The 144,179-nt window shown below is 38.7% G+C and overlaps 4 protein-coding genes across 5 annotated transcripts; 1 reads left to right on the top strand and 3 right to left on the bottom strand.

The window, feature by feature from the left end:
- Positions 1-7,571: 7,571 nt before the first annotated feature.
- On the bottom strand, positions 7,572-23,337 carry DDX24 (DEAD-box helicase 24). Its single transcript, XM_009954038.2, has 9 exons — positions 23,311-23,337; positions 22,188-22,911; positions 18,747-19,124; positions 16,963-17,116; positions 16,060-16,575; positions 13,884-13,959; positions 13,085-13,273; positions 10,448-10,581; positions 7,572-8,692 (listed from the first exon to the last, which is right to left on the bottom strand). The coding sequence occupies exons 2-9, from the start codon at positions 22,903-22,905 to the stop codon at positions 8,461-8,463; spliced, it is 2,397 nt and encodes a 798-aa protein (XP_009952340.2). The 5' UTR covers positions 22,906-22,911; positions 23,311-23,337; the 3' UTR covers positions 7,572-8,460.
- Positions 23,338-34,986: 11,649 nt separating this feature from the next.
- Positions 34,987-105,418, top strand: PPP4R4 (protein phosphatase 4 regulatory subunit 4). Of its 2 annotated transcripts, XM_009952711.2 has the most exons (25): positions 34,987-35,103; positions 35,588-35,661; positions 60,020-60,122; positions 68,216-68,363; positions 69,064-69,137; positions 71,307-71,413; positions 73,939-74,046; positions 78,287-78,408; positions 81,043-81,165; positions 83,689-83,858; positions 84,917-85,036; positions 86,613-86,690; positions 88,198-88,281; positions 89,589-89,771; positions 90,534-90,639; positions 91,344-91,491; positions 94,321-94,465; positions 95,350-95,391; positions 95,483-95,557; positions 97,861-97,936; positions 98,326-98,406; positions 98,746-98,839; positions 99,282-99,352; positions 100,101-100,236; positions 105,394-105,418. In XM_009952711.2, exons 1-25 carry the CDS (start codon positions 34,987-34,989, stop codon positions 105,416-105,418), a joined length of 2,610 nt encoding a protein of 869 aa, XP_009951013.1. The 2 variants fall into 2 exon arrangements, with proteins under 2 accessions (XP_009951013.1, XP_086318739.1); XM_086462613.1 differs by lacking the exon at positions 95,483-95,557.
- Positions 105,419-109,035: 3,617 nt separating this feature from the next.
- SERPINA10 (serpin family A member 10) lies at positions 109,036-115,324 on the bottom strand. Its single transcript, XM_009952712.2, has 4 exons — positions 114,616-115,324; positions 112,863-113,136; positions 112,006-112,153; positions 109,036-109,227 (listed from the first exon to the last, which is right to left on the bottom strand). Exons 1-4 carry the CDS (start codon positions 115,322-115,324, stop codon positions 109,036-109,038), a joined length of 1,323 nt encoding a protein of 440 aa, XP_009951014.1.
- Positions 115,325-137,339: 22,015 nt separating this feature from the next.
- On the bottom strand, positions 137,340-141,949 carry LOC104347627 (alpha-1-antiproteinase 2). The gene is made up of 4 exons (XM_009952713.2): positions 141,301-141,949; positions 140,018-140,288; positions 138,079-138,226; positions 137,340-137,534 (listed from the first exon to the last, which is right to left on the bottom strand). Exons 1-4 carry the CDS (start codon positions 141,947-141,949, stop codon positions 137,340-137,342), a joined length of 1,263 nt encoding a protein of 420 aa, XP_009951015.1.
- Between the last annotated feature and the right edge of the window lie 2,230 nt (positions 141,950-144,179).

The following is a 144,179-nucleotide window of genomic DNA, read 5'->3' as shown; positions in this document are numbered from 1 at the left end:
TAAGAGAAAAGTCCATCCCCGATGACTGCAGAATATCAGTACACTGTGAAACACAGGGCCTACTGTCTCCCGCAGGAGACAGGAAACAGACCTAGGCAGGCTTTTGAACTGGTCAGACAAGCTGTCCTTGAGCTCTGCCTAAACATATGCAGAACAAGAGAGTCACTTGGTAAGTAAAACTCCTGGAAACAGCCCTGACATTTTGATGGGAACCTCAAAAGCATACCAAAGCCACTACATGCAATAGCCTGAAACCTCTTTAATGTCACATGATGCTTTTAATATGGCTGAAAAAGCCACTAGACAGCACAGCCAGGCTGCTGTGTTTAGGGACAGAGCAGCTGAATGCATCTTTGAATAACGTGCAGCGGAGGTGCTGAAGATGAGCACTCCTGCCTAATGCACCTCCAGGTGATGCTGCAGCTATTTTAGGTGCAGAGATTGTGTGCAGAAATTGGCAAGACTCCAGGAAACTTTGCTACTGGTACTACAACTGTGGTCAGTGGAGCACGACATAGAGCTGAAACAAACCTGATTGTCACAGAAAAGCAGCTCCTTTCTCTTCTTCTGACAGTGTGTGGTCTGTCCCAAGTCTTCTCCAGTTCTGCTTCTCTTCCCCGTGGGTGAGGTGGAGGTGGGTGCTGGCAGAGGCTATCACCAGTGGGAGGGTGACAGGAGCAGCCATCAGCATCTTGCTCCTCTCAGCAGCAAGGTAGCTGTACAGGGAAGGAAATGTGGCAGGTTTCAGCGATATAAACAACTGTTGCACTAATGCTGGAGTAGCAGAAATAAAGGCCAAGCTCAGAGCTTCTCTTAGCTGCCCTTAGCATGCTCCCATGTACTTGAGAAAAGGGTCGTTGTAGAGGCTTTTCCCAGAGACAAGCTCACAGGCAGGTACAGAGGATTTTGCTTGGAAAAGGAAGATGCTGAAGGGAAATGCATCACCTGAAGCAGGACTCCCCTAGCTTTAGAGGCTTAAATTCGAACAGCACTGTCCTATTGTGAATCTTTTTCGAAAAATCATATTAACAAGTGACATTCTAATAACTTAGAATTTACAATGTGAATTATCAGAAACATGGTTACTACAAGCATTTCTCATCTTTTAGGAGCTCTCCTTGTCTTTTCATTCACTGCAATGCAACTGCACCTGGCAGGAGTTGGTTTTGGTGCAATAGCTGAATAAATAAATATGGGGAAAGCTGCAAATGTTAAAAGAAGAGAGGGATTGACAGGAATTTATATTCAGCCACGGTAAGAACAAATAAGAGACAGAGTAACTACTCATGCTCTATTATTGTAGAAGCGGGGCAGAAAGGTAGTGTGGTAACTACAGCCAGTGGTGAATGACTTTGAGGTGTAAGATGCTGAAGCAGAACTGAAAGGAGAGCAAGGCTTTTCCTTTCATCTTACTGTATTTCATTTCCCTCTTGCAAGGAGCGGGTAGGATTCCACAAGGAGAATAACCACTGCTCATGCAGCAGCATCACTCCAGTTAAGTTTTGTACATCGGACAAAACCATATTTCCGTAAGAGACCTGTGTGTGAAACTAATACGAGTTAATAACTGTGCCAGCATATCCCTCAATGTATCCACTGCTGCAATGGGCCATGCACTTTATAATCCAACAGCAGAGTGAATTTGTTTACTTAAAATTCAGTGCTGCCTAGGGAAAAATGTACTATCAGATTTGCCAGGATGGATAAAGCCAATGGCTAAAGCAGAGAGAAGACCTGCTCACTTGTCACTGCAGCAAGGTTTCCTTCCGGAACCTGAGAAAACTTTTTGAACTATCATGGCATTTTTGTGCATGGGGCACAAAACCACAGTGCCTAATACTCACCATTCACCAGATAAAGCCAGAATCTTTTAATTTTTTAGTTGGGAAAGATGCCTGTCTATCCCCCAGACATAATGCAGCATGCTGAACTCCCAGGGTTTTAAAATGACAGATTATTTGACATCCAAATGGGCTCAGGCTTATGGGACCTGGACAATCTTTTGCTCAACGCTTCTTAAGCAACCAGTGCACAGGAGCCCAGTCTGCACCTGGCAGTTCTGGCTACATTCATAGTACAGGATCACCAAGTAATGAGAGCTGTCAGGAACTGGCAAGCAGTGCTTGTAAAGCTGTCACTCGAATCCAGTCCGTCCCCTCAGCACTCTAAGGTATTTGATCAATTTTTCTAAATGAGTGTTTATTTTTCACATTAACTCAACTGAGAAGTTATGCTGATAGCTTAAAAACAAAGCAGAGAGTGAGAACATGCAGTTCCAGCAATTGCAAGGTCACAAAAAATTTTTTCTTGAACTCCCTCCTCCCTAACTCCTCCGCTTTGTCTATTTGGTAAAGCAAAGCACATTTACCAGCCTTGTGTGTACCTGTGCATTGGGTCATCTGTTGGGGAAAAGACGCCATATATTCAAGAGCCTGACTTGCTTTTCAGAGCATATAAAATGGTCATAAATATATATATGCTGAAGAGCAGGAATGTTTATTTATGGCATTGTTCACTCAGCAGTGGAACCAGTGTCTCAAGGCTGTTTGTTCTTGCACCATAACACAGCTCTGGGAGGACATAATTCATTGTGAACGGAATTCTGGTTTCACCCTCTGTATATGAGGAACAGTTTAATTAAAATGCAGGAATAACAAAAACAGCTTCCATTGACAAACAGTAGATAAACCTTTCTCGGTCAGATCAATGCCTTAGAAGAGGCACTTTTCTCAGTCTAGGTTTTTGGTTTATTGTTTGGGTTTTTTTGTGGGTTTTTTTTTTAATAATAAGGCATTGTAGTATAATGGAAAATTCAAACATTTTCTTCATTGCAAGCGGAAAGCTGCCCCTGGCTATTGGTAACAACCAGAGTTTTGTGTACAGAAAAGTGCTGTGATAAACAATGGTACCCTTTTCTAATAAAACAGTTCCTGATAAATGTTTCTCAATGTTTATCTTTGTGCTGTCACTGATCATATTTTAAATAGGAGAAAACAACATGGAATTTCAACTTGATGTAGCTGTCCTCGTTTTTACGCTCCAAATATCAGGTCTTGATTTCCTTCTTTCCCTTTTTTGCCAATGAACTAATGTAATTTTTGTTATCCTTGGGTGAGAAATAGGAAGAAGAAAGATAAGTTTGTATCAGGGATCGTGTTTCAAGGATTAAAGGAAAGTGCGTATTTTTGGCTGAGATGTAGTTGAGATCAAACATTGAGATTTTTTTGTTTCTTTTGAAATGTGTGATGGAAAACATTTTTTCCAACTTGCATTTATTTATCATTTGGTAAGTCTATACTTCTTTTCTTTAATGAATGAGATAACTCCTGGGGGGCAGAGCTAACAACAGTACTTTGTTCATATATAAATATATGTAGTCGTACTAGCTAAAAGTTTGGTCACATTCTGTGTATGCATATATACATATGTAATTGAATGATGTGCTAGAAAATAGACTTCTGAAAACTCCCATGATGAAAGGAACATACTTTCCAGCCATGTTTATACATGTATAAATGTGCAAGAATAAATGTTTTTCCCAGCTGGAACATAAGAGATTTTGAGAACCTAGGAAAACAAAGAAGAAAAATAGTGAGAAATAGTTCATCAAATTAAATTCTCACAAATTTTTTAACTTGCCAAGAAACCCCCACTGTGAGGTCATCTCTGAACTGAGAGGATGGAAACAACCTCACCTAAGCCAGCTTGGAAGTAATACTATAAGAAAACAGTCCAAAATGACTGCACCTTATACCTTGCACCTCAGAGCACTGTTATTATCAATACTGGTACAGAAATCTAATAGGGTTATATTGATGTGTTACAGAAGAAATTTGATTTAATTGTTCTTATCTCTGAATCGTCTCATTTAGCATTAGGAGCTTAGCACTAGCAGCTAAAGTAGTCGAAGCCTTAGGCCGCAAGAGCTGACCAAGAGTAAACTCGTTGGTAAACCTAATGCTGCTGAAACAGCTGAATCCGGCAGCTGTGAGCAGAATTGATGAAGGTAAGGATCAAGGAAACAATTCTAAGAGAATGAGGTAACTTCAGAAGAAGGCCAGCTGAGCGACAGTGAAAATCAATAAGAAATCAAGAGACTACCGAGCAGAATTAAGTGATTGGACTTGGGGAATTGGGTGATGGGTGGTATGGGTATAAGTGACAGCGTGATCTGGGGTATGTGTCCCTCTTTGGAGGCAGTCAGCTTGAGTTGTAACCTGAGGACTAATAAAAGAGGAATTGGAAACCTTCACTGGGACTTTACATTAATCAGCAGAATCCTAGGGTCAGACCCTGTTATGGTGGCTGGTGTGCATAAACATGTAACATCTGCCAATACTAAAATGTCTTACACTGGTGTAGATATTCCCACAAGGAAAGGAAAATAAACTCTACTCCTATAAAAGCATCCACACTACTGATTAGACTAATACAATTACATCAATAATAAAAGAACATCAGACCTCTAATTAGCCCAGTAGTACCAAAGCCTGTGCGTACTTTGCAGTGCCCCTTCTCCTTTCCCAGCCCAGAATTTGGGTCTCTGTTCTGTTACTGCAGCCCTCACCTACAGAAATTTGGCAATTTGTACCATCTAAAGCTGGTTGCTCTGGAAACAGGCTACAATTTCTTCCAGCTTCACAGCAAGAGCTGCTGAACTCCAAGACAAACAGGCATAGCAGCTCTGTTCACTTGCTTCCCCAGGCCGATGAACTTGCCTCAGGCGTCACAGATTATTTTCCTCTCCTTTATCCACCCTGTGAGGCCAACCCCAGGAGGAACTTTTGATTGACTTCAGAAAACACTGAGGCCTTGCAGTACCTTTCACAAAAAGAAGCTGGAATAGGAAATCTAACATGGGCCAGAAAAATATCAGACAACATCTGCTTGAGTATCAGAAGGGGGTATGGAAGGGTTCTGAAGAGGGTTACAGAATCAGGACCACTTCCTAAGAAAGAGCCCTTCTGTCTGGTACCTCACTTCTCCCCAATCCTATGATCTCTGACAATATCCTATGACCTCTGACAATGCCCTACTTTTCTGCAAGGACTATTGGATATTACTTATATATTGTTTCTTGCTATATTAGCAGTCTGTTACTAGTCACTCAACTCATGGTCTTGAGTTCCCTCCTCCACTAAGCCATTCATCAATCAATCTGGAATAGCTCAGGGATCCAAAATGCACCCTGCTAGCACAGGACAAAGCAGTGGGTGTTTTAACACCAGGAAAGTACAGTGTTTCTTGCCAGAATTTCCTCCTCGTGCCAGGCAATATGAGGCAAGATCATCAGAAAATGTCCTTTTCCTATCTTCTTTCCCCCTTAGGGACCTGAATACACAGGCTGACTGTGCTAAGCGTGCGGTACCCATCCCCTTCTCACTAAGGTGCAAATTACCTCCCCTATGCCACATGGACAGACGTGTGCCTGGGCTGCTGGCATATGGCAAGGCAGCACTCCAGCTTCTGCTTTGCTTGCTGTTTTATTAACATACAGGGGAGGAGAGAAAGAAAAGGATAGGGGAATGTCAGGAAACTTTGCTGTCCAATATGTGAGATCCTGTCCAAACAATCTCCTCAGCAGATGTCTTAAACTACAGGGACTCTTCCTTCTTTTGATAGGTATGACAGACCAGGAACTCAGCGGCAAGGATGAGGTCAACTGGCCCCACGCATTCACAAAATAAAAATGAAGGCTCAGAAGCTATAGGGTTTCAGTTTTCTGTTATGTAGTACTGGTTGCTCTGTATCAGCTTGGCCCCTACCAACACTCTGCTGAACTCACGCTTTTATTAATCTACTTGGAAGTTGCTGTGACAGCCTAAATAGATTTAATTAGTCCTTTAATTAATGGGTATTTTAGCAGACATAAGCTGCCACAAAACACAATATTACTTGTTTGAGGCCTCAGCATAGCTGCTGTGCCAGTAGAGCATTACAGAAACCATTTGACACTACGTATTTCATTAAATACTAAAATTAAATTGCCCATACGTAAAACTCTTCATGTCTAATTTGCACCAGTGATACACATGCAAATGATTAGAGCTGAAGAAAACATTCTCCTTTGCCTTCCTCTCTTCCTGCAGTAACCTAGTTCACATTGGAGAAGGGCAGCTAAGTGGTAATATTTTCCAGTTACTGTTTAATAATTTGTTTAAATTAGCTGAAGCAAGTACAAGGTTTTTCCTCTAGGTAGAAGACTCAGGGTATCCTAGTAAGATAAGGCCAAGGCAAAGCACGCAGCCACGAGAGAGCTTTCACAGCACTAGACAAGTACTCTAAAGACACAGAGATATTTTTAGGGTCCAGGCTCAGCTTGAACTCCTGTGAGGGTGCAGCACCAGTAGACGAAGCATTGAGAGCTCACGCTAAGCACATCAGAGGCTGCAGGAGAAAACCAGCAGCAGAGCATGCCACTGGTGAGCATGAAGGCGGCGAGGAGGAGGGCAGAAGTGTCATGCTCCATCTTGGAGACTTAGCAAGACAGTGGGCTGAGGGCCAGAGGGGTGGGACTGTGAGAAGTACTTTGCTAAACACAGTAAAATAGAAGTAGCTGAAAAACCTCACAGCAATGATGGAGAGGAAATAACCACACTCTCAGTCCCCCAAGTCAGTTCTCCTCATGATTACATGGAATTAGAAATTGCCAAAACTGTCCTACCTCATGTAGTTTATCAAATAAGGAAAGAGATGCAGGGCAGTTGTATCAGGACCCAGCCTTGATTTTGCTGACGAGCTGTAAGCAGAAATAACACAAGATGCAGAAAAGGCCTACCTGGTCTTCAGTCCCTTCAGGGACGCAAAACCAATGCAAGTTTCCTTTCCGTAATGTAAGAATGTGATAAGAATGGCACAGAAAAGGAATGAGGCCATGCCTGCCTTTCCTCAGTTCTTTTTCAGCTTTCCTTACAAGAAACTCTCTTTAAATTCTTTTCAGATCTCATTAACTCCAAAGATGTGTTGTCTTCTTACATGGGTAAGGAAATGGAACTCCTACCCCCCAAAAGTTCCCCCTCTGTTCCAAAGAGCATGAGACAAACAGTGCGTTGCAAGAAAAGCTTCATACAGAATTGATAAGCTATGTGTGCTTATGACTAAATTGTCACAGCTCTTCTTCAGTAATGCAAGGAAGCAAGAGAAAAGCCCTCCAGAGATGGGGGAGTAGGGGGCCTTCAATTATTTACATAGATGAAAAGAGCAAACAATTTGCTCTCTCACATAACCGGCAAGGGGTTGCAGCAGGCACTCAACTCCACAGACATTTTCTCTGACTAGCTGAATAAACCTACACCTCCTATCACAGCAGTGACAGTGGTTCTGTAATGTATGAGACACAAACACTCAGCCTGATCTAGAGCTGGCAGGTGAAGGTTCTGTGAGCTCCCACCAACAGATTCCAGTGCTGTGTCTTACTTTTTGGGTGCTTTTCCCCTCTCCTTGCCTGCTAAGGGCAAAGGGCATCAGCTATGAGGAGTCTCGAAATCTCAAGTGACTGAAAACAGACACATGCTTTGTGTTTTATAGCAGATATATTTCAACAAAAATTCAAAATATATTTTTTTGACATTTTAAAAAATATTTTTAAAAATTATTTGCCCAGATCACATTAAAATGATTTGAAAGCATAATCATCAGGAAGTACTCTTCAGAAGTGACATTTCACAACATCACCTTTTCCATTAAAGCAAAGGTCATGGTTCTAACACATTTTCAAATACAGGCTTAACTGCAAATATTAATTAATAGAACAATGAGTAGCAACATTTATTCCTCAAAACTACACATCTCCCAAGGTCAGTCCTGGCCCATTGCCACCTTGACTTTTTTCGCACATTCTAAAACACATTAATACAGGACTAAGGGAATTAGACCCAGTGGAAAACAGAACAGAGAAATTATTATCAGCAGAGAAAGAAAACTGGGGGAGATTTCCACAACCGGAATCGTAGACTTGCTGGTAACACCATCTATGTTTGCTGCCTTTCTCACTGAACTGGTTGCAGTAAAAGTCAAACCTCCCATTACCACTGGCTCAGATTGTACTCCAACTGTATACAGTCTGTGTGCCTTCTCCTTTCCTTTAAGGACATGAAAATTCAAATCAAGTTTTATCATTAGAGTATGCTCACAGTCAATTTTACCCAGTAACTTTCGTCCACCTCACAAAAAGGAGTAATAAACAGAACTATTTCAAAACTAATTAACTTCTATTAATACAGAGAGTAAGCAAAAATAAGTAAGAACGTAAGAAAACAAGATCCAAGACAAGATTCAACAGTAACTGACTGCACGGTAACAGAGCCCTTCAAATCAACATTTTGCTTTGTGCCTGCACAACCAAGTCACAGGCAACATCCTCTGACATTGCGCGTCTTCTCGCTGAGTTCCTCCATAAGTACTGACAGCCTCGGTAAGTTGTCCTTGCTTCCGTCACACTGACTGATCTTGCTCAGCTACCTAATTGGATTTTAACGATTTCTTGTTCTTGGCCTGTTGTTTGGACACAGTACCCAGAGCAGATTCTGAAATGCCCACTGATGTCTGAGGCAGGAGTAGTTTTCCAGACTGTGTTGGATACTTCGTTTTCATAAGAACTTTAAACAGTGGCTGGGACAACATATGTTTTAGCTGTTTTTTCATCCCCTTCAGCATCTTTTGCTTCTGGCTTTCTTCTTCCTCACTAGTTTTTCTTCCTTGGGGCAGAAATCAAAGATACAGAATGTTACAACAAGAGAAGAACTTGCATTGGCCTCTCACCGTGCTTTTGTAGTGCTAGGGGCAGATGCTAATCTCATCTTTCTCTCTCTAGCAAGGTCACTCAACTCCCATACAGTTTTCCAGTCATCAGTGACATTTCCAGACCACCCATGCTGTCTGCAAGATAACGAGATCAAGAAGAATCCTGACTACTAAGTAACTACACTCCAGGTATTCTGCTACATCATTCAGTTGGCTCTCAACCCAGAACAGACTTGGGAACAAAAGGAAAGGGGGCCCAGAAGACAGGGTATTAAACCAGGGCTTCTAGCTCAGGCAGAAGCTGCTTCTGTGTATTTTGTTACTTTATTCATGCCTCACTTCAGCACCTGTAAAACAGGAAGCCTTTTCCTCCTTATACACAAAAAACAATGAGGTGCTCAATTTAATAACATAGGAGAAAGAAGGGCACAGAAAGACTGGAGACAGTCAGTACGGTCAGAGGCCTGAACCGGAGAGAATAAATGAAACCAAAGTTGCTGTAGTGTAAATTGAAAGAACATTACTAAATCCTTTGTAACAGTGCAAGAGACATTTTGTTTATTGGAGGAATGACTGAGATTTTAATTGGTCTCCAACAAACTACGGAAGAATTGTGAGTAAAGCACGAATCTGGCAAGATTCTGGGTGGCAATTACAAAGTACTTCACTCAAGAGCCACAACTTACTTGGATTGGATGTGCTGTTTTGAAACTCATTTCAAAGCACAGCATACTTGGATTATGTCAAAACAAGACAGCAGACTGCTAATTATCTGAGAGCGCTCCTGAACAGTTTGGACAGAGATGATTAGTGCTTGCTTGCTTGCAAAGTGGCTGAGAACAAGCTAGTCCAGCCATGAATAAAGGAAAGAAAAAACATTAATCTGAACATTCTCCAAAATTAAGGCATCTGCGTATTTAGCAGCTAACAGGTTACAGACAGCTTAAGCTGAAGTGACCCAGGCAGCACCCCTATTCAGCATGCCTTCAAAGAACTGGCAGGAAATCATACCTTCAGCTCCTAAAATTTGAAGACAATGAGGCATTTGACAGCACATCTAAGCATTGAAAAACTTCATGGCATTGAACTAATAGGCACCGGTAGCTGCACAGCCCTACAGGTTCTCTGAGGCACAGCCTGCAGAACATTTAATTTTAAAAATATAGGACATTTACTTCTAACACACCACCGAAAAGCTCAGCAACTTGAATAGAAGTATTGGCCATTCAGCCCACACAACTCAACCTACATAGGGCTCACAAAATTGTCGGTGTTTGCTAGCACTTCACAGGTGTTCCCACACAGAGCTCGTAGGCTCCTGTCCTGCTGCCCAACTGCAGGGGGGTGGGAGAGATAAGCAGAAGAAACAGCTTTTTCTTTGACAGAGGGGACAAGACTCAAGCAGGACATACTGGGCTGTTAGATTACTCTGAAATGTTTGCCAGAAGCTAAACAGTTCTTGTCCTACAACATGTGGACTTGTCTGCAACTTGCCTGAACTGTCACACCCCATTTCCTCAGCTCCAGCATTATCTACTGCACAATCACCCTGCAAACACCAGCAACGCCACGTACTAAGTAATGACACTGCTTTCCTTTCCCTTCTGCCCTGCAGGTTTTACGAGTTTCTCTGCCATGGTGGGGCTTCTTCTGGACACCAGTGCTATGCGACCAACTGAGTATACCCATAAATGAGCATTTCTACTTGCCCATAAGCATGTCATCATCAAGATCAATCTCAAGAGCCTCTGCAGCTTGCTTGAGCCAAGAGTTGTGGTGCTTTGCCCGACTGTTGAAAAATTCTGCCTTCTCAATCTGCCGTGCCAAATTCATCCGCTCCTGCAACAACAGTACATTTTAGACATTACGATCAGGTTTAAATGTGGGGCACTTTAGCAGAGCCCGTGTTTGAGAGCACGCATTACAATGCAACTGAGGTGCAGAGACACTTAAACGCCCTACTGGTGTCCCAGCAGATGCCCCACGTAATAAAGACATGTCATCATTTGCTGAAGTGTTTGCCTTCTTCAGATCCACGACAGAACATGACTTCTAAAACATCTCAGCTACGAAACGTGCCTGAAAATTAACTCCTCATTCTTTAAACAAATCATTACAAACACCTCAGAGACATCAAGGACAAACCCTGATTCAATACCCACAATTTCCAAGTTACATATTTACATAGTACAGCTGGATCTTAAAGTTACTAGTCTCAGCAATAAAGGGCAGCTGCTAGCTTCATCCCACTCTGAAGAAGTAAGCTCCTGCAGGCCACGTGGAAGGAGCTACTCATGTTTTCAGAAATGCACCTGGATCTTGTTCAGGCACAGGACAAAATGTCCTGTCCTTCTTCCCAGCTGCACACAGGTGAACAAAGATGTCCAGCAAACCTAAGCTGACCTGCAGCCTTCCAGCTGGGCCAAGCTGTTTTAAATAACTAATTCATTACGGAAAGAAATTCTGCACTGACAGTAAACAATAATCAACCCAGCAGCAAGTTCTGCTGTCTGAAATGTGCCTGCGGTTGTACAAAACAAACCCTGTGCAGGAGACACTGAGCACCCCAACTGAATAGTCAGGTGCTGCACAGCAACAGCACCCTCCAGAACTGCCAGGATAATTAAGATGCAGACAAAGAGAAAATTAAACATGTAGTTGACTAATTAAGTCAGTCACCTCTTCTTAGAGCCTTACAAGAGATTTTAAATAGTTTTTCCATTTTTGTAAAACTTGAGTCCTCTTTTGGACTCTCCTCTACCCTTGTTCACCAGTTCTGCTCATCTCAAGTGTGAAATCCCTTCAGACTTTTCCTGAACTTAAACGAAGTCATGCAGAACCAAGGAAGGAGTGTGCCAAAGGGACAGATATAAAGAACCAGCAGCACTATTAGTCCCAAGTACAGCGGCTTTGTGATTAAGCCCAGGGCAAAGCGTAAATGAGACCTGACCTTGATAGGAAGGGCCTAGGAGGCTGCAGTCCTGTAATTACAATTACAAAGACATCTTTTCTGGGGAGAGGAGCACTATTATGGATAGGAGAGAAGACCGTGAGATGGTGGAGGAAAATTTAAGTGTGGAAACAATATTTATTTGCCATTAATTGACAGAGCATGATAAGAGCCAAGAACTACTCATCAAGAAACACAGAAGGGACCTCTGAAGAAAAACTCTAAAACCAACAGATTTCTTTCAGTAATCAGAAACATTTGGTGGGTGGAGGGGGGCACGGGGGGCGGGGGTGTGAGATGGGGAAAAAATAAGAAAAAAATAAATCAAATTCTCTTTGTTACTACCAAGAGGAGATAAATGAGTCTGTGGAAGCATTTCTCTGATTTTCTTCCTCTTTCAGAAAGCTGCAACTCCTGAAAGAGTCACGCTAAAGACCCCATTTGCAGCAAGCCTGGGCTGTGAAACTTGCTGACATTATTCCCAAGGCGAGCATAGCACTGCTGCCACTGGGGCAGACCCTGGGCTCAGTCCAAGCCAACTGGATAAGCATGAACCAGAATACCATAAGGAAGATAACTGTTGCATTATCTGACTGCTTACATTTTTCTCCTGTTCTCAATGACTGTGCAATATTCAGACACTCCAACCCCAGCTGGATTCCTTCCAAATGCACTATTTAAATATGTCCCATTTGTACATGGCTGACGTCACCCAAACTGTTAAGAGAATGCTGAGACATGAAACGGCCTCCTATTTGAGAAGTAGAAAATCTGCAGTGAACAGATGCTTTCCAAAAAACTCTTTACAAAATGGTTTTGTAAATCCTAACCATTTTCTATCTTGTGAATTACTGAATGACTGAATTCTCCTTAAAACAGGCAACAACCCAGAAAAAGGAAACGTAACTGGTTTGACAGGGTTCAGTGTCAGTTGTGGCACCACAGTACAGGAACTTTTAGAAAAGCAGACAACTCACTACTTCAACTGAGAAGAGGCAGATGAAGATCACTGAAGATCCCTGGAGCTGTTACTGTTCTCTAGTCTGTTCCTAACAGAAGAGGCTTTAAACAACATACTTAACACAGCATGCCGGCTCCCCAAACATACTCACTTCCCTGCGCTGTTGTTAGGAATCTAGTCAAGAGAAGCTCTACATAACAATGTGCAAGAAAAACGTAAGTGATGTTTATGTTTGAATACTTTTCTTAGGCCAGTTACTGAGGAGAAATCACAAATACTGATAAAAAAAGATGAAGTGTGATTAACTTAATTTTCAAATCCAGGTCCTGAAGAGTAAATTTCATCTGAAACTGGGAAAGAACGTGGATGGGCAATGCAGTAATATAAGTAAGCAAGTAACTACTCAGGCTGCAAAGAGCTTGTTTCTTTACCTTGATAGAAGTCATGCACTTGGTTTCAACTGGGAAAAATGGCAACTCTTCACTCTTCTCCAACGTTTTATAAATTTTCCTAAAATTGAGCAAGTCATCAGGGCCGATCAGCAATAGGCTAAGGCCTTCATTGGCAGCTCGGGCTGTTCTGCCGCTTCTGTGTACGTACAGCTCAGAAGTACGGGGGACCTGCAAATATTCAGAAAACCCATGAAGCTGGCCACGGAAAGCTAGCAGCAACCTGTCATGCTTCAACCAAGAAGTTGCCAGAGAACACTGGTTTTTATACACACATGGTACATGGCATGTAATGCAGCTGAAGGTAAAGTAAAAGATGATGTCTAGAGACACTTTTTGTTCTCTGGTCCAGTTTTCTTCCTTGCATAATCTTTTGTGAGTCTCCCCTAACTTCTGACCCTCTGACATTTCATTTGCAAAGCAGGAAAAAGTTGGATGTGTCCTCAGAGAAGAGTTATAGGACTGAGCCATTTGACACCTTTGGATATCAAAGTTAAGCAACAATCAAGGAGAATCATATCTGTTATGTAATTTCTCACATATAATCAATCACAGATTCATGAAGTGCTACCTATCCCAGTCAGTCACTGCAGCAACGATATCCTTAAGTACAAAGCACTACGGACAGTTAAATTAGTAATGATTAAATCTCTACACTCGGGACTATACTATACTATACGCAGGACCAAGAATCACAGCTCTGTAATGTTCAGGGTTTGGATCAACAAAAGCTTATTTCAAAACCAAAACAGTAAAAGCAAAAACATAAAAAATATTTAACCTGGTAGTGGATGACATGCTGCACGTTGGGAATATCAAGACCACGAGCTGCAACATCTGTTGTCAGAAGGACACAGCTGAGAAAGTGATAACATTTAATGAACATAAAATTGAAGAGTAAACCATCTGCCAAGGAACACAAAATACAGCGACCTTGAATTCTACCACAGCAATTTAAGGAACAGCTTTGTACTATATCATCTGCTAGAAATATGCTTTTTGTTTGCCCTTACAGAAAATGATACCCTATATTACATCAGAGGTTGTCTTGAAACAGCAATTCTTAAAGGAAAAAAAAAAGCAAACGTTACCTTTACCAGGTCTATTCTGTTTCATATAAAGAAATTCACGACCTTGCTGGATCCTGTGTTCCTATGCTCTTATTCTCTTCAATTCACAGGAACACTAGTGCAAATTGCTATTCAATGACCTAATCCAACCACTTGGAATGGGGGTATGCTCCCCTTTCAGCGCTCTGCCCAGGCTGGGTTTAAAAATATCTTTAGCTTGATATGACCACACCATTAACAACACAGTTGATCTTCTAGCAGGACAGACAGGTTATTACAAGTTTCATCAGCTGAGAAAAATCACATTATTAACATTATAGATTTAATTATCAGCTTTTTGGGGCTGAAATATCTTTTACCAAATTGCACTCAAATAAGTTCTCTCAGTAAATTAAAAGCTAGAAATATAAAGGGGGAGATTCTGTTCTGACAATTAGGTCTTTCTCCTTACCCCTAGAAATAAAGAACTACTCAAAAAAGTCATTCTTTTATATAAATAGTCTACTACAGAGATGAAAGTCTCCCTCTGGTACAGAACAATTAAAAAAGTCTCCCAGCAACTGAAACAAGTTACTTGTAGGTAACAGGAATTTGTTAAGATTTTATGCCATCTGACTGCATACTCTGTTGCTACAAGGTTCAAAGCAGAAATAAAATGAGAAAATTCCATAGCTTGCAATCTGCAGGAGGCAGTGATAGATGGTCTCATAGTTTTCTTCCTGCCTTGAAAATCCAGAGTCTCTGAAAATGCCCCATCTGACCTAGGCCAATGCTATCTATACTACATTTTGCCAAGGGATACTGCAGATCTATCACAGCAATTCAACCTCTGTTCTCCCTGCCTAAGTCTATTACCAAGGTACAAATTCCCACGCACAGCACACAGCACTTCACAGCAGAACTAAACTGTGAATTATGGAAGTACTGAAATCACCAGCCTCCTCCCGAAGTCAGCAGGAAACAGTAATTCTTAAAATGGCAGGACAGGCTTGCCTGGGTAAACCTGACTGCCCACTGCTGCTGAAAGGCACAACCGCCCCTACTCTTGCATTGCTTTAGGATACCTTGACCCTCAGGGAGCTATTTCATCTAACTAAACCTGCAAAACACTAATCCAGCAAAAAGTGGTTAGTTTTCTGAAAGCTTAGTGAGACGAAACAACTTACAAAAGGACCAAATGAACTGCAGAGCCAGGGCACAGGGGCAGAGAGGTGGGCAGGATGGTTACACAAGCATATGGCTGAAAACAGGGCAAGTGATAGCTCCTTCAGCAGCAATGAGCTGCCAGACCATAGGATAATTCAGGCTCCAAGAGACCTCAGAAGGTCCCTAGTCCAACCTCCTCCTCAAAGCAGGATGAGCTATAAGGTTGGACCAGGCTGCTCAGGCCTTCATCCAGTTGAGCCTCGAAAACCTCCCAAGAATGAGCAGCCTGTTCCAATGCCTGACTGTCCTCACAGACACTGTCCTCCTTCTTATATCCAGACTGAATCTCTCGTTTCAACTTGCACCCGTTACCCCTCATCCTCCTACTATGCACCACTGTGAAGAGCCTGCCTCCATCTTCTTGATAACCTTCTAAGAAGGGCTGCCATTAGATCCCGACAAAGTCTTTCTCCCAGGTGAGACAATCCCACTACCCTCAGCCTCTCCTCTTGCAGAGCCAGTGCTTCTTGACCATCTTGGTGGCCTTCTACTGAACTTGTTCCCGTTCATCACCTCAACCACCCTGTGAAAACTCATGCTTAATCATTAAAAACCTGGCCTCATGAACAGGGGACTCACATCCTCAGCTAACTCCCCCAGCTGCCTCCTCTCCCCGCTACCCTTTACACTACTCTTTACCCTTTCTTTATTTCTCTACTAGGAAGTAGCAAATCAAGTTACCTCTCTCGCTCAGCAAACCTTTCCAGGTTTTTCAGCCTTTGCTTTTGATGCATGTTGGCGTGCAAAGGAAGAGGATCGCAATTTAAGATTGTGAGGAGAGAACTGAGACGTTTCACACAATCTATGCTGTTTGCAAAGACCATGGTTCTTCCTGGATACTGGAGAAGAAAGTAATAGAGATAATAGTCCTTCTCATTTGTATTACAGTGGATTCTGGTTTCTGTCAGAGTTTCAACAGTAGCCTCTTTCCTTGTTAAGTCTATTACTTTGGGTTTGCCCTTTATTCCTACTTTTTCCATTAGCAATTCTAGTTTGGTCTTCTTGTCCATCTTTTTAGCATTCTTTTTCTGTAAAACTCTTATGGGAGTCTGATGGACTAAAGTCAAAGTGGCAGAAAAAACAAAAGTCTGTCGTTGAGGGTTATACTGTGAATCATTTAAGATTTCCAGCAACTGAGACAGCTCTAAGAAGTGACCTTTCTCAACCATTCTGTCTGCTTCATCAATCACAAGGCACCTGTCAAACAGAAAACACACAGTAAAAATACACTTGTGCAGATAAATACAAATTTGGTACACTTAAAAAGAACTTTTCCTGATAGACACATAAGGGAAGTTCTGCATGTAAAACCCAAAGGAACTCCAGGTATGCTGGGGTAACTACAGTAGCCTTTCACATTTCTTTTTGAAAAACGAGGTTTCTAAAGGAAAAATTAGTTTTTTGCTACTGGCTTTAACTGACATTTCCCTCCATCAACATAACCACTGTGCATTTCAAAAAGCACTCTGGCAAAGAAGTAAGTGATCCTACATAGTCTAAACTATTTAATTAGTTAGCAAACATAATCAGTACACAGTGACGCCCAGTTCAGTATCCAGCAGTTAGTTGAAAAGGCACCTTTACCTGAGCTGCCGAAGATTTGAAAGATGTGGGTGTCTCTCTTTAACTAACTCCCACAGACGGCCTGGGGTTGCAATTACAATTTCTGGTTTTCGATTCAGTACACGTTCCTGCTTCTGTGCAGCCATGCCTCCAACTAGAAGTGCAGTCTTAATGCCTAGAACATAAAAATAATAGTTTTTATCTCACTAATTTATCAGCGGATGTCTTTATATACGTCCACTCAAAGTAGTATTTTTTGGCCACAAACTTCAGGGCTTTTATATTACACTGAGCACGCAGCAATGCCTTCGATTTTAGAGAAAAATCCTATTATAGTTAAGACGCCAAAAATAAAGTAGGCTTTCTTTAAGTGCATCTGTATTCTAATAGCAAGAAGAATCACACATGTCCTCCATAGCTGTTAGCTTCGTTTACCTGTACTTCAGCATCTCATGTTTTGTCAATTATATCTGCATGAACAAGCACATTCCTGTTATGAATAACCAACAGGCCCCTCCAAGAAGTAAGACTGAGAAATGCTTGTCTTGCTAATAACTGCTCCTTTGCTATGGAATAATCCTAACAAGAATATTTCTGCCCAATTAATAATTCTCTAGACTGCACAGTGGCCCAGATCCTATGTCAGCTTTAAGCAATTTGCTCAGGTAGTAAAAAGAGCTTAGCTTTGGAAGCACAGACTCCACATATGGCTTATTTCACCCTACTTCTTCAAAGAACTCACTGGTCCATGACAAACAATGCTACTGTGCAAGATTCCTCCAGTATCCAAGCTACCACAGATCCCTCTTCTCTACTACTTGCGGAACGCCATGCTTCCAGGTGGGGATTTTTTTTCAAAGTGAGTTTGAGGCAATCAAGGAAGCCCACATCAAAACATTTTCTCTCCTGCTGCAGCAACTATACATCAGTTGGACAGATTTTTACACATAAAAAGCTCTGCTCCTGTCAGAACTGTACTGACATAAATTGATAATTCAGGCTAGGATTTAAAATTAGCCTTGTAATCAGTTGTAGAGTGATGAGCACGGCAGGACGTATTCACACCAAAGGAAAATGTGCTTTAAAGCAGTTCACTGCACTACATATCCTCTTCAAGAAATAATTACTACTGTTGGAGAAGCGGGGAGTTGTTTCCCAGTTCTCCCCATCTTGAACAGTTTCACATCCTCATTCACTTAACAGATGCGCCAGCCTCTGGTTTGGAAGAGAAAGGAACAGGATGGAACTGCTTTCATCAGACATGATATTACCCAGCAATATGCTGTGGCCTGGCTGCTGCAGGAGGTAAATCAGACAATCCAGCAATGCCTTCTACCCTTAAAATTTATGGCCATAATTTCTTTTTTTGATAGATAGACCAAAATGATATATATAGATATATCTATATCTATTATCTACATAGATCAATAGATCTGACAAAAAAGGAAATTATGAGATATATATATTTAAGATATATATATACCTATAACCTATATTATCCAAAATCCTATGAAGTTAGCTGTGGCTGGGCATCTAGTGCTGGTTCCGTGCTGCTAAAGCATGAGTCAATAGTTATTTGAAGGAAGAAACATTCTGAAGCAAAATATCCCACATTAACTGCTTGCTTCCACATGCATCTCACTGAAGAATCTTAACGCAAATATCAGTTACTAGAAACCCTAACCCTTCAAAAGCCACTCCAATTTTATGATGCGGAAGATACTGTGGCACACATTCTGGCTCAACACCAATGCCAAGATCCAATTCCAGCATAACCTGGGACATGGCCTGTGGGTTCTACATACCTGTAAACTTTGCAACTGCATCAATGTGGTGTTTTACTTGTACAGCTAATTCTCTTGTGGGAGTAAGGACCAGTCCTAAAAGAGGTCTCTTTTTATGGGAGCCAACAGTATATGTCTCATCACCAGAATCAAATTCAAAATTTTCCAGCACCTTCACACAGCCTGTTGTGAAAGATGCATCGTCTTCATCTCCACTATCTTCAACCCGCTGACGGGTTAGTTTTTCTGCTTCATCCTCATTTTCCCATCTTGTTTCATCATGATGCTGATGGGACTCTTTCAAAACACTGTCATTTCTGGTTGTTGAGCTATCTGATTTTTGCCACTGCAGCACAGAGTGAATCATTGGAATTGCAAATGCAAGCGTTTTGCCACTTCCTAAAAAACAAAACAAAACAAGAAGAATAATACAGGTTGACAAGTCATTTATTTGAAAAGATGAGAAAAGCAACACCCAATCACACATTGTTCTTAAAAAAATACAGTTGTAACAGACACAAACTCTTGATCTTTAGAAGACCAGAAACTTGCAGCAATAGCATCTTTTCTCCAGTTCCCTTTATACATCTCCTTGAGGTCACTAATAGCATACTTCCTGGGGAATAGGTATTTTTCCAAACTCTATGAGGTCAGGCAGATTCATTTGTTCTGAAAGTGTTTTTTAAAAGCTGCAGTTGCAGCCAAGTTATTTTTAAAGAACTGTATGCCCGTGAGGAGAATACCATGCCCTAATTGACAGTTCTGATCAATGTTCTCCAAATAAAGGAATAGCAAATGAGGCCAAGGACAAACTGGAATGTACCTGAAGGATTCACTGCCATCTTCAATTTGTAAACTGTGTTTACGACTTTCTAAGAAACTGTATTTTGAAATACTCCACTGTCTAATTTCCTGATCTATCACCAGCTCACAGTTTTATAATCAAAACACATCTATCTGATTTAAAACAGATAATCCACTTTGTTGGGGCTGACAAATACAAAAATGCTCCCCTGACTTTAATTTCAGGGGTTCACTGTACCAAACTGCAATTCTCATCCCTGCCACATATTCCCTTCTGAACGATCTGTCACTAACAAAGATGTTAGGAGCAACCTGGTAGCACATCTACCCCAGTTAAGGTTCTCATAAATATCAGTTCATTGATCACAAAAGCAGCAGTGAGAGCACAAGACACTATTACACCATTTCTGCAACAGGCCGCTGCTGGGAAGCAGTCCTCTGGAAATCTCATCTCAATTCCTTGAACACCGTTTGTCCACATCACAAACCCGTAATAGTTTGCCAAATTCAGCAACACAGAATTTTGCCTATTTAGGGGAGAACCTTAGTATCAGTTAATAAACAGCTAAGCCCAGTATTGTTATGCTGACCAACACTGCTGCAAAGTCTCCTCTTACCCACTTCCTCATCTTTCTGAATGTCTGGGAGGTTTCTTATGGCTTCTGCACTTGAAGCAGAAAATGTTTATAACGTGGATTTGCAGAGCACTTATACAATAAGATTTTGTATTACCAGAACATCTGTTTTTAAGATGAAGTATACTGCTGATCTTGAATTAAATGAAATGCAATTTGGCTGGTGCAAACGTCAGTACTGCACCCAGCTGGATTGTGGCTGTGATAATGAGGACTATTCTGCGGGCACTATATTCACCCACAAATTAAACAATCACCTCACAGGGCATATTGTCTTCACAACACACAGATCACGTACCACAGGCCTACAGAACCAGGAGAAAAGTGTATCTTGGTACCCCCAGACACTACAGATCAAGCTAATTTATGCTCTCTTAAACGGTTTTAGATTGTAAGATTTTACAGAGATAAATTCAGTTCCTTAACCAAAAATTTCATTAGTTCTACACAGCAATGAGCAGAACTGGTCAGATCCACTGCGAAAACAACAAGCCTTGACATTCCCTGCACCTGGTCTCCCCAGGAATCCACTGCCATATCAAAACCTTGCCTTCTCCTCTATGTTGCTGCCAAAAAGGGAAGATGAATAATTCTTTCACCTGCCACCTTCCTCCCTCAGGCCCAATACTAAGGGAAGCTGTAAGATGTAGAAAAAAAGAATTAGAGAGTTTCAGCCTCTCCCAGCTGCTGCACTTCCTAACAGACAATTGTCCACATCTTCTCTCAAGTCTCTACAGGAACACCAATGACCCACTGGGCTCTCTGTAGAGAACCTGGCTTTCTCTCATGAAAGAAAATAAATAAGCAAAGCACAGTCCTACTACCTCAGGGATATGCAAAATTAGACAGCAACAACACAACCTGCCACCAACTGTGCTTTCCATTCTGCAGCTAGAGAGGGACTTGCTTTCCAGCACTGCCAAAATGGCACTCTTTTGCAGCACAAAAATACCATTCAAATTTTCAGTTCCATTTTCAAAAACACTCCCTGTGGGGCTTTCTGATCTTATTAAAGCTAATAGCACCAGCCTAGCTCCTAACTAAAATAAAAATGCAAATGACTGCATATCTTATTAGTTACTATACTTTCATGCTCAAGAGCAGTAAATTGCTTTACAAGACAAGCAGTGAGATAAAGCAACTGGAACAGATGAAAAGAACGCAAATGAAGCCTTTAAACCAATGTAGCTTCCAATTATGTTTCCTATTTTTACTTTTTCTTGGGAAAAAAGTGTTGCACTGCTAAAGAAGACAAAAATTCAAAGGTATGAGCAGCAAAAAAGTTAGAGGGAACATAATGCTCTGACAGTTCACAGCATTAAGTAAAAAAGGAGCTATAACAAATTTCACAAAGACTAGCAATGCTCAAAGACAAAGGCATGAGCCAATCACGAGCTGGAAAAGAGACAGTACCTCTCAAGTTATCGATGTAACACTCACTCCAAGCACAAGCAGTGAGAAGGGCCGGTGACAACCAGAGACAGTGATTGCCCAGAGGCAGATCACAGGGTGGGCCTGTTGTGCTACCATAAAGGCCTAGGCCATATTCACACCTGACACTGTGCCTAGTATTTATTTACCACTGTAGCGAATCATCTTCAGAGGAACCTAGTTCTCTGCTTTGCCTTGGCATGAGGACGTCCACAGAAAGTAAAGCTGTTGTAAAAATGACCCTGTTGGTTTCATTAATTCCACCCTTTGCAGTGTATCACCTTACTGTTCCCAAAATAGGAAACAATTTGGGAGACAACAGAAAAAAATACTTCTGCCAAAAGCATAAAAACTCATTGAGACCTCAGTGCTTTGCACACTGTGCCTTGTAAAAATGGAACATCCAGTGTTTGTAAGTGTACAACGTCTAATACTTCACAGTGAATCATTACTAATACACTGGATATGAGCTACAAGCTCTGCTCTTACATATAAATGCTTCTGCTGCCTATAAAAACTGGTAACCATGAGCTGCATTTAAAGAGGGAAGATGGGAAGTTCCCAGCAAATATACTCAGTGTAACGCTTGTACCTGTTTCTGCAGCACCAAGAACATCCATATTATCCCGGATGGCAGAAGGCAACGCTAAGGCTTGAATAGGAGTTGGAGCACTAAACCCCAGGCAGCTCAAGGCCTGCAACACTGGTTCAGGTACAAACAGGTCTTTCCATGCAGACACATCAGCTTTGTGATCAGTTGAGGCAGATAAAACTTCTGTTGTCCAGTTTTTAACTTTTTTTGAAGAAGGTACTGATGGAAGAGCTTCCTGAGCTTGAGAAGTCTTGGGTTTAGGTACCTTCTTTTTCTTTGGAGCATCTTTTGTGCTTGAAGTGCTCTCAGCCACATGTCCATGGTCCTCACCATTTGCTGCTTTGATTATTTCGTTACACTTTGCCTCTTTATCAACCGGCACATCCATTTCTGCTGCATTAGGTCCATTGCTTTTATCTGTTTTGCTTCTCAAATCTCTGTTTTTCTTTTTCTTTTTGGGAGGGACAACAGATGCTTCCTCCTCCTCATTGCCTTCTGAAACATTCTCAGCCTTTCTCTTCTCTTTTACTTTCCCCACTTTGGAAGAACTTACTAGTTTGTACTCTGTAAGTTCCTCCAAGCATACCAGATCTCTAAACTCCTCATCAGCAAACAGACTGGGGTCGATTTGCACAGTTTTCCATTTTCCTATTACTTCGATGCCTTTTTGTTTAAATTTAAAAGAAGATTTAAATCTTCCTCCTTTTTTGGTCTTCATTTTTACCTAAAAAAAATGGAGGGGGGGGAAGTAGGGCATCAATCAAAAGAATGAGGACCAGATCGATGACATTCAAACGGGAACGCAAGGCACTTTCACCTTTCTTTTTTTTGAAGTATTATTAACACTAACGGCCTTAAGTATAACTGCAGCAGGACAGGCCTACGGCCTCACCCCTGGAACAGCTCCGAGGACAACCAGAATCGCCGGGCAAATCCCCGCAGGCCGCGAAGCGCTCCCGCCCCTGCCTACCCCGGTTACACCCCGCCAAGGGCCCAGCGCGGCCTCCACCGTCGCACACGAGAGCTCTGGACACCTGCCAGGAGCCCCGGGAGGGCCGAAGGCCCCCACCGGCCTGCAGCCCTGGGACAAGGACCTCCCCTCCCCCACCCCCTCAGCACTTACCGCGCTCTGCGGCCCCAGGACGGCGAAGAGCCGAGAGCGGTCGCGGGGCTCTGCCCGGCCGCGGGCGGGGCGGGGCGGGGCGGGGCGGGGCGGGGCGGGGCGGGGCTGGGCTCGGCTCGGCTCGGCTCGGCTCGGGTAGCCGCCGCTAACGCCGCCACCCGCCGCGTGTGCCCGTGGGCGCCGCCATTGGCGCGTGACGTCACTCCGCGGCGCCCGCCAGCGCGTTCTCAGGGGGTGGTGCCGGCCGGTGGGAGGAGGCGGCGTACGCATGCGCCGCCGCGGTGGGCGGGCCGCTGCCCTCGTGAGGGAGGTGGCGGCGAGTCGCCGTAGGACGGGCGTCGTGGTGGCCGCGGTGCGCGCTACCCGCCGTACGCGCTACCCGCCATCTGCCCGCGCGAGGGCAAGCGCCCGCGGTAGGGGCCGAGTGTCCGCGCCGCCCGTCAGGGGAGGTGGAGCCCCCGGGGCCCTGGCAGCCTGGTGGCTCGGCTTGTCGCGTCCCTCGGCGAGGCGACGTGCGGGGGCGGGGGTCGTGCTGGTGGCTGGGCCGTGCTGGGAGGTGCCGCGCAGCTGCCGGTGTGCGCTGTGTTCCCCCGGAGGTAAAGCGTGTGTGCTGGTGGTGGGTGAGGGATGTTCTCAGCAGGGGCTTCATGCAGATGCTCTAAGGCGGCCCCTGAGTGCGCTCCGGACTCCCTCTGCGTTCGGCTGTGTGACCGAGTTTGGGGAGACAGGCCGCCCCATGTCTGAGCAACTGACCTGAAGGAATGAGGGGGCTCCCTCTTCTTTCCAGCTGTTCTGCCAACGGTACTTGTCACCGCAGCCTACGCGTGCTCACAGTAGAAGAGCTGTGGCTTGCAGTCCCCTTGGACTGACGCTGCTGCTGGGGCCAGCTGCTTCCCCAGCACGGGAGAGGACATACGTTTTTCTTTGATCAGTCATTGCCTTTATCCTTCGCAAGTACATTAGTAGTTATGGTTCTCTTTGCATAAATAGTACTAAAGTGCAGATTGGACATACTGCTGCAGCCCTGACAAAGAAGGAACAGGAAACCTTGTTTACCTTCCTGCAACTGAAGATTTTCTTTCACAATATAATCAACGTCTCTGTAGATCATTTGTGTATTATTATGTGTGCATAATATATTTCTTTCAAGAAGGAATGCATCAAGGTCCTCTTAAATTTCAACTCTAACATTTGCAGCTAAGGTTGAATGTCATCAGCATTGCTCATTCAATAAAAAACTTGTTATTCATGTCTGCTTATGTATTAATGTGTTCTTTATTATTCCCTATTTAGAAGAGTATTGTGAGTGAAGTAATGCAATTTGGAGAAAAGTTGCTAATAGCTATAGAAGCAAGCATACCACTGGCGTTGCAGCGTGATTTTTTTCCCCCCCCTGTGCGATCAAGTGCTCTTTGCAGCTTGATCTTGGTGTAGGAAGAGGACGTCATAAATTATATACTATAATAATGGAAGATTTTTATTTCTGCTAAGAGATTGGCAGATGCCTGAGCAGCTGCTTTTGCTAGGAGACGTGGGGAAGAGAGGAATAGAGGATGGAGACCAGGACAGTAGATTGCAATTGCCGCAACAATTACTTTTCCTCTGTGGTATCTGCAGGTGCTTCTTGGTTCCGTGAGAAGATGGGAAAACAGAGGATTGTTTTGTTTGCCTTTTTTGTTTGTTTTTCTTAACATGTTAAGGCCAAGGATAGAAATAAGCATATTAAATGTTTTCAGGGAGTTTCAGTTCCAAGTAGTCATCGTTAATGATCTGCCAATGCACAACATGAGGAGTTGCTTCTAATTCCTATCCTCATGTGAGAAAGGCTAAAGAGCATCTGGTGCTTTGTCCTCACCTTCTGCAAGAACTGAGTTGAAGTCAGTGAGAGTCCTGGAGTGAGTTCAAGGAGCAGGGTTTGATACAGTAGCTTTAACACTTCAACCAGCAAACCTTACTTAGGTAGCACTGAGCTGGAGGCAGCGATGACTGACGGTGCTAGCTCACCGATAGAAGCTGTGGCTGCACCTTCATGATCAAGTTTAATGAGGGGTCTCAGCAGTCTTTATGCGTTCCTTCATTAAAAGTATCTTTCCTTCCAGTCGTGCAGGCTCAAATTTAAGTGATGATTTTGCTAGTTTACAATTTTTCTGCTTTATCTCTTTTTGTTTTGCTGGATGTTGGCAAAAGCAAATTCACAGAAGCAAAAGAATCTGATTGTTTGCAAATTCTGGTGTGACTGACTTAATGCTGCTCCCGAATAAAGAGTAAAAAAACCAATGTGGACAGGAGAATTCTTAGCTGTTAATATCTGGCCTTATGTCGTTTCAGAGTTTGAAGCTCTGTCCTGAAAGAAAGATTTAAGGTGGAAATAATTTGCCAAATTCTGTGGATTATGCTTTCTAATGTAATTACAGATATATTTTTACAGGGCATAGGAGTATTCTGATCCTTTCCTCAAGAATCCATTTGTAGATGCTGCTGACTTCTTGATCAGTATTGAGCTCTATATACTATTTATAGACTAAGGGACTGAATTACAGGCCCTAAATCTTAATTTGAAAGAAGGCACGTGCCTGTTTGTCATGAGCATGGAGGTTCAGAACGGTCTTGCCTACATAGAAGTGGCAGCTCTTCTTACTGCAATGGTGTGAACTGGTTGTACAAGAGGCATTAATTTTCTGAGTTGCTTTGAAAAGGGATAACCAAGGAAACTAAACATTTGCTTACTTTTAAAGTAACATTAATCTTCCTGAGCCTTTGTAACCTGAAAGTGACACAGCTTTGGTATGTTTTGATGAGGCTTTGTCAACAAGAAGTGCCCATTTGTGTCCTACCAGAGAGTCAGCAGTTACACGCTTGGTAAATACAATTCCATTATTGACAATGCAAAGTGAGCTCTTGGTTAAAATGCCAATGACAAATAAAAGAGAAGTCTGCTTTACCCCCTCAGGACTTCTTTAGATCAACAGTTATTTAACTACCAGGAAGCTGTGAATTGAAGATACTAACATGTATTAATAGTTAAGCAATCATGCCATTTGGCTGCTTGCATAACTCCTGTCGGTGCATACATACTTGATTATTTTATCAATAATTTCCAAACGATTTAAGCCAGTATGTCTGAGGGCCCAAGAGACATTGAGAGGTATTTGAAGTCTTTATTTCAGAACTTTAGCTGACAACAGATCCTTCTGTCCTTCCCAGCTGTAAACTTACGGTCCTGCAGATCAGTAGCCCAGAGATGGTCGTTTGGTCCCTACTGCGTAGTATTAGATACTAGATATTCTATGTTTTGTCAGTGAATAATTTTGATGTTTTGTAAAATATAAAAGACTTCTAAGGTAGGTGAAGCCAGAGATCTTTTTGACCAATACCTTTAATTCTGGGATTCAGGTAGCTGAATTCAGTGCCAGGAACAGCTGAATCTGCGTGTGAGCAACTGATGTAGGTTTTCACTTAGTAATCAAGTTCTTTGGTTTCTCTCTTGGTTTTTCTTTGTCTCTTGCAGGAAGATCAGTATCTGCTTAAATACTGATGCTAATAGCCATTACTGCTAACAAAAGAATGTCACTATACTGTCATTTTTATTAACACTCATGGTGCATTTTGCACGTGAAAAACACACAGCCGCTGGCCTGTGGTGTACTTGATGCCTCCCGTGCTTTGCAGTCTGTAGAATTTGCCCTTCTGTCTTTTCTGGCATGCCAGATGAGGCCCGTCGCCCTGGTCCTGAAGTGGGAAGGTGAAGTCTTGGTTCTCTTGGGCTCAAGGCCATTGTTCTCATATTCAGAAGTTCTGGAATATTGTTCTAGACTTACAGGGTCTGAAGACATAGCCCCATAAAAGTAATAGCTCTGGGAGATGGGTTGTTAATGGGAGGAGGGTTTTAGGTTTGATTCTTCTTTCTGTCTTCTGCAGCATTCTGGAACATTTTTCCTATGTTTCTCCAATTTATTAGTTCTTTATTGTTAAACTTCATTTGAAAACATATACCCCTTTGCCTGCTCTGCAGGGTTTTTTTGTTGTTTTTCTCTCTTTGTTCTTTTTTCTAACTTTGCAGGTGACTGGCTTACTTATCTCTGTGAAGCATTTTTGGTATATAGTATGCTTTGTCAAATAGGTAGTGCTGCTTCTTCAGCTAACATGTTCATAAAGCCAGGAGAACAAGATAATCTCCAGGCATGAGATTTAAGAGTACTGGCACATTTAGCTCTAGTTACAATAGCAAAGACTTGATTTCAAGTACAGATGTATCAAGGTGAAGATTTCTCTGGGTGGCTGAAGAATAGCAAAGACACCTTCATTTAAGACAAGGGAAACATTTGCAATGGTGGCAAATGCAGTCAGATGCAACAGATACTTCAGAATGTATTTTGAAGGGAAGAATGACAAAGGAAGTTATGAAGATAAAAGAGAATGAAATAAAGGCTGTATTGGTTAACCAAGGAGAAATAGGAAATCAGGCCATGCCACTTGATAGGGTAATTGGTTTTCTGAGCAGGAAAATAAAGTTCATCTAATCCTCAAAATATTTTAATATGAGAAATAATTAGTACCAAGGAACAGGAGAGAACTTTGAGGTGAAAGGAGCTGGCTAAAGAGGAAGGGAAAGGCATGTTTCATTTGGGGGAGCATATTGGTGCGTGTATCAATAGATTACCCTATCAGGTACATGGAGTTTACTCAAGGAGTTTCTTAAAGTCTTTTGGACTAATCTTATTTCATTAATACCTGTGATACAGTGTTAAATTTGCTGATGACACAGTTATTAATACAGAGGGGAATTGTGATACCAGGCAGATTGAAAGGACCTCGAGGACCAGAATAATTGGATGAATTTACTCATACAAAGTGCAGCACCATTCAGCTAAAGCTAATACTGAGAATTTATGCTAGATGGGAGTTAATTAGTTTTAGATGACTGTGGATGAAAATGACCTCACGTGTTAATTGATCACAAGGTAACTGTGAGCTGCTAATGTAGTATGTTTGGTAAACTAATTTCTATACAGACATTCATTCTTCACAAGTAGCATTACTTCCCTGAAATTTTTATTTGCAATACTACATTCTGATCGCCTTAATTCAAGAGAGGTCAAACTTCAGCAGTTGCTGAGAGGACTGTTAAGGTGATCATGGGAATGAAGAGCCTGTTTTAGGAGCGAAGCCTAAATGCTGAGCTTAGCTTGTTTAACCCAGGATTACAGCAGATATGCTTGCAGTCTTTAAATACCAGGAAAGGAAGAGTAATTTAAAGTAAAGGACAGCACTGGCACAAGAAGCAGCTCAGTAAACTGGCCAACAGTAATTTTAGGCAGGAAATCTGAAGTTTCTATGGCAACCAATGGGTAAAGAATACTTGAAGGCAAAAAGTTGTTAGTTTTAATATAAAGTTTGACATGCATATGACAGTGTTCATGGTTGTCATAGCAAGGAACTGGACTCATGGGCTACCTCTGTGTTAGGGATGTAACAGTGCCAGTCTTTGGCTCTGAGGCAGGCTGCTGTGGCTTGGCCGTGTTCTGTTACGCTCTTAACCTCCGCAGTCAGGGCTCCTGCATCCTTACTGCCTGCGGGGAGGGATCTGGGCAGGCACTGACGTATGGCCTGAACCAGGGAACCATGTGGGAGTGTCCGGGCTGGCCTTGGGGACCACGCCAGCGATTTCACTGTGAAAGAGTGAGCTCCAGTCCCGGTACTATGCCCGGTACTGTTTAATCTGTTACTGGTTCCAGAGATGTTTTCGCTTCCCTGCTCATTGTAATGCGTTGAGAAAATTCCTGGTAGAATGTGATATATAGACCTCCCTACTGAAATACTGATGGCACTGACATTTTTTCCATTATTGTTCTTATTTCTAAAATGTAAATAAATTCTGATTTATGTGGATATTTGAAAAAAAATAGTAAACCTGGGGAAAAAAATGTGTTCTTTTTTACAGTAGGAAATAATTCACCTAAACTTAGTAGTTTGCTGTTAGATCCTACTCTCAGGTCAAAAATCCTACAAATAGCTGGAAGAGATGAGGAAAAATGGCACTTTTTGCTCTGTTGTTATGTCTTTGCGCATGTGCTGTTAACTACTTTTGGAGAGAGGGTAGCAGATTAGATACTGTAGGAGGAGAACATTAGTAGTTCTTACAGAAAGACATGAAGAATGCAGTGATTGCAATCTTACAAATTTTATATATTACATAAAAACAAAAATAAATTTAAGCATCTTTTCTGTGTTTCTTGTAAAATAATATTTTTGGGTTTTAGATTTTATTGGAGGGTACTAAGTTACAGGAGAGCATGTGGGAGACCAGTTTACATATGATGAAGGCATGAGTACATTCCAGTGTTTTTTACTTTATACCCCTTTTTATAATATAGCTGTAACAACAAGATGACCAAAGTGGCAAAAGAACAATCAAAAATGTTCTGCAAACGATAATAGGAAAATGAAGCAACAGTTTCTTAGCAACAAACTGGAAAATATGCTAAATAATAATTTTTCCTACTGAGGTTTGTGTATGCTACGTTCCAAGCATTGTTCTGAAGTAGACCCAGATTGGTTTTGCATGTTTCTTTTAGATCAATATTCTTACAGGTTTGTCTTGACATGTAGCTTTTCTGAAGAACCACTGTTTGTGGAGACGATCTTACTTGGAGTTTGAATGGAATAAAAAATCTTGTTTTGTAAGGCTGAGGCATTAGATGGAACATTAAATGTGCATTTTTTTAAGGGTTTGGTGGACTGTAAAAAAAAAAAAAAGGCAAACCATTCCAGCCAGAGGTTACTCATTTAGAAATGGTGAGCAAGAGTTGATACAGCTCTGGCTGTCTCTCGGTGGTGGTGAACAGACTGAATTGAACTTCTGCAGAGTTTAGGTGCTGAGTCCTGAGCAGGACGGTGATTAAACGGTGCATAATCTACATAGTGTGCAGTATGAAAGAGTATTTTTTGTGGAATAACAGAAAAAAGGGTAAATGAAGAATGAAATGTTTGATTTTGTTTTGACCTTTATGTAAACTCTTCAGTAGTCTAAATATAAATTTAAAAAATAATTAAAAAAAAGAAGGCGAAAAAACGCACCCTGGAAAGAAAGCATTACTTTCAAGTTCAACCCAAATGTATTGCTGCTTTTTTTTTTTTTTTCCCCCTGACATAATCCAAAAATATTCTGCTGAATTTTTCACCTTTCTGGTTTGTCCATTGCATAAGAAATTCTGGCTTTTAATCTGGAGTGCACACATTTTGCCTGAAAGCATTTCTTGGCATGTCCTTCTCTATCTCTCAAACCAGTTCCTTCATATTCCAGCTGATTCGGGCATTGCAATACATGCTGAGACTCCCTAAATTTTCAATTTCTCTCTGAATAACTTGATTTACAGGATAATTCTTTGGGAACGTGTAACAGTTAAAGTAGGAATCACAACCTTTTCAGAGGAGTTTCCAGAAGGCAGACACCTAACTGCTAGGCAGCAAAGGAGAACGGTGCATCTGTGCAACATGACACATCCCTTCACCCAAGAATCCTTCAGGTACAAAGTCCTCCCATCTATTTTGGCTTTTTTTGATCTTCATCTGTATTACATTTAGAATTTATTTCTTTAGAAGGAATGAATAACACTATTTCTCTTCTTCCACTAGGTATGAGTGCCATTCTCCCAGATGCTCTGCAGTTGTTTCCATCAGTGAAGGGTTATTTAGTACCAGCCCTGTTTTGGCTTTGCAAGCTTACACAGCTCCTGTGTTAAAATGGATGTTCCAATTCACTCCGGATTTCACAAAAGCATCATGAAATAGCTCTTCCTTCTGTTACAATAGCTATGGCAAGGTTAGAATGAAGCTGAAAGTAAAGCTATATTTGGGAGAAGAGAGTAGTGGAAAAGGGAGGAGCTGAAAGCAGCAGCAGTGGAAGGGAAGTCATGCGTGACTTTCATCACAGATGAGAATGACAGACTGCTTGGGGTGAATATGCCTGCAGATTTACTATCAGAGGGGATTAATTTTTATATATGTGGTTTTGGAACAAAATAGCAATCTTCCCCCCCACCCCCCACCCCCCACCCCGCCGTCTGGAAAATGTGTGGGTCAAAAGGAGATATGTTTACATTGAATCTAGGCAAACTAATTCCTTCTGTGATCTTTATTCTGGTCCAGTATTCAATTTACAGAAAAAAAATAATCTTGTTTTTACTCTGCTTTACACATTTCCAGGGTATTTGTAGATCTCTTTGTCATATCTATTGATTTGAAAATTAATGGGAGTTATGCCTGCACAGCGTTTCCTGGACTGAGTTATAAAGACAGATTTTTAAAGGCATTAAGGGAGCTGTTTACATGTTTAGAAAAACCCATCTTCTTTAGTGGCTTACAAAATTTATGTAAAACATTAAATGGTAAATCAGCCTAATTGTATCTCTAAATTCCACATTCTCCAGTCTTTAAAACTGAGTTAAGAAATACCTGATTGGAGAACTGCAGTGAGTTCCTAGTTCAAGGCACACAAAATAATAAAATGTCTTTGGTCTCCTAAGATCTTTAAGATTAATGAGAACTATTTGCAAGGTGAAATAACCACAAAGAACTTGCAGAAGGATTTTCCAAACTAACTGAGATTGGGATTTTAGTATGATTTCCTATTACTTACGGTGGCAGAAGCCTGCATGTCAGGATTCTGAATATGAGAAAAGAACATTTTATAAAACTTTTTTTTTCCCCCATTGTAGAGCTAGTTAGTGGACTACTCTGAGAGGACTTAGGTTCAGTTATAGCTATTATATTTGCTGTCTGATGATGTTCCCTGGTTAAAAGCATAATGCAAAATAGATGTTCAAAATAGTATTTCTCATTTTAATACATCATCATGCCCTGAAAACTCCAAATGGTTTTGGTTTTCTATTACATAAGTTTAATTATTTATATGTACTTTGGATTAGATTTTTCTGTTGTACATTTGAAATTAATGGAGATGCTTTAATTTTTTCACTGTTTACTGCTTTAACTGAGCACAGGATTTGGCCTAACTAGTACACAGAGAAGTAACACATAAAGGACCAAGGATATATTTTGCTAAATAAAAGCTGAGGTGCTTACCAATCATAAAATAAAAGTAATCAAATTCTGGGCAATATACCACACAGCATTATCTAATCCTTACAATTTCTGGAATTATTTTTATACTTTATCAACAAAATTTACTAGGTCATGTGGGCATTTCACAGGAATAATGTAATGCTGCACGCACTCAAATAAGCCCGTGTAAAATACTTAAAGGGTTTTTTTAACTCCTGGTGTGCGTGTGATTGTTGTGTTCCACATAATCATTGCAAAGGCCAGTGTCTTGAGGCCTGGAGAATTACCTAGCTCAGTAAATGCTAAGTGCAACTGTTGTTGATTCTTGTCCTGCATGAACTTTGCATCGCTAACCCACCCCAAAAGAAGCTGTCATACTAGATTTTTAAAAAAGATAGCATATTCCATGCTTATTTGTCTACCAATTGGGGGTAAAAATGGCATGACTTTATTTCAAAATATGTACTTTCCCTTGTACCCCAAACGTACTCTGTATTTGTGAGCCAGAGCAACAGATCCTACAGCATCCGAGGCCTAACTGCATGTATCAGGAAGAATATCCATATTGAAGTCTGCCCTGCTGGAAATACGAGTGGTACGTAACCAGGAAAGTTGCCCAGCGGAAAAGGACCTGGGGGTGCTGGTTGACAGCTGTCTGAACATGAGCCGGCAGTGTGCCCAGGTGGCCAAGAAGGCCAACAGCATCCTGGCCTGTACCAGCCATAGTGTGGCCAGCAGGAGCAGGGAGGTGATCGTGCCCCTGTACTCGGCACTGGTGAGGCTGCACCTCGAATGCTGTGTGCAGTTTTGGGCCCCTCGCTGCAAGGACATTGAGGTGCTGGAGCGTGTCCAGAGAAGGGCAACGAAGGTGGTGAAGGGTCTGGAAAGCAAGTCTTATGAGGAGCGGCTGAGGGAACCGGGGTTATTTGGTCTGGAGAAGAGGCTGAGGAGAGACCTTACCGCTTTCTACAGCTGCCTGAAAGGAGGTTGTAGTGAGGTGGGGGTTAGTCTGTTCTCCCAAGTAACAAGTGACAGGATGAGAGGAAATGGCCTCAAGTTGTGTCAGGGGAGGTTTAGATTGGACATTAGGAGAAATTTCTTCACTGAAAGAGTGGTCAAACATTGGAACAGGCTGCCCAGGGATGTGGTGGAGTCACCATCCCTGGAGGTGTTCAAAAGATGTGTTGACGTAGCACTTCGGGACATGGTTTAGTGGTCATGGTGGTATTAGGTCAATGGTTGGACTTGATGATCTCAGAGGTCTATTCCAACCTAATGATTCTCTGATTCAATAGCAGGTTATGAAGAGTGGAAACGATGCCTTTGGTGTAGATTCACAACTCACTGCCAAGGACATTAAAGGGGTTTTTTTGTTTGTTTGTGGGTTCGGGTTTTTTGATTAATATAAAAGCATTCATGGGGGAGGAACCAGCTTTGGACTTGTCACTAAAATCAGCATGTTCATGGGTTTCTTCTGTGTGCTTCTGCATTAAACAGCTGTGATAGCGGAGCAGGACACTGGTGGGGTGTCCTAGCCCAGCTGGGAAGGGACACTGCCCGAGCTGAGGTAGCAGTGGACGAGGAGCCCCATAGGGGAGGCCGCAGCAGTGGGAAAGGAGCTTCAGGGAGGCCACAGCTGTGGGAGGGGAAGCCCACGGAAGCCACAGCTGTGGGAGTGTGGGTGCGGAGCCCCGGGGGCGGCCACAGCATCCAGGGGGGCCCGGCGGGGTCAGGCCGGGCGGCGGCTGGCAGCGCCCTGGGGCCGCGGCCGGGAACGAGCCCCCTTGCGCGGGTAAGGGCGGCTGAAGGGGCGGCGCCCTCCTCCTCCCCGCGCGCGCGGATGTTTCCGCGCTCGGGCGCGGTTTCGCCCCGCGGAGGCCGCCGTAGCGCCGCGTTGCCCCGGCGACCGGCTCGGCCGTGCTGGGGCGGCCCCACCGCGGGGACCGGCACCGTGCGAGCCGCGGGGCTGCCCCGGGGCCGTGGCGCTCGCCCCCGCGCTGCCGGGGAGGGCGCCCGTGGGGGCTGCGCCGCGGGAGCGGGACGGGGGCGGGGAGCGTCACTGCACCACAGCGACCGTCCCTCCTCCCGGGGTGGGAGGGCAGAGGCGGCACCCGGGCACCGCGGCGGGGGGCTGCTCCGCTCCGCGCCCTGCCCCGCCGGTGAGCAGCAAGCCCCGCCGCCCGGGAACCGCGCGGGGAGGCTCCGCCGCCCCCTCCCCTCCCCGCGCCCGCAGGCAGCCTGGCCCCCTGTGCCGCCCCTGCGGACGGGGGCGGCCCGCGGCGAGGGGAAACTTGCCTCGAAGCTCCCCCCGCGCCGAGGTACCAGCGGCTGCACCGGGCTCCCGGCGCTGGGGGCTGCAGGCGCCGGCCCCGCTCGCTGCCCGCCCGGGCCAAGCGGAGAAAGTTTCCCGGCGGGAGGCTCGGCGGGGCGAGCGGCGGCGGCGGGGGGCGGCCGCTGCCGCAGTGTGCGCTGAGGCGCGGCGGCGGCCTCCCGGCGGCAGGAGGCGGGCGGCGGGCGCGCTCGGAGGGGGTGTTGCGCCGTGTCGGTCCTGCCTCCTTCAGTGCGATGTGAGACTCGGGGGGAGCATCGCTTGCCAAAGGCTGTAGTTGTTACATGCGTCCAATAATCTTCTTCTCCAAAATGGATTTTAGTCAGAGCAATTTATTTGGCTACATAGAAGACCTGCAGGAACTAACTATTATAGAGAGGCCCGTACGCAGGAGCCTGAAGGTATATACTTCAAAATAGAACGATGCTTTAAAATCTATTTGAAATTGTGTCTGTTTTATTTATGCACCGCTAACTGAATAGGCAATTTATTTTTTACAGCACCAGGATACTAAAAATTGTTTTCAGTTGTTTTGGAATAAACAGTCTCGAATTCTATGTACCAGGGACTTAATATATCCAGTATATGAATATTAAGCTGGGGAAAACCGGACTAGCTTAATTTATATATGATTTCTTTATACTTTAAGTGATTAATATTGATAGTGTCTGACATAGAACTGTACTTCTATTACATCCTGTCTTTTCCTGGTGAAAGATTTACTTGATTGAATTTGAAATGTTGGCTAGAGATTTCAAGGATTAAATTCAAATTACTCATGAAACTATCCCTGGGTATGTGGGGTGGAAGGGGCTGTTTTAAGAAGATTAAAATGATGAAATAGTAAGGCATGTAAACTCATAATCTCTATTTCACGCTTGACAGACACCAGAAGAAATAGAAAGACTGACAGTTGATGAAGAACTCAGTGATATTGAAAGGGCTGTTTATCTGCTCAGGTATTTCCTAAAATATTACCTTGAAACATTGCTGAGCATCATACTTACATACAGCTGTTTTAGTGCTTTACTCTTCACTCTTTTTATTTTCTGTCTTTAGTAGCAGTTTTTTTAGTTTCTGCTATGTTAAACGTATAAGCAAGATAAAATAGGTACTGTAATTTTCTTTTAAAAATTCATAGAATAGGATGCCTACGTGCATGTATAAACATTTATTTTCTGAGTTTCTAATATGGCCCTCACCAACACTGAGTTATACTTCATCTTCTTTTCCCCTGCAATTGATTTTGCAAGATTCCCTGGGTATTAACATTAATAACACCCAGTCATTTGGTGACTTCATATTCACTCTAAGGCATGGGCAGTTACCACAGACTGATAACAGAGCTGTTTGAGCATACTGTATATGTCTGGGCTTTCAGAAGAGAAAATTTGAGAGATTAGTTTTATAGCCCTTAGGGAACACTGAAGAAGATACTGTATTAATACTTTCCTCTGTTCTGGTTTTTCATTTTACCCTCTTCTTCTTGTTCTTTAAAGTGTTTATTTGGAGCTACTTGAATAACTTAAATTTTGATCGTTTAAAATACAGATCTTTCAACTACTGTGTAAGTCATCTTTGAGAGTACAAATGTTCTGGCAGATTTTTGATTTGAAGATGCATTTTTAAACAATACTTGGTAATTGGAGAACCAGCTGTAGCTCCCTTGCAGTTTGCTTATTCTGCTATTTTAAGAGCTTTTCTAGTCTATGCCTGGCCTCAATGTTTAAAGTAGATATTCTCGGTGCCTTAATTTTCTTTTTTGGGGGCACGTGGCATTATTTTGAGGTAAGCATTTTTGTCTACATTGGATACTACTTTTGATACTGTGCTTTATTTTTTTTAATGCTGAACTTTATTAAATAGTGGATTTTAGAACTTTCTTTGTTAATAGTTACTGTAATCAAGGCAGTCTGACTAGGGAAATTCAAAGGAAACAGTTTGTACGTGGTGCATATCATTTCAAAGGATGCATATCAGTTTTGGCTTTTACCTCGCAGCAGTTAGCATAGTTGAATTTTTTTTTTTTCTTTCCCTGTGTGGGAGCATATTTCTTTGCTCTTTTCCCAATTAAAGATTGTGTTTCCAGCAATATGTCTTTACTGGGGCATTGCCTTGTTAAAGGCTAAAAGGTTCCACTTCATATCTTTCATTTTACTAATTGCTTTTCAACCTGGCCTTGAACTTCTGACATCTTCATCTGCTTTCTCTGTATTTCAGCAGCTGTTCTGGGGACATAATACTATCTTCCTTGTGATAAAGTTTTCATTTTTGCCTCTGCATTGTCCTCATTGGTGAAAGGTAGCTTCATCTCTGCTTGATAAGCTTTTTGTTAGGCAATTACTTGCTGTGATTGTCCGGGTTTGTTAATACAATAATCCAGTGGAAGCTTTTGCTGTTCAATAGTATGTTGCCTTCCCTGCACTGAGTGGAGTTTAAGCAAACAGAGTTGAAAAGCTGCCTGTAACACGGGTAATATCCTTTATATGATGTACAGAAGTATGTGTTTCTGGTCTATCTGGCATTTTTTTAATCTATCGTAATACAATATCCCTGCCTATTCCTGTTTGATAATATTGGCAGTCTGGTCTTTTCATGCCTCGTTTTCTCACACAGATGCATCACTTGCTGTCCTTCAGGTTGTCCCTTGTGTGGGACTCTCCTTGATCTTATCCAAAAAGACACTGCCTTTTCTGAAAATCCCGCTGTAAAAATTGCTTTGGTGAGATTGAAATGAATTGTTATTGCCTGTGTTGTGCTCCATTTGTAAAGGATGATGCTATCTCCATATACATAAAAAAATATGCAAGAACAATAATAGAAAGCAAATCTCTTACTTTAAATATCTACAAATAGTAACACAATACCTAATGCTGTGTCACATTCTTTTATATTCTCACTGATTTATGTAACCCTAATCTGAAAGTTGGAGATTTTTCATTTACTGAGGAGGATATCTTTAGTGTTGTTTGTACAGTACAATGGAGCTGACTAATACTGAGTGAAACCTTTGTGTGAAAGTCTAAAAAGAGTCCTCACATTTTACTGGCTTTCATTCTGAACAAAAAAGCCCAACACTTTCTTTCCTTTTTGCATTCTGTTTTCCCTCCAAAACCTGCCCCCAGCTTCTTCTCTTGACCCTTGAACTTGGATACTCTGGTCTGCTTATATGCAGCGTTGTTGTATGTTTAGTAGATACTTGCTTTTTCTAGATTTCTGCTTCTGAAGTCTTTTACCACTGTAGTCTGAAAATAGGTACATTGACATCCTAGTTGGACACAATAGTACAGCCTTTTACTGTGAGAGGTTTTTGGTGCCTGAATAATGCTTTTGTTTGTTTCGTTTTTGTTTGGTTTTGGGTTCTTTTTTCCCTTGATTTTGTGTCTGGTGTTGGTTTGTTGTTTGTTTGTTTGTTTCTGTAACAGTTGCTATACTGTGTATATGAGGATGTATTAATTTTCCGGCTCTCATCAGTTCATTCTTCTTTTTTCACTTCTTGTGTTACTTCTCATTTGCCAGTAATACTATGGAGTTTCTGGCATGCTCTTTTACTTCTTGATATTGTAAAGTTATTTGTTTTGCTCTTCCAGTATGTATTTGTATCCATCTGGTGATTATTTTGTATTTCTGCAATGTCTTGTCTGTCTGTATCTAGCCATGATGTATTGTCATAGATTTTGTAAATTTCTGTTTGTTGTCTTCTCATAAATATGACATAAATATATGTCTACAAATGTTCTTAGCACATGCTGAGTACATTGACACATTAATCCTGTTTGAAACCTCACTTTCACAGGAATGTTGCTTCATTTTAATCGGTTTTCTATTGTTACCTGTTATAGTTTGGTTTTGCATTCTAAAGTGCTAATTGTAATTCTGATAATCCTAAAAAGTTTGTACAATTACTATTTTTAAGGGATTACTTTGCTTTCAGTCTCCCCCTTTCTGCCAGTACTATTCTTCAGGTAACTATGTAATGATGTAGATTGACAAGATGATCTTTTTAGCCAGATTATTTTTCAGCTGAATCAACTCCTTGATTTGGCTCATCATGTGGATATAGAAACAGTTGTGCAAGCACAAGAAAAAGACTCAGTAACTCTTCTGGTGGCCAGAGTCACTTTAACATGACAAGCATGGATGAACTTCAATTTTAGATCCTTGTTGCCCAGAGTACTTAGTTTTAATTGGGTAACATTATAGAATCATGCCACATCTACACGTCTTTTAAATACCTCCAGGGGTGGGCATTGAACTACTTCCCTGGGCAGCCTGTTCCAGTGCTTGACAACCCTTTTGGTGAAGAAATCTTTCCTAATGTCCAATCTAAACCTCCCCTGATGCAACTTGAGGCCATTTCCTCTCATCCTATTGCTTGTTACTTGGGAGAACAGATGGACCCCCACCTCACTACAGCCTCCTTTCGGGTAGTTGTAGACAGCAATAGGGTCTCCCCTGAGCCTCCTGCAATTAGATTGAGCACCTTCTAATTTAATAAGAATGTGGTAGCAAATTGGACTGTCGTTCGTTGTAATCTCAATTAACCTTGATTCTGGTTGAGGAACTGGGCTTCCTTAGACCAAGTTGTCAGGGATGTTGATGAACTTGCCATGGAAATCAAATTATTTACGTGCTTAAAGAGGGAAAGGCATCTTAGCATCTAGGATCTATGCTTTAGAGTTTCAGCCTGAGTGCTTGGGGGTTTCTGGAGGGTCTAACTGGAATCACTGAAGAGTTGAATTCTGACTGTGTTTTGGAAGTTGCTGGCCCAACAGAAGAACAAGGAGAGCGAAATAGCTATGTGCATCTCAACAATGTTGGTTTCAAGATCTATGGCTTGTTGTAAAACCATTATCAAATTAAGAAAAGCTGCCAGACTTTGCACCAAAGCAACTGAATAGTTTGTATTCTGCTTGAGGGCATCGTGACCTCTACCAGGACAGTGGCAATAAGCAGCTTGGGGCAGTAATTTTTATTCCTGCTGTGAACTTTTGCCTGTAGTCTTAGTTTCTGTGTTTGCTGATGTTTGGCTGATGTTTGACTGATGTTATTACTTATTTTTGTCTTACTGTGGCTCACGTTTTATGGCATACAGCCAATAGCAAAATATATATTCTTTGCCTGATGTTAATCTGGTTTGGATACAAGGATGCTTACTGGCATGCACACTGTAGCATGGTTTGTTTTCTGAGAGATTTTCTGATAGATTTCCCTAGGGGGTTTACATTGTTGTGCGTACTGTATTATTTTGTATTCAGCTACTTTTTGTTTATTTGTGCTTGCTTAGTGTTAAAGCTTCCAGGCCTTGACGTTTTTGTCATACTCAACAGGGTAATAATGAGTTATCAAGGTGGAAGATTGAATTATTCACCCTTTTGGGAACATACTGTACTTTGGTTTTGGAGTGAGCCTATATCTCTGTTTAGGGAACAACACAACCCCCCTTAAACGTTTAGCACAGATTTTGAAGAGACAATAGGTACTTTATCTAGACTGGAAAGAATTCAATGCCTATAAACTTAGCATGTCTTTAAAAAAAAAAAGTTGTACTTCATTGTAGCCATCTTCGATTAGCTAGAGTATTCTCATTCTAAACAACTTTTTCTACAGTATATGTTGTTAATGTGATTATCAAAACCATTGCTAGTTAAAAGACTATTTTTTTAAATTTTCCTTCTAGTTTTTAGTCTTCATCATGTTAGTTGTGGAGATTTTATTTTCTTTCTAGGTGCAGGCAAATCACCTTTGAATTTAAGTGAAAGCTTTCATTTAAATGTAACTTTAGGAGCTGATTTTCTAATATAAACATTGTGTCAATTTTTTTGTGTTACATAATCATAAGACCTGGCTACTTTATTCCAATTCTACAGCTTCTGAATTTACGGTCCTGATGCATACACAGTATACTGAAAGATCCAGCTGTGATGCTAAGCACATTGGAAAATATATTCCAACTATAGTGACAAGCTGTAGATACTAACATAAAGAAGAATTTCTTCAGTCTTTTTATTTTTTGTCCTTTCATTTTGTGAATTACAACTTAAATTTTATAAAAGTTTCATTCCTGATTCACATAGTGGATAAATTAGTTGCTTGGCCTTGACTCTGTTATGCAAATAAATTAATGTACATGAGATTGATTCTTTCACCTTAAAGTGAAAGGGGTACCTGTTGTGTTCTGAAATGATGCTAAGTCACATACTTTTATTAAAATTTAATTTGTGCAAATGCTTCTATTGATCATATTTGCTGAGTTGAAACTACAGCTGTGGAACCAGCCGTAAATATGCAGAGCAGAGTTATTAAGGTGCTTTAAAACCTAAAAAAAAAAAAAACCAAGCCAAAATGGAGAGAAAAATCTTCATTTCAGTTTTCTTTCTCAGCCCATAGTGCAGGAAGATGGCAGTGCCAGTCCTTTCCCCAATCTGGTGTTTGTGCGATGGTTGCATTTGTGCCTGCACAGCACATTGCGGAATTTATCTGAGGCAAACATGAAAATAATGTTTAATTTTAAAACAGATCAACTATCTGCTCCAGGGCTTTGTGCACCTGAAAAAAGCCTTGTGCCAGCACAGGAGAATTGGGTAGCAGCATGGGACCGGTGCTCGGGAGTGGGTAAAATGGCTTTGAGTCCCAGCACTATGTTTGGCTGCCTTAATGTATTCATGAAGCTAAGGTTTCCTGGTGTATAGTTTCACAGTCAAGTTAAGGTGAATGTAGCTCTTCCTCTATCAGAAAGAGTAGCTCTTCTCTCTTTTTCCTTACATGACTGCGTGTTACTGATAAATTTTGTGTGCCAGCCCTATTGCTATTGCAGCCATGCAGTCTCAGTCAGATTGGGGAACGGATGCTAATTCTAACAAATTTTTCAGGTACTTGCTTCGAACAAAATGTGCAACTGCATGACTGCTCATGCTACTATAAGCGGGAGTATGAACAGAGAAGTCACAGCTGGTAGATCACTGCACCGTCAACAGCAGAGCAGATTTAGTTCAGGTTATGCTAATCTTGAAACTATGCTTTGAATCTGTAAAGTCAAGTACTGGTTGAAATGATCAGAGAGTATAAAGTGTCAGCTGTAGTGTATTTATTGACATTAAATGGACTTCTGGAAGCCTACATGAGAGCTGCAATGTGCGAGATCAGTGGTAGCTCTTCCTTATGCTTTGTCAAATTATCCTCGAGATGTCAGGAGATCTCCTGGAGATTATATTTATCTTCGAGAGCATCTTTGTGCATGACATGATAAGGAGAAACTAGGTAGCTGTGTGGATGCCTTTTTTAATAGGAAACACAATTGAAAGAACTGTGGGTTCTCTTAACTTCTAAAAATTGTTCTGAAGCCCTGGGAAAACCTTATCATGCTCTCCTAGAAAAGATCTACACAGGAACATCCAGCTAAATATTTACAATGTTTCTTTCTTTCTATATGACAAATCCCATACAGGAATAGCATGTTGCCCAGCAGAAGGCTGAGTTTGTTTTGTTTGCGTTTAGATGAGCACTGGCATTTAATAAATAACTTTAATGGCTGCACGGTTTGTTTTTGAGATGGCACATAATTAATGTGTAAGTATAATGATTCTCCTTTATATCACATTCCATAGAAAGCTCCAAGTGTTTATAACAACATTTTGTACTTTTAAGGAGCTCTATCCTCATGCTTGCTTCATATTACTAATTTGTTTATATCCTTTGCCTGATTTGGCAAAAGATAGTAGTATTGCGTTAGTTTATGTCAAGACCTGGAGATGCATCCAATGGGAACTGCATGAGGATGTAGATGGGAAAATGCAATGTTTCGTGTTAGAATATATCAAAGATGCAAACTCCCGAAAGAGTAGGTCAAGCTTTCCATTCATGGCAAGTCTGAGAACACTTTCACACGATAGTGCCCTGTAATATAGTGACTGTCATATGCTAGTAACTGAAACAAGTAGACTTCTTGCGAAGTTCTTCTGGTGTTTTGAGGACTACTTTGTTGTAGGTATAGGGAGCCATTCGTATGTCATGGTGTGATGCTTCCATGGCCCTGCACTCTGACTCTACTTCATTTGCTTTTGACAAAGAGAAGAGGAGGCAGTTAGTAGTGGTCCAGCTACTCTTCCTCTAAAAGTAATAGTAGACATTTCAGTTTTGTATCAGGATAGCAGCATGCACCATTACCTGCCCCCAAAATCTGAGTAGTCTGCGCTCTTCAGAACAGTGATACACCACATAGTTTTACATTCAGAGCTCTTTTAGGCACTCCTCTGAATCTCCACAAAGCAAGGCAGATAACACTCCATTATGTACTGGTTCACATTGCTGCACTTTGTAAACTTTGTGTGAAGGAAAGTTGTTTTACTGAGGTGAAATTCTGGTTACAATTTAAGGATTTCAGGAATGAGGACTGCAGGCTAGGCTTGGGCCTGTGTCTGTGCCTCAGCTGATATGCTATGACAGGAACAATTTGGAATGAGACAAGAAATAGCTTCATTGAGATTTAAAATTAATCCTTTTCTCTGGGGTATACTTGTAGAACTGATTTATTTAGCTATGTTTAGAGTTAACTTTAGTAATATTAATGGGTTTGCTTTTTTCCACCAGCTGATAGTCTAAATGCCAAAACTGTGGCAAAGTTATACTGGATCTTTGTCAAGTGTCAGCCCAAAGCTTTATGTCAACAGGATTATTTCATCACTTAAACAGGTATTTTTACACTGGGAAAACAGAATGGGAATGTAGACAGTTCTTGAGACTAAGTAATTCAAGGAGGTCTCCATTATTGATTGAGAAGTTCTACTTTGGTAGGACCGTCATATTTAATCTTTCAGGGGCATCTTTTTGTATAAGAAAAATTCTCTTTAGGTCTTGAAGACAAACTGAAAAGGAAATTGGAAGTGATTTCTATAGTGAGTATTTCTATTAACATAGTCTGGCAGTACCCATATTACAGCTAAAGAACCAGCTGTTTAAATTACGCGCAATTACAGGACTCTGTGCCTGAAAAAGAAGGTTGCTTCACATTCCAAAACTGATGCCACAAGTGGCATCTCTACCAGAAGACAGAGTTATGCTCTCAGGGAAAGATTTTTATAGATAGGCTAGTGATGCAAAAGTAGCAGGAATCTTTTCATTTGAACATGATAGTGATGGGAATGCTACATAACTGAGTTGTTCTAGAAACACACTTTGAAAATGAACGTATCACTGTCATTCTTAAATCTTGATTTCTCCTTCTCCTCCAGCCCTGATGTGTGATCACCTTCCTAGATCAGATTGTGTGGGTCTTTCCAGCCTGAACAGTAATAGTATCCTTTGCAGGCTTTGGAAGTAAGAGTTCTCTAACTCTTATGCCTCAGTGTGTTAAAACTAGTTTTACATGGCTATCACATTCACTGCAGTTCTTGAAGTCGCTCCTTTCTCCGTGAATAACCTTGCTGCTCTTATTGAGGCACTTTTTGACAAGATGGGGTCTTTCCCATTGAATGTTGATTGCCTGTAGCCTATCGGATGAGCACTGCTGTCTATGGAAGAAAAATACCTTTCTGCTCTGTGAGTCGTAATAAAACAGAATGAGAATAGAGACAAAGAATCACTTGGAAACTTTTGCTAGATCTCTTAGATACATCTGACTGACGCATACTTTATTGCCTCTGGCTGATATTTTTATACAAGCAGGAAAATGTACCAGGTATTTCATATCCATGTTATTATTTGAATGGACTCTTGATAATGCAGGTATTCTTATTTACATTCTACCTTTTAGCTTCTTTTGCATTCAAATAAATGTTTCTGCATATTTCTTTTTGCAAAGCATTACCCTATGAGGGGTTAATGTTTAGGAATAAAAATATAAGGCTCTGGATATATTCCTCCGTATCTCAGTAGCGGTTGTTTCAGGAGCAGTTTTCTTTATTTCATGTTGCGTGGCTGTGGGTTCTGAGAATGTGTACAACTCCTGTGTGCAGATTAGCTGAGTCATTCCGTGTCAGTCGTATCATTCACAGTAGGACCAAGGGGAATTGCTATGCTTTCTTGAACTTGTTTCCAATAGTTAATGTCTTGCCCATCTACCCCTTACATACTAATGGATGTTAGATACCTATCCCTTTCCGAACAGACTGTACAGGTAGACAATACTTCTTAGTCATCGTATAATTTCAAAATTACACACTCTTTGTTTACAGAAACATGCTACAGTCTGATTTTAGTCCCAGTGTTTCTCTGTAATTCCTACTTTCCTGTTCTTCCTTGTTCCTAAATTTACTATACCATAAGAAAGTCAGATTCAGGCTGTGTGGAAGCAGGGATAGATGAACCGACATGAATGGAATTACATCATTTTAAGTGTGTGTGAATCCAAGATGAGAATAGTAACTAGGGGTCTTGTTTTATTGACTTTATCTACTTCCAGTAGCCAGGAAAGTATTTGTAGGTCTTCACAATTTTTTTTAAACTTTCAAACTTTACTGTAATATTACATAAATAAAGATGACCAGTATCACCAAGTCAAAATAATGTATAATGATGAAGAAAGACTGAAGCCTTGAAAAGCATGGTCTTACATTCTTTCTAATGGGAAAAAAAAAAGGGGGTTTTATCCATTCTCTTTGTCTTTATCCGTCTTTCAATAATCATCTAGTTTAAGAGAATTCTTCTGGCCTTGCAAATAGATCAATACAGACATTTTTTCTTAAGACATTTTCCTCATAGGTTTTTAAAGTTAAAAATCTTCTGCTTGATCATGGGCAAAAAAAAAAAAAGGATTTTTTTTTTTCCTTTCTGTATCTTAAATCAGAATGATATAACTTGGTTTTATTTTTATAAACAGCAATGCATTGTCACTTTAAATAGAATTGCAAAAGTTGCTGCAGGGTTTTCTGTGGCAGTCCAGGAGCACGAGGAAGGGTATAAGCAGAAAGTCTTGTACCCCATTTTTTTGCTTATGCTAATAACTTTATGTACAAATTGTCAGTTATTCCCCTAGTAAAAAGCTTTGCATCCTCATTTCTTGAAGTAAAAGCAGTGAATTAGTTTGGATAGGTATCAGTTAGCTACGACCCCCCTGCCTGATGGCTATTGTTGAACAACAAAGAATATTAAGCACTGGAGCCATCAGTTTATGCTGGGTAAATAGAAGTTCTTCAAAGCTGCCTATGTAACTCCAACACATTTCTCTTTACCAGTTGGAGAAGAACAGGAAAGTTGGATTCAAGCTGGGATGAGGCATTGATAACTCAATTGACGTAAACAGAGCTGCACAGTAGGAGAAGCACTGTTGCACTTTAATTCCAATACATTTTGCTTGCAAGGGGTTATGTCTGCAAAATGGGATGATTTACTATTTGCCTGTGCTGCATGAGAACATGAGAAGTGCAGCTGACCAGCTTGTGGTCTGACTTTCCAAAGTAGTGTTTACTCTCTCTTTTTCTATTTTTTTCCCCTTTTTTCCTTTTTCTCTTTTTTTTTTTTTTTTTTTTTTTTTTTTTCCCTAGTGAAATTGCTTGGTAACTTCTGTTACCAAGAGTATGTTGAGAAGGCTAGACTAGGAACAGTAAGGAAATGCTTTGAAAATGTTAACTATGTTTTTGTTGTAAGTATTAATTGATTGTATTTTCTCTGACAGAATAAACATATGTAAAAGAGAAATCTGCTTTAATATACATATTTGCATGCTAATATTACATACATTGTTGTGCAGGCCTGGAGATAAAAATGCTGGCTTTAAAGGGAGAAACAGAAAAGATACCATTTTCACTGCTGAAATTGTAACTGAGCTTTTTGAGGAGGAGGATTTATGTCCATATTAAATAGCAAAACATGAGTCACTGCCTCATTGCTGCTTGCACCAAAATTCTTCTGTTATAAACAGTTAATCTTCTTTATGTAATTTCATTTAAAAGCTCAGGATTAGGATACCTATTTCTCTGCCATTTTGGAAGCAGGGTGTTATTTAGAGTATAGTTTTCAGGGCAAGATTTATTTTTATTTTTGCTTTTTACAACTGCACCGAGGGCTGACTGCTGACTCAATGGAGAAAATAATGATGACTACTTAAAATTAACCTGTTTCTTTCGTACAGGTTTTAACCCAGGAGTATGTCTATTCCTTATTATTCTTATCACCATGTAAGGCCAACTAGGTGCATTTTAAGGGTTACTTGTAACTTCTTTTGAGCCTCACATGCCTGTTCTTTCACACACTGAGAAAATACTTGCACCGTGATCTTGTAATAAATGATTTGGTGTTTACTGGTATGGAAAAATCAGCTTTAAAGGGCAGATAAATACACTTGCATTTTGATCACTTAAATTGTCTCACCCATTTGAAAGGGATGTGTTATAGAGTAGGTATACAAAGATCTGGATATTAATTTTATTGATCTTTCTTATTTATTGCCAATTCTGAAAGCTTTAAACGCTTACTTTTCAGTGCCTCATCTTACTTCCTGATTAAATGAAGAGGATGTTTTTGTTGTTTTTTTTAAATGTGTAACTGGAAAGTAGCAGCTTTCGGATCTATTGTGTATAATGCCCCACACCTATAAGATCTATGAGTTGAAGAACTTCTAAGTAGATTTTAGTACTTGTTAGGTCATTTGAGATGTTCATGACTCACTTTACATGCTTTTTTGGTGAAGGATGCAAGTACTAGGTTATATATATATTTTTTTTTTTATTCTGTTGCTCCCCTTGTTGAGTCCAATATGCAGAAGACTGATTTTATTTTTCCCCAAATGCTATTCCTTCCCTTGCAAGTGCAAACATCTTATTTTCCTTTTCTTTGCCATCATCTGTATGAATGAGAGTTTGCCTTAAGCACATTATCTTCAAGAGACTACACACTGAATACCAGGTGTGTGACACTTGTAAAGACTACACTGGCCCTGTGATACTCCTAAAGAACTTTGGAGTACTGGATGCACTGAAATAACATTGATCTTCTAAGCATTGTGTGGTGTCTTTTAAGGTAAATTCTACTGGTAGGTATCCATTTGCATGGATGCCATATCAAGTACCTAATAAAAGTATTATTCATGAAAATAATACATTGTGTTAATATTCCACAATGAGTTTAGACAAAAATTTACTGTCCTGTACCTTTTAGTGATGTTAATTCTGTTCATTTTCAGTAACAAACTAAAGGAGGGGAAAAATAGTGGTGTGTAAATGGTATTGTATCGATGTTTGCCTTTTACTGTAATATTTCTTTTTCCATCTTACATTTGCTTCCATAGAAGGACATTGATACTGACATAGTAAATAGATAAGCCAGATATTGTGGTGGTTAGCACTGGTATGCTGTGAAGGATCTATGTGATTGAGCATATTTGACATGCGTTCAAAGGAAAGAGATACTGTTTTCTTACAGGGATGGTTCTGAACTAATTTTAGTAAATGTGGGTGGAATTACTGGTAAATGCTTTATTTATTCTTTCCATTGCAGAATGTCAAACTCTTTTTGGGATAATTGTACCGTTAGAAATAGTTTAAAATGTGAGTATGTAGGGAAAAAATAGTCTAACAAAAGGCTGTTTAAGATCATTGTGGTGATTTTGAAGGTAGGGAACGTTATTGGGATCATAATTACCTGTACCTAGTTGGGTAGGTAGGAGGATTCTGATAGTGTGCTTGTAATGATTTTAACATGAATGTAAATACAGATGAATTATCTGTATATGTAATACTAATTTTTATCTACTGTTTGAAATTATTCTGCCAGAGAGCTGCAAATTTGCAAGACTTGTGGTGTCATCACTTCAACTTGATTATTATGTTAATTGTATTATCTGGTTTGATTGTCTGTCCACTCCAAGCTGTATGTTGTCAGTGGAACAAATCTCATATATTTCTTAGAGACATAACTCTGACTTTTTTTCATTTTAATTAAGTAGCTGAATTTCATCCTACTTTCCAAAGTGAACATGAATCAAGTAAAGCACTTTTTGTTTGACAGAACATGAATCAGCAACAGCTTGGAATTGAAGTAATTTTTAGTTACTTGCATGTTTACCTCAGAAAGCTGCCTCTGGTTTATGATTGTTTCTAATGGATGAGAAAGCAACACTAGAGTTAGCCCTTTGACATTGTATTGCTGATGCATGTAACTGCTTCAGTTCTGAAGTAGATGTCCAATACTACTTGAAAATATTTGAATAATGTAACAGCAGGCGAACAAGCAAGGCTTTCCACTTCTGAGCTGTGTAAAAGCTAGCTTATATGAGGAGTAAGTTCACAGTTCTGTGTCGTCTGTCTAATTATTTTTCTGCTTTTGAGTCACCAGGCCCTTTGAGTATGACAGCAATGATTTGGTAGAAATTTAGTGTTAACTGTTTGAAGTCCTTCTAAAGTCACAGTCAGATTTCCTTGGTTGGGAAAAAAGAACTGCTTCTACAGCTAAAGCTTCAAAAGAGTTTCTAAAATTTCAAATGTATTTTTCAGGGCTTGCAATTTTACTCCCATATTTTTCGAACTGAAACATGAGCTCAGCTTATGTTATTATGTATGAAATCTATCTACTTACAGTATCTCTATAGATATATGGATGTATTTCTCTTGCATATGGGAGAAAATACTGTGATGAATGTCTTCAAACCCTTGGATTCAGTCTCTTTACCCTTTTTTATTTTTCTTTTCCTTGTGGCTTTTCATTTGTTCACTGTACTCTCATTCATTTTGTACTCAGTGTTCTTTACAATGTCTCTACTGGTCTTTTAATTTGCATTTTCTTTTGATCCAATCTGTGTGATTTTGAAAATGGATTATAGTGGTTGGTGTAGCAACTTAGATTTTGTTGTGGATCTTATACGCCTATTCTAAAAAGTTTGATTTTTTTGGAAGATAGCTCAAAAGTCCTACTTGTACTTGAAGTTTTAGGTTGTTGTTATTTCAGGCTTTTACCATGGTCCTCTATATAAAACAAACTCTTGCTTATACAGAAAAGGCTTTTTTATGAAGCAGTGCAGATATAGACAAATAGACTAGTAACAGTTGCTCTCCTAACCTTTGATGTGCTTTTCCTAATGGTATGCAGCAGAATTCCTAATGGAATTAGTGTAGCGTAGTTAAGTTTTGAATAAATGGTTGAAAAGACTCATAGCACAGGATGAGAAGAAGGTAAGTGATATCTTCTGTTAGACTAGTCAATGTATCTTGAAAAAATAGACAATTTTTTTAGACCTGCAAGTCCATCTTCTAAAGGAGAGGCTGAAATGTACAGATACTGCTTTCTGGGTGAAGAACCTTTAAAAATTTCTGAGAAGATTCTCATCAACTTCCACAACTATTAGTTAGGGTTGCTGTGGGAAAAAACCCAAAAAACCCACAAATTGATACGAGATGGACTATGTTACGGTCAGAAGGGATGAGAATGCATGATAGAAAGACACATAAGTAATAAAGTGGTAGCTTTTTGGCTCTATAATGTCCCACACTTATAAGACCCATGAGTTGAAGAAGACTCTAGATTTTAGTACTGTTTAGATTTGAAATGTTCGTGTCTTTCATGCCACAAATAGCTAACTGTGGATGAAATATACTGATACAACAAATAAGACTGGAGAATTAAGAGATCCTGTGTCTAAATCAGACTATAAGATAAATGTAGGTCAGCAGAAGTAATTTACTCTCCTAGAATTTGATTAGCATCTGTGATTCCGCACACACACACACACCCCCACCCACCCCCCTTTCTATGTCGAAAAGTTACAGGCCTTGTACTTTTCCAGAAGAGTTCTTATATCATATAATGCATGCTGTGAAATGACAAATCTTGTTGAAAGTGAAAATTCTGAGTCAGTGAATGAGGACTGGGCAGAGGGAAAAATAGTATCAGCTACTAGCTCTTTTTATATCACCTAGGTACTGGAAATTGCATTATCTTGATCTTGGAGTGAAAAGACTGGTTTTACTTTTCAAATTTAGACTCAAAATAAAAAACACCAAGATGAATTCTACACAGAGACCATACAAAATGGAATATGTGTTATAAGTCATTTAAGGAAGAGGAAACACTTATCTTCTAGGAGATAGTAATGTAATACTTGAGAGGAAAAATGTGTTCCTTTGAGGCACTTTTTATATTCTTGAAACTTTTCTTAAAATTCAAGGGAGAAAAGCTTGATGTTTCCTCAAGCTTGATGTTTCCTCACAGTAATTAGTATCTAAACTCACGGAAACTGATGATATTAGGATGAATGAAATTATTGTGTCATTATAGTATATTTGTTTTGGCTCAGGAACAGAAAGGAGTATTTGTATGAATTATAAATCCTTTCCCTCTTTGCCAGTTGTTCAGCAAGCAAACAGAAATAAAAGCTTCAGTTGACCAAACGGATCCTGGTAAATAAGGCTGCTATGAATGCAAAACTAATGTGCAGCTAAATCTGGGCTTTCCATTCTTACTTTAATTGCACTAGAAGTTTCATGATATGTACTAAGATCAGATTAATTTATTCTTTTTTTAATGTATAGATCATATAGATTTTATTCAGATGTGCTGTAAAATGGCCATGAGCACATCTATCTGAAGTAGAAGGTCAGGATGAGAAAGTGGTTTTGCAAATGAGATTTTAATATAAAAGGGTCATAATGTCAATTGCAAGAAGTTGTTCATATGTGGTGTTATCAGGACTTCTGACTTCTTGAAAATGGATGTTAATCAGGTGTTACATTTTCAGATTCATTTTATTCTATGTTATTTTCAGCAAAATTATAGAAGCCTGAAAATAAGGTTTCTTCTCTTTATTTGATCTGGCTAGACAGGTAATAGAGGGAGGGAAGGGTTATAGGACAAAACTCCTTATGCTTCTTTGGCCCCATTACAGTCTTGGACTTAGTTACAGCCTGATTTGTATCCTTATTCTAGAATCTTGCATATTATCATGTTTCATGTATGAAGGCTTGCATACATAAATGTTACAGTGTATTAGTACATACAGAAAAAGGCCGTTGGCTTCTAGGACAATTTAAATTAGTTTTGAGGTTGTTACATATGGTGCTCAGCTAACTGCGTTCTTCAAAAGGTGTTCTGACAGTGAAGACAGCAGCATACAGCTTAGGAGCCCCAATATTGTATTTTAATACAGAAGATTCATTGTAATACATAAAATAGTTAATACAAGACATAGATCTTTAATTATGTACATGTGTATGTCTAAATGAGTAATGATTTTAAGTTCTTGTACTAGCTTTTTTTTGAGAAGCCTCTTTTTTTTTTTTTTTTTTTTTTTTTTTTTTTTTAATCAGCTACTGTACAATGCCATAAGTGTAAGCAGTTTGGTACATCCAATATCTGATTTTAAAAATATATCCCAAATATCTTGTGTATCTTTGCAGTTTCAAATCCAAGGGCAAATTATCAGATAAGGCATCGCTTTGATTCTAGATACTTTTATTTGTCATTTGCAACAGAGTAGAGCATAATGTACAAACAATTTTGTACAGCACTTACGGTCTATAAAATCTCCCTTGTAGTAATATAGTTTCAAGACTGTGTTAATATTTGTACAGCCAATGCTTCTCAGTCTTCGTTCAACTGAGGCTCTTAAAGGAAGTTATTTGAATGAAACGGCAGATCCTTGCATGGGACTGGGTCTGTTTACAGTATACTTATTACAATATATGTCAAATAGATGTTCAGACATTCCTGTTGTGTAATTTAGATTTACAGAAGTAGACTTAAAATGTAAGCATACATAACGTGAAAGAAGAGAAAGTTACTGCTTTACACTAGTGCTAAGAAAAGACTAGTTTTACAGAAAATACCAGATTGTATTTTATCAAAGGAGTATTTGCCTTGAAATAAAATCAAAATTAGTCTTAAAATTGCTCATCAATATTTGCAATTTCAAGACATTTTTCTACTTTCCCCTTTTTGCTAACAAAGCCCTGAAATTATACGAAGACAAAATAAAAAAACCCACCTTGTAAAAATGTTAGCTTTTACTTAGCAAGAGTAGTATGTAGAAAGCAGTTTAATATGTTATAAGTCTGTGTCTACCCATCATGCTATATAAAATTATTTAAAATAAAAGTAAAGAAGATTCTGTAAGGAAGTCTTACGGGCCAAGCGCTTTTATGTTATTGACAGAAATATTTATCTGGGGTTCTAGTTTGCCTTGGCAACCAGTATATTGTACAGGAGAACAGAAATCCTGGAGGAGAATGAATATTCAGTCGTTCTGAATAGGCTAAATCCTGTCAGATACTGAGCTTTTATACGAATAAGAAATTAAGTTTAGGATTTATGAATCACTGTCATGGAATAGTTTAGGTGGTTGGGGATCTCTGGAGGTCATTCCAATGCCCTGCTCAAAGCAGGGCCAGCTTCCAAATCTAATGTAATTTGGTGTTAGATCAAGTTGCTCAATACATTGGAGATGTTCAAAACTCATCCGGACAAGGATCCCCCAAACTCCGGGCACCCTTTTTCGGTGTTTGACAATGTTCTTTGTGAATTTCTTTTTCCTAATACCTAATTACTTATTGAATATTTTATTAATTTTTAATCATAGAATGGTTTGGGTTGGAAGGGACCTTAAAGGTCATCTCATTCCAACCCCCCCTGCCATGGGCAGGGACACCTTCCGCTAGACCAGGTTGCTCCAAGCCCCATCCAACCTGGCCTTGAACACTGCCAGGGAGGGGGCAGCCACAGCTTCTCTGGGCAACCGGTTCCAATGTCTCACTGCCCTTGTAGTGAAAAACTTCCTCTTAATATCTCATCTAAATCTACCCTCTTTCATTTTAAAACGGTTACCCCTTGCTCTATCACTACACTCTCTAATAAATCATGTTGTTCTAAGCCCCCACTCATTAAATTCGGTAGATTTTTATTTCTGTTTTCAACAAACGGAGATTTAGACCAACACAGAACATTTTGGAATCTCACACTGAAAATACTGTCACTAACACTGTAATCCCTTGCAGCCATCCATCAGAACTTCTAGGTTTGTAAAACTAAGTTACACAAAGCACGGACTTCAGAGGTTGATTCAATAATGGCTATTTAGCAAATAATTTTTTCTGAACTGATAGAGTTAACCACAGCGTTAAAGAAAAGTTAGTTCATAAACACAGTGCTTTAGTTAGAGCTTGGTAAACATTGTACCTCAGTCTTCTTTACAATGCTGTATTCCGCTTCAGCCATCCTGTTTTGCAGGCTAGTGCAAATGACAGAAAGAGAGATGTAAATCTATCTTCTCTTTTTCAGTCTCTTTTCTGGTGATATTCTCTTGGGGAACATTGAGTGACTAATTGTCTTTCTTCATGCTGTAGAAGAAGCTGTAGTCCTTCATTCCCTTTCCAGATAGAAGTGTTCCTAATTAAGTACCCAGGGACTTTTTAAACTTTTTTGTTCTTATTTTGTAGAATCAATTTTTTAAAATGCTTTAAAAATTAAACTCAAATTGAAAGCATCCATTTTAAGTAGTTAGTTATTTTAGTAATAAGAAGTCTTATTTTCTGCCCTGAGCTTGCTGGAAGTTTGTGAACCTGGAAACGCCTATCATGAATATAGTCATAGAGTCATAGTATACTTGTGGTGGGAAGGGACCTCTGGAGATCACCTAGTCCACCTCCCTGCTCAAAGCAATGTAAATTAGAGCAATATATTCAGGGTCTTGTCCTGAACTCAGGATTTTGAATCCTAAGGATGGAGACTCTACCATCTGTCTGGGCAACTCTTTCCAATGTGTGAGCACTCTGACATAGAAAATTTCCTGTGTATTGAATTTGTCACCATTGCCTCTGGTCCTGTCACTGGGCACCACTGGAAAGAATCTGCCTCTGTCATCTTTACTGCCTCACGTCAGATTTTATGCATATTAAATAAGAACCCCAAGCATTTTCTTCTCAAGATTCAAAATCTCTGTTGTCTAAGCTTCTGCTGAAATATTAGATGCTGTAATCCCTTAATCATTTTAGTGGCCATTTGATGGACTCTCTGATGTCTGTGTACGAGTTTCTTGTGCTGAACAGAGAGGAATAATCACCTCCCTTGAGTGGCTGGTGATGCTCTTCCTAGTGTAGCCCAGGATGCTGTCAGCTGCCTTTGTCACAAGGAAGCATTGCTGGCTTCTGGTCAGCTTGGTGTCCACTGGGACCTTCAGGTCCTTTCCTGCCAAGCTACTTTCCAGTTGGCTGGTCCCCAGCCTGTAGTGGTATATGGGGTTATTCCTCCACAGCGGCAGGACTTGCATTTCCCACTGTTGAACTTCTTAATATCCCTGTTGATTTGTTTCTCAGGCCTGTTGAGGCAGGAAAACCATCTGGTATATCAACTGCTCCTCCCAGTTTTGTGTCATCTGCATACTAGCTGAGGGCACACTCTGTTCCATCATCTAGGTCATTATTGAGATTGTTAAATGGTATTGCCCCCAGTGTAAACCCCTCAGGTAAACCACTTGTGGCTGGCTTCCAGATGGCTGCCTCGCCACTAATCCCAGCCCTTTAAGCTCGATATTTCAGCTAGTTTTCGGTACACATCATTTTCTGTCATGAGGATATTACAGGAGATGATGTCAAAAGCCTTGCTAAAATAAGTTAAACAACTTCCACCATCCAAGCTAGTCATCTTGTTGTAGAAGGCTGTCAAGTTGGTCAGTCAGGCATGATTTCCCCTTCACAAGTCCAGACTGACTACTCCCAGTCACTTTTTTGTCCTTTGTGTGTTTGTAAATGGTTTGTGTGGTTTGTAATGGAGGATTTGCTCCAGTCTCAAGGCAGTCCGAAATATAATGTAGACTTCAATTTATGAGGGTAGAAAAAACAAGTAAAACCAAATGCAGGGGCTAGAGGGAGAGGCTCAGTGCTGCAGTTGCGCATGAGAAGTAGCAGCTCTTCAAGGAGCCTTGTAGGTAGACCAGCTCTGTACCGCCAGCTGGCAGGAAGCAGCTGGTGTTGCAGAGGCAGTATTAGGACAGAAGAGTTCAGGCACGAGAGGTTTCCCCCCTGGTTGAAGATTACCAGCATTGTAAAGTCACTGGGATCTCCTGTAGGATGAACTCAGATGAGTCCTAAAATTTTGTATTTAAATGATATTATCTATGTGGAACTTGTTAGCACAAAAGAGGTTAAGCTAACTTGCTTCTAAGTATAGGGCTCTGTTGAGTTCTTCCATAGTTAGCACTGTTAATAAAGAAATGGCACCTTCATAACATTGAGCTTACTGTGACTCTCAAGAAAAGATTTTGCATTTATTTTAATATATTTATTAGTACAAAAATGTCTAAATTGGAGCATTTAGCAATAATTCACTGTAATCCTGAAGTATTTAATATTTAAAGAAAATCTATGGTGCAGCTGCTTTGGTAGACATAGAAGAAGAATCTTCTGTGGTTGGAAAATTACAGGCTGTGTAGGTGTTGAAATGCCTCCTGCTTCACATTCTTAATTGGCGGCAAGCCAGACACTAAGCATTTCTGGTTTAAAGTGAAAGGCTCCCTTTATATTTCTGATAGATAAAGGTTACATTTTGGCTGAATTTTTTAGCAGTTAGGATTTCTTACATCTTGATACAAAATGAATAAAATTTTCTATTAAATAGCTTCTCCAAGTTACCTTGACATTTTGCATTATTGCTGGATAATACAGAGGTATGCACCTTTTCCACGCAAGTTGTTTCGTAAGAAGTTGTGGGCCTCATCCACCTTGTGACCATTTTCCACTCTGGGAGCTCTGGATTTCTCAGTTCTGCTTTAAAGCTTTGTTGGAATTACTATGTGATACTTGGAGAAATCTGCCATAAAGCTTTAATACTCATGACATTAAATTAGATAATAAAATGATTTTGACTGATGCAAGAATATTACAAGCTGTAAATAGATCAGTTACTAATCATTAATTTAGGGCCATTTTCAATAGTTGACAGAATACTGTCCTTTCACTGAGTTTGGATGTTACTGGGAGATGTTTTTATTGAGAGAGCTCATACATGTTTAACAAATAAAATTGTGGGGATGCTAGTATTAAAATCAGTCTGAAAATCTGTACTCTCATCCATTCTTGCTGGTTTTGAATGGCACTAAAAAGGGCTTTGGTGTGGCTTTGTCCTGTCAAAACTTGTCAACGTTCTTGTGTTTACAGACAACAGTTGAAAATATAGAGGGGTATATATGGTAACTAGCCAGAAAATTGGTTCCTGACACTTTTTAAGAAAATCACATCAGCTTAATTTTACAACAGTAGTAGGATTAAAACAGATTTACAACAGAGGATTAAAAAACTGCAAAAACACTGATACATTTTCTCAGCTGGAATACACACTGTGTTTAAAAAAGCATGCAGTATTGGATTCGTAATTTTCTCTGTTCCTAAAGTAAGGTATATACCAAGAGAAAAAGATAACCCATATTCAAAAATACAGGAAATTATGATTGGTTTTATGCTCTGTCAAGACTTTTCCTCTTGACCTTGAGTTTATGTATCTTAAATTTGTCTTGTTTTCAGCCTGTTGAGGTTTCTTTAATTAATATTTTTGTTATTACACTCTGATATTGTGAATTTCACTGTATTTTTTTTACATGTGTGTTGAGCTCCATCCCCAGCTGTAATTTTTGTTTGCTCTTTATTGTTGTAAATGTATAGGCACAGTAAAGGTGAAGTCTCCACTCTGGGAATGATTCCCAGATTTTGCTCAGCGGGTCAGAATGTTGCAGCCCTGATGACAGCAATGTGTGATAACCTCAGTACAGTGTTCACAGCTTTCTGCTCATCTTAGAATTTATAACTCTTCTATTTGGGTTCTTATCTTTCTAATATTTAAGGTGTGTATGGTCTATTTAAAAAAAAAAAAGGCAAAGATACTGTTTCCTGGTGTGGTGTGTGGCACCCATTTAGAACAGTTATTGCCATGACTAAGTTTGTGATGGATCCTTCTTGATTGCTCTGGAACTCGGGGAAATAGGAATGTTTTAATTTTTGTCCCAAATTAGTTATATTAATTAGGTGCTATAATCACACAGGCATTTCTAAAGATGTTAATTCAAGTTCAGAGTGGACATTAGGAAAAGATTCTTCACTGAGAGGGTAGTTGGTCAACTGGAACAGGCTCCCTGAGGAAGTGGTCATGGCACCAAACCTGTCAGAGTTCAGGGGGTGTCTGGACGATGCTTTTAGTCATATGGTTTAGTTTTAGGTAGTCCTGTGAGGAGCAGGAAGTGGGACTTGATGACCCTTATGGGTTCCTTCCAAGTTGAGATCTTCTATGATTCTAATAAATTACTACATGAGAAATCAGTGGGACTACTTGCAATGGTGAAGTTAAGCATAAACATGAATGTCTGTAGGACTAAGGCTTGTAATGTGTTTCTGTGGGCAGAAGCCATCATTTAGTCACAGTGCAGGTACATGCAGGAGAGCTAGTCTTTGCATCTGCCTTTATATGTGGTAGAAAGAAACAGGCACTTCAGGAGCACCGTCCATCTCATCTACTTAGGCTGAGATAAATTACTCTTTATTAAGTCCTGTTTCTCTCCATTACTTTTAAAGGAAAATTTTGTTAGAGACAGACACAGTCTAAGATTAGGTTAATTCCATCATATATGCTTTAGACACATACTTTCAAATTATAGTCACTTTGTGTTATTCTGTAGAAAAAATGAGACATATCTGCTATAGCAAGATTATTCTTTCTGGAAGGGGAAGATTTTGTTGGGGTTTTCCCATGTTAAGACCCATATACAGCATGATAGTTTGTAGTTGGTAGTTAGGCAATTACACCCATCAGCAGAATGGAAACCTAACACAAAAGTGAACTGGGGTGTGTGTGACTCTCCACCTTGCAAAAAGGATTTGAATTCCCAGACTTCTTCCTTCCAGCCTGTACTTAATCTTCCAGAATGTACTTCCTTGTAACACAGAAAATTATCTTTGCGACGATAGTGAAGAATACGGTCTTTCAAAAATACACTGAAATTGCAGTTTGCTAAACACAATTAAGTTAATGTTGGTGATACCTAATTGAATATTTTTGCTGGGAAATTAGAAAGTGCAAATTTCCAGTAGGATATTACAATATTTCTGTTGAGGTATTTTATTCTCTGTTGATTTTAACCAAAGCTCTTACTTCTGCTTCTTGCTTATTATCCAAACATATCCTAATTTTTAAAAGCACATTTTTATGCATTTAACAAAATAGATCTGAATTGGCCTGCTTGACTGTACCTATAATTTCATTTGATCTTCTGAAATACATGGATGTTAAGGATGATGTAGAATATTAATGGAATGTGTAAAGATCTTTTCAGCTCTAAATACTGCAGAAAGGCTTTGCATCTTAACTGTGAATTCTCTAACATACTTCAGAGGCAGAACAAAACTGGAAAATGGTTGTGCAAATCTACTGTCCTGTGACCAATTTATGTACCTAGTCCCCTTCCCTGAGCTCATATGTTTCACTAAGAAAACTTGGAATCATGATGGGATGGGGAGTGGTATACGGAATTATTTAAAAGTAGTTTTACTGTGAATTTATTTTAAAATTATGTATATAAGCATACTGTAGTGTCACACTACAATAAAATTTAGTTTAATTGTAGTGTTACACTAAGAAAAATGCTTGCATGTATACAGTTAAGCTTTATGTGTTTATTTAAAATTGAGCTGCTTAGCTGTTGAAACTAATCTGAATTTGTTCAGCAAAATGGATTCCTTTCTAGAAGTTTATCCATTTGGGTAGTTTTTGTTTTCGTCTCATGTCTTTTCTTCATTGCTGCCTACAGTTTTGCTCCTATCCTGCTTTTTTTTTTTTTTTTCTCCCCTCAATTGTTGGATGCCATTGAGAGAGAGGATGAGGAGAAACGTACAAGATCTGTAATCTAACCAAGTTTTTGCATCCTTCTTTAATCACGTTTGTCTATATACATGTGATTATACATCTGACTGTTTTCCCTACAAAAGGAAAAAATGGTAGATTTCTCTTAAAATTTTGTACATTGAGTGTAGTTTTCATTTATATCTTCTATTTGTCCCCTTCCTATGCTTTATCACTTGTATTGTTATAATACAGAAGCTTCCACAAAACCAATGCCTCAGTCATCCAGGTTGAAAAGATCTTTCAAACATTTTTTTTTTTCCAAAGCCGCACTAAAAATTGTAACATTCTATATTAGACATGATACATAACAGCTTTTATGGTTGGTATTTTTTTCATGTTTTTTTTCTACTACATACTATATAAAAAAAGTAGTGCCTCTCTTGATTTGTTGTATGAATAACCTGGGTAATGTGAGTTTGTTGGTTTGTTTGGTGTTTTTTTTTTTTTTTTAAATGAAAGCTGTGAGTTTCTCACCATCCGAGGGAGTAATGTTTTGTATGTATATATTTTTGTAAGTTCTGGCCAGGATATCCAAGGAACGAGTGTGGTGGCAAATCTTCCAGTCCTGATGCGACAGAATCCTGCAGAAACACTTCGTCGGGTTTTACCGAAAATCAGAGTAAGTTGTGTGTAATGACGTTTGAATGTATCTGAGGTTTGAATGTATCTTTTTCTGCCAGTATAAGTGTTTTAACAAAGGCAAAAAAATTCTGCTTTTATTGCAAACTCACTCTCTAGGAGTATGTTCAGTAGGTCTTCCACATTGATTCACTGAATTTACACAATATTGTAGGTATTATATTTTTTGAAAAATATTACAACAGGAAAAGAAAGCAGAATTAATACTATTTACATATTTTAAAGATTTACCAGTGTTTTGACAGGTCTTTGAGGACTCTTTTTGAGGGCCAGCCGGTCATAATGGTTCATTTGATGTTCTCAGTTTCCTTCTATCCAAACGTTAAGATTTTCATGCTGCTACCCAGAAATGTATACTTTGCTTTTAGCTGGCTGAAGTTTCATGTGCTGTCCTCCACGTTTTTCGTAAGTCATTGCTGGCTGTGGTAGATGCATGCTGGCCATGTAATGTTATGAAGTAATTCTATATACAGATATGTTTGTATAAAGGGTATTTGGGTTGTTTAAGCTGGAGAAGAGAAGGCTCTGGGGACACCTTATTGCAGCCTTTCAGTACTTAAAGGGGGCTTATAAGAAAGATGGGGAGAGACTTTTTAGTAAGGCTTGTAATGATAGGACAGGGCATAATGGTTTTAAACTAAAGGAGGGCAGATTCAGACTAGATATAAAGAAGAAATTTTTTACGATAAGGGTGGTTAAACACTGGCACAGGTTGCCCTGTGGTAGCAGCCCCATCCCTGGAAGCATTCAAGGTCAGGTTGGACAGGGCACTGAGCAACCTGATTGAGCTAAAGATTTTCCTGCTCACTGCAGGCGGGTTGGACTAGATAACCTTTAAAGGTCCCTTCCAACTCAAACCATTCAGTGATTCTATGATTTAAAGGAAGATAAAAATCGCTGTATTTCCACTCTGCCCCAGGTATGACCCCTTGCCTAGAAGAAATGAAAAAGTTCATTTAAGGTGTAGTTTAAGGAGCAGCTTCAGCCAAATGAGAACAAATGCAAATGCAAAGCCTAATAACCGTAAAGCTAAACAACTCTAAATAACTAATATTTCTATGTAAGACGACATCAGGAATTAAGGCTTTGATTATGTTACCTGCCTGTTAGAGTGATTTTCAGTGGTTTTAAAGGCTACCAGCTCAGTGGAAAAAATACATTGCTTTGGCTATCAAATATCTGAAAGTTTATTTTGGTACTAGCAAATTTCTGAGGGTTTTTTTTCATTGGATCAGTGCACTGTCAGTCTTTTACTCATACCATGGACAGTTTTTGTGTGATTAAATCAAAGTTTTGATGTAGAACAGTCTCTTGCCTGGTCTCATGCAATTGATCACTTTGATATAAAGCAGGTTCTAATTTATACAGATTGTTAGCTAAAGGAACATTGTGTTTGTTAGTAGCTGTTCAGCTGTAGTAGCTGTTTGAATGTATGTGCTCTCTATGGGAAAAGAGGTAAAAATCATAAGGGTTTCTTGTAGAAATTTTATTTTCAAAGCATTGAGTTGTTTTCATAAGTTTATGGACAGACTCAGTTTCCCCACACATTTTTAGATATATGTTTGACATTTTCAGTAGTGTGATTCAGCCATGATTTTACCAGGAGACTTTGTAGAATTTAGGGGGTTTTCCCCATATAATTTTAAATTGTTTCCCTTGTTAATACAATTTGCCAACAGGAATGTTTTCTTGTTGGAAACAACTAATGCTTAAGAAGAGTATTTAGATCACTTACTTCAGAAAGATGGAGTTTAGTTACTGGCTCAACCTAAATATGAATTTGATGATCTAAAATACATTGAACTGAAAATTTGAGTTATGTTAAGAATCTCATCAGCTATGTTGTCTTCTCTGTCTCAAGCACTTCAAGGATGCAAAGAAAAAGTCTTCTGTAGTAGCTGCTGTGAGTTTTCTTGCTATATCTGTATCAGAAACTCATTGCCAGGTGTAAGAAAGTATATATTAGTAACAAAGGTCACATGCTTATAGTTTTCTATCTACCAAAGAGGTGATTACTAAATAGCAAAGTGAGTCCATGTGAAAATGATGTTTGTTTGTTCTAGTAAATTCTTGTTTATATTTCATTGTTTTCTTTGCTGAAGGTTTGAAGAAGTGAATTGCTTCTTTTATTGAAAAGGTGTGTGGATATGTATCTTTCAGATTTTATTTTTTTTTTTACCTTCAAGGCATCTACCTTAACATTATATTCATAAAAGAATTCCAGAAAAAGTATATTATGAAAAATTACTTGGCATATTTCTTACTGCTGTGGAATTAGTCTTAAACTGAATCCTCCCTCTGTCTCCTGGTCTTAAGAGGCTGCTCAAGAGACAATTCAGTATTTGTGAAAAACTAATTTAATGAGTTAATATTCTGCTCATTTGTTATGAATTGATTGACTGAAAGATGAGGAATAAATGTGTCCTCAACATGATTACTTAGCAAATATTCTTCTGTAGGATATTTAAATGCAAGCCCTACTGGAGAGGAGTCTTAGATTCTACGTGGTAGATGTACTCAGTAATATTCAACGCACTGATAAATGCTGGGGCCACTCAGCTGAAAAGCAGCATTGCAGAAAAGGACATGGGAGTCCTGGTGGCCACCAAGCTGAACATGAACCAGCCATGTGCCCCTGTGGCAAAGCATCCTGGACTGCATTAGACAAACATTGCCTGCAGTTTGAGGAAAGCGATCCTTCCTCTCTACTCCCCCCTCTGCTCCACCTTCTACTCTACTACACCTGGGGCACTGTGTCCGGTTCTGAGCTCCCTAGTACAAGAAAGATGGGGAACTACTGGAGAGAGTACAATGAAGGGCCATGAAGAGGATTAAGGGACTGGAGCATCTCTCCTATGAGGAAAGGCTGAGACAGATGAGGGTGTTCAGCCTGGAGAAGAGATGGCTTGTGGAGGATCTTATCAATGTATATAAATACCTGAAGGGAGAATGCAAAGAAAATGGAGCCAGGCTCTTTTTAGTGGTACCCAGTGACAGGACAAGAGGCAGTGGGCACAAACCAAAACACAGGAGGCTCCCTCTGAAGATAAGGAAATACTTTTTCACCAGAGAGCGGCCTAGCAGTGGCACAGGTTGCCCAGAGAAGACGTTGTCTCCCTCCCTGGAGGTATTCAAAAGCTGTCTGGACCAGATGACCTCCAGAGGACCCTTCCAGCCTCAGCCATTCTGTGATTCTGAGAATATTACCTTTCAACTTCATATTATCTCCTGAAACTTCTGTGATCCCAGGAAACTCCTGTTTCTTAAGAGGACCTGTTCCAACTTTTGTCTGATTATTTAAATTCAGCAAATGGCCAAGAAATAGCTGTCCTCAGAACTGAGGACTAGTATAGACTGACAGATTGTTTAGAAAACATTAAAGTACTTCTAGTTACTGTGTTCTGTGCTATAAGATGTAGGTCAATAAGTAGTTTGTTTAAATATATTTATATGTATTAAAAAAAAAATGCTTTGAGAAAAAGGAATGACATGAAGTTGCAAAGTAATTGAAAACCCTTTAACTTACACCAAGATTCTGCAGTTACTACTACATGTTATTCTGGTGTTCATAATGCATTCTTCCCTAAACAAACCTACTGGCTTTAAGAAAAGGTTTTTTTTTTAAATTTATTTTTTGTTAAACATACTGCAACCATTTTTGTCTCTGGTGTTTCTGCTTTGAGAGTGGAGTTCTTCCTGAAATGAAGGAGTAATAAGAAACGCTGTGTGGTTTTTTTTTTTACCCTTATTTGTCAGGGTATGGAGAAGTCTTTGCCCCTCTGTCTGTAATAAAAAGTCTAATATGGGAATACAGTTTCTGATTCCAGTCTTAGGTTTTTTATATAGGGATGGAGAAAAAAATTTAGAAGGGTGATGATTAGCATGATCAGGGCCTAGGGTCTGGAAAATATTTGTATGGTGGGAGTTGGAATTCAGTGTGATTAGATCAGGTGTTACTTAATTACTTTGTAAAAATATCTTCCTGTGTAATATTAAAGGACATTCAACTAAAAACAGTATATGAAGAAAGAAGAGTTAGGAATTGAAGACAGAAATCTTAGAAATGAAGCAGACAATTTTAATAATAAATCAAATCAATCTTTGAGCAAGTAACTGAGAAAAGTAGTGTGTTTTTCATCTTGCAGTGTCATTTAAATCCACACTGAATGCCTTCCAGATGATAAATTAAATGGAACGTAAGTTAATGGGCTCAAGGCAGAGGTAAAAGAGTGAAATATAATAAGGTCAGTTTAAATCTAATTGTTCCTTTCAGGTTTAAGCTTTATAAATTGAAACTTTCTGGAATGTGTATGACTTAAATTTCTTTCTGTGGCTATACACTTATAAAGCAATGGTGCTCCGTTATCTAATATTTATTTAATCTGTAATAGAAGAACAGCTCTATTTTACCCATGTTCTCTGCACTTTTAACTGCAAAATGGTATTTGGCATCATTAACCACTTGACCTATTTTTTCTTTCTTTTTCTTTTATCGGAGGAATAGTCCTGACCATTTAATGGAAACTATTATTGTCTATGAAGGCATAATTGAACTCAACTGCGATTAGAGTCTTGCAAATGTAGTCTGGCATTGCAGGGAAATAAGATGACTTAAATTACTGCACTTGATTTCACTTCTGTAGATTGGGAAAAATTATTTGTGAATTCAAATTTGCACATGAAAAATGAGTTATATAGTAGTTTCAGGGTGCTATTTATCTGAAAGTATTGTCACCATATAACTGGGTAGGGAAACCAATGTACTTATTTCTGCAACAATACTTGCAGAAACCCAATGCAAAAATAAATACTGTATTTTATTAGAGCTGAGGATAAAACAAATACAGGAAGAAATAAATGCAAGGAATGTTCTGGCTGGATACATTACAGTTTTTTATTTCACTTATGAGAAGTTGATAAACTTGGTTACTTTTATATATAAATATAGAAATGGATATATGCAAATTGCTTATTGTTCCTTAAAAACTATTTAAATTAAAATTATATCAAAGACCCTTTATATATTTAACATAAGTGTTTTAGGCCTGAGATGAGCAAAATCAAACATAGAATATGTTGATAATTGTGCCAGATGTAATGATTAAATTGGGTGTCAGTATTTTGGTTATTCTAATAAAATGAATACGTCATATACAATTTAGATGTTAACGTAGGAATGAGATTATGAAATATTTTTTAAAATTCTATAGTTAAAATGAAGTGGCATCCTTGTATGAGTTCTTCTGTATAGAGATCCCCACGCTCTGGATTTCTGCATGCACCTCCTCATGAACCTTGAAAGTCATTGAAATGCAGATTTAGGGAAAGGTTAGACATTCTTCTCAGCATTTCTTGTTGTGCACCAAATGGCTCCTTTCAAATGACGTTAGTAGTATTTTCCCTGTTTTCTGTTTTTGGGCACTGCCACAAAAGCAGTGGAGGGAGATTACAGGTGTGTATCAGATTGACTAATAAAGAGGTTTTTCCAAATACTGTGATTGCGGAAAACTATGGCTCCTTTTGTTGAAGCGTATACATCAAGCCTCATTCAGTGCTGTCTGATTAGTTCCAAGCTCATTTTCCCCATTACTTATTTTCCTAATATATCAGTCTCCACTTGAAAGCTTTTCTTTTTCCCTAGTTGATTTTATAGTTTAAGAAGAGGTGGAGTAATTTTCACCCTGTCTTATACCTAACATTGATTTTAAGGTCCATCCTCATTGTATCTTTGAGCTTCTGTAATCTCCATTATTTCTGTGTCTTTCTAGTCCTAAATGAAGATTTCTGTCATATTGATGCAGTTACTAAAATGATTGACTATGTTCCTACTTGCAGCATTCTTTCAAGAGAATTCTGTTGCTGCAGGCCATAAAGTGCTTTAAACTAGAGGTGAATTTTCTGTTTTCCAATTACTGGAATAAGCCAGGCTTTCTAACTTTTTCAAGTTTTGATGCCTGAGTTTAACCTGTAGACATTAGGATAGTTCAAGAACATGCTAATACCCTTAAATTCCATTAAATACATTTGTATGAATAAGATAGACAGGAAAAGCTTTTTTTCCTCCAGAATGAGAATCTGTGGAGGATCCATGTATGGAAAACCATATTACTTTCTAAATAAATAAATTTATATTAAGTAAATTTAAGTCACACAAGTTCAGTGAAACTGGAATGAGGAGACCCATACATTTTCATATGTGGAACTGTACAGTTCTGAGTGCAAACATCAATACAGGCAGGTGTGTAAGCAGTCTAGAAATTTACATTTCAATGTCTCCCGAGGTCCATGAGGAGGCACATCCAGAGAATGTGTTCTCACACATGATTATCCAGAGTTGTGTGGATCTGTGGAGGAGACTATTTGGAAGCTTTATTTGATGGTAAGTAACCCTGTTTGCATTGCATACAAAGTGAATACGTGTATGATATTGAATTCAGATACGTTATGTTCTGGTCTGCAGCGGTGCCTTAGCATCTACAGTGTGTAGATGGTTCTTTTGATAATTTGGGGGATATTTTTTTTAAACAAGTGTAAGCCAAACTCCCAGAACAGTATGCATAGACATTCTGATCCCAGGAACATTCAAAGTACAAGATTGGTGGGTGTCCTTACTCTTGGCTGTGGCATTAGTAATAACAATGGAGGAACAAATACAGAGATAGGCTGTGGAGGTAACAAAAGGGCTGTTTCCATGGATATTGAATGCAAGGATTTTACCAAAATTGATTGGTAAACTGCACAAGGCTGGTTTCGTTTGGTTTTTTTTTTTTCATTTGGGGGAGCAGAGGCACAGAGAATTCTTTTACGAATATACATGGCTGTAAACTGAGACAGCTGTTGAGAGATATATAATGATTCTTTTTGAAATCAGATAAACTAAAAATTGTACGTTTGCACATACAAACTGGTTGACATTTGTGTAATGAAAACTTCTTGTTGTTTTACTTTGAAGTAAGCAAAGTCTACTAAATAATTTATCAGATGTTCTCTGCAAACTGTCTTTTCTCAGCAAAATTCCTCTGCTATATAATGCTTAGGTGCATAGTGGATATTTACTTAATCTGGTCTAGGCTGATTTATTTTTTTAAATTAAAATACTACCTTGTCAATTTTTGATATGTGAACTGAGAAAACACTGTTCATCTCAAACACTTTAAAAAAAGAAACAAACCCACGTATTTATAGTGTTAAATAGGAAGCATGGGCTTTAAACTCTTACCGAGTTGGGAATCAGTCGTAAAATGAGTGTAATGCTTTAGTAGTAGAATAACACACTGTATTTTCTCATGAGACAGAGATACATGTTTAGGGAAATAAACAAATTGAATGTTCACTTAGCTAATAGATATGTATATACTTACAATGAATGCTATGTCATGGATTGCATCCTGCAAGGTCTTTGGCATGTGCATAAGTCTGAATTTAAATTGCTTTTTTATTTCATTCAAAAAATTTATTAATATTTCGTTCCCATATTATCTTTGTTTAACTTTTGAATTACTGCTTTTAAAGACAGCCTAATTAATTATATTCTTTCTTTTCTGTTAAAGCAAAGTACTAGTAAATGCTGAGTTACCTAGATATATATTCTAGTTCATCTTGCTTTATTCTTAAGACTATATCTATATATGTATATATCCATATATACATTTTCATTTGTGTTACATGTCAGTTGGCAAGGGACGAAATTCAAATTGCTGTCTGCTGTGTTAGTATCTCTCACTGGATGAATGAAAGATTTCTTTTTAATTCATGTGCATTAACAGCAGAAGTGCAATTGTTGGCTGGTCTGTTTTTACCTGTCATTTTCTGAAGTAGAAAAATCCACACATATGCATTGATGAAACTGAAAGTCACAAAAAAAGTTATAATTAACTTTATTTTTCTTAAAAGGTTTGTGCTATAATGTAAAAGATTTTAATTTCTCCAAGTAATTGCTGTTAAGAGAAAATAATTTTACAGGCAATTTTGTAGTAAACTAAGGTAAACTTAGAAGTGAATGTAAAAATTTGAATGTTCTTTCAGTACATTTTTGCCTCATGCTCCAAATTGATATAATTTGTAATTATACAGGAGGTGCTGCACGTTGCAGGAGTGGAAATGCAGTTAACAGCTGCTGTTTCGTTTTTGACTGTTCTGCAAGAGGAGTCAGTGTCCATTCATACGTACTCCCACTCCTTCCTACACATCATTCTCCAGAACCTGGAACACAGAGATGCAGGTCAGGGCTGTACAACTGTACTGATGACTGATTACTTCTATATGTTTTGTTTCCTTAGTGACCGTACAATAATGTGTAAAACAGTGAGTGCAGTCACCTTGACTTTGTATTTAGACTTGCATGAATGAAAAGACTTTTGCATGCTGACCACTTACATTTTTTTAAAAATATTTGAATGCAATTCAGATCAAAGTGAACAATACCACTTTGTCTGAAGGACTAAATCCTGAAGTTATTACTGAGTCCAAGCTTCTTCTGAAGTACCAGAATTCTGTGGCTGAGAAAATGGAGGGAGGTTTGTTGACATTTCTTCTGTGATGATTAGTTTTTCTTAACTTCTTTGACACTATTTTTAGGATACAAGGGGAAAAAAACCCCAGCCTTTTGTAAAACGAGAAAGTTTCAGTGGGCATAAGAAAAGAATATACTTTTAAATGAGGGTAATTATCTTTTCAAAACAAACAGGATCGTTATTATTTTTGTACGGGAATTGAAAAGGTAAAAGGAATCGGGACAGAATTTGCTTCTCACCTATCCTACTTCTTAGTTCAAAGTCTTGAATGTTAATTTAGTGGCTTTTAGATATATAGCTCCTTGAAGAGGTGCATGTAAAAAGTGGGAACTAATTTTGTAAAACTGATGTATATTTTATTATACTCATTGTATGTACAACGTAACATATAATTCATTTCTTTAACAGGTGTCAGCAGTGCATGGCTAGAAACTCTTCTTGCTGTAATAGAAGCTTTACCAAAAGAGACTATCAGACATGAGGTAATAATATTCTCCCACTTATGCTAACCACAATTTAATAACATTTTGTAAGATTGTATTTCCTTGCAAGTCTCGTTTACTTCAGTAAGACTTGTGGCAGTTCTATGTGTGTGAAAACAGTAATGCTTGTGGAACAAACTATAAGAGAGGAATGTGCTAAAAGGTGAGACAGGAAGGTCATCTTAAAAATTTTTAGTGTTCTTCAGCAAATAAAGACTATTTACTGTAACACTTCCACTTCACTTAGTGTTCACAGAAACATATTTCCATGTATCCTGTTTTGATTTACAGGATAGTGTCTTATTCCGTATCTTCATGAAGAAACTACATTTTGTTTGCTACTGGACTAAAACTGTTTTCTATTAAATGGGACTGAATGCTAGAGATCCATTTCATTTTGTATTTCGGTTGTTCTTGATGTATCAAAAAACTTAATGCCCTGCAAATACTCTTAATTTTTCAATGTGTAGCTCAAGAAAGAGGAGGGAAATCTGTCACTAAGTCATAATGTCACTCCTCTTTACTCATCTGATTTATTCAGTTTTGTTTTAAGTATTCATATTTCATTGTTAAGTTGAAAAGCTTTGCAACAGGTGTATTTTACCATGTTTCTAACTTATAACAATATCGAGATTTAAATATGTGATTGTTTGTGTAGCATAAAATACTCATTAAAATTAGTGGGTAATTGAAATCCAGCACTGTTTAAAAATAAAATTGTAAAGGATAAAAAGTTAGATTAGAAAGAAAAAAGATAAATTATTCTAATCACCTCCAAAATCTAATTGTAGTGTAATTTTAAAGATGCTATTTAAACAAGATGGAGTTTTTCCCCTGATTTTGGCTCTAGGAACACATTTGTAAGTTTCTGCAAAGATTTGCTTTGGGAAGATCACAGCTGATAAAGTAGTGTGGATTCAGCAGCTGCACAGGAACCTGAATCTGAAAAGGGGCCGTTTGCGTTACTTGAAGGATCTTTGTATCAGAAAACTTGGAATATTCTACTTGTTAATTTTTTTTGTAAGTAAAAATCATAGGACAATCACAGATTCCAAGGACGTTAGGAAAGGTGTGTGTCTCAGACCAAAGGTCGGCCTAACCCAGTATCCTGTCTCTGGCAATAGCCACTTCATGGGAGAGACTGTCTAGGTCAGTAATTGGAGTTAGTATTAATAGACATGGTGTGTTGCTGTCATGGTTCAAAGACCAAATAAGTAATATATAGTCTTGTAGATAACTAATGGTATGTTTCTTTATGCAGTATTACGATTAGAAGCATACCTTATGCACTAATTCTAGTCTGGGTGATCTGTTTGTCCTTACAGTGGTAAGATTCTCTCACCTCAATTTCAGCTGGTAAGAGGAAGAGAAAAATGCTTTTAGGATATTGTTGCACTTTCCTGCCTTGTAAGTTATCCTTTTGTGGAGCTCTGGAAGAGAGACTGAGTGAGGAACTGTGGCAGACTACAGGAGATATCTCTCTGTAATGCTCCTCTTGGCCTCCACCTGGATTTCTGTGATTATTTCTGGGCAAAAAATGGTATATCTAAGTATGGTGTTCTGTGGACCTATCTTAGTTTGTTTCTGGCAACATAGAGGTGATCCAACAAATGACAGCAGAGCTCCAATGAAGATGCAGGTTTTCTGTGTCTGTATGGAAATGAAACCTCTTCCCTACACATTCACAAAGTATGCATAATCAAGAGGGATTGTTGCCTCAAAGTTTTCCATCAGAAGTTGTTTCCTGGGAAAACTCGTGAGAAGGAGCCTCGGAGAAGCTTTCTTTTCCTGTCTCTGCATTTTTTTTTTCTTGTGCAGGATCATATTTAATAACTTCTGTGACAATTACCAGCTAATAGCAGTAAATATTCATACACAACTTAGTCCTAAAATACACAAGTAGACAGATGTAAAACTGTGGCTGTGATGTGAATCATAAACTGCTATTTGGGCCAAGATATGAGTTTAACGTGCTGTGATTAGCACTGAATACTAAATACAGGTTTCCAGTAGACTGTTAATGTACATAGGCATTATTATTGTTGTTAATACTGATTAATTTAATGAACGGAGTAGATGACGTCCGGCATATATTTTTCTAGACTTTTTTTTTAAGAAGGGGAATACATTATTTACTGCTCACATTTCTTCTTTTTTTCTTTCGCATAGATCCTGAATCCACTTGTTTCCAAAGCACAACTTTCTCAAACGCTTCAGTCCCGCTTAGTTAGTTGTAAAATCATGGGAAAATTAGCTAACAAATTTGAAGCTCATATGTAAGTAGACTGTACATATATTTTCATTCCACATCATACACCAGTATTTCTTTGTTAGTGGGCAAAAATTACTACAAGAAAAGTAGACTTCATTGCAAAAGTTAAATGCTTTCTTTTTACGGATCCCTTTATCAGGATATTAATTAATAATAAAAAAATGTTCATTATGTAACTAGCATATTCAGACTCACTGATGTTCATCAGTTTATAACTTCAGTTTGCATGTCCTTCCACAGGTTCAAATGAGTACCATTTTCATGCCATTCTTCCATGTTTTTCCTGCTAGGAAATAAGCCAATGAGTGGATTTCTCTGCAATTTACAGAGGCAAAACACAACTTCATCACCTTAGAGTTTATGACAAGAAAGAGAAGAGTCATTGTTCCTAACTTTTTATCTAAACAAATTTAACATGTAGATATATTTTTTTGTTATCCCTGATTATATGGAGATGTATCAGGAGCCCCTGTTGTTGCCTGATATTATCCAGCTCTTGGATTCAGTGTCTGTGGGTTTGGACAGTGGTGCAGAACAGGGAAGCAGTGATGAAAGTGAATCTGAATAACTTATCTGCCCAAAACAGTTGGTATGGTGCATTCTTTGAACAGTTCATCCATTCTGGTGATAGCAGGACCATTTCACCAAATGTGTTTCCTATCCAGGCAATTGGCTACATGTGATTTCGCATTACAAAAGAAATCCACTGAGGGCAACTAAATGCACAGAAACCATGTGTAGCTGCGTAAATCCACTCTAATAATGATTTAGATCTGCCCCAAAATGCAAGAATGTAGCATAACAGAAAAGATGAACAACAGGACTGTATGACAAGGCATTTAGGAGTAAACTTCTTTTAATTACAATTTTTTTTCTTCAATAAAAAAGGACTAGGAACAACCAAAAGGAAGCCATCTATGCCTTGATTTGCTATGTAGACTACTCTTGTCAGACATGCAAAAGTTAATGAGCATGGTAAAGCAGAATTTTTTGAGCCTGTTACCAAAGCCTTCAAATCTTTATCTTCAGAATTTGTAGAATTCTGGCAGAATGACAATTGCTTTTATGTATTTGACATTACGTTCTCATGAAAATAAAGTGAATTTCCAGATCACTTGGAATCCCATGGGAAATTATGATAGTGTTAACCATAATAAGTTCAAATAATCATACCTTCTTTAATATGATTCCTTGCTGTTCAGAAATAGGAAACACCTCATTGCAGTGAGCAGATAGTAGCATCATTCCTATACAGAAGCTACATGTTAAGAAGGTGACTGAGAATTTTCTGGGACATACTGATCCTCTGGTAGAGGGGTCTGAGTGCAGTTCAGAGGGCTGAAAAGAGACCTGGATCCACAGGTTTAGTCTGTGGCAGGCCAAGTAAGATTCAGGACACCCTCTCATGCCCCTTGCAGGAGGGTCTTGGTATAGGCTCGGGAGACATATCTGGCCTTAGGAGCTGGCACTGTATAAGCATATCTTCACATTCTTCTTCAGAATGGCACTGTTTTTCCTCAGAAAATTTATAGTATAAGTAAAAAATCTTTCTTTAATTTTCCACATGACTCCCAGGTTATTTTATAGAGTATTGAAAATGTCCCAACCTTGGAATAGAACATTAGTTTTTCTACTCTCTGTTCCAACAGCTAGTGAAAAACAAGTCTTTTTTGGAAGTAGTCCCTACTTCAGAGTATTCTAAAATGCCAAACTCCCAAGACTTTGTACAATTTTTGAAATTTGAGGACAAACTTTGCTGTAGGAAGTAAATTCATTTTCACTAGGATGAGTGGAGGCTGTGCAAGCTGTCTTGAAAATTTGCTTATCTGTGGCTTCATATTATTTCTTCTGAGTTTTGCAACAACATAAGGATTTGGATAGAGATATTTTATGAATACTCATGACTGCATTTTGGGCAGTGAAAGGAAACACAATGGCTGGTTCTGCCAAGTTGTAGTATGTGCTTTTACTTAAACAGAATTCAAAATAGTTATTTTGTATCTGCCATTTAACATGAATACTTGGGTCTACTTGCATTAAGGCATTGCAGTACTGAAGCCTTTAGTCTTAAATTCTTTTTCTACTTTCTTCCCAGATTCTTCTTTGGTGCTACATGCATACCATAGATGAGGTATTAGAGACAATTAATTGGGATTTGCACTTCCATTTATGTAATTCTTTGTATTCTTATAGCTGCTGTTCAAAAATGGTACTGAAGATGGTTATTAAATCAGCACAGCATCTCCAAGCCTACCTACTATTTTTGTAGTTAAAATAATAGATGAAATATGAGCAAATTATAATGACTATAAATAATCCTTTTTCTTTTTCTTTATAGCACATATTTGTGTCTGACGTATAGTATTTTTTTTATAATTGCAGATTTTCAGAAAAATCATTTGCCATGTGTGATAAATTAGTTTTAAAAAAATGGCCAGTAGAAGTAATATATGGGTAAAATTTCAGTGCTACAGAGTGGATTTTATATATTCTTGTTCTGTATATTAATTAAAAAATTCACATTTTTAGTATTAAAAGAGAGATTCTTCCTCTGGTAAAATCACTGTGTCAAGATGTGGAGTATGAAGTGAGAACTTGCATGTGTCGGCAACTGGAACATATAGCTCAAGGAATAGGGTGAGTACAATTTGCGTAACTGCTTCTAAATGCGAAATCTTTCTCTAAAATATTTAATGGTAACCTAAAAAATCCTTTTATGATTTCTAACTTAATTCGTGTGTGCTCAGTAATTAATTTGGAGTGTACAGATGTGTTCTTAGGAATTGGCTCTTGGCACCTAGCTCTTTTCCTTTCTCAGATTTTTGCTTCTTTATGATAGTAAATTTGCTGAATCATACAAACAACATGTTTTTGTAAACAATGAGTTCATATAGCTTCCTGAAGTAATTTCAATTATCCATTGATATCATTAGGCTTTCTTAAAAAGGAAAGAGGATTATGGCAAGTACTAGTAGTTTCTAATAATTACTGTGCACTTTTTTTGCAAAAGGATGTTAAAAGTGTTTTGTAAGGAAATTTCAGTTCAGTATGAACTTTTACTCTAAACTTGAAGATCTTCATTATTGCACATACAGGGATAGAAAAAGTCTGAAACTTCTATTTTAATAAACAGAGTATGCTAACTATCCATACAGGACTGGTCTCCAAGAGAAGAAATATTCCATCTGTTACTGTGTCAGGAAGAAAAAATAAAGCAGTAGATTCTCTTACAGACTTGAAGAAATTATCAAGTAAGGTTCCCTGCCCTGTGTTACACAATGAGGATAAATTCGATCTTAAGAGTCCCTCTGGCCTTTAAAATTGTGAATTTGTGAGCAAATTCAAGGATGAGGCTGAAACTGAAATGTAATTTGAAGGATATGGTAAATATGCACTTCAGTTTGTTAGTAGTGGTGTTTGTGGAAAAGATGCCTTCCTGTAGCTGCGGAATGATTTTTTTTTTTTTAATGGAGAATTATGTTATGGTTTAAATTCTGAGTTATTTAAAAAACAAACAAAAAGAAAACACCAGAAATTCCTGAAACAATGCGATGTGCTTCTCAGCCATGGAATACTGGAAAAGTTGATGTTCAGGCAGTGTTTTAGCTTAGTGAGATATAGGGAATGAATATTCACGTCAAGAACTAACTGTTACTGCCATGTACTTGATTTAACTTTGTTTTGGTAAGGTCATGCAGGGTATTAATTTCTAGATTCCTAGATAAACTTGTCATTATTGCATACAAAAGAATTTTATATATGTGCTTTAGGCAGCTCTTCTGCAAGGTCCTTGTCCTGCAGAAGTTCAGAGGATGTGAATAACATGAAAACACAGTATTACCCATCTTAGTAAAGTTATTAATTTGTCTTTGAACTTACTTTATTTTATAACAAAATGTATATTAGCACAGTAAATCATTTTAACATTTTCCATATTTAATGGATTTGGTTTTAAAAGAATGTTTAACTACAGAAAAGAAAGGAGTTGATATTGTTGATATTTGTAAAACTGAAAATTTAACAACATTTTACTAAACTGAATTACTGAATAATCTGAGCTTGTGTTTATTTTTGCTGTATGCACATATCTCGTGTATCTTTATGTACCTTAAAATTAAATTCTGTTTAATGGAATTAAAGATGAGTGAAAAAGAGTGTTCTGTTTATCTTCAGAGAGTGAGCAGGTTGTTTTTTTTTCCCCATACCTGCTGAGTTTTGAATGGAGGGACAGTTCTAACTGTCATATTAGTTTGAAGTTTTTTGATGCCACCAAAGCAGAAAACCACAGAAACATGTTTCAAAAGCGTTTCTTTTTTTTTTTTTTTTTTTTTTCTTTTTTGCACCCCAATTTCTGGGGTTTGATTTTAGGATGCAGTCCTATCCTTTGCTACCCTGACCATTCCTAGGCCATATGTTCTTGTACATCCCAATCTCCTTCCTTCGTCCTTTCTCATTTGTTATTGCTCAATCCCAAGAGATTTTTTTTTGATGTCTTGAGATACAGTCTGCATTTCCGTGGTTTCCTCTAACTTTTTCAGTTAACCTCTGCTATAGTCAAAAGCTGAGAAGCAGTCATATGAATTTGGCTTTGAAAATTATTTGTGACACATAATACAGCAAAATAATTTTTAAATATAATGTAACTATGTTATGCTGAGTAAATAACTCTTATCTAGGTTGTATGTATAGTTAAAGAAATATTCCTTTTGGATATAACTGGAAACATTTTTTGTGTTTTAAAAATGCACAGCTACACAGATTGCCTTGCTCTGTGACTCAGTCTATTGACAACCAAGAAACAGTTTTAGTGGTAGCTTTTAGGAGCACTCACAGTTTGTGTGAATCTGCTTTCAGCAGTTTTGTTTGTTAACTAAATTGAATGTATTTATACTGCAAGCTGAAAGTCTTAAAACAAGATAGGTGTTATGCAGTGGCAAATGACAGTATTACTAGCCCTTTACCCAGACTTAGAATACTGGTTTTTAGTAGGGCTAAATACATAGTTATCAATTAGTGGTCTGTTCTGTATATTTTTCTTTCTTTTCCACCCCAATGTTTATTTTAGCATTTAGGTATCCGTATCACCGCGCTCTCTCTCTCAGATTTTTGTCTAGTCCCTTCCCGATGATTTAGATGCTTTAATCTCATAACAAATGGTGAGCTGTCAGTGTTTTTGGTATCTAAACTATTGCAGTGTTTCATGTTGAGGATTAATAGGTAGTAGGAAAATAAAGACAATTAACTAAAGAGAAATGAACACATTTTTAGGTAAATATTGAAGGCATAATGTGACAAGAGTCCCAATGTTTATTTTTACTTTTTAATGATGTTAGTACTAAATGATATCGTGTCATTTTCTCCTAATTTCTCGTATTCTCATAATACTGTTAAGCTACATCTTGGTTTGCTGGTAACAGTAATAAACTCTAAGGTGCAAATAACTTTGATGCTGATTATAAACTTGTGAAAGTCTTGTTGTTCATATTGACTTACAAAAGGGACAGCTGTTAGTTGTTTAGCCTGATTGGAAGGGGTATTTTTGGGCATTTTTATATAAATAAAAGTCTGTCATCCTGGAGGTTGTCAACAGTTCTGTATTAAGAAGTGATTGAAATGGCAGAGTCTAAACTCTTTAGACATAGTTGCTCAAAGTGTTGAACATAGTTTTGATTTTTTCATCTTGATTAATGTTCATGTAGAGTGCTTTTACCAGAGTGTTTCCCTGCAGTTTTATGTTTTGGGCAGTATAAACATTGAGGGCCAGATCTCTGGTTACTATAAACTGCTAAGGTCCCATTCTTGAAACGTGGTGCTTAAAACAGCTTTCACTAATTGTCAAGCAGACCAAGAGCTCATACATGAGAACAAGACAAAACGGGCTTCTTAACTCAAATGCAGACAAATTCAAACAGTAGAAATCTTGGCTACTATAACTAAAAAATGACCATGACAGAAAAAGAAAAGATGGAAATACTGGGTATGTCTTCCCTGTTCTTGTGGATAGTAGGGCTGCAGAAAGGTTCTTTCTGATTTCTTAAAGCAATCAGGAATCAGATATACACTGGGACATGGGAAATTATGCTGGTTGGTAGCTTCTACAGAAGCTCCAAGAAGCAAATCTCTTTTTATCTTACTTATGCCAGCCACATTACTGCACAAATGTTTCTGTGTCAAGAGTATTTAAATCCTCCTTAGTCACCTCTCTGATTAAACTCTGATTTCAAAGTCAGTCCCTAATACAGCAATCTGCTGCCAATGTATAAATTCAAGTTGTCAGGGCCATCACACAGACAGTGCTAGTAATCACCAAGGCAAGAAGAGACAAGCAGAACCCTTTCTTTACTACTTTAAAACAAGCCTAAAAGCTAGTGTTTGGACTAATTGGGAAACTATGTTTTCTCTGAGCTGTAGCTGCCTACCCTCTGTAAAGAAGGCTCATCTTTGAAGTGTAAGATTTCCAGACACTTTAATCCAACATACCTTATATTTAATCATTTTGGCTTTGAATGATTGCGTTGAGCAGTTTCTGCGTATTTGGTCAGAAGAGTTTTCTTAGTAACACAGGGAAGTAGCTGGACTCCTTTGGGTTTTTTTCAGACTGCATTTTCTCTGATTTATTTTGAGCTAATTTGAATGCTTTTTTTAGTGAGAAGGTTCACGTTTTAAACTTGCATGTTTCTTTGGCTGACAAAGAAGAAAAGACCTGAGATTGACTGGAGGTTTTTATTTAATTTTTGTTTTCTACAACTTTGTCAATTTTTCATTCTTGGCCACCCAAAGAATGTCTAAATGACTCTTTCAAGGAAGAATTCCATTTTGCTGTAGCAATATTTCTTTCATTATGTATTTTCTCTTGACTGCTTGCCTCACTTTGCAGGACAGAACTAACAAAAACTGTGGTGCTTCCTGAATTAGTAGAACTGGCAAGAGATGAGGGCAGTAGTGTACGCCTTGCAGCTTTTGAGACATTAGTGAATCTGCTTGATATGTTTGATGCAGGTAAGAATTTAATTTAGGCTTACTAGCCCAGTTCTTAATGCTTTAACGTATTTTATAGGTGATTTAAATGCTTTTTGTTCTGTCTGCATTCTTCAGACATTTCTGATTTTATTTGTTGTTTTATCCTTTATGCATTTCATGACTTGCAGTGCTTTATACGTAGTAACTTTTAAGTAAGATGAGCCAGTTGTCCACAAAATCAGTTATCATAATCTAAGTTTCTAATGTAATGAGGCTAAATGGAATGTGTGAAATTATTATATAAATGATAGGAATATTGAGTTCTTAGTATTTATTTAATGCTATCAATACACAGAATACAAAGTGTTAGCTCAACAGTTGCTATTGATAGTGCTTTTTTTTGCTGTTAACTAGGTTTTGCCTCTTAACTGAAGTAAAGCCAGTCCTAACTACAGACTGCAGCCTGCCTTCTGAGTTGAAGGACCCAGACTAGGGCAATGATATGATATCTGTGTATCAGTAAAACTTGCAGGTTTTAACACCCAGTGTTATATGTCAAATACATTTGTAAATTTTGGAACAGAAAATATTTCTTCAAGTCCCATAAACTGCAGTGAGCACAATTGATCAGAGGTACGAAGCATCAGTAATTACTATTTAAATCCCTTTAAACTTGTGGATACATGGCACTGAAAGCTTCCTTCTTTGCAATGAGAAAGTGTATTTTAGAAAGCTTTTCTGTGTTTAAAACAGAAAATGTAAGTGCTTGTGTTTTCTCTTAGTGCTCTCTATCTTTCCTCTGATCAACATGCATATTTCATGCTTCTCTGGGTGTAGGGATGAGTGTCTGTGTCGTCATGTGAGGAAGGAGAAATTCTCTGTTCTTTATCTCTTATCTTTATCTTATCTCTTTATCTTCACTTTTGGTATAGTAGTGGTGGATTACCTACATGCATGGCTCTCAGATTCTCATTGAAAGATCAATTCAACATTGATTGAGGTAAACTTTAAGGAGAGCTACTGTGACTGCTCCAGTATAGGGGAACGTTCTGGGCAACTTCTGTGCCTTGTCCTCCAGTCAACCAAATGCTCTGTCTAGATTTTTTCAGGGGGATGTAGAAGACAATAACAGCCAGCTTTTCTGGCTCTGTATCAATTGTGCTCTCTATTATTTTTTTTTTGTTTGGTGGTAGGTTTATTTTGTTTTTTTTTTTTTTTTTTTTTTTTTACAACTGGAAGTGTACAAAGCAGCAAAGTATGTGATAGATTATTGCTATAGTGTATATGAAAAAAAAGTCTATATTGTTGATCACTGTTCATTGTTTGCCACTTTGCTCTTTACACTGTCTTTTTCCAAACTCTTCAGTTGTTTATATTCATTAGCAACTCTGTATTTTGCACCACATTGCCCGCTCCCATCTTATTGACTCTATTACTCCTTCCTGATACATAAGTGAGGAGCAAATATTTACTATACAGGAACTTGGTGATGAATTAGTAAAATGCATGGTTGCATATAAGCCATATGGAGGACTACATAAAGAAATAAGATCGTTTTGGAGAGAATACCATAAATGCAGTTAGTGCTTCTATCAGTAAGTATGATAGTATGTTTTCAAATCATTGAGCCTTTGCATTGATGCTATCAAGTTTGTGCTACTCTGTGCACATCCCAGTCTTCACTCCTCCCTCCACCCCCCATCCCCCATTGCTGTAACTATTTTAGCTATTGAAAAAAGCTTAGAGAAAGCAATCAAGGGTTATTTACAGGTTTATAAGGAATGTATTTCTAGCAGTTTGGTTTCTGTAGTTCTTGGTTTTGTGGGTGAACTAGAAAATGAACGTTTTGAAGGTAGATGACCCAAAATTCTATCCTAGGGTTTCTTTCCCACAATATGAAAATATTTCTTCAGGTCAACCTAAATATTTTGGTCAGCCATAATTACTTGCTGAGTTTTGGTGTTGGTCTACTATTAAAAAATCCTAATCTCTTTAAAACTTGAACGTTTTAAAATTAAATAGTTTTATTTTAAACAAGTCAAAGCTCAATAAATTTCTTTGAACATTTATTCCTTTATTTTATAAGGAGGCAGAGTCCTTGGATTTGACTTGAATTTTTAAATGATTTAATTTCTTTCCTCTGCCCATAATTATTTTGTTTCTCTGTGCATTTATTGTTTACTAAAAGATTTTCAACCTCCTCTTCTCAGTAGTTTGAAAAAATTCACTTCCAGCATATCCAGATTTTTCTTTTTACTGTCATGGTCATGTTTGGTCTTGATTTTCCCTGTATACCTACTATTGTAGGAAATCTTATTGTAGGAGCACTGCAGTATTGTTTTTCTCCCTGTATTCTTAGTGAATGGAGAAGTTAGTGACTGTTCATTTATTCTCTGTCTCATTGGTTGCTGGGGGATGCCTTTTCCCTAAAGACTAGCAAAACAGTTAAAGTATTAAAATTTAGGACCTGTGTTATGGTAGTATGTTCATTATTCTCTATACCTTTTGTTTTCTACCTCTAGCGGGTGCCTGTCGAAAATAGTCCTGATCATGTTAAATGAGATTTTTTATAGGTTATTATGGAAGTCCACTCTCTCTGGTGGTGGTTGTTTTTTTTTTTTTTTTTTAGATGTTGACAAATGCCTAACTTTAAAAATCTCTTTTGTTTTTCAGATGATAGGAGTCAAACCGTGCTCCCCTTAGTGAAATCATTCTGTGAAAAATCCTTCAAAGCAGATGAATCTATCCTAGTTTCTTTATCTTTCCATTTAGGGAAACTGTGTAATGGATTATATGGTATGATTTAATGTCTTTTAAAAAAATAAAATCTTAAAAATGAGGGAAGATTGGAGAATTTGAAGCCCTTGGAAAATATCCAGATTGAATGTATCAAATGAAATGGTAGTTAGGAAAGGAAATATGGAAGTAACTCTTTGAAATCATCTATTGCATAAATATTGGATTCTGTGAATTCCTTCTTTGGATGTCCCTCTGTTTGTTAGGTTTGTTATGTTTAAACAGGGACAGAATTTTTTCTTTAGACAGGGTCAGAGGTGGAATCAAAGTTGGTTTGACTGATTCACTTTGATTTCTTCTTGGATATTCTGTGAGGTGGATGACTGAAGTTTTGAAATTAGACGCCTTTGAAAACACACTATGATGTTAACTGTGTATGTTCACTTTTGTGCTTGATATCCTTTGTGAGGCACAGTACAGTGTGGCCCATAAGGAACTTTAGGGGAGAAGGAGGCGTAATGGCATGTGGATTTCCAGCTGCTGCTGAGGCCAATTCTGTACCCATAATTCTTGTGATTTTCACTTGAGCACAGCAGATCTTTCCTTGATCGTTTTGCTCACCATCTACCCTCTACACAGAGCTTACCTGAAGAGGGACAGCACAGAATCGTGATTTTACATTATAGAGGATTACCCCCTGGACTCTTCAACCCTTCGATCTTTCTTACAGATCTTTAAAATGGTTCTTCGTGATCACGTTAGATATTATCAAAGTGACCATTGCTTCACTACAAAAAACTTGAAAGGGCTGTTCTACAGTGTCAAAATGTTATTTATGGAAACACAGAGCTAGGAGAGTCCATTCTTTTTTTATCATGTCTTCCCAGTCATCTTTTCTCTAGATTGAATGACTTAATTGCTGATCTCTCTTCACCTCTGAACTGTCTGGCAAGTTCATATTTTTCATGAAGTGTTATGCTTTTGGAGAGCTGAACAAAGTGAAGGGGTTACTTCATGTGTCTTGCAAGCTATATTGCTGTTTACAATTGTTTTTCAGAATGAAAAATTACCGTTTTTTTGTGGTTTGGTTTTTTTTTTTTTTTTTGCAACAGTTTGCAATAGTTTGCCATTATTTGTTCAAGTACAGCCTATGAAGCCTTCTTTATTATTTTTTTTTTTTTATAAATCTGACAGCTAGTTAGCCTTTCTCTTTCTTGGCTTTGTGGTGATGCAGATATGGCTAAGCATGGTACCTTACCTCTGTCCTAGTGGAATAACAGTCTAAAATTTTAAGACTGTATGTCCAGTTTCTCAGGATCATTTTAAACTCTGTCTTCTGAAGGATAAGCAGTCTGCCTCCTAGGCTAGTGTTATCAGGATATTGAATAGCAAAGTCTCTAATCCAACATCCAGAAAACCAATGAAAATACTGAATAGTACCAGAACGAGGATAGACCTTTATTTATACGGTTGCCTATCTTGTCAGTGAACCATGGGTAACTTTCTCTTAACTGTTTTTCCAACAGTTTTGCAGGACCTTTATAATTTTTTTTCATCTCTTTCCTGATCTCTGATATTGCTTGTGAAAAACATGACCTTTACTGCCTCTTTTTTTATTCCCAGGCCCTTTTATCCAGTACTAGAAGGAAATTGAATCAGTTTGATAAGTTTTGCTTTTGCCATGTTGGCTGCTACTCATTTGCTTGTTTTCTTTTCAGTATTTACAAGTAGATTTTTTTTCTTCCAATTTTTTCAAATTGTGAAAGTAATCTGACTGATCTGTAATTATATGTCTTATCCTTCCCCTCTCCAGCTATTAAATATCAGTACCACTTCAGCCCTTTTCCATTCTGATAGCTCACTTATTTAAGATTTAAGCAGCTAGTACTTTAAATACTTTTGAGTACTGGAATGAAGCACACCTGACCCTGCACATTTTGAAACCTGTCATGTTTAACTATTTGCTGACTTGTTCCTTCTCTACTTAAAGCTTTGAATCTTTGTCACAGTTATTAATTGTACTGAGCCTGGTGATACTAGTGGAATTTGAGAAAGGAAATAAAAGCATTAGGCATTTCAGCTTTCTTGGTTACCAATCACTGATAGCTTTTCTCTCTTGAGTAGAAAACTGAGCCTTTCCTTGATTGTTCTCTTATTACTAACGTACTTATAAAATCACTTGTAATATTTGAAGTCATCTTGCTAGTTGCATTCCAATTTGTTCTGAGTTTTCTAATTTTATTCCCATTCCTCTTTAGCAACATGACCTAATTTCTCATCTTTCTGCAGGCATGCATTCTTCATGTGACTGAGTTCCATAAAGATTTAAAAAAATAATCAAGAAGAAACCAGTATTTCAAGAATTATGTAAACAGAAATTACAATTCACTCTGTTATAGTTAGCAGTTATTTTTCTCTAATCACTTTTTCTCTGTAATGTGTACTGATGATACTCTGCTAGACTTAAGGTGGGGGGAGGAGGGATAAAAATGGATGTATTTGATAGATTTGTAAAAGAGATTTGTTTTGGGTCATTATTAATAGCGTTTGTAATGAGGAAAGTAAACTTTTTTTTTTTTGGAGGCATTTTTACTCCTGAACAGCACTTACGGTTTTTGGAATTTTATAAGAAACTTTCCACACTGGGTTTACAGCAGGAAAATGGACACAATGATAATCAACTGCAACTTCAAACTCTGGAACAGGAAAAGAAGTATGTTTCAGTGAGGAAGAACTGTGCTTACAATTTTCCAGTAAGTAATGTTAATTTAAGAAGTAATTTGTGTCGTGCATATAGTTGACTAAATAGGACTGCATGAGTGATACAGAAGTTATTCTCAAATTGTACATTGTTAGCTAGATTCTATCTCTCTCCTGTAAAATTCAAGTTAATGTGTTAAATTAGAGGTTGTCCAAAAGAGTTACCAGGAAAGTCTCCTCTTTGCAGAGCCTCAGAAAATTATAGGCAAGTTTTGACTGAGAGAGTGCAGTTCTAAGAGGTTACTGGTCTCATTCTTTCCTAAATATTTTCTCCAAAACCGTAGCACAATGGCTTTGAGAAAATAGCTGTGAAACAGGGTCTGCATTTTCAGACCACTCAAAGCTGGTTTTTCACATTTGCTGTGTGTCGTGGCATTCTAGGGAGTTGAAGATTGAATACGAATGGTTACATTCATGTTTTAGTCGTGTTCCTGCCTGAATACAGAAAGTCTTTTTAAGATTATTTGAGGTCTTTAAACTTACCTCTCATGTTTCTGTAAATCTACTTTGTATTTTGACATTCTGCATTTATATTTAAAGAAAATATGTTTGTACCAAGAACCAGTAGCTAGTTATTTTTATTCTACCTTTTAAAGACAAACACCCTGTATGTAGGTAGACATCTGTTGGTTTATTTGAGCAAAAACGAGGTATGTACACACATAATTATGTTGAAATTCAGATGCTTGCTTTGCTACTTGCTAAAATGTTCTTTGTTTTTGAAGTCTCCATTTGCAGCTTCCGCTAATGTGTGGAAACACTAACAATATTTATAAAACTAAGGGTTTGTATCTTGTGGTTTTAATCCATGTCTTCAGAAAAAAAGCCTGTGGCATATCTGGAAGATATGTAAATCCAGTTTAGTTCTCAACTCCAGAATTTGTCTGGTGTCTGTATTTTGACACAGCCATCAAAAATGCCACACTTCTTTAAGATCACAACCTGTTACCTCCGAAGTCTTGCTGGCCGTAACTCAGTGTTTTCATCTGATAATCTTTGATAGTGTAGTCCTTTAGCTATACAGTTAGTAAAATACTTTATCTTTCCTCAGGCCATGATTGTTTTTGTGGATCCAAAGAACTTCCATTTAGAACTATATTCTATATTCTTCTGCCTTTGTCATGACCCTGAAGTTCCCGTCAGATACACTATGGCCATAAGCTTCTATGAAGTGAGTCTACAATGGTTCTTTGTTAGTACTTAGATGCTTTTATTTTATGTTGTTTTCTTCAAGCTTACGTTTCTGACTGTTCAACCAAAACAAAAGGACTTGAGAAAACTTGATGAAATGATGTAGTTTGTCAAAGGTGTTCAGTCCCTTCTAACATCTATATATAGCCCATATACACACCTTAGTCTAAGTTGTGTGACATTTGGCTACAAGAGCCTGCTGCTAGGAGAGCTTTTAAGGAGCAAAAGCTAGAAGAAACTTATAATGGTCTAGTACCGTAAACACAAGCAATTGTGGTAAGTACAGTATTTGAAGGTTTTCAATGCTTTAGAAAATAACAAGACAAACAGGAGAAAGGAATTCGCCACTTCTGGTCCTGAAAACCTTCTTTAGAACTGTGCAGTTTGCTGGTGTAAGCTGGTATTCTGTGGAGAATATTCATATGGATCAAATCTAAGTTAAATGCTCAATTTAATACAAAACTACTTGGAAATTTATGCAGATGTAAAAGCATATGTATTATTATTCCATTCAGTTTACATAAGTTCCACTGTATTATTTTCATAAAAGTTACAAAATGTACAACTGCATAGATACTATTAGCTGTATGGGGTGAATTTCAGAAATGAAAATACACTCTCTCCTGATTGTAATAACCCATATAGTGACATCTTCAAGGTTGTCATAGTGGTTTACTGAGAATCCTCGTGTTTCGGTCCTCAAGCTAGCCTTTTATCTCATGTTGTTGCTGGGGAAATTGGTAAGTTAAGCAGCTTGCTGAAAGCATTTGAATCACTAGTAGAAGCACAAATGGCTTTATTTCCATCCTTATAAGAAAGATGTACATATTTCCAGTTCTCATTTACCTATTGATGCCTTGTCTTAATGATATTCCGTGGTAATTGCTGAAATTGTAAAATTAGCATCTAATGCTACGTAATATTTTGCATTAAATGTATAACACTTTTAAGGTGCTGCCTGGATATAAGCAAAGTATTTTAGCTCATTTAAAAAAACCTGTGAAACCTTGGTCTGAATGTACATTTAGTGCTGGTTGATTTAATTTTAACACCATAACTAGGTAACCACATGACAACCAAAAATGAGTAATTTATGGCATTCACTGCTAGGTGGATTATTTTTTTTAAAAGAAATTAAAATCCAGGATAGGCTAAGCCAATTGTTATATTTTATCTTCCGTACGTTATATAGCACTCTGACTGTTAACTCTCTTAAGGAGCATGAAGTACAACGTTTGAGTATTCCAGAAGGAATTTTTCTAACCTTGCGGTGCAGTCTCAAAAATTTTTGGTAAACATGAAATAGATTTAATTCTAAAAACATGTATCATGGTTAGATAGTAGGCCCGTTTCTTGACTCATATTCTATATGTAAGCATATTTTTAATGTGATTGTTGGGAAAGTACATAACTTTAGAAAGCTGATATTAAACAATTGTTCTGCATCCCTTCTTCATACTTGCTGTAAAGTAAGAGCATGTAGTATAGTTGTAGTGCCATGTAGCGCCATGGAACTAAAGAATGTTTCACCTTGCTATCTTACTGTCATTTTTTAGGTTGCTAAGCTTTTAAATTCTGGTGTCTATACAATACATAAAGAACTGGTTACACTACTGCAGGATGAGTCGCTGGAGGTAATGTACTTTTATTGGAGCTTTCTTTTGCTTGTTGTATTGAGGCAGATTATCTTGATGTTTACTAACTCTGCAATAAGACAGTAGAGTAACTGTTTGAAATGATCAACAGCTTTTACTTCTGTTTCACAGATGCTTTATAAAGATGCCAGCCTTCTGTGAATAAAAAGAGGAAAATAGGAAGGTGTTTGAATTTAGTAAACCCACACTGAATTTATTAGCTTTTAAAAATATTCATTCTAAGTTGTTTTAATTGCTATATTATTTATTACCTAACAAATTCTATGGAAAGATTTGGTTTTGGTACTATATTAAAATAATCATTGATAGTGTTTTGTTTTGATTTCTCCAATTAAAGAGGAGATGAAGTTGTGTATAGTTCAAAGATGAAGAAATATAGAAAGAGTTTCAGTCCAAGATCTGGTACAGAATCTGTGAGTGTGTATGAGACAGTTTAGTTTAGTATACCTCAGTTTCAATCTGTATAAAACGTGAATCACTTAGCTATGTTACAGATAATATAGGGAGAATTTTTGTGTTGAAAAAAAGACAAATACTTCTGTTTGAGACAAAAAATCACCATTTCCTCTGATACCAGTTGTTCCAATAGTTGATCTTTTCTATTTTCTATGTAGGATCTTTGGATAGGGCATGGAGAAATGAGTTTTGCTTTCAGGTGCTCCTTTTTGTTTTGGTACACTGTTAGATATTTTCAAGGAAACTAAAAGTGTTCATAGAACATCTACTTATAGTTTATGAAATTCTGACCCATCTTAAAAGATTTATCAAGTTGAACACCTGAAAGTTGAGACTCAGAAGCAGCTGGTGATTTTGAAAAATTCCTTGCTTTGAGCCCTGTACAGTTATCTAAATAATAATAATAATAATAATAATAATAATAAAGTGCTTTATCTTGTGTACCACCTTGGTCAGAATTGATGCCAAAAAATATTTAATTATTATTCTATTCTAGTTTCAAGTATTACAACATTTGAAAGTCGGGTTATTCTATTAATATAGGCTATGTATTCTATTTTAATTTATCAACTGCAGGTTTTTATGAAGGCAGGAAAAATTGCTTTTAAGATTCAGTTGTCAAATATAAGAAAAACGTTTTTTTTTAAGTTTGTCGAAGCTTTTGCTCTAACCCTCTATGAAATATAAATCTTTCTTAAGAGTGAGTATTCATTTTAAAATGTTGTATGCTGTGAATAGTTTAGAAAACATTGACTGTGATCTTCACATAAATCAGAACTATAGTTTGTTTTTCTAAACTGAAACCTGTAATACTTATATTAGTAAATTAAAACATCAATTTTAAATCAGAGTCCTCATCAATGCAAATACGTTGCATCTCATTCTCTTCTTTTTTTTTTTTTTTTTTTTTTTTAATATGGATGTGAGAGAATAGTAACATAAGAGATGTCAGCAGGGATATGTTGGTGAGAGATAAAAATTGAGTCAGGTTAATTTACAGACTTCATTCATGCAGCCTTTCTTTAAATAGGTGTTAGATGCCCTGGTAGGTCACCTTCCTGAAATCCTTGAACTAATGACTAATGGAGGAGAAAACAGTGGATCAGAAAGCAAGGTGGGTATTACCATGTTTTTTAATTTGCTTTCTAAAAGAAAGTAGTAGCAAAGTTGTTCAAACATATATTGTATGAAAAGGCTTTCATGATTACTTTCTGCTTTGGAGAGATGTAAAGCTTCTGTGGTTTTTTTGTTGTTTGTTAACTTTATAAAATTTAAAATTAAAAAAAAAAAGGTTTTGAAAAATTATACAATTTAAAAATGAACAGTTTATGCATATTCTTTTTCTAATTAACCACATATTTGCTGAAATAACTTAATGATTGTATTTCAAAATTTAATCTAAAATAACCTTGTTTTCATGCTAAAGGAGTGAAAAGGAGTGATAACTATTACTTTTTTTTTTCTATATTGATGTGGCAACTGCCCATGGATGCCATTTTCAGACACAGTTTCTGCTAGAAGGAAGCCTATTTCCTGAAGTAAAGGCATTGAGTTAGGATTTAGGAGATCTGTATTCAGCTTTCAACTTTGCTAATCTAATTGTGTGGCTCTGGATGATGGTTTATTCAGTGACTCCTCACCTGTAAAATGGAACATAAAAGATCATCTCCTGCTTCAAGATCGAGTTTTGGGCATACTTCCTAAATGTATATAGAGATTGAGATATTCCAACAATATATGAACTGAATAAATTTATTTTCTTGTATGGACAAAAGTTGAGAGTGTAATTTAAGATGTTGATTTGTTAGACGTTTACAGCTGTAGATGTATATAGCATATAACAAGTGCAATGTCAAGTATGGTAGTCTGTTTCATTTTGCTTAGGGCTAAAGAGAATTTAGCTTGGCTACTATAAAGTCTTTGCCTCCTACTGAGAAAATGTGTATAGTTCCTACTAAAATTAATTAGGGAGCTGAGAAGAATAACTGCAAAGATTAAGAGGCTAGAAGGAAAATGGCATTTATTTGTTTTGAGAAAGAGAAGACTGAGGAGGGTTGTTGTAATGGCCTTTATAACTGTAGAAGGGTATTACAAAGAGAACAGTTATTAGTTTTTCTGTGTCAGGAGGAGGGGCTGGAAATGAAAGTGTATTTAGATACTGGAATAGCTTTTTGACTAGTTAAGTGGAATTTACTACTTAGGGGAGATTGTTTAAACACAATCATTAATTTTTTTAAAGAACAATTTAGACTAGTATCTACTGGAAATGGTCACAGTGTATCTGATCCTGTCTGAGGAGAGGAATTCTTTGACCGCTCAGAATCTGTTCCCTTCTTCTTTGTTGTGATGTACTTTTTAACCATAGTAATAGGACATACAGTTATTTTATAAATATTTTAATATTTATATTTTTATTTCTAGTTATTGTCTATTCCTGACTTGATTCCTGCATTAACAACAGCAGAACAGAGAGCAGCAACTTCTTTAAAGTGGAGAACTCATGAGAAGTTACTACAAAAATATGCGTGTCTTCCTCATATCATATCAAGTGATCAGATTTATTACCGTTTTCTTCACAGAATGTTGACAATCATTTTGACAAATGTGAGCCCACCTGTCTTTTTCACATTGTCTTTTATTTGTTTATGCTATTTAGAACAATGACCACCAGGTATTTCCTATGTGTAGTACTTCATATATTATATTAATCTTAAAGTACTATTTCTCCTTTCATGTGGTATATCAAGCTGTGGGGTTTTTTATATAAGACTGAGAAATTGCTCTGACAACTCCACCCCATTTGAGGAGCAAAATTTGGATTGACAGAATGTCATGTTTTTCCTCCCACTCAAGATGTCTTTCTTTTCATTGTGCTCACTATCAGTTTGTTTCTAGGTTAATTAAAACTTTTTCTTCTGAGAGAGGCCTAATTTTTCTTGATTCCATACAGTACTTTGCATTGTGTTCCATTCTTTATGGAAGACCACTTTATTCTGAAAATGAATGATCATTTAGAGCTACTAGTCTGAAATTTTAATGAATTAATTCAAGAGTAAAACTCTGTTCTAAGAGAAGATGTTATAAGTTCCATTTTCTAACACCTGCAATATAGAAGATGCCTTCCAAACATTGAATACTTTAAGGTGTTTATGAAATGGTTGAATAAACAAGTTAGAAGGGATAAAGAAGTAGGTGTCTCATGAATTGACCAAATGTTCTTTTTCTCCCTTACATTATGCCAATTATTTCAAAATTTATAAAGTTAGGCTAATTTTTAGCTATTTTTTTCTGCTTCTAGAATTTTTATACATTTTTAGTCATAGTCCTTCAGGTATGTTTAATTGTGTTCCCATTATTTCTTTCAAGAATGTCCTGCCCGTCCAAAAAGCAGCTGCTCGAACTCTCTGTGTTTATTTGCGTTATAATCGCAAACAAGAACAGAGGCATGAGGTTATTCAGAAGCTGATTGAACGTAAGATAATTTTTCCTTGATTACTTAAAGATGCAAGTTAGTTTTGACTAAAGATATATTTATGGTTATATTTATTCAGTGTAACTTTCTGCCATCACTGGAGGGATTACACTTGGATGACATTCAGTTGCTCATATTATCACCAGGCGAAACATATTGTGTGTATGCAAGGAATATATCTAAAGCTTATGCAAAGGAATTAGTGAAGAGGCAATATGGGAAACTGATAATATGCCAAGACTCTCCAACCCTACTTTTTGAATCCAAAATTGCTTAGCTGTAGGTGCTGCAATATACAAAGCAGAGTTCCTGTATAGAAGTAAAATTCTCCAGAGGCTTCGAGCATAAGAAGTGCTGAATAAAGCTTCTCAGAAATTTATTTATGAGTGAGTTTGTCACGTAAGTTGACTTTCTGGTCTATGCTATGTGTTTTAAAGATAGATTAGAAGTTTTAATAGTTCCCATTAGCAATACTTAATGTTTACACAGTAATTTTGATACACCTGTGACATGGTTTGAAAGGCATTCAGGGCTTTGTTCAACACAGTAGATAGTTCACTTTCTATTTTTTGCATTTTCTGATATAGACTGAGATGGTGTGCCTTGTGATGAGTGTGATTATCATCTTTGAGCCAAAGGTTAACGTTTGGAACATTTTCTATCTGACCTTGAATACTTAATGTCTGTGGATTGTTCTTTTCCAGAACTGGGCCAAGGAAAAAGTTACTGGAACAGACTTCGTTTTTTAGATACTTGTGAATTCATTATGGAACTGTTTTCAAAATCATTCTTCTGTAAATACTTCTTTCTACCTGTCCTTGAACTTACACATGATCCAGTGGCAAATGTGAGGTACTGTACAAAGAGTATGTATCAATGTCCAGGAAAAAAGCTTTAAATAATATATCAAGAAATACTGTGGCAGATTTTATGTCTTGTTTAAATAATGGGACTTGAGTAAAAAGGGACAGAGCCTTCAGGGTGACCAGTACTAAAGGTGTGGGGGACTACGGGAATGATATTAGAAAACCCCAGAAGTAAGTCGGTCTGAGTGTTATGGGGACTGATCGAAAGTGTCGAGTTTTGGAAGTGAAAGGAACACTGAGGCAGAGGAGCCAATATTAGGTGAGAAGAAAGTAATACGCTGTTTCATGGGTGTAGAGAGAGAAACGTAACTTCAGTCTCCACTAAGTTCCGTCTGTTTCAACGTCACTATATGTAAAGTAAAACACACACACAATTCTTTCAGTGATCTGAGCTTAACAAGTTAGCATAGGTTTTTACCTTATGTAAAAGTTTTCTACTTCACTGTTAAGGTCAATTGAAAAAGAATAAAAAAGTATAAGGGAAATTGGTATGTTACTAATTTTTATACAGTGTTTTTTCCATAATTTTCGTAGTCAATTTTTTTTTTCACTAAACAGATACAGATGAGGCAGTTATTATCAGTAAGAAAATAGTTCTTTAATCATGTGTGATTTTATGCTTTTAATCTTATTTCTGATGTGTGCAATTCATGTTGTCGTCATTAACACGTCTGAACAGCTAATACTAATGCTGCTTAGAGATTTACGTAAGCCTAATTTGCACATGTGTGCATTCAGTAAGCTTCACTAAGTATGGGTTATTACTGTTTAAGTAGACCTTGTGTTTAGTGTAAGACCAACACCTCAATTCAGCAGGATCCCAAACCTAAGAAGTGAGCCATTTCGTGCATATAGGTTAACATCCATGTTTCATGTCCTTAAGTTAAGAGGATTATATTAAAACAGTAAATTAAATTTGTGTATAATCTGTAGTAGCTTATTGCTTTTAAAAAACATTTTAATTAAAAGCTCTGTTGATACAATATTAAAATTTAATGGAGACTTGAAATAACTTGCAATCCCTTAACTGACATTGATCTTAGTTTTGTCATAATTCTTTTCTGGATTGTTCCCTAACACTCATTACAAAAGGAATGCACTGTCTGTAGTGGACTGAAGCTTAGAAGTCAGACGTAGTTGTTAGCTCATGATTTTAAAACAAACTTAGGGAGATATTATTCTAGCCTTCTACAGAGTGATGTAACTCTTTGTAATGGGAAGTAGTGAAGATTAAAATATTTTGAAGGTATAAAACCAGCAAGGTGAATTCGTATAAGAAATTTTTTTGAATATTATTAATCACAAAGGTATCATCTCTGGCAGAGGATTGTCTCTGATCAGAAGCCAGTGGAATCTGAGAACAGCAGAGAATATCACTATGTATTGTTCTTGGGGGGTTTTCCATCTATTCCTATCGATTACAATTATTCACTGTTATATGCTATTACAGTCTGATCAAAACCAGTAATTTTTATTTTCTTAAATGTGTGAAACACTTTTTGTTTAATCTGCAGAGTATTTTGGTGTTAATGATATAAAAAGTGATGAAGACATTTTTTATATAATCAGTTTAGAAACAATATCTAGGAATCAAGGCAAATCGATTATTAGAGAATCATAGAATCATTTAGGTTGGAAAAGACGCTTAAGATCATCAAGTCCAACCGTTAACCTAGCACTGCCAAGTCCACCACTAAGCCATGTCCCTAAGCACCACATCTACACGTCTTTTAAATACTTCCAGGATGGTCACTCAACCACTTCCCTAAGCAGCCTGTTCCAGTGCTTGACAACCTTTTTGGTGAAGAAATTTTTCTTAATGTCCAATCTGAACCTCCCCTGGTGCAACTTGAGGCCGTTTCCTCTTGTCCTATGAGCTTCACAGGGTCACTCTAGTAACAAATAAAAATGTATCCACATAGTGTCTGACCAGAAAGGTATTGTTTGAAGTTTCTGTTGTTGGTTATTTTATATGAATAATTTTTCACGCTGTATTTACTCCGTTTAAAATTGCATCCTCAATCAATAGAGCCGCTCACAGCTTCTGAAAGCATCATAATCTGTTACTATTTTCCTTTCATCCTGATTCCTTACTACACTGTCCACTGCTTCCTTTGCTTGAGGAGTGCTTGTTGGACATTTGGTTAGACTGATTAAACTCACTAAGCCATCAGAAAACTGTCCAATTTTTTCTGCCCTCCCCCTCTCAAGTAAGTTCATTTTCTGCTCTATTAGTCAGTGGAGGGTTGTGCTGACTGAGCTGATGAAAGTTCCAGCCGGTAGCAGAGATAGCACGAGCAGGAGGAGCCTCCAGACAGAAGTGGGGAGATAGGGTAGGGGGAAGAAGGGCTTTCTTCTTTAGGAGGCAGTAAATAGTTAAATCCTTTTAGTCTGTCTGATACACCTTCATTCTCTCAGTTGTGCAGAACTGGAGTCACAGGATTTTTAGTGAAGCTTAAGCTCTTTTGTACTGGTGGACTAGATTTCCGGTGTATTTAGGTACCTGATAGAGTTAAGTGTGTTGATCACTTTGAAAAACTAGAGGTCTGCTTACCTTTCTAGTTTAAAAAAAAAAACCCAAACCGAAGAAATCTTTATTGACTTTTAGATACAGGACTGTAATCCCAATCTATGGAGACATTTTTTGAAAATGTTACAGTATGTCTGGAAACAACACATAAGGAACAATCATTTCTGAAAAACAAGACCTACTAAGTTAATTATTTTATGCCAAATGCTAGCATGCAATACAAAAATTAGTAATGTTTATTAAACATCTACATCAAAATGTGAATATTTACTTCTTTTTTCATAGAATGAAGCTTTGCTATTTGTTGCCAAAAGTTAAATCTACTCTGAAGATTCCCACTGATAAACATTTACTTCAGCAGTTGGAATTATGTATACGGAAACTTTTGTGTCAAGAGAAAGATAAAGATGTCCTGACTATTGTAAAAAGAGTAAGCGTTTTTCTTTTCCAGCAGCATTTTGTCGTGGGGTATCATTAAAAGTTAAGATGATCAAAGTTATGCTTTTTCTTGATTCTAAGAACAGGAGACTAAAGAATTCTATTGCCTATTACGTAATTTCGAACAATTAAGAAAAGGCGTAGTATAGTGCATTCTGTTAAATTTAAGAGAGTTGGTGTTTCCTTGGTTACTTACATTATAGTTATTTTCTAGTGACTGGGATTCAGGATTTTGGCTCAATGACCATTTGTGAAAAAAATAGCAGATGACTAAAGTTAGGATTAAATGTTGACCCTAGTAAAAATGATCAAGTCTTTGGTGCACAGCTATCTTATTCATCTGTGTGTTTTACAATACACAGATAAAGGTTTTGCAGGATTTTGAAATGTTACAAATGTCTTTGTAATGTGAATATTCACGAAAAAGTACATACTTAAGTCTCAAGCCATGAAGTGAAGTAGCTAAAGTAGATGACTTCCTTATAGGGCCAGTCTGCAGGAGAGATTGGGTGAACACCTGTGTTGGAGCATCCTGGCTTATTCACAGGTCACTGAGTTGTTTTTTCAGTCTTGGTTCCTGGGTCCATGCTCCAGTTGTTCATGCTTCTGTGCTTTCCTTAAGCGTATTTTGAATTCCAATTAGACAGTCTATTGTCCTTCATTGTGAGTCTCAGCAGGGTTCCGAGAATACTCTCTGACAGTTTTTAACTGCATCTGTAGCACAAAAATACAAGCATAGGCTTCAAATATTTGGGAAGAAAAGGCATGTTTAATTTTGAATACCACTATTCTGAGCTTCTTATCTGGACAGTTTTTTTGTTAAAAGTCTTGCATGCTGTTCAGTAACGGTAAATGATATTTTGATTTTCTTCATAGACAGTGTTAGAATTGGACAGAATGGAGATCTCTGTAGATGCTGTGAGTACTTACTAACTTTAATACTTACCAAGTACGTTTAATTCCCATTTTCATGTAGTGATTTTTTATTTTTATTGATTTTATTTTGAAGTTTCAGAAAAGATTTTACGAAAATGATTTATTGGATCAAGAAAAAGAGAGACAAGAACAGCTCCTTTTGGAAATGGTATATTTTATCAGTACAATCTGTCCTTTTTTTAATAGTTTGTAGCTAAATATTAATGAGGCATATTATAGAGAGACCTAGTAGGTTCATAATCTGTGTGTTGTTTCATTTTACACTTTACAATAGGGTTAAGTCTTTCAAAGTAACATGTAACTTCCTTTTCTTTACTACCTAAATTTGTTGTATCAATGAGAAAGGCAAACTGGAATTTCTTGAAAGAACACTCATGCTTGATGCCTCTGTAGTTATAAAATCCAAACTCTTCAGCGCACCTTTATGAAGTCTTTTTGAGGGAGCTTAGCAGTTTGTTAGGCTTGTATAACATAATAAATTGAATAATGAAACACCACAGAATTCACAAACAGCTTCCATAGGCAAAGAAATTGATGTCATAACTTTTGGGCTAAGGAAGCTGAAGGAGGCTCTGCATGTTACAAGTTTCTGGTTAGCCAGAAAAAAAGAAAGAAAGGCCGTTGCAGCCTGGCCGGAGGGTGACTTAGTGCAGGCTGTATAGAGCAAAAGGAGCTACAATTTACATAGGATTTGGAAGAGAAGTTTGCAGAATGCTTTCCCAACTTATGAAACTACTTATCTTCAGTCATGGCTGTAAGCAAAAACTGCAGCAGGTGCTTTGCCACATGGACTACTACCTCGGCACAAAGCCTAGTTTAGATTCCTGCAGTGCTCTGTTTTGCTGCTTCCTTTCCAGCCAGAGGTGGAGGAAGCTAAGAAGCCAATAGGATTTAGAAGAGGCTGAATTTCATTAGCATAGTTCTCTGACTTGCAGTAATTGAGCTCCCCTGTAGTGAACCGATGCAACACTGTCTGAAAAATGTCACTTTTTCCCCTTTGTGATTGCTACAGAGCCTACGTTCGTGGCCCACTGATGTCAATAGGTAGTGCAGGCCTTCTCTTGGGCAGCTGATTTTCTCAGTTCATGACACCTGTCTCATGTTCTTCCTGCCACCTCCCATTAGCTCAAACCAAAGGTTCAAGGTTTGTTCTCAGGACCTACATATACATATTCAAAGACTGGAACTTAGCTTTAACAGCTTTTAGGTAGATACAATTTATGTTTTTATAGTGAAAGCATTTGGGGCTGTGGTAAAATAGCCTGCAGTGCACTCTCTGTTATCGTGTATTGTATGATAACATTTATTTTTACCCTGTTTCTAAAGCTAGACTTCAGAAGAGCAGCTCTATTTTTATGATATATCCTATTGATATGGACATAGCTTCTGTATCACAAAGGTCTGGTTAAGCATTATCTGTGAGATGTGTGCTTTTGAGGAACTGGAGATGTACACAGTAAATTGTGACATGTTGCAGTCCCAAATAGATGAGGAGCCATTGAACCCAGTTAAATATATCTGACTGCTACAGATTTTAATGCTGAATATGTTAATAAGTTTCCTTAATTTTAGTAATTGGCTTCGTAGAAACTATATTCCAGCAACCTTGACCTGAATTAATTACTTTTTTTTTTGTAAAATTGGGTAGTAATTAGAGTGAAACGAAAAAATAGAGTAGAACAATTACAATTCACTTCGCACTTTTTGTTATGAACATAGTACAGAAAATAAGCTAATATATAGTTTTTTGAAGTTGGAGTGATATTGATTCACTGAGAATCCTGAAGCAAGTATTGGCTTTCGAAATTATTGATGTAGCTGTGTTAACACTGTCTTCTGTCTATTGGTGTGCTTTCAAAAGGAATTCTAAGGCTAGCTAATATTACAGAAATGCAAATGAATTCCTTAATCTTGAAGAATTATAATACTTGGCTTTGTTATGCATAAAGGCTTATCAACTGTAGGTGTTAATTTTAGACCTTTAAAATGTTTGAACATACGTGACACACTTTACCATTTGAGAAACCTACTTTCATTGATTTATGTGTTTGAATTAAAAATATTGCTAGTTCTATTATCAGAGTATCTGTATAGCACAAAAATTTTACATTGTCAGCTGTCAATTTCTGTATCTCTTTAATTAAAAGAAAAACCAACAAACCAAAACAGGAAAAATTTTAATAATAGTAAGCTATAAATGCAAACTTCAACTCTTGAGCTTCCTTCATAATCACAGTCAACATTTTTTTGTGTGATTTTTATAGAGGATATATACCCTGATTTCATTCTGTACTATTTAATTTGCTCTCTGGATATTCACTAGGGCTGGTAGAGTGGGAGAGAGTAGAAATTAACTGTTATTTTGTTGATTTGAAAGCAATGCCAAGTTGAAACACAATTTAATTTATTTTTTTCCTGAATAATACCTAAGAAAATTACTCATTTTTTTAGGAACAATTAGAAAAAGGGAAGCAGCAAAATGATGGAAGATCTACAAGTATTAATGATAAAATATTTGAAAAGAAGCGTAAGTTTTTTTTATTTGTGTACATATTGTTTGTGCATGCATTACTCTTCTACAAAGGTAGGAGAAAAAAGAGGAGAAAAGAGACAATTTATACAGTAAATATCAGAATTTTAGAAAGTGGCAATAAAACTTTTTTTTCTGTATGTTTCTAAAGATACTTATGAAAACTGGCCTCATATTATTAATAAAATATATGACAGTTTTTGTTCTCTGGTATTTTTCATTTTGGGATATAATGTAAGTACTTGTCTGTGGTATTTCTGACGTGTTAATAGCATTGGCTTAGGTATTATTACTGTTTACCCCAGGACTGTGATATGTTATCTCCTCTTTCTTTATTTACAGTTAAGCTTTAAGAGAGAAGCATTTATACTGGACTTTTTTTTCAGGTAGAGACAGTAAAACATCATCAGTGTTGGCAAAAAGTATCACACTCTCTGTTCCCGGAAGCTCTTCTGCTACATCGGCAGGTAAGAACTCTTTAAAAACTCTTCTAGAATGCATTGATTTCACATCAGCAGGTTAAAACCCATCAAAGCTGCTGTTGGCATCTGTGGGCCAGAGTTTCACCTGCTGCACATAGGAAAAGTTTCTACTCCTAGAACTGAATGTATTTTCTATGGTTTGCAGTTTTATTTTATTCTTTAATATATAAATAGATGACATAAGGTCTATTTATCGTTATTGAAGTATTTAAATCAGTTCCTTCAGCTAGCATATGTTGACAGAAAATTATACTAAATTATGTTCTTAATTACTGAGGAAATGCAATGATATCCATGTTAAATTTTTACTACTTACAATTTTAGGCAAAGAAGACAAAAAATCCAAGTTGGTTCGAAGCCAGTCTTTCAGTACTCAAGCACTACATCCAAAATACAGCAACATAGACAAGTGTCCTAAGTATCTTTATTATCTTCATTGCTTATCTCATAGGCAACTGTTTACCTAATAGACAATTGTTATGAAATTGTATGCACATGAATGTATTAAAGCAGATATGCGCTCACTGAATTGTGACCTAAAGTTTAAGCTTTTTGTTTAATTGTTTAAGGTATGCAGTTTTGAAGAAAGAAATACCGTTTTAAGGCATGCTGAGGCCTACAAATTGTTATGAATTCCTTTTAAGTTAATATATATCGTCTTTTATCATACATTAAAATATTTTTCAATATGAACTGCTAAATCTAGATCTGTGCATTTCTTAAAGACATTTCAGCATAACTTTTTCTCTTTTACTCAGAAATAACCTCCAATATTATTAAACAGCAGGATGATAAAATTGAGAAGAACACTTTTCTGTAATAAGCAATTTTGTTGTGTTTTGTTTTGTTTGTTTTTTAAGTAAGAGCTCTGCTACAGGATATACATCTTCAGTATCAGGAATGGGAAAGAGTTGTATGTTATCCTTTAGTGGTAAGTAGTCATTATATTATATTTTACATAAGTTTTTTGTATGGGTGCTAATATGTGGGCCCCATTAAACAGGCATACTGTAAGATATCATTTTCCTAAAGAACGTAGATTAATAGATATCCAATACTTTTAGGCACTTAAGTGATAGTCTAGTTAGTCTATTTTTCAGACTTTTTTTTTTACATGTTAGTTTAAAGTTACATTCAGAAGTAGTAAAATTAAAATGAGTTTGGCATTTGTGATTTGCCTCCACCCATTTTATGTGAGGAAAGGAATATTATGTGTAACTTCTACTGAATTAGGGGAGAGAAACTGCTGTCTGGAAATGCCTCTCGATTTGCTGTTGAAGGGTTTGATGATTAAAGATTAGAATGAGATTAATTGCTTCCTAGAGGAACCTGCCTTTTTCCATTCACTACCAATAGACACTAGATAATTAGCTTAAATGAAATAGCTAAATTTTAAACAGCTGAAGATTGGCCACTTAAATCCCATTATTTTCCTATATTAAATGTATTAATCTTGTCTTCCAAAATGTGTCTTCTAATGATTTTTATTTAGCATTTTTTCATAAGAATACTTGAAGAAATGTTAAGTTGAAACCATTCCCTTACAGAAAGTTAAATTTTGGATTGTTGCCATAGGAAATAGGCCACTATTGCCACACGAAAACCAGCTCATTCTGTTTTCTCTCTGTGTATTTTTTCCAGAAAAAAATCTTTGTTTAAACTGCAACTCTTTGTTTCAGATGATTCCTTCAGGACTCATTCTTCTGGTAATAGTGGGAATGCGGCCTTCCCTTCCAGTTCTTCTCGCAACTTATTTAACTCAGCTGACCAAAAGAACGGTGGAAATAAGGAGAGTCAGTCCCGAAAGATGAGCATGTAAGTGATTGACAAGAGCTTAAAACCAGCTTATGGGTAACATTTTCAAAGGAAACTCAAAAGAGCCATGTAAAATTAAGCCTATATTTATCATAGTTCTGCACCCAGATTTTGAAATACTAAAATAGCAGGGTAGAAATATGATGTGTGCAACTATAAGCGTTTTTAAGATTGCATTCCCTTTTAATTAGTCTTTTACGTTGTTTCTCCTCCACATGTTTGCACATTGAACTGATACGTTATGAGGAGGGTGGAATGGACAAAGTGATGGTTAGTGCATTTGATATATAATAACTTCAGTCACAGTGATTTAGCGGCCTGTAGTTGGAGAAAGAGAATGTATGTGTTGTTAGAGAATTTAGATTTTCCTTTTCCTTCTTTTTATGTGTTTATATGTGTTTATGTTTTATCCTGTAACAATTTCATGGTGAATTTTGACAGTTATGATGAACTGTTACTGCTACTTGTTGTTTAGGCTGCTTTCTTTGCTTTACCTTAACCATTTAGATAAAAAAAATTTCAATGCTAGGCACCTTCCTCAGACTGGTTTTCTTTAAGCATCAGCCTAAACTGTTCAATGTTTTGCAAGAACAAAATAAAAGATAAATTTGTTTGCTCCTGTGATAAAAGTGTAACAGTCTTAGAAAATCGCTGTGATGTGTACTTAGTCAAATCTAGGAGCCAGTTCCCTGCAGACTCCTTTTACACTGTAACTTCTAGTTCTAAATTACTATCATTGGACTGGCTGTAATTTTTGATGCTCAAATTGAGATTTTTATTTGCTATCAGAGATTTGCTTTCTTAGCCAAGGCAGAATGAAGAAAGCAAAAGAGCCAGCTTTAGCAAGAAAGGGAGGTTGCTTGGGAAAGTGGACTTAAGTATAGCAGAAACTAGAACTAGAAGCTGAAGAGTATGGGGAAATGCAAGCTGGGCCTTGGAAGTCTGAATAGGTGTGAGAGACCAAGAATGAAGGAGAGTCCAGAATGTGAGGCTATGACTGGCTGGTCTAAGGTAACGGAGCTGAGATGTGGAGCCTGAACCAGATAGGAAAGAGGAAACACCTTACACTGGTTTGCCAGGTATAAAGAGGAAACAGTAGCGATAGTGATATCTCTTGAGTGATCCTTTCTTGTGAATTAAGTATCTGTATGGATTCATACTTTGCCACTTCAGTATTTTCAGGTTCTTTAGAAAACAAACCAAAATGCTGCCCCCAACTTTACTCACAGATGTGTTAATAAAATTCCTAAACTGTAAACCAAAACACTCAAAAGTTTAACAAATATAAAAAGAAGCTCTCTGAACAGCTTGCATTCAGCTACCTGTATACATGATACTATGATACAGTCTCTTGCTGTGTGATCACATAGGATTTTTTCTACTGGAGTTTTACCACCTTCGCTGTACAAGATAAATTTGTTCTAGAATGAAATCAAGCTTGCATGGTGACCTATTGTTTTTAAAACTACAATTTCTTTGTAGAAAAGGTTGGAAGATAAGCAGTGAATGAAAGTGGACTTTATGTTGAGTCAGTGGTTTCACAGCAGAAGCACCTTAAGGTGCCAAGTCAAATTACACTCTATCTGTGTCTTTGCCAGAGTCTAATTCCTTCTCTTAAATATTACCCATGGTACTTCAGACATTTTATAGGTGATTGTTAGGTGGTCACTTACTTCAAAGTGCCTGATTTCAAACTCAACAGTTAGATTTAGTAGACAAGCTGACATTTTCAGTATAAAGTAAATGGGACATGTATTCTGAGTACGTAAAATGACATACAGTGCTACATACTTTGAAAAATTAGGTGTGCTCAAAAACCCATGTGCTTTCACTCTAATCACTGGATATGTCTGTTCCCTCTCTTTAAAACCAGAAAACTAGTTCAAATATTGTAAATTTTTTTTAGCAACCATTGTAGAAGTTTCAGTTACTCATCTGTCTCAACAATTTGGGGAAAATAAATGGATTAGTATTCACAAAGCAGTTAGATGCAAAGATCACTTAGGTGTATTTTTTACATTACATAAAACTTTTCCCAATTTCAAAGGTTTTTCTATCTGTCACTTAAAATAAAACTGATACCTTTGTTTGTATACAAAGGGACAGAAAAAGACTCACACAGAGCAGTTTATACGTTTGTCTTCAGGCGGGAAAGTGGAATGTAAGAGTCTCAGCTTCAAGTCTCGATGTATCATTCCCAAGTGAATACCTTAACAGCAGACTATTTGAAAGTAGATATCTAATTAAACACAATCTTCTGGACGCATTCTCTGGTTCAGAAAGTCCCTAAACTGCATAGTGTCTGAAGTCAAGAAGATATACTAGGGGAAGAAAAACATTTTTCAAGAAAGAGCAGGCTTAGGATGACCTACATTTAGTTCTGAATAAGAGTGTTAATGTTCTGTGTTCTTATGGGAAAACACATCTCTCAAGTTGGTATAATGTCACTGCACTGTAGATTCAATTTTTCTTTTGTAATCTGACCCAATACATAATTGTTTTCATAAGAAAATGGAGTAGCTCTGTAAGGAGATGTTAAGAGACTCAGGAATGGTTGGTGGTAAATGCATTCATCCGTATAACCTTGTTGACCACATATATGTTTGGGTGTAGCTCTTTTATCTTTCTTTTGTTCAGAAAGTCAGACTTGGTGCTAAATATACACATACTAAAATACCAAAAAAGACAGTTTCTAGAAAACATTATTTTCTAAGTTATATGATGGAAAAATTTATAGCCAAATATGTAAGCAGTTGACGGAAATTACTGTTACTAAGAGAAGAATTTGAAAATTGTACAATGAGAGGTGCAATTGAATAGATGCTCGTGAAAGAGTGTCACCACCTATGGGCTCACTAAGGCAGAAAACTTGTGAGAAAATAATAATTGAGTATATATTTAGACTATGTCATCATGTAAATTTACATATATGCTGGTTAAGCATTTCACTGACCATCTTCATTCTGGCAAGTCCTAGCTTTTAGTTTATTGACTCTGCAACATGAATAAGGTAACTTCTAACATGTTTCTTTACCTAAATAATTATGAGTGTTTGTGAAGAATGGAAGATTGGGCAGTAATATGTTGTTTAATAATTAAAATATCAACATATATAATTAATGATTCTTAGTTCAAAGTTATGTACATTTGGACAAAATATTATTTAATTGATTAAGTGTAATCTTTTCCATAAAACTACTGAACTGCTCTGTTGGCAAATGTTCACTTTTGACAATTATAGTGCAGTTTGCAGGGATGAAGAATTTCTGATTTCATATATTCATGTTGTACCAGGAATTTTTCAAAACCCAAAATTACTTTGGTGGAGAACTGAGGTCTTTACTTCCATACTCATGAGTTCAAACATTTTGTTTGTCCTATTTCAGAGATGTGTGTGCCAATTAAAATATTCTCTCTTTTTGAAAATAATGTAGATGGAGGAAAAAAATAATCTAAGTAAATCCTGATCCAGTGCTCACAAGGAGGTGACAAGAAAATGACCATTAGCTTCGGTGTCATTTGCTAGACCTTAGTAATACTCGGGCAATAGAACATGCAAGAATCAGGCTAAGGATGCACCCATATAACTTAATAGTGGAATCGCAAAAGAGATGAATACCTGCTTTAATGACCTTATGAAATAGGGAAGAATCACGAAGAGCGCCGCTTGAGTATTTTATCCCACAAGACACCTTGCTTAAGTCAATTTGCAGAGTAATTTTGATTTTCTGACTTTGTATTGAAGAGTTGCCAGTTAGATCATGAATCCTTCTAATGCAGAAATTGACATGATGCACAAACACTGCGTTCCATCAAGTAGTCCGATCTTGTATTGTTATGCTATGTAGTTTCATTATATTCTTTTAAATCCTCATTTTTAGTTTGAGATTAAGATATTTTCTTTTAGGATGAGAATTCCAGTTTTGCTTGAGTTTACATTACTGTAATGTGACTGATTTCAATATGCAATTGGTTAAAACTAGTTTGAAGAACTTTATAGATTCATCCAATAAAAATATCCAGCTTTATAGACAGCATTTAAGAATTTTTTGTCTTACCTATAGACATACAGATGGTGCTTGATTTTATTTCACTTCCAATTAAAACCTACTTCAAGAATGAGGGGCACAGATCTTCCATCTTGTAAAAAGAGGGAGTAGATTTATTGTTGCATAGAAATAAATTTCTTAATAATAAATTTACATCAGTATTTTATAAGATGTCAGCAACTGACCTTTAAGACATACACATTGGTGTGTGACCATGTTGTAACAATTACATGCATAAGTATGTTAGAGCAATGTCTTTCATCCAGTCGTATAATTGCTTAGGAAGTTGAGCACAAGATGAAGTAGTTCTGCCGCTGATCTACCACACTTTGAGTTGGTTACTTACAGCTTCCTTCTGTCATTTAAGCTGGCAAGAGTTATGAGGTCCAGTGGGACTGGCATGTCATTTAGCTGCCATTTCTAAGATGAAGCTAGTGGGTAGCTTAACACTGGTGTATTATCATGAAAGGTTCAATCAGCAATTTTAAAAGGGTGAAACACAACACTATCTTGCTTTGTTTGTAAATGATATTGTAAAATATTGATGCAAATATTTTCACAGAGTTCTAAAAGTTAAGCCCTGTTCTTCCAAAGATCTCTGACCATATACAAACAGTGGTTAATTGACGTAACTACAACTCTGCAAAGTTGAAGAACAGTATATTTAAAGATTAAAATATTAAGGCTATGAAAAGTGCAGAAATTGCCCAAGTGACATGATCAACAGAAGCCCTAGAAATTGCACTGGAAAGAGCTCTAAGCTTTTCCCCCTCCCCATCTCCACTTTCCCAGATTTTGTCATGGGTTAAACTGGAGACTTCCGGCACTATTTGTAGCCATGAGTAGACTGCTTGTACTGCCTTAACCACCTCACTTAAAAGGATCTCTATAGGACCTTCTGTAGAAAACTTAATGGAGAAATATACCGTTCTTATGAAGAATGTGCCCATTTCGCTTTTTCAGTGGGTGCAGTAGAGCAGCTAGTAATTTTTAAAGTACAGCAGCTAAGAGTTATATTAAAATGTTGTATGCAATAGCAATTTATTATGTTATGTTATTTAATAATGTAGCAACAACATATTATGTGTGTTTCTTCTTTTGTATGAAGAAAAAACAGAAAATCAAACTCTTAGATCTTCTGAAAGAAAAAGAAGGGAACCAGAGACTGGAAGCAACGTTCTGGTGTGATAAGGTGGGAGCAGCAGATGGGACTTTCTAAAGCCTGGAGTGAATAAAATGCATCTTGCAATGTTAAAACTTTTTATCTTTTAAGTAAAATCCCAAGCTGTAAAATATGTTCTGATAAGTAATGTAATGGTTGCAGAATTCTAACGGTGTAGTGAAATGTTATGAAATATAACTTCAGCTATGTGCTCTTAACTGCTGCAGCTAAAGAGAGGATTTTGTTTTCTTCAATTATGCCTTTGTAGTTCAAATTCCTGGATTTAGAATGCGCATATCCATTACTTAATTGGCTTATTTAAAATTTTAGCAATTCTTAGCACCCATGTTTTATGCAAGAAATAGAAGGAATTGTTATGAATATTAAAAAGCAATCCCACATTTTAAAGAACCTTCAAACCTAATTTAACACCAAAGTCCGGAAACATTGATCAGTCTATGAAAACCATAAACTTCAGTAGCATTGTGCTGTGAATTTGAAGGTAATGTTTTTACAAGTACCAAGTTCATAAAAAATCCTGTGTTAGTTTCAAAGCAATCTAAAAGCAGATGTCTCCAAATTATATATATATATATATAAAATTGTTTCATAAGTTTTGTTGTATAAATACTTGTTTTAATTTTTAGTATTTCAGATTGTATTTTCACTTGAATAATTTATAATGATGAATCTAGTTTTTAATCAGCTGCTATTGAAAGCTATCATGCTTCAGTGATGTCATCTGCATTTGTTTGTATTAATGCTAATGTTTCTATCAAAATTTGTCTGTGGAAAAAAATGCAATTCTATTTTAAAGAGTTCCGTTTATGCCAATACTTGAGAGAGAGCCTATGAAGCTATTGTCAGCTTCTCTATTTCAAAATGGAAGCAGCATAAATATATTGATATCAGAAATGTGTTTTTTTTAAAGTTATTGGTGTATGATAAAGATGATCTGATCTGTGAATGCATATGCGTGTGTGGTTACTTTTTATAATGTAAAAATATGAATGATGGTTTACTCAAAATAAAACCTAGGACAATGCTGTACATGCACGTTCTCGAAAAAAAAAATTCTCAGGGCATCTTTTATAATTAAAATAAATAAAAGCATTTACCTATAGAAGGTATTTATTTTAAATAGTAATAATGCTAGATGTATGCTGTCATGTGTGAAGGACAAAAAGTGTCTTTGGATTTAGCAGTGGTTTACTGTCTGAATTCTTAGGCTTCTTACACTGCAGTTGCATTTAGATGTATTTTCTGTCTTTAGTCACAGACATTGTTTGGATTCTGCGGAAACACTCAAGTCTTCTGTTTGTTCTGCAGCCTGGCATAGGATCTTGTAAATCACACATTTCTTTAAAAGCTTTGTCAAGTATTATCGTGTTTAACATGCAATATTGGTGCAGATATACAGACCACCTATAATGGCTCCTCCCAGGTTTTGCTTTTGTCTCATTCATGAAAGCAGATACTCCCAGTTCCCCAGGGAGAACTGACTCAATGTGCCAGCTACAGCTGCTCACCCACGGGCCACAGGAGACTGCTCAATCTGTTCTCAGTCTGACTTCTGCCAGGGACCAAACACAGATCAGCAGTACCCAGCTGCAGAACAGGACTCAAAACTGTGTTTGACCCTCAGATGCCTTTACTAGAGCAATGCAGAACAACCAGTAAGTTCAGAAACTTGAATCCAAGCTATTTCTCCCCTTAATAAGCATGTAATGAGTTCTGTATGCAGTCTGTTGTTTGTTTCTTACTGGCTGTCATTTGTCTGTCATTTTTAACTGATTAATTTGTTTAATGCTGATAACGCGTGCTCCACTCAATAACCCTACTGTGTATTAAATTCTTGCTATGTAATCTTTAAATGATTTATTTAGACATTTTTTTGGTCTACACATCTTCCTTGTACAATGCTCCCGTGGTCCCGTTTATACTTTCCTCAATCCTTCACACTACAGACCTCCATCCCAGCAACCTTTTGTGGGGCCGCTTACTTCTGGGTTACTTCTGTTGGACAACATGAATGCTTTTGAATCCTTTGTAGCATTAATTTTACCTGCAATTCAGAATAACAGCTGGAGGCCAAATATACAGTGATAATTGGGTGGTTCTATACAGCAGTGTTCCTTCTATTAATCATTTGGAGGCAGGAAGGAGGGATTCTCTTTCTTTCCAGGTATGTTCATACTGCAAAGTGGAGCTAGGTTAGATGCACCTTTGTAGTCTAGTCAGATACCAGACTCTGCCTGCTAAATCTTTTTGTGAGTGGCTTAGACCAGTGTCTAAGTTGCTGTGAGTAGACATGTAATGGTGATTTTTAGAGATGTTTAGCAGCTTTGTGCTGTAATGTGGTGGTTTTGGTTTTTTTTTTATATCTTCTCTTGTGGACACATCTGTCTGTGCATTTACTGATAGACACCTTTGAAGCTTCTATGCCAAGTAATTTTGAAAACTCTTCTGTCCCCTTTTGGGCAACTATTTTGTGAAGGCTGTATGAGCAAGAAGAGTAATGCTTAGATTTGTTAGTTATATACAGTTAGAAGTAGCTTTTTTGCACTGTTTCATACTTTATTTATAGGACTCCGCTAGTTAAAATTTACTAAATGTTAAAAAATCTTGCTTTTCTGTTGGAATCACTGCACTACTTGAATAAAGTGAGTTGTATTTAGATTGTGGAAATATTTTTCTGAAACATTTTGGCAACACATTTTGTGTTTTAGGATCAACTCTGTGAATTAGATTTATGAAGGTATGTTTTTTCCTACCAAAGTCTGTCTTAGTTCAGGCATGGAGTCCTGTTATGCAGTTCACCCTGATGTCTAGATGATATTACATGCAGAAATTCTGTTTTTAGGAGATGTCCAGCTTGATGTTTTGAAGTAGTACAGATTCAGATTTTCCAGTTTCAGAATACCTATGTTATTTTTCAGAATTTTTTTGTCTTTAATAGAAAGATTATTTTAAAAGCAGGCACATCATGTACCCTGAGAAAATAGGTGATTTGATACTCTGAATAAATACTTTGAAAGAGGTGACACTCCAGATGATGCAAACTTCATGATAGACTCAGCGCAATTTCTACAGTAATAAAATAAAGATCTCTAGACAGAGGCTGTATTCTCTTTTAGGGCTTGGTCCTGCTTGTGTTTTTATAAGTGGCAAAATTCTGCTAACATCGAGGTCAGTAGGCTCTTAAGTCTCATCGCAACAGAAGATAGCATTGAGGAATATCAAGCTGCAGTGTTTGGCAATGAACTTCATGAATATTTTGGCACAGGAGTCTCTGGGTTTCATTCATATTTATCACTAAAATGTTGAATTTTGAAAGTTCAGTTCTGTGGGGTATTTTTAATTTGCACGGTAGGTTTTACAAGACACTTTTTTGTCACTTTGAGCCTTAGTGAATTTAGCTTGTTACTTAGGCATTAATAAAATATTAATAGGATGACCTACTGCTAGCTGGAGAGACAAAAGAGGTTTCTATGTTCTCACATTTCACTGTCTTTTTATTCTAATGTAAATTAATAAAATAGAAATAAAGCCTCTTACATACCCCAGAATAGAAACTGTTACCTTTATTCACATTTCTGTTGGATCAACAACCCTGCCAATGAACAGTAATGTTTTAAACGTTTCTTCGAAAATCATAAAAAGGAATGGTCGGTCCACTTTGATGACAGGAGGCACTGTGAATGCAGTTATTTCTGACCCACTAGCTGCTGTGGCTTCAGTTCCTTCTTCATCCACTTCAATTACTGCCTTTTGGACAACCTGAAATGCAATGCAGAAATAAAATATGTGACAGAAATAAATATTAACATGAAGAATGTTTTTTCAAAGTGCAAGGCATTAGGTTGAAGGAAGCTTCTATTCAGGGTTAAAATGGTTAGGTCTGTGCAGTCTAGCTCTGTGTGTTAGACTGGTAGACCCACATGCTATCTCCTTCGGCAGCAGAGGTGTTAGTACAGCTACTGTGACCACAACGCTTACAGTGTGGATGCTAGTGCAGGTGTCATTTTTCTTTTCCACATTTCTGAGCATAGGCTTCACTTCGAGGTTTTGTTCTTACAGCTGGTAACGTGAAGCAACCATTGCACCTCTACAGTGTTCCTCTTCGACATCTAACTGTACAAGGGAGGAGAGTTTCTTAAAAGTGGTAGGTGTGTTTTCATCAGTCACAAACACTGACTGGCTGGGTGTGTCGTTTACAGCTGATTTTGCGAGAGCTTAGGCAAATGCACCAATTTTGGCTTTTTTCCTGTGCGTTTCTAATTTGTACATTTGACTGCACAGAGTAAATATGTGCAGCAATGAGATAGAATCCTCGGGTGATCTGAAGACCTTCCCTTCCCACTGAAATCGCAGCCTGGCTGGATTGGATTCCTTTCGCTTTTTGTTCTTTCAGCCTGCATGTACCTCTCAGTACTTTCCCTGTTTTTGGGTGTGTATTGGTGAACTGCCTAGTCAGCTAGTGCATTCCCAACTCCTAGACTCCTAATTCTAGGAATTACTTATGTGAAGACAGTTGAAGGTCTTCAGCAGTGTTGAGCTAAATATTCTTAAATAATGACGCTGGCTATCACAATTCACAGGGACAGGATGCTCCTCTGGCACTTTGTAGCTGATGCATATATTGCTTCTGGTATCAGTTAGCAGCTACTATTCAAGTGTGATTTTATTCATGATAACACAACAGAGTTAACTGCTGAGAATCAGACTGGAATACTTACATGATCAAGAGGAAGGGAGAAAAGTGCTGCAGATTACCATTGTACTTCCCAAAAGTGAAATAGTTTTTACCAAAGTGAAAACCACTGCAATTCTATCCATTAAAAATTTATTCTTGGGATGTTACATTTTTCCAGAAGGTTATTTTGCTAAGCCAGCACAATTTTGGAAAACTGTAGTTCAGGGCTTAGAGTTTTTGAAATTGTGTGTAGAAGTGTTTAGCATACTGCCTGTCAATAGTTTTTGTAAATCACAAAGGCTTCTGTAAAGATTTGGTGTAGGGAGACTTGTAAAAGCAGCATCAGTAGCTTAGAAGGGCTCTTTCTGATAGGGTACAAATACCTGAAGGGAGGACGCAAAGAAAATGGAGCCAGGCTCTTTTCAGTGGTGCCCAGTGACAGGACCAGAGGCAGTGGGCACAAACTGAAACACAGGAGGTTCCCTCTGAACATCAGGAAACACCTTTTCACTGTGAGGGCGACCAAGCACTTGTCCATAGGTTGACCAGGGAGGTTGTGGATTCTCCCTCCTTGAAGATATTAAAAGTCTATGTGGACATGGTCCTCAGCAAATGGCTCTAGGTGACTATATTTGAGCAGGTGGGTTGTACCAGGTGACCTCCAGAGCTCCCTTCCGACCGCAACCATTCTGTGATTCTGTGACAACCCTGTACAACCGCAAGCAGTTGCATTATATAAATACCTTACGTAGGTTTACAAAGCTGTGTTTTTAAATCCTGTGTCAGGTTGATCTCATTTTAGTCCTGTTTTCCAAATCCAGCTTGTTGCAGAAATTTTCTTACCTTTACTCTAATGTATGAATTTACATTTAACATTAATTGCATTTCATCTTGTTCCACACACTCCAGTCCTTGAGGTCACAGTTTTCTCTGTGTGGTATGTCATTTATCTTCTTTCTTTGACCGTGCCTCCTGATTTTCTGTCATCAGCAAATTGTCTTTCCTGTAGACTAGCTGTTTCTTCTTAATGGGATGTCTCTGATCACATAGACCTGTTCCTTGATATTGGTTTGATCGACAGGTCCTTTCTCTTCCATTCTTTTCTGCTTCTCATTCTGCCTCTGTTTCTGTCAGTCTTCTGAAATTCGCCTTTGCTTTCCGTTAAGTAATGGGACTGATTTATCTTCTCCTTCTCTTTTTCTAGTGGGTTGTGCTCCTCTTTTCTAGGCCATTCACCACCCTTGCCTTTGCCTCTTTAGTGATCGTTAAAAGTTCCAGTGTAAGAAGTGGAGCATCCCTATCCGTTGGAATACAACTGTGTCGTGCTGGTGCTTTGCTGTGAGATTCTGTTTTTCTCTGCCAAGGTATGCAGAAGGAAAGGCAGGACTGCTTCGACTTCTCTTTCTCACTATTACCTTTTTGAGATTATTTGAACTTTCTAAAGTTCTTTATTTCTTAAGAAGAATACCTGTCTCTGAAATGTGTATGAGGGGTTCCCTCTTTGGGTTTCCTTCCTTGCTCTGGCTTTTGCCATTTGACTGTCGTTTACAATGTCTTTCTTGTTCAGTTTTTGTTTAATTATACTCCTTCCATGCCAACCATATTCTTCTTGAGGCAGTTTCCTCCTGTGGTGGGTTAGCTTTGGAAGGTGTTGAGCACATATGAAATGAAACCACCCCTTACTTCTGCATGCCTCATAGTTGACATGGCATCCGTACTGATTAACGTCTGCAGATTGCATATACTTGGCAGATGAGGTCCTTTCCTGTCAGTGTCCCTATAAGTGCATGCGACATAGTCTCTTGGCTGGGCCATTTATATACTATTAAAATCCAAAAAGCAAATAATTTTAGAAAGCTTACCTGTGAAACTGCTACGTATCCTTGATCTGTGAGATCACTAAGATCTGCTGTACGTGTAAAGAGATTTTTAATTCCAAGAGCATGAAGTAATTTCTTCATTTTGTATTTTTGCTCTAGTTTGAACTTTGGAAATGAAATATCCATTTTTCTGTTTGAAAAAAAAAAAGTTCAATGCAAACTTGGACTATATAGTAGATCGCTGAACTGCATGCTACTTGGGAATTAAGCTTTACACAGAAACAGAAAGGGCAAAAACTGAAGAGGCTCTGCCAGAATTTAGGCTGGCAGAATATAATCTCTAACTTGTTGACTGCCAAAGATGCTAGAAATAATTTCCTTCTCTGTATAAAATACTTCCACCAGCTCTTACTGTGCCCTGAAACCAGGGTGTCACAATAATTTATTGACCGGTAAAAAGAATTGTCAATTCATGAATTATGTTTCACAGGAATAATACATTTTCTTACTCAAATTTATTCATTACTCTGTGTTTCCACTGGTAGGCAAGGCTTAATAAACATACTGTGTATCTACGGTTATTGTGCACTTTACCTGGCAGTGCTAAATTTAGGGAGAGACAAGGCCTAAGGAAGAATTTGGAAAAACTAGATAGACTATGTCCTCAGAGAGACAGACATTTCTGAGATGAGCCAGACTTGTCATCTCAGAGTAGAAGCTTTCACATGTACTTGGGCTGTGGGTAGGCCTTTAAAGGACATCTACTCTGTAGACACCTAATGCCACAGAGACGCCAGCATGCAAAAAGGGTTAAAAAGACCAACCGATCTTTGTTGTGCTTGTTGCTTTGCTGCAATAGACATAAAAGACATTAAGGCCAATGAGTGTCAAAGCAATACCTGGTTTTCATGTTTCCAAGCCAGGATTCCACCAGCTCTGTAGTCAAATGGTCTTCAAGTGAAATGTAATCTCCCTCCTTCTCTGGGATGACAATCAGCATGTGGGCTTTCCCTTTGTAGGGTAGCTTTATCACAGTGCATCTTAAGTTCTCATCAAAAGTTGAATTAACTTTATCTGACTTGAACATCATGGGTACCTGTACGCTTCTGTATTTGTTTATGTGGAAAGTCTCCATTTCTGTGAATTTGGAATTAAATGGATAGACCCACTTGCCTGAGGAAAGAAATAAATTAATTACGTGCATTCAGACTTGTTCAGAAAAATGTTCAGAAACCCTTAAAAAGGATATTTTCCGTATCTAGTTGAAGTGGATGTCAATTGTGTCTGGGACAAGGGGATGACAATTGCAGAATATTTAGTGTATGTGCTTTCAATTTTTTACAGCAGGAAAAGGAAGTAATCCACCAAATAAACTCCGTCATTTGCAGGGAAAGAAGGGAAATCTTTTTCTAAGGTTAATTAGTTGCCAGTCAAGTTCAGATATCTTTTTGTTTATTGAATGCTATGTGAGCATTTGTCTTTTATTAACATGTCACCTTCTCTGAAATTCTCTCAGCTGTTCAACATCCTCTGTTTAAAGTAATTATACAGTCTTTCGGATGGGGCTTCAGCAGTGCACTGACTTGTAAGTTTTACTGGAATTTGATCTCTTCTATACTAATGATTCTGATCTCTACCATTGCTTTCAAACGTAGCCACAACCATTTATCACTTTTCTCTGATTTTCTGCCAGGGAAAGTAACCTTGGCATTGAACAAACTTCACTTTTGTAAATACTGAAGAATAGACTTAGTCCGTAGGGAGGCTATATGGCTGAGGAGTGATTTTGTTTGTTCTCACATGTGCATTTATTTTAGTGGGGTTTCCATGGATGGCATCTGCTGAGTGCTTTGGACTGGAGTAGTGGCTGTGACTGTGGGCTCTCTGCACAGCATACCTCATCCTCTTTGTCACTCTAGCTCTTTGTCTCTGCTTTTTACCTAACAGGGTATCTCTGGCTTCTGTATAGCTGTTTCAGAGTAAAGAGTGGGCTACGGCTCCCTGTCATTGCCAGGACCTCCTTTTGGACTCCCTTATCTATCTTCTAAGCCAGTAGTCAGAAAGACCCCAAAACCAGGAAAAGAACTATAAGATATTTGACATTAGAGAACCTCTCCACAGAACGATCTCTGCCCTTCACACCTATTTCTTTCCCTTACCCTGTAAGGTAATATAGTGGGATACTCTGGTTCCTCTGGGGAAAAAAGATTCTTGACTGAAATAGAGAATTTTGGTTTGGTTTTGTTTTATTTATTTTGTGTACTGTATAAAATCAGTCAATGATTTTTATGCCCAGTATCCAGCATCCAAAAAAGTATCATGATTAAGGCTTTTTCATTTTAATTGGTGAATTAAAATTAAACATACTTTTTAGTCATAAAGAGGGATCATCTGGAGACGGATTGAGATAGTTTGATGCAGGGCTTTTTGTTCTTTTTGAGACTGTTGTATGGAAGAAAGCACAGAAGAATTATGGTTCTCTATCATGAAAAATCATTTCATATTAAATACACATAATAGAAGAAAGTAAATCTAGATAGACATAGACAAACAGGGCATCTGAATTCATTTAAACTTCTCCTAATGTAGCTGAAGTTAGAATTCTCATTCTTGTAACAAATAATCATTTTGCAAAATAAAAATGACAGTTACCTTTAAAGACAATGTAGTCCACAAGTAGCAATTTATTATGGCGATCAAGCTCTTCAAAAAGCTCTGGGATTTTTCCTTTGGTCCTTTTGTTTATGTTTTGATTTATGACAAATTTTGCCCGTGTGAAGTTTTGAAAGTCCACTCTCAGGAATTCCATATCAAAATACTGCTTAGATAAATTGAGGAAAGACTCCTTGAGTCTGAAGTCATTTTGGATAAAAGAAAGAGTACCTTGCACAAGGAGAAGTTCTTCATTCATTGTGATGTTATCTTTCAGTTGTTTAAACAAAGCTGGTAAATGATGGCGATCCACTCTGTCCTTCAAAGCATGGAGGTTTAGACCTTTTACTATTTGTCTGTGTGTTTCCCCTTTGGCTGCCAGCATATATGCAGTCATGAGAGCTGATACAGAAAGGGGAGAGATGATTACATTGTTATCATGTGTCATTGCGATTTTTCTGTAGAGATTAAATCCGAAATTTGCAGTCTTTTCAGTGAAGTTGTAAAGACTGAACTCTTCAAGACCTCGATCTTCAAAAGGCTTAGAGATATTTTTATGGTGATGCCACTCTTCAGAAACATTGACATTTTTATTTCTTTCCAAGAAATTATTCTCCTTTTCCTTCTTTGGAATTTTAGGTTTGATGCCAGCCTTGATGATTTCCACACATATTTCACTTAAGAGAAGTAGGTAAATTCCTGTTTTCATGTTGACATCCAGTAATGAGCTCCTTTTTTCCTAGCAAAGAAAATGGAGAAATAAAAAAAAAAAAAGCAACACAATGACTTTGTAGTTTGTTCTTCTATTCACAACACAAAAGGTCATAGGTTTAGTGAGGTGGTCTTTCTGCATCTTCAGTATATATACTCTAAACCTAAGATCTGGTTCCTATCTAGAAGGTCAAACGTAGATCAGTGAAAGAAGTTTCCAACATCATTAAGTGAATCCAGAAGAAATATCATGAACTTCTGGTATTGCTGATTTACTTCAGAAATATTTCACTGATTTTTCGCTTGCTAACTTGTAATTCCTTTACAAAATTAAACCCAGACTTCAAGTATGAAGATGAAAGATGAAAAATCAGCTTGTTGGACCTGTCGCAGCTTTTGCTCCTGTGAAATTGATGTCCTCTATAAGCACAAGAATTCTAGGCAGCATGTGGTGTAAATTACATGCTTGCCTTTCATAATTTCATTTCACTTTTCATCCTTCTGCTATAGGTTGTTTATTACTCCATTCAGATCCTTCTCCTGATCATATGACATATGATTTCCTGTTCTTTTATACATCACTGTCCAGCAAATGCTGAAGCAGGTTCGTCAGTGCCATCTACTCCCTGAAAATACCATGTTTCAAAGTCAAATAGCACAAGGATGAAACAGTTGTTCTGTGCTTAAAAATACAGTATTTTACACAAGTTGTGATTTCTGAACAAAGTTAATACAGGGTCTCTCATCTATGCAGCAACATGTTTGGAGAGAACTGGACACATCTTACAGAAGGCTTCAGGGAAACTTTAGCATCAGACATTGCTCGTGTAAATTTGCACATACAAACACACTTTTCAAGCATAAAATGCAAATAGGCTTATTATTCATCTTTCCGTCAAAGCAGTATATGAATTTCTCTCCCATGCCGCAGTGTTGAATTTCACCTTATGGAAAAATTTTGAATGGCGATATCTTTGGAGGCACATTTTCCCACTGTAAATTAAAAAGGATGTTCAAGACCACCAAGCCTGCACAGAATCCTTTTGTATAGCAGTGGCGTGCAAATGGAGACATGAGATGAAAAGATGGCTTATATGGCCCATCATTATAGTAGTAAGTGATTCAACAATCTAGAAAACACATGGCAACTATTAACTACTCCTTTTAAGTTAAGGATCTGTAACAGCAAATTACGGTCATTGTATAATTTGTGATTTGGCATATGGGAAAGCTGGGGTTTTTGATTGCCGTTTATTCAGAGTTCTGCTGAATTTCACAGTTGCCTGATTCAGGCTGTGGGAGTTAGTCCTGAAAAGGTATGTTGATGTGAGTACTGAAACATTTGGGTGCCAAGTCACAGGGTACTTTTGGCAGTCAGGTGGTGTGCTATTTTCTTTTGTGATAATAGGTCACGTTCTGTACTTGGTGCAACACAGATGGGCTGTAATGACTTAATCGGGAGGCAATGAAATCCCTGAATGTTATGCCTCCTCTTGAGTGCATGGCAGCCAAGGAACAGAGTGAAATATGCAGCATACTGTGGTTGTGAATATTTTTTCTTTGTTTTTCTTTCCCATTAACTGTTGCTTTATTTTCAGTGAGATTCCCAGTGTCTAGATTCTGCAGGACTGGAATAGGGAAGGGGGTGCTTGACTTTAGCTGCTGCCTTGCTGGCCAAAAGTTGCACACTGCTTCTGCAGGGTTGGGATCCTTACTCTCCCCTGATGGACTGCAAGCAGCGCTGTTAAGAGCTGTTACAGTAACTGCAAGGCATTTCTGCTCTTTATGTAGTGACCCACTTCTGTGGGAGGTAACACAGGCACAGAGGTACTGTTCTTGCCACACTGCTATGCCTGCCCTGGCAGCAAAGGAGGAGGTCCTTTCCCCTGGGAGTCATCCCTACTTCAAAGAGATATCCTTGGACACTGCAGAGTCAGCTCTAGCAAAGAGGCAGGGATTGGAAAAATTTGCTTTTGATCATATTCAGTCACAGAGAAAGGGCTGTCTGCAACAGCAACAGTCCTAAAAGAGCAGCAGGCCTAACTGCTCGCTAGACATTGCAAAGCACCAAGTCTTCCCTGTCTTTTCTGGGAATAGTGGAATTCCTGTGCAACATCTGACAGTGTTGTGTTTGGCAGACATCACTGTTGCATCTCTCTCTGAGAGGAATGGGACAATACTTGGCTCAGGCAGGCCACCGCGTCTCCCCTGGGACATGAATGGGGAAAGCAGTGAGCTGCCTTCCAGAGGGCTGTGCCTTCCTAACACAAATAGGTTTCAGACTGAAAAGGTGAGGCGAATGCAGAAGCCCTTGTTTACAGGCTCATCCCAGACTGTTCAACACTCAAGAAAAGTCCTGCGCCCTCAGGCATACACAAGTGCTACTGATTTGGGTGTTACGAACATCACAGGAATAAGAACCTCACAATTGCACTAAGTGTTCACTGTAAATCTCCGATTGCAAAAGTTTAAAGTTAACATTACAGGAGCTTTATCATTCACCTTTGGTAAGTTAGAAATAAAGCATGTCCTCTAGGACTAGGAAAAACAGTTTTGGAAACAACGAAGTGATGTTTTTGCACATTATAGACTTGTGTTTTTAAACCTGAGGGAAGCTTATTGCTAATTTTAGTGAACTCGCTTTATGCATAGAGTAGATGGTTCATTAATAAACATATAAGTGTCAGAGAAAAGTTCTTCCCATTTTAAGAAATATTTGTTTCTAGTAGTCTTAGATATCAAAGAAAGAAGTTTCTTGCTCAAATGCATTTTTCTTCTAAATACATTACAGCAAGAGAGAAACATATTAGAATGCTGATTAGGATCTAGAACCATTTAAAACATCACAGCTAGAGAATAGCTGATAAATTATAAAATTATGTATATATAAAAAAAAATATAACAATCCTTCCCTTTACAATTTAAATGCTTCATATAAATCTTGTCTTACCTGTTAGGTAGCTCCTCTGTTACTTTTCTCAATCAATCACATTTAAAAATGAGGTGAACATGTCTGTCCCATGTAGAAGGTTTTCAACAAATATTTGCTCTTCCAAAGAGTAATAATCTGGTTTTGTCTGTTATAGATTAACTGCTTTATAAACAGCGAGTATTGTGTTTCCCATAAATGGCATAATGAGGGAGGGGTTTGTTCCAGTAAATGTGTTATACCATTCACGAGAAACAAGAGAACAGTACACTCTTCACATCCAGCCCTTCGGCACCCCAGCAGGATTTGACCCCACACATCCAATCACCCATGAAAATTGTTTTACAGGCAGGCTCTGAGCTAGTCAGTGGTGGAAGCAGTATCCAATCCTGCTTAAAATACCTCTCATTCATAAAAGAATGGGTCACTATTCACCAAGACAGAGGGGAACACAAGGGAAGGAGGGAGAAGGTACAGAGCATTTGTAGGGGTGTTGTCAGCTCTCTCGCCCTGCAATTCGTCCATTCCTTAAGAGAAGAGACCAGGGCTCCACTCCCTGTTTCAGGAGCATGCCAGCTGTTCAGTAGCATATCAGTACACCAAAATTAAGTGACCGATAAGCACTGAGAGATATTTCTCCTATAAGAGACAAAATGGGGGAAGCTGATATTCCTGCAAAAGTGGTACAGAGCTATGGAAAGAAAGAATAAACTTTTTGAATTTTCAATTGGTCTTGCTTGGACAGATTTGACAGGCACGTTTTGGGTCTTTAGCTTTATTAGTTGGGCAAGGCACATTCTTTAAGACAGTTTACTCAGCAATTTCTGTAGTGTGGGCATGATCTAAACTCTTTGCTATTTTGATAATTGGCCTAATTCCAAATAAAATATGAACATGGAACTCCCTATCTTCCCTTCATGCTCCTAAATTACTTTTTAAAATACTCCCAAATGAAACAAAACATTTCATTCTGATTTGGCTTGTAAAAGAAAAAGATTTTGGCCTTAAAATTTGAGATAAGGGGACTAGTTTCTATTTTTTTAACTGAACTGAAAAAAAAAAATCATTATATGCAGTCTAAGTGGAAGCATTGTCAGCGAAAAGGAAGAAAGTTTAGAAAGCCCATAAAGGACTTGAGCATCAGAACTCAACGCAAAAAGGCTTTTCTTGGTTGCTGATGAGTATTACTTCTATAAAAGTGAAGACAGTGTTTGCTTATAAAGTGCAAGATTTGATTAGGAAGGGCTTAAGACCTGAATGTAGCCCCTCTATGTTGCAAGGACATGTTACTGGAGGGCACTTGTGGGTTTTATGTTCTTAAGAAGGTCAACAGAGGGATCACGAAGGGTCGCAGGCTCTAGGTACCTAAATTCTTCCTTGGTTTAAATTCTTTTAAAATATTCTTCCTTTTAGAAACAATCCTGGTCATAATAGACCCCAAGTACAGGCATTATATTAAAGAACACAGGAACATAAGATGGGGTTACTGAGTGAAGGCCCTGTGCGGTCTATTCCTTAAACAAAAAGCTCCATTGTGAATGCCCCTGTGACTTCAGAACTTTAGTTCTCTGTCCAGATGATGACATTCTTTTTCTACTTCCTAGTCTTTATTTATTTGTGGTTAATTCTGTTGGATTTGCAATTCAAATTTCTTCTCGTTACATGGAAGAAATTTGCATCTGATATAGTTGAACAAAGCTGCATTACTGTCATGTCCTTCTGAATCTATGTGTCTTCTGGAGACTGTGGTTGTGGCCCAAGAAGACAACACAAGGAAAACCTAATGCACACAAAACCACACCCAGCTTTTGTGCTCAGCAAAATTAGCAACATTATTTGCAATGACAATAGCAACCAGGCCACTTCCCAGCCCTCGCACCAGGACCCTGAACTGTGTGGTCACCACTGGAAGCCCTGCCTGAGTTAAGATGCAACAATATTGATATTTAATATTCAAAAGCTGAATACTTGTTTATAGATGGTAGTGAAAAGGAGAGTTTGAAGAAATCTTAAAAACTTTGAATCTCTCCGTTAGATCTTCTGGACCACAAAACCAACATCAATCCTATTTTATTTGGAAGAAAAAGGAGGCTGCTATGAGATGTATTGGCTGTGTCTGAGGGAGTATTCTTCCTCTTTACTTACTCACAAAGCCCTAGCTAGTTTTTCGTGCTGGGTAATGCCTTGCTGAGAGTCTCCTCCACACACTATTGGGAGTAACGTATTCCTCCCACCAACTACTATTTATATTGTCAGTCTCCCCTTGGATTCAACAGAGCTTTCTAAGCAGTAAAACACCACACAGCATATGGGTAACACTCTGCCAAACTATACATATTTGCAGAGTGATTTACTGGGAGAGGGTCGCTGGTGTGTCACACTGGCAAATTTGCACTTTTCCACAGTTTAAGACAAAACCACTCCTGAGACCAGAACAAGCAAGAGCAATACATCTGTATTGCTGCCCAGTTGCAACTCTGCTGGGAGCTTGTGCCAGCACAGTGCTGAGGCTGGTCTATAGGCAACTGATAAGTCAGCAGTTGAGCTAAAGACCGTCTGTTGTCTAATAGGCAGGTGGTTTTGGATGTGTATACAACTCTGTGAAACTTGGCAGTGATTATGTAGTCCAGGGTCTCACCAATCTGTTTGTTAGAGGCCCTGTGACTCTTGAGAACCTGGGGTACTCAGAGTGAGTAGGGTACTTCATTGACTATGGAGCAACCAGTCATCTTAGTATTTGGTTTGTTTTGGGCTTAGGTTCCCTATGCTAGCTATGGTTCCTTCCAATTACAAGCTCCTTGGTACAGCAATAGTTCTTGTTTAACTAATGCCTCTGTTTCACATGCCATGCCCCATTTTAGCAATGTTTGTAACTCAACCACAGCTGAGCTTCAAAGTGGGCTATGAGATACAGTGGGCATGTTCGCAGTACCAAGAGACCAGGTTCCAGGAAGGAAACTGGTGGTTTAATTAAGTGTATCTGTACCAGGTTCCCTGTAAGAGATTTTTTGGAACTGAGTTTCTTGCCTTGCTCAAACAAGGTAGTAACTGGATAGACAAGTTTCACTCAAGGCCCTGCAAATTTCTGTCCCCAGCTAGCGGCTACCTGTTTGGTTTCTCAAGGGCAGGCACAGCATATTTACACCTGTCTTGATGGAGCTAGTTGAGATCAGTCAGGAATACTGTCCAGGCCAGAGTCTGATGAGAAGAATTGTGGTAAAAAGTGTTAATTTAGGAAAATATTTGGGCTGAATGTAATCTAACCTCTTCCATGTTTTTTAGACTAAACAAAGTATCAGTGTACCAGGAGTAGTGCAGGAGATACACAGAGATGGTTTTCAAGGATCTATATTTCTTCTGAAGTCTTGCTGTCAAATTACTCGTAACACATAAACTAAGATGCTGTAGCAGTTATAAAGCTGTTCTTTATACAGTCCCTTGAACATACTTAGTTTGTCAATGAAATGATTCATCAGGCTTGCTGCTTCTCCCACTCAAACAGTGCACATTGTAATTGAAATCAGCTGGATGCAAACATCCTGATGTCACCACACCTACACTATTTATAAGCCCGGCCCATTTTTTAGTGAACTAGGCCTATGCAATTGTTCATCTGGGATGATTCCTGTAGTGAAAGCATCTTTGGGAGGTATGTATTTCTGCATCTCACCTGGGGTGGGTCGGATGTGTTGTGATACCAGATGGACATAGGGCTGACGTATCTCCTTTATATTTCCAATGTCTAATTGTCCTTGAACACACATATAAAATTATAATTGTCTATTAATAGAACATCTTACTATGGAAGATTTTATACAGCATGCAAAAATGTTGAAACACATTCATAGTGTGTCCAGAGGAGTACTATCAGTTTTCAGTAACAGGTGAAACAATCATCCATGAGGTATGATGGAAGTTGTATGAATCCTGCTTTATTCCAGGGGATGGAGTAAATGGCCTCTTAAAGTCACTCCCAGCCTTGTTTACTGTGATTCTCTGACTCAGCAAAGGAACATTTTCATTCTTAAGAATTTATTTGGCCTGCATTTTTGCATATGAGAATTCAAGAGCTGCAGCAGAGGGCGGTTGGTGTTTGCCTAGTCCCCGTGGAGCCAGCAGGTGTCATCAGAACCTTTATTTCTCTGATGGGAAGAAGGATAATTCTGTGTGTTGGGACAGCTGCCCTTCTCTGTGCCTTACTAAGTTTGTATCGTGAGGCAGGACTTAAGCAGGCAGGAGGCACAAACTCAGAAAAATGGCACTGCAAGATACTTCTGTTCTTCTGGGAGGGCATCTCAAAATTTCTCCACTAGATGTGAAATGCAAGTGCATTTCTGTTTTAAATTCCTGAAAAAAAAAAAACCAAAAAACAACAACAAAAAAAACCTTTAAAGGAAGCAATTACAAAATGTCTAAGAGATTGGTATGTCTAAGGGGGAAAAAAAATTATTATTGCATCTTATAAGTGGCAGGAAATACTGACATCAATGGCTTCTGATCACCTGAACTTGGAATATGATGTATTTTCCCACTGCTCCTTATGCAAATACCATGTTTGTATGCATTTTCTTACTGCTGCAGTAATCAAGTTGAGTTCCTGTGACTTTCAGTCTTTAACTGTCTGGCCTGAAGCAATTACCTGATGTAATGAAGAAATCTCTGCACTTTGGCCTCTGTAAAAGACAAGCAAAACATGCCCTCCTGCACTTGCGAAATGTGCTGAGGTTTACTAAGTGCCAAATGAGTGCAACTTAGTGTTATCCACATCGCCCAGAGTGGCTGGCAAAGAGCTCTGCATTGTGGGGTTGCGGGGTTTTGTTTGGTTTTTTGTTTGTTTTTTCCTTTTAAACATGGATACCAATAAAGTAACGTGCTACAAATCTGGTACTAGTTCTCATGGCTTGAGTCTGGGCTTCCTGTAAGCTGCATGTGGTGGGTATTCAAAAGCAACTCTTCTTCCTAGAAAAAGTATGTATCTGCCTGGCTGTGCTTTCACAAAGTAAGCAGGGGTTAGTTTTCATACAGGACTTGGTGCCTTTGTTTAAACAGCTTCAGCAGTTTACTCTACCTGGTCTTCAGTGACACAAGTCAGTATCCATGTGCTCCTATTTGTTTCTGCATGCTATTCTTAGGACCTGTCCCTTCTTGAAATTTTTAAAGACAGTTTACCTGAAAACAATAAAACTGAAGTGGAGAAGCAAGGGCAGATAAATAAATCTTTAAGAAGACATGAACATTTTCTTCAAATACATATGAAGCTGTCATATGGCAACAGCAGAGTTCTTGTGAGTTTGAGTCAAAAGAATAATAAATTACATGCTGCCGCATACAAGAGAATCCATAATGATCAGTCACAAATGTAAGGCCAGAGACATTGGATACTTGTGTCTATCACTCAATCATATATATAATATCAATCTTCAAGAAACAGACATATTATACAAAAAATCCACTATCAGTTGAAAATTTGTAACTATTTCCAGTGTTTCTCTCCCATAAGGAAAAATATTTAGGCAGTGAAATAGTTAAATGGACAGCAACCTCTGCTTATGAGCTGTGTGGGGACTGAAATATGGTTTTCTTTATGTTTCATAGGAATATTGCATTTAATATGTGGGCAGTGCCAGATGTGAGGTGTTAATTATTCATTTCCTTGATTTAAGTGCTAATGTCACTTAGCAACCTTACTCATCTTTGAAATGGAACTTTTTAAGGATGCATATACATTGCTAGTGAGGATAACATTTATATTAGAAAAATGATTTGGGAAGTGGAGCAAATATATGAATCTCTTTCACTCTTGGTGGGAACCAGGTGAAAAGTTTATAGTTCTTTTGAGAAGTTTCCTTTAGACCATTACAGCATTTGGTTGCTCTTACCAGTTCCTGATATTTTCTGTCTAAAGTGCCATCCAGCTTTGCAATTGTGACTTTGATTTTTCAGCTTGTTTTTTTTTTTAAGGAAATTCAGGTTATGCTTTTTCTATCTCATTCTCTCTCTCTCTCCTTCTTTCCATTCCATTTATATATTTTGAAAGTATTCTCTTTTTGCATTCAGTCTGACAAAATGATAAAGGTCTGAAACATACCAAATTCCTACAAATTTCATGAAGCTGAATGACCTGATCTAGGACAGAGACACTTTCACAGCCTGTACTGTGGAAGGAACCAATGACCTTGTCTTTGCTAGACACCAGAGAATCCAGACCAGAGCAGCCATGGAAACCAAGTTTCACTGAATCTATAGGCTGGATAACTGTTTATATATACAAAAAAAAAAAAAAAAAAGTGCATAGGTTTGCTTTTGGATATTTATTTTCATGCTGGTAAGTTAGGCCCATGAGCATGTTGGAAGTAAATGAAAATTTAATTCACTTGCTGGATAACAAAGAGTAATGAGATATGTTCATGCTGAGCAATTTTTAAATAAGCATCCACAGCTAGAGAGTGGTAGGACATCTGGAAGGAGGGTAGAATAAAAGGAAGATAATCAAGGTAGAAGGAAGCTGAGACTTTGTTAAACAATGCTCAGAAATAGTAACTGTCCTTGGAGATACACAAAACCTGGCCCAAGATTTCATCAATCCGTGAAGCATAACTGGCCATTCAAGGTCTGTTGCTTCCCTAGTGACAGCATTCTGCCACGTGGTCGGTGCTGGCAATGCAGTCTCTTTGGACGCTGACTCACTTGGAGTAGAAAGTTGTGTTCCCACAGGATATGGACCATAGTCCAGCTCAAAGCACCTTCACCATCATGGCCTCTGTGGAGATTCAGCTGTAGGTTAGTCTTGCTTTTCTATGCTACAGCCATAAGCATAGTATCAGCGCTGCTCTGTATGCCTTTTCTTGGCAAGGTTCCTGGTCTCCTACAGTCAGGATTTGGTACCAAACTGAAGCATTTAAAAGCCTGTAATACGCTGTTATGTATTCCTTTAGGGAGAGTGGTGTCTCCAGCATGGGAGTAGTCTTACTTCAGACATTTCCTGGATCTGTGGCCAGATCAGAATAAGTCACAGAACACATTGAAGACATACTTCTTACCTCCTGGAAGACCTCATCTAGTATCTCCAGTTGTTCCTTCTTGGTCATTTTTGATTGAAAGCACCTATTTTGCTCCCTGTGTAATGAAACAATTTTTAGATTCCACTGAAGTCACTCCATACTGAATGATAGCAACCTTGGTCAGCGGCTGATTATAGAATGAATGTGAGATTTCTGCATCATATAATTTGCCTTTGATGGGGGTATTCATTTTTCTTTTTGGCATTGTAACGAGTATGGAAGCATTTACATTGACAGAAGGTTTAAATTACAATTCACCACCCATTCTTCTTCAGTGAGCAGTGGTGTCTTCAAGTTCCAGTCATTGTCCTTCTAAAGGACAGACAGTCCTGTGGTCAGACTTCTTGTTAGCCAACGTTTCTATTTAGTAGAAGATAAACGCAGGGCGAATACAGTATTTCAACTATATTTTATTGAACGAGTGGCTATAGTTAACAAGAATTTGGTCTCTCTGACCAACAGGAAAACAAGTGCTCTTGTGAACACCAGTGCAGTAATAGCATGAAGTTGAGGACTCTGTATCATGAAAGCACTTGAGAATAGACTTTAGGCTTTGGCATCATGGTTTGTACACTTGCTACCCTAACTCATATCTTCAGCTTGACCATAGTTATCTTATAGCTTACGCACATCATAGCCATAATACACATTGGGAAACCTAAGCTTGGACACAAAGATGTTCTGCAGTCCCTTTCTATATTAAAAATATAGTAATTTGACCTACTTTGATACTTGTGGTTGTTCAGACTCAGTGATAATCCACCCTGGACAGGCTGGCCTGTACAGGCAGATGTCTTTGCCTCTAACATGCTCCAGATATGAGGTCTCAACTCCTCCTTAGACTTGTATATGAGTAATGTGGACCACATGTGACAGTATGATCAGATGCTCAGACTCCTGCTGTTGTGTGCCAGATCAAATTGTTCTTCCCAGGTAATGTGTAACATGATGGTCTACAGAAGAGGGACGTCTGCTAGCAGGCATATTGGAAGCACTGAACAGAACATGAAAAACAGAATACTGATGCTTTTTGTCTGAAGAAAGAAACCTGTAAGACACAGACCGTTGCAATAATAAAGAGACGAAAATTAACAGTCTTTTCAGTGTAGATGTTTTATCATTGCATCAGTAAAATTTAACTGACATAGGACTGTCTACATGAGGAAATAATGCAGTGGAATCTGGAAACTGTGATGGGAAAATATTACTACTCTAAATCCTTGTGTAGAATTTCACTCCAGCATCAGAGTGATGTGTTGATTAAGCTTAAACTCTTTGCCAGGTGACAAATTCAAAAGGATGTCTTATACCAGAATGAAAGTTTTTATACAGAACACTTTCACTCTAGAACTATATTGTTTTAATCCTTTAGGTAACAGCAGAACCTTCTTCCTGTGTGCATACAATTTTAATCTGCAGGTAGAATTATTAAACAAATATCATTTTTGGAAATCAATTCAACTGTTTCTGCCTTTTTGACCAAAATTCAACACGTGAAGTCTTGCAAAACTCACAGCTTCCACTGCTAGCTAGCACCACAGGAGCAGATATATGGCCCACCCTGTGTCTGTGTGTCTCCCATACTCACCTGACTTACAGAGCAGCTCTTACCCTAGGCATGCCCAGACCGGCCATGGTGTGATGGGCTTTGAGCTCTCACTGAGAGCTGAGCCAGTGAGAAACCTCCTGTAGGAGCAATTATACTGGTACAGCTGTGCCTATAGCAGTACAGCTCGTGCTGCTCAGGAGAAGTCTCCATATGAAGCAGTTGTATAATGACATAACTGTATTACTTCACTGAGCAGGCTGTGGGTTTAACTGTCCTTGCTCAGGCAAGGACTAATTTAGTAATTAATTATGCACACGCTGCAGTTTATGTTGGTAACAGCACAGCTAGTTCAAGTCGATGTGATAGATGTAGGTGTTGAGGCCAGTCTGCAGCACGATACTGAAAGCCTGCAGGCAAACAAGCTCTAACTGATGAGGTTACAAAAGCAAAAGTTGAAGCCAGGCTGAAAATTTGGTCCTAAGCACTCATGAAATGTAAATGCCTCCTCTTTTTCAGTTCTGCTGAAAAGAAAAATAAGCTGTGCAATGGAATCTTTGCCCAGAGTTTTATCTCCTAGTTTAAATCAAGCAATAGGGCATGAGGGTGGAAGAAGTATGCAAAGTCAGCATACTGACTGCAATGCAAACATGAGCCTTATCTTAAATAGACCCTGAGAGACTGGAAAACAAAACTAGAAGCTAGAAAAGCATTTTCTCATAGAATCTCTGCTGTGCATTGAGAGTGTCTTAGCCACAGGCTCCTATAGATTCATTTGGTTTAATTATAACAGCGGCAACACTTTTGTGACCACAAAACATATCACAATGGTGAGTGTGCGTGTGCATGTCCATTTGTGTGTGAATGCAGCTGTAGGAAAGAAATACAATGACACTGGACATAAGTAAATGCCAGGACATCAAGCAAACAGGTGCAAACCCAGCCAGGGTTTGTTCAGGAATGCTGGCACACTCAACCCGAGAGCAGATCTAGGGAAAGAAGCTAGAAGAAAGCATGCCTTGGTGGAGCACACTCCACCCAGGGAGGCCCTGCTGGCATGTCAAGCAGCAACAGCGCTGCTCAGTGGCGATGGGGGCACAGGCAGGAGGGAGCAGAGTCCTAAACCCCACCTTTCCTTCTGTAACGTCAAGATGCGTCTGAGCTGAGGAAAAAACCTCCATTATAAAGTGCTGTCATCACAGTACCCCAGCAATTTCAAAAATGTCCAGATTTTGTGCTACCTTGTCGTACTGTCTTGGTCACTTCACCATGGGGTGTGAGACTCGCCTCTTCTTGAAGCCTGTAATGAGCCATTGAGCCATTGAGATATGCCGTGCGTTGGTAAATGTAACCTGCATTTTTTACAATATGATATACATGGTAGGCAGAACCAAGCTGAAACACCTGTCTTGAGGTGTCTATTTTTGATTCTGCAATGATATGGTGATCCCAGTTGTTATATCCCAAAAATGTGGGGTTTGCTCGTATCAGGTTAAAGGGGACATTTGGAAGTATGTATTTCTTCTGCAAGGGGGATCACACCTCCGAATGTGGTGGCAAACACCCTTATATTTCTGACTTCAGACTTCCAGCTTTGTGGAAATCTCTCCTTTCCGCTGCCCTCCCTGTCTGTGCTACCCAGGGAAGGGCAGTACAGGCAGGGACACAGGGTGAATGACACTGGGGCTCTTGCATCACGGTCAGTGGCTCTCCTCTTGGCAGTGATGCTGGGAGTCCCAACCCTGTGGCTCCTTCCAGCTAAGCTCCTGTTTATCCTCAGCCCTCACCATAGGAATACCCACAGTTTCTCTACCCGAGTGGCGTCGCACATAGCCAGGCTTGGCCCCAGCACTGGCAGTCCTGGTGGCCGTGAGCAGAGGCAGACTGAGCTAACCTCCTGTGTGAGCCAGGGAGGATGAGCTTTTCTGCAGCCACCAGATTAAACACACCTTTTGCTTCTTGAACTTTGCGTTTGCATTTCACTAAAATCTGGAATCATTAGAAAGCTTTTCTTCTGCAACCAGAGGAAGCTGACTTCACAAAGAAGAATGCATATGAGATCTGCCTGTTTGGGAAGACCGCTGAGTCAGCTAGGCTTCCCTGACTAGTGCTGGTAGGCTACATGGGATGGCATCACCCTCGCTGCCCAGCATAACAGGCTGAGCTCATTTCCACTGCAAAGCCACTCCAGAGGTATATCTTTTCCCTGCTACTGTATGAGGAAGTCAGAATATATTTTGAGGATATATGAAAAATAAATCCTTCTACTGTATATTGCTAAAGCTTTTGTTAAAGTTTTGGATGTTATACAAGTGTTAAGTCATACTAGACTTTTACCTGTGGCCAAACCTGTTACATTATTTAAACAGTTACCTCCCTTGCTTTGAAGCCAGCTATTTCAACACACTAGGTAGTCTGATAATCTCTCAGCTGCACCATTTAGCAAGCAAATAGCTTCTCTGTGTAAAAAAACATAGCAAACCTAGGGATACAAAATAATGGATAGAACTACATACATGAAGCTGTAACACAAGTAATTCATATTCATAAGCTCAGATAGCCTGGAGAGCAATCACAGACACAACGAGATTCTCATGCTTGTCTCCTATAACCAATAACCCACACAACCATGTTTGCACCTGGCCTGCAACAAGCTGTCCTTAAAAATGCTGGCTGTTTTCACTGCCCAAACACCAACAAACTGTATGTTTCAACATCAGTTCTGGTTAGAGGCTGGGCACTCTGGGAACAGTGATTTTGACACATGTGAATAAGCACAGACAAGTTTTGCCACAGCAACTTCTGTGTAGCTGTCACAGAAGGACAGTCGCAGTCATTTACAGCTGGGAAGATTTGTTTTTAAATAGTTTTTCCATGTAACTGGGGAGAAAGCAACATACTAGAGTTTTTAGCTGTGATTTCACCTCCTCTTGGTGAGCTTCTGCCCCTTGTCAGTGAGCAGAGGCATGCAGATGCCTTCCCCTAATCTGTAGCTGACTGACTCAGTTACTGAAGATAAGACAGAATAAATAATGATGAAATCATATTTCTTATGGCTATCCAAGAAAAAAAAAGATGCTTTTGGTCAAGTTGCTAAATATCTAGTGATTGAATAACAGAGTATCAGTATATCAGATAAGATAAGGAGGCAAGGAAAAAGGAGTCATACTGATGCCTGTTGTACTGCCTTCCTCTGTTTCCAGACTAATGAAGTTGTTTGAAATACTTTTCCTAAGGCAAGTCTCCTCTGACCACCTCAACAGAGTGGAGAGGAGCCTGTTAGCCCCACAGTGGTCACCCAGAAGCTCCCTGGGCTGCGAGTCACAGCCTCTGGCCTGGCGGTGTCCCCTTGAGCCCCGAGGGAGAGAGGGCAGTCAGGGTCTCCTCCCTGCGGTCACCTAGATCTTGCCCCTCTGTGAAGTGGCCAGCCCTATGCCAGCCTTCCCCTACAGGCTTGCTGCCCAGCTGTGGGGAAGAGCTGGAAGTCCTGTGGTCCAACCTGTGGCACGGGGCTCGATGGGAGGGCAGGCAAAGGTGGGGACCTGGCTGCCATCCGGGGCTGTCCTCTTGCCTTGAATCCCTCATCTTCCTCTTACACTAGCTTTTGCCTTTCATCCCATATTGGTCCACAAATTTTTAAGTGCTCAGCAGCTGGCAGAGCTGACCGGCTGACTCCAAAGGGGTGTTTATTGGGGGAACATTTTCTTTCCAAAGCATTAGTTCTTTGTGCCTTCACCTAGGCACTGGGAGAAGGGACCTCTGGGACATTGGTATCACTCTGTGAAGCTGATCTTGTGCTAAAACACTGCCTTTGGAGTAAACGCATGATGTACTACTGCCCCTGCTCAAAATACCACAAAGCTGGCATCCAGGGCAGCTTTACCATTCCCATTCTGGACCCAGCATGTGGCTACATGTGAGTCCCTTGCATATTTCATAGAATCATAGAATCACAGAATAGTTTGTGTTGGAAGGGACCTTAAAGATCACCTTGTTCCAACCCCCCGGCCATGGGCAGGGACACCTTCCACTAGACCAGGCTGCTCCAAGCCCCATCCAACCTGGCCTTGAACACTGCCAGGGAGGGGGCAGCCACAGCTTCTCTGGGCAACCTGTGCCAGTGCCTCACCACCCTCACAGTGAATAATTTCTTTCTACTATCTCATCTAAATCTACCCTCTTTCAGTTTAAAACGATTACCCGTCACTTTTATCACCGCAATCCCTGAGAAAAAGTCCCTCTTCATCTTTCCTGTAGCTCCTTTTATGTACTGGAAGGCCACTATAAGGTCTCTCTGGAGCCTTCTTTTCTCCAGGCTGAACAACCCCAACTCTCTCAGCCTGTCCTCACAGAGGAAGTGCTCCAGCCCCTGATCATCTGCATGGCCTTCCTCTGGATCCGCTCAAGCAGGTCCCTGTCTTTATAAATATCTAAAGGGCAGGTGTCAAGAGGATGGGGCCAGGCTCTTCTCAGTGGCGTCCAGCGACAGGACAAGGGGCCACAGGCACAAGCTGGAACACAGGAAGTTTCGCTTGAACATGAGGAGGAACTTCTTTACTCTGAGGGTGACAGAGCACTGGAACAGGCTGCCCAGGGAGGTTGTGGAGTCTCTTTCTCTGGAGATATTCAAAACCCATCTGAACGCGTTCCTGTGTGACCTGCTCTAGGCTAACCTGCTTTGGCAGGGGAGTTGGACTAGATGATCTCCAGAGGTCCCTTCCAACTCCTACCATTCTGTGATTCTGTGATTCTTGTGCTGGGGGCCCCAGAGCTGAACACAGCACTGCAGGTGGGGTCTCATGAAAGCAGAGTAGACGGGCAAAATCACCTCCCTCGATCTGCTGGCCATGCTTTTCTTGATGCAGCCCAGGATGTGATTGGCTTTCTGGGCTGTGAGTGCACATTGGTGTCTCCTATTCAGTTTTTTATCCACCAACACCTCCAAGTCCTTCTCTGCAGGGCTGCTCTCAGTCACTCATTGCGCAGCCTGTATTTGTCCTTGGGATTGCCCTGACCTAGGTACAGGACCTTGCCCTTGGCCTTGTTGAACTTCATGAGGTTTGCACAGGCCCACTTCTCAAGCCTGCCAAGGTCCCTCTGGATGGCTTCCCTTCCCTCCAATGTGCTGATCACACCACACAGCTTGGTGTCATTGGCAAACTTGCTGAGGGTGCACTCAACCCCACTATCCATGTTGTTGACAAAGACGTTAAACAGGACTAGTCGCAATACTGACCCCTGAGGAACGTCAGTTTTCACAGGTCTCCACATGGACATCAAGCCGTTGACCACAACTCTCTGAGTGTGACCATCCAGCTGAGTCCTTATCCACTGAGTGGTTCCTCCATCAAATCCACGTCTCTTCCATTTAGAGACAAGGATGTTGTGTGGGACAGTGTCAAATGCTTTGGACTTCTGCCTCCCTTCCCTTCTCAGTAACCTCTGGGATCATCCTCCCATGGCTGGGGCACTGCGTGCCCCATCTTCTCTGCTTCTGCATGGGTGCTGACATCCTCTGATTTACTGCTGAAATGGGGGTTTTGGTGCCACAGCCCTGGGGCTTCTCACCTCCTGCCTTCCCCTTTTGCCAAAGAGACAAGTTGGACAGGTCTGTTGTCACTGGTGCATCATTGCATGTGATATGTCAGTCCTTCAGGTATTGCTTGGCAGAGAGAAGAGAAGCTGTAGACACTCGTGGAGTAGCAGGTGCTGGTACCTCCATAGGAAAGATCCTATTTTCCCCAGCTCTGGGGTTTTGTTCAGTATCTCTGACATCTTGCAGTGATTATGATGACAGAGAGCAAGTGAGATATTAGTCATGCTTGTTCACATCTGTGGCCTGCAACAGCACCCACCTTGAGTCTCAGTCAGGGGTGAGCTGTGTTTTCTGACAGCACTGTCTCTTCTCGAAAGGCCAGGGCTCTGGTCATGCTCCTCCTCCAGATGCACTCATTTCAGAGATCATTTTGCACTGTATAGAGTATTTTCATATTGCATATAGGAAGCAATAAAGCAGTAGGGCTGTTCTGTCCTTTGGCTCTACCCAGGTGTGCAGAGGACTCACTTGATGATATTACCAGTTTTTTGCATCCAAGTAAGAGTAGGTGGCTTGACTTCCTGCCAATTTCTTATGCTCAAAATCCTGTTATGGTGAAAAAGCCCATACCTTGTATGTAAAGATGAGAATTTATCAGCAGTGCATTTAACATCTTAACAGTCTTACCCATGAATTATTACTCTGGTTACAATACTAAGACTTACAGTTCAGATTACGTATGGTTAAAATTAATACACACAAACTTTTTAGTATCTTCCCCATTATCTGGTTTTATGCTCACTCTTTGCCTCACTGGTTCCTCAAGTTGATGGCTTCAGCTGTAACGGAAGGGGACGGCAGGATGGCCACCTCCTGCATCCTTGCCGGGAGGAGTCCGAGGGTGGTGGGTGCAACATCTGAACTCTGGGGTCCGCTTGGGGTAATTTTTTTTATACTTGCTGGCATGCTCTACCCCTTGCTCTTCCTTTGTTGGTTCACAGGTCCACACTACACCTGAGTTTACTACCTGTGCTGTTTTACATACATTGTGTACTCAATCTCTGTTCCCTAGTTATCCCCCAAACTGATTTTACCCAGCTCCCAAGGGTGCAATCAATGACAAGTAACTGAGCACTGGTGAGCTGTTTATAGCCCTGAGGCCTCCAGTATCATCCTACGCCTGTACTCTCAAGTACCCTGCTATCACCCCGCCATGACTGTACTCCATTTTTCATTCTAGGGCCATAGACACTTAGCTCTATGCAGAATAACTACTTGTTCTTAATATAGCCTCATTATAGAAATATCTATATTTGTAACAATATGTAAATGTTATACCATACAATCATATGAAGCTAAGGAAAAAATTTACACAAATTAGGTAATAGCACCTGATTGCTGGATAATTACGTTATAAACAGGGAAGCTAAAACAGAACCTCAGGCAGGCCAGGACAAGTCCAAGAAAAGCCTGACAAGTGCAGAAACCTGAGGCTTGTGCTGTTAGTTTAACACAAAGCTGGTAGCTGGGTTACAAGCAACACTGCTATATTTGCAAGACTAAAGGTTATGCTGACCCATATCTTCATGTTGAAAAAGAGCTAGCAAATTACACCTGCCTGAAGTGTAAATGGGGTATTTCTTCCTTGATTTCTCTTTGTAGGGGGGCTGAAGGATGTGGGGTAGGAAGCGAGGGGAGTTTCGGTTCCTCTCCTCCAGATACAGCCCTGGACAATGGTGAGAGAAGAGCAAAATGTACCCCAAACACCTCCTTCCAGAAACAGTGTGTGAGCTGGGGAGGCTGTTGCAGTCTTGGGACATGGTACTTGAAGGCACTTGGAGCACATTAGCCAACAGCATGGCCCTGGTGCAGTCAATGAAATGGGACTTTCCGCCTGGGCAGAGGACAACCACATTGCCCAAACCTGGGATCACCACAAGCGCAGCTGTGAGTCCTCTCCCCACGCTCATTAGCCGTGTCAGCTGTGTCAAAGGCTAATGAACCTGGTGATTAATTGCTCCCAAGATGCACCTCTGGCTCTTTTATATCCACACATTGCCCATCTCACTGAATGGGAATACTTTAGAGGTCTGAAGCTCTGCCTTTCTGGACAGCCTTCCCCCACTCTGCTGTGAGTGTCCTCGAGGTGGTCTGGGGGAGGCAAGGAACCCTGTTGTCTTGCCCGCCCTCCATTTCTTGGGAAGGAGGAGAGCAGGACCTACTGATGGAGCAGGTGCTACAGCCAAGCCAGCAGCATCCATCGCCTGCATGAGCAAATGGTGCCGGTGGGTGGGAGGGATAAATGTTAGTCTGCAGGAGGGAGAGTGGGAGGCTGTGAAAAAGATCTGGTGCTGAGGAAATGCAAAGAGCAAGTGTAATAGGGAAAATCTGTTTGGTGTTGCTTGCTGTGACGAGAGAAGGATTAGGAGAGTAGGACTTGGTGGATGGTGGGGGAGAGATGAGAACGGGCCACATAACAAATGGCACAGCACAGCACAGACGTAGGCAGGGAGCAAGCTGTCTGCTGCTCTTTTGTGCTAAGTGTGGTGCCTGCCTCGTCTTCAACACTGTCTCTGGCAAATCCTGCAGTGGAAAATCACAGCACGATGTCAATATACCAGGAGCTATTGCCTGATGAAGCAAGTCTGGCAGACGCCTCCTGGATGCCGATCTTGACATTGGCAGGAAATCCCCTGTGGGAATGGCAGACACCCCTCGTCACCACCACTCTGTCTTCCCATGGCTGGCACACAGCTACTGCATCATTCGCTGTCCCTGTAACCTCTCCAACACATTTTACAAACATAGGGAGATCATTTAGGAGATGCAGTGAGAGAGGAAGTACAAGCTGTGGAGTGCCTGTTCTGGTAACAGCATGTCTGCCCCTGCCCCTCCCACCTACAGCCCTGTGGGCTCATTTTCCTGGAATATGGGAGGAAAACAGAATTCTTACATGCTGTCTGTGAGAGGACCGAGATACTGAGGGTAGGCAAGAAATCAGTCTCCTTCCCAAAATATAGATTAGCAGCCCACAGAAGCAGATTTAATTGACGTGAGGGATTCCGTTTCAGAGAATCACATGGGGACAACCTCCTAGTATGCTGGATTTCTGTGTATATGTCTCCACCCACTCCAAAATGGTTTACAAGGGAGTGAGCAATATTTAGTTTTGCAGCTGGCACAGGTAACTGTGTGTCTGGGACCTCTGTTTCTTTCACATTTCTTGATGTAAACTGAGGATCTCTCTACTAAAATCAGTTATGTCAGCTTTTCAACCGGTGCAAACTGGAGTGACTGTAGGGAATTCAATACATAGCTAGGGATCTCACCTCTTTGAGCTCTCTCATCCCTAAAGGTTTTACTGCTGCTTTGCTGAATGCCTGCTTTAACAGCAGTTAACAGTAGGAAGGATAATGGATAAGACCCTATCTATGCTGCACCACACAGTCATATTTCAGGAAGACAAGAAACCTGCTCAGTCAGACAGGGTGCCTTATGAATTATTGCTGCATGGATGTCAGGCCACAAAGCCACCCAAACAGATGGAGATGAGTGCAGGAAGGAGCCAGGAAGATGATGTAGTGCACATGTATCTCTCTCACTGAGAGTCCTGCCATCAATACTTGTGAGTTGTTCATACATTTCTCTATACAGAGACTGTGTCTAGTCAAAAACCACCATCAAGCACCATGTATGAGAGTTAACAGGAGCTTTTTACTAGGAACACAGAGCAGAAAGGGGGCTTTCCTTTTGACTGTGAAAAGGGAGACAGCGCTTTGCACCAGACTGAAAAAAATTACACTTGCTTTTAGTTTCACAGAGGGCACACAAGACCTTGCTGAAGCTGTGTTAGCTTCCCAGGCTGTTTGCCTGCTCCCAGCATGATTCCTGATGCCGTAACACCATTTTATCCCCTTCCAAAAACCACAACTGTAGGGAAAATGGGGGCAACCGCTCTTTCTGGTACGTGTTGCCAAGGCAAGTCTGTTGAAAGTGTTTACCAGCCAGCCCTCCAGTTGCCCTGTGTCCTACCTGGGTGCCTGCCACCACTCCCTGAGCCAGGTGATCTGGTTATTGGGTGCCTCCTACCTGCTTTTTTGGCTGCAAAAGGACAGCACTTGAAATACCTACAATTTTCTAGACCTCATTATACGTTTTCCACAAATCTCAGCTGACAGTATGCTTGTGTAATTGCCATCCAAATACCTCACCTGGTTATACAGCTACACCCTCCTTCTAATCACTGATGGACACATGTGTAAGAAGTCAGCTACTTGCATAGGCTATCTAAGTGTATCGAATTGGCAATAAGTTGCTGAAAGTCTTCATGTTCAAGAGCAGATTTGATCCTCCTGCTCTGTTTTGAGCTGCAAGAAACTCAGGAAGATTTGCTGCTAGATTGATACTAAAAACAATAAAAGGTTTCTGGTGGAGTAAGCAGGTTCTTTCTCTCTTGAAGACAGCTTTTCACATCCCCCATGCTGTCTCCATTAGAATCTTCAGTTTCCCATGACCCTGCATTGTTGATCCAACTCTTCCCATCTCTTGTTTACTTACTTATAGTAAATTACAACTACTTCTGCTTTGTTTGCAAGACTGTTAATCATTTTATCTGCTATTCTGGCTGACAACCACATATTAAGCAGGAGACTTCCATTGTAATACGAATGTCTCTCTCTGAATGCTGGCAAATCTTAGGTCTTTCCTTGGCTTTCAGTCAAGTAAAAAAGGCATTCTTTGTTAGCTGAATTTAAAGCATTTTCCTTGCTTCCTCTTAAGCAAGTGTCATGGTCAATACCAATAGTTTTTGATAATGGCATAGAATGAAAACTCTTGCTAAAAAAGAACGATGTACTAAGCAGGTACAAATGGAAATAAATCACATCACGCAGTTTCACATCTTCTTTAATCAGTAATAGCAAGCAGAATTCATATGTCACTTCAGCTAGTGATAGTTGGGTTAACTATTTTTCCTATGAAGAGCGTACTGTTTGTATCTCTATCAAAAATCAGCAGGAGGAAGGGGTGGTTGAATTCAATGTTTTGAGGAAGAGATGCTGTCATTATTTCAGCAGCAGTTGCTGCTGCTGCCTCAGTACCAGTCTCATCAACATCCAAAGCAGCCTTATGAACAACCTAGGAAGAAAGAAAACAGTCATTCTGGGCAGACAACAGCCACCTGAGAGATGAATCAGACCCTTTTTAAAGCAGTCCTGCTTTGAGGATCCACTGAGAAGTGAGTAGAGGCAGCAGATATATGAGTTATGTTGTTGTCATGGCTGCTTTAAATGAGGACCAGGACAAAGCTACAGAAATCTCCTCAAAGAAAAAGTCCCAGACTGTTTTTACTCTGTACCAAAGACTGGATGAAGGATGGAGGCTCCACTTGTAAGTTTGTCTGCATCTCTGAAACCGAGTCTCCAGGGTGGGAGGACAAGCCGCGGTGTGCTCAGGATCGTTAGGGGCTGCCATCAAGGAGCCGGGGGCTGGTGTTTTTCATGTAGCAAACTAATCTGATCTCCACTGTCACTGAGGGCCAAGCTTGCAGACTGAGGCCAGGGAGAGCCCAGCTGCAGGCAAGATGGGAGCTGTATGTAGCTGATGTTTCTGGATGCTACCACAGAGGCATTTTCCTGCATATTGGTGAAAGAAAGGAGAGGGTCAACAGCCATGGACTTACCTTAGAAATCTTCAGCTCTGGGGTGCCAGTGATGCCAGAGAGATCTGCCTGGTCAGTGAACACATCCACAATTCCCATCTTGCTAAGGGCATTTGTTATCTCATAGCTCCCAGAAATAGAAAATTTGGGGAAGTAGAGGCTCAGCAGGCTGTTAGGCAGAAGGGAAACACAGAAGGTGGTGAGAAGGATTTTTCACTGAGGCAAATGATGGTGAGAAAGCTGTGTAATTTCCACGAGTGTCAAACCCCAGGGGTTGGACCCTGACTGTACAATGAGCACTAATTCAATTGCTGTGCTTCTGATGGTGATACAGGCGCTATTATTATTATCATTATTATTAAAAACAACAACAACTATAATATCTATATGGTGTTTTGTTTCAGCAAATCTGAGAACGCTCTACAAAGCAGGACAGTAACGAGAGCCCCTGTTTACAGCCACAGAAGATGAAATGCAGAGGTGATAGCCCATGTCACTCAAACAGGTGGAGACCTGAAGTGGGGCACAGACAGAGTCTGCTTGGGGAGAAGTGTGGCAAACCCCAGCACTTCAAAGCAAAGTGGTGTTTTTGGCATAACTGGCATTTGGCATGGCTCCAGGGGAGGTCTGTGCCCTGCTGCCTGCACTTTTGGACACCCTATCCTCTAATTGTCTTCATCCCATGGGCTGGCCATGATTGAGTTTGCCTTTGTGAGCTATCTGTAGGTGTCTCCTGCTTAATGTGCCTTCTGCTGGATTTCTCTTCATGCTCTGTCTAGGGATCCTTGGAGCCACTAAGTCACCTACTGCAATGTAGCTCAAGTCTTTTTTGCTCTCTCACACAGAGACAGCTTGAGTTGAATAGCAAAACAGAGAGGATCCAAACCCCACATCTGTAGCCTTTATGTGATACTGCCCAGTACATCAGAAGATGATGGGGCCAAGTGTATTAGCACTGGCATCAATGTAGTAGTAGAACTGAAATTATCATTTTGTTCTTACAGCCTCTCCCATGAAGAACTTCTTATTCCTATATTGATCTTGAAGGAACTTGCACCAAGAATTCATTTAGATAAGGATTTTCCTGATTTTGCAGCTGAGAATGATACATTTTTATTTTTCATATTTGAGGTATCATGATATTAGCTCATATCCAATTTGCTGCTCATTGTGTTTTTATTAGTTGTGCTGGCATTTCTATAATGATGCACCGAGAATCATGAGTGTGAACTGCACAGCCGCCTTAGTTGTGAATCAGGGCAGAGCTTGGTAAATTAGACACGTATTAACTTGGTATTACTCATCTGCTGGTGCTAAGATCTCTTCCCTCCCAGTCAAACAAAGTGTTAGCTGATGTTAGTTTCAACGGTAGGAGCTAACAGAACCTCATTAGATTTTTATAGTTTCAAAACTGAAATGCCAGAAAATCAGGACACTCACAATTAATCACCAGACTTTTCTAACAACCACTTTGTGCTGCAATGGTTCTTGTAAGGAAGATATTTGTGTAGGATGTATTACGGCATGTATTACTACAAAGTGTTTAAGTTATGGTTTATTTAATGTTTAGACGTATGTCTGAGTCACAGTGTGTCAGTGACATATGAGAGGTAAAATTCATTAGCTGAAATCTCAGTATAGAAGATTTGCCTTAGAACTGCCACCTTCCCACTCAGTCAATGGACTGTTTTAGAAACCAATCTAGGTTTGCTATTTGGGACTCCTGGAAGCCCATCAGGATGGTCTCCACTGCTGGGGGGAGCAAAAAGTCACTGAGGCATCAATAAGAGAATAGTTAATAGTTAAATACCAACCAACTGCATGATTTTTACAGCTAGGGCACATAAGCTGAAAATAATCCACTCAGTTCCCAGAATCAACAAGTTCATAATGTTTGCATTCTACCCCGCCAAAAGACTACAAATCTAGGTGCTGCTGCAGCTGGCTGGCAGAAGATTACCTCTGGAAGAGATGGTCTGACCATTTCTGGACGGTTTCCTTGACCAGAGTTTGCTCTAACTGCTTCATTTTCCCTTTTGCTGGCAGAACCAGAAATGCAGTAGCACTCCCATTATAATGAAGCCGTACCACAGTGCATGACAGCTCCTCGTCAAAATAGAAGTCGAATCTGCCCATCTGGTGCATCATAGGGACTTTCACAGTAGTTTCAGCATCCACAAAGAACTCCCTTTCTTCTGTATGGTCTCGTTTAAAAGGCTTTTCCCAGTTGCCTAATACAGAGGAGAACGCAACTGAACATTCCATGTCCCATCCCATCACAAATTGCATTTTCTAGCAGTAATAATACTAGACTATTACTATTAACGAGTAATAATATTCACCTATTCCTCCATTTGTTAAATTCAGAATTTTCAAGTTTTAAAGTTTGAAAATCACAGTAAGGCAAGAATCTTTCACCCGCTTAAAAGAGTGCATTAGATTCCAGTTTCACTTTATTTTTCAGATGCCAGTAACGAACAAATTAGAGATTTTCTTTGTACCTACCACTACTTTTCTGTGCAGGTTATCTAAGTGGCCTTTCTGTAAGTTGTCATTTAAGGGCTTACCTCACATCATCTGTATACTTATACTGTATGCATTTCATTTCTATTGACTTGAATCATAAGGCTCAACTTGTGCATAAAACTAATATAGGATCTCATATCTGAGTGCTGTTATGTCAGGCTTAAGAGCACATCATCTAACCCACATCAGAAACGCACCGTGTTTCCACTTTGTCCTTAAAATGTTCTCCCCTGTTCATCACTAGCTTCTTCCATATATAAATATGTTATTGTATATACATAAAGAACTCTGATAAGAAAGAAAAGGAAAATGTAGTAAATTAGGCCATTGAATCATGCATACTTTTAAAGGGAGGCATTGAAATGATTAGGTCATGCATGTGTCTCAGCACCTTCACTGAAATTTAGAAGAACATGGGGCAATTGGAGTTATGGCTAAATCCACAAAAGCGAGCTCAGGCTTCATGGGAGGCTGTGTCTTGGAGCAGAGCTCCTGCACCTGCCATAAAGAGAATCAAGCCTGTGTGGCCCCTGGCTGCCTCCCCATTCTGAGCGGGGTCCTACCACCTCTCCACCACCTCCAGTATGCCATTAGGGGCTCTTCTGGCCCAGCAAAGGCCATTTGAAATTTCCCCCAGAGCAATTTCCAAATGAGGTAGCTGACTTTAGATCTGTTAATAAGAATGAATAACCTGAATGCAAATCCTAGAGGACTTACCTTTAAAGAACACAAAGCTAGCCAGAAGCATTACAGTCTGTGGATCCATGTCTTTGACCAAATTAGTAATTTTCCTATGTGTTTTCCTCTGTACATAATCATTGATCTGCTTCTCAGCCTCTGTTGGATTGTTAAAGTCAGTGGTAAAAGCCTCCACCTGATACAGAGCTTTGGCATCATCTAAAAACCCTTTCAGAGGTTTCAGCTTCTCTGTTAGAAAGATGGCGTTCCCCATGTTGAGCTGGACCCCGCCCTCAGGATGGCTCAGCATGTGGATGAGGTTGTGGAAGCCTTCATGTATCTCTTTCTCCTGAATCTCTGTAAGGTTGAAGGTGAGTCCTTCCAGGATCTGAGTCTGAGTGACTGATCTAGCCCCTAGGGCCAGCATCGCAAATGCAGTGGAGATGCTTACAGGAGAGAAGAAAATGTTCTTATTAGGTGCCTCCAGTGTAACCTCTTTAAAAAATTGAAATGCAAAGTCAGCATTGTTTGGCACTAGTTTGAGGCAAGCGATCGCTTCACCTCCATGATGTACGTGGTGTTTAGGTTCATTTGGATCATGTCCATCGTGGTGGCTGTGTAGGAGCTGACCGTAGGCAACAGCATGAAGCCCAGCCAGTAGCAAACTTATGTAGAATGTGGTCTTCATCTTCTTGTATTAAAATCCTATAGAAAAAGGAGAAACTATCACTAAGCTAATTAAGTTAATTAAGTAGAAATAGTTATTATGTCATTCCCACTGAGTAAAAAAATCTTATCTCTTTCTTTTATCCTCAGTTTCCATGTTCTTCAACTCTTGCCAGATTTTTTCTTTTTTTTTTTTTTTTTTTTTTTTTTTTTTCCCCAGGCCTCCTGGCAAGTCTCTGCCAACTTGTTCTGCCACCCTAACCCTATATACCTGCAAAGGATTAGCTGAATACACAGCACCCTCAGCAGGCCAGAGAACGGAGCGTATCCCACCTGAAAAAACTGTGGCTAATCACTGGAGGGCTGAGATACCAGTATGCTTTTGACACTGATGCTCCAAGATAATTCCTGGAAAGTGCATTGTAGAAGAAGTCTGGATGTTTTGTGAGTAAAGGGAAAAAGAGGAAATTCATGCAAGTGTGCAGCAATGAGCAGCTACATACAAACAGAATTTGAGCAAGCAGCTATGAAGGACATCTTTAAATAAGGTCATTGATAAGGCACCCTATTTCAAGAGAGGACAAATGGCGATGGCTGTTTATAGTAGAAACAATATAAAGCCCTATGTCTCTCAGGAATAGGTGCTCTTTCTTTCTGAATAAAAATATAAATAAGAACCTGAAGTAATGTGTTGTCCCTTAATAGACAAATGAAACCATTGGAGTGGGTTCATTTTCAGCACAGCAGGAGTCAACGTCACTAACAAAAACAAGGCCTTGTTTTTATCAAATGCTCTACTGGTGAAGGGCAATACATTTATCAACCTGTTATGGTCAGTTGTGGTGTCTACATTCCTTGGCAGAGATGACAGTCTGCATTGTTTAAGCTCTTACAAACGGACCTCAGAAATGTGGATATGAATGTCCCACTGGGCCTCATTTCTGAGGAGGAATCTAGGGCAAAGAAATGGTGAGAGAGTTGCAAAGGATTTGGGGAGATAATGAGCCAGATTTGCTAAAACTTGTGCAAGGAGAGACATATTAAACCAATTGCACCTTTCTGCTCTGGCATGATTCACCTTGAGAGACTCGTCAAAGTGCTATGCTTACGGTCCTGCTTTCTCCATAACATCAGAGGGAGCAACTTGTATTAGTAGTTGAATATCCAGGTATAGTTAGACCTGCATAAAAATAACAAAATATTTTCAAGCTATAATTAAATATTCGAACATTTACATGTTTGATATAAGTATTTCTAAAAAGCAGGCCTATTTGCAATACACCTACTGTGTTACTGACAAATGGAAGAACCATAAGGGTTCTTGGTAACTACATTTTCAGTTACTCTGCACAGTAGTTTCAAATTATAGTTTGGCCTCCTCTGATTTTGACATTGAAATGATACTTCTCAATACATCTAGCTACTTGTAACTCGACATAAGAGCTCCAGTTCTGAATATTTAAAACTGCTATCAGTGAACCAATGTATTAGTCAGACTGAAAAGAAATCAACTCCCAAACAAAAGCATCAGGGCTAAGCCTAATCTATTTCTACATATCCAGCAGGCTGATTCAGAGGCTGCCGCTGGATAAATTATTCACTGTGAACTATTTACTCAGCTGCAGTCATAATTTATTAAGAATAACATGAATACTGAAGAATGAAACATTTCATTTTAAACATAATCACCACCTGTTCCCTATCTCATCATATTTAATATTTATAACAAAACACAGCAGATAGATGGTTTTTTCTATACACACACTGAACTGCCAATTTCTATATATTTGGAACGCAAAGCAGACATGGAATTTAACTGACCTGGCCTCAAAATTATGGGTAGTCGGTATAGCATGATTTTACCATAAGGGTTATGTAAAATATTGGTTACAGTTTTCTGAAGGTTTTTTTCCTATCCTGATATTTTTGCTCTATGTAGTTATGACATGTTTGCATTTTGTGGTTAATTTATGTACTTTCATGGAATTAATTTCATGCTCTGAATTCACAGATAATTAAATACAACCCGAGTCTGAATCATCCATCTGTTACTCGGTACTGGCCAATCACAAACAGTCAAGAATCATGAGTCAGCCCTCACAAAAATCTTGATAATGGTGGATTTTAAAATCATAAGATTATAAAAGCCTCAGCAGCTGCAGGGTTTTTTTTGCTGTTTAAGCCTTGAAGATACAAGTGGCTCACTCTGTTAGGCCCTTCTTTGAAATGTGAAGGTACTTTTATAATAGAAT

Source organism: Leptosomus discolor, chromosome 3, assembly GCF_034619465.1.
Source record: "Leptosomus discolor isolate bLepDis1 chromosome 3, bLepDis1.hap2, whole genome shotgun sequence".
Classification (NCBI taxonomy): Eukaryota; Metazoa; Chordata; class Aves; order Leptosomiformes; family Leptosomidae; genus Leptosomus; species Leptosomus discolor.
The sequence above is the reverse complement of the archived record's forward strand: the minus strand, read 5'-3'. Positions and strand labels throughout refer to the sequence as shown.

Bases quoted from the DNA above. Each gene is read 5' to 3' on its own strand.
- DDX24 (XM_009954038.2), bottom strand. From the start codon at position 22,905: ATGAAGACCAAAAAAGGAGGAAGATTTAAATCTTCTTTTAAATTTAAA. The intron at 19,125-22,187 runs GTACAAGCGTTA...TTTGTTTTTTAG, and splicing joins TCTTGGTGCTGCAGAAACAG to GAAGTGGCAAAACGCTTGCA. The intron at 13,274-13,883 runs GTTAAATATTTT...GAATATTTGCAG, and splicing joins AGCATGTCATCCACTACCAG to GTCCCCCGTACTTCTGAGCT.
- PPP4R4 (XM_009952711.2), top strand. From the start codon at position 34,987: ATGCGTCCAATAATCTTCTTCTCCAAAATGGATTTTAGTCAGAGCAAT. The intron at 86,691-88,197 runs GTAATGTACTTT...TTCTTTAAATAG, and splicing joins TGCAGGATGAGTCGCTGGAG to GTGTTAGATGCCCTGGTAGG. The intron at 95,558-97,860 runs GTATATTTTATC...TCATTTTTTTAG, and splicing joins AACAGCTCCTTTTGGAAATG to GAACAATTAGAAAAAGGGAA.
- SERPINA10 (XM_009952712.2), bottom strand. From the start codon at position 115,324: ATGAAAACAGGAATTTACCTACTTCTCTTAAGTGAAATATGTGTGGAA. The intron at 113,137-114,615 runs GTAACTGTCATT...TTCTTTCCTCAG, and splicing joins GGACTACATTGTCTTTAAAG to GCAAGTGGGTCTATCCATTT. The intron at 109,228-112,005 runs GTAAGCTTTCTA...ATTGCATTTCAG, and splicing joins GATACGTAGCAGTTTCACAG to GTTGTCCAAAAGGCAGTAAT.
- LOC104347627 (XM_009952713.2), bottom strand. From the start codon at position 141,949: ATGAAGACCACATTCTACATAAGTTTGCTACTGGCTGGGCTTCATGCT. The intron at 140,289-141,300 runs GTAAGTCCTCTA...CCTCTGTATTAG, and splicing joins TAGCTTTGTGTTCTTTAAAG to GCAACTGGGAAAAGCCTTTT. The intron at 138,227-140,017 runs GTAATCTTCTGC...TCTGCCTAACAG, and splicing joins TCAGACCATCTCTTCCAGAG to CCTGCTGAGCCTCTACTTCC.